This window comes from Chiroxiphia lanceolata, chromosome 2, assembly GCF_009829145.1.
Source record: "Chiroxiphia lanceolata isolate bChiLan1 chromosome 2, bChiLan1.pri, whole genome shotgun sequence".
NCBI classification, from domain to species: Eukaryota; Metazoa; Chordata; class Aves; order Passeriformes; family Pipridae; genus Chiroxiphia; species Chiroxiphia lanceolata.
The window spans coordinates 118,944,168-119,088,346 of record NC_045638.1 but is presented as its reverse complement, the minus strand read 5'-3'; the positions used below and the strand labels follow the sequence as shown (position 1 = coordinate 119,088,346).

Genomic DNA, 144,179 nt, shown 5'->3' with positions numbered 1-144,179 from the left:
CTACCAGAACCAGTTTACAGAAAACATGCCCATTACACTGCATATAGACATGCCTCACAGATATTAATGCACATGACGAATATAATGTTCCATTAAAAGGATCACTTGTTGCCTTACAGTGTATCTTCAGGGGCCTGGCCAGCTGCTGCAAAATTGCAGTAGTTCACCCCTCCACCACGAAAGCTTTCACAATGTCAACTGTTATGGTGAACAAGCCACCACATTTCTGCTGCATTCAGTGTCAGACTGGCACACAGTATATTTACTGTACTGGTGAAAGCCCAGCTTCAGTCATGACATGTATGTGAAAGATGCACAGGGCAGCAAGGGCAGTAATATTTCCACACTGCTCTTTGAAAACATTCACAGGTATTGCTGCTCACTTTGCTTAGTCTTTTAACACAAATGTGTCCCAGATCTGTGACCAGAAACACTAATACTAGGGGGGTTTTGGAGGGGTGGGGGGAGGAAATCCACACACCCGATCCTCTGCTTTTTCCCCAGAAGAGTCAACTGCATTTGGCTTAGCAAACCATCCAGACCAAAGTATCTCACCAATTAAAGAGGAGCTACTATCAGAAGCCTCTTATATCACCACTTTAATCAGCAAACATGGGTCCTTAAGTGACCAGATAGTTTCTTAGATAGCATATGAAAGGCGAGATAATAATTATCATGAAAATCCATTCTAACTACCCATGCTTTGAAGGGTGGGTGATTGTGAAAGTGATTTAAAAAAAATTTAAAAATCCAACCTTCTTATCTGCAAAACAGTTCCTGTGGTTGCTTAAGCAAAAGGGAAGATGATACCATCTCCTCTCACAACATCTGCATCAGAACAGCAGCTTGCAGCAGCTAACACCACATTTCTGTGATTGCACAATTTCTGGCCAGTGCCATTTTCAGATTTTGTTTTTCTCCTTTCCTGAAAGCATGACAAGTCCATGCAGACAGCACACCATTAGAAATAAGAGCAAGGGGCATGTAAGAGTCTGTTGAGGTCCATGTCTCTCCTAATAAATTGATAGTTCACAAGTCTGTGCCAGCTGTTCCCGAATGGATACTTGTTCTCTTGAATTCCCATAGACACTTGCTTTGTACAATTACTGTGGATAAGACACATCTACCTCTTCTCATTTTTCAAGATATCACAGCAACTCCAAATATTTGAAATACAAGGGAAGTTTTCCATGTTTAGTAACAGCTCCTTTTGTAATAAAAAGCCCATGTTCCCTTTGTTTGTGAGCAGTACAAAAGAAACAGAACAAGTACCAGCTCCTTGTACCAGAAAGCACCACCACCAATGCCATGAAAGCACTAGAACAGCCCTGTTGGATGCCTTGGGATACAGTCACACTCTCCCAGCCTGTGAGGCCAACAGTGGGACAAAGCAAATTAACACTCTTCCATGTTTCCTTCCAAAAGACCAGTCACTACTGGGATTCTCCGTGAGAATCTTGCTCAGAGACTGCAGATAGAGCTGTAAAGATTAAGTTATACAGACTTCTTTAATAAAAAGGGTGCCTGCTCAAACCTGGGCCCCAGAGTCAAGTGTATAGCCAGTTAGATGGGGTAAAAATGCTGCTGTGACAAAAAAAAAAAAATGAACTTTTGAAACCTATCTTCTAATACTCACTTCCAGTATTTTTCCTTTTGCTCATATCCCTGGGATTTTCATTTGCTGAAGAGATTTTCCTCTTTCCAGTCTAACTGCAAGGCTAGCCCATGACAACTCAAAAGAACTACACAGAAGCAATGAGTACTTTGCTGAAGTCTCCCACATACCCAGGGAAAAGAGGCAAGAGCATCCCCCGAGCTGTAAGATGTAAGAGCAAACCTCTTCCCCCCTCCGGGAGAAGCCTGTCAGTCCATTCAGTCACTAATGGCAAGGACTGGAGCAGAATCTGATCTTTTTTGACACCATTTTCTCTGCTCAGACTTAGGTTTCAGTATGACACTGGACAACACCCTCTCTACCCAGGATTGTATCCCCTGTCACTTAGCAAGGGCATCCGTTCCCACCCGGGGTCTGGAGGCAGTGGGTTCTCAGCCTCGGTCAAGAGGGTTTGAAAACCAGCTCAGAAACCCCACAGCCTCACACTTTCTTCAGCAGAAGAGGCTGGTACTGGAGAGACCTCACTAAACTAGATTGTCCTTTTCCCTGGGTTGCTGACAGTCACCTTTTCCCACTCCCCCCTGTAAAATATCCCCATGTGCTGTATCACAGACAAGGCACTGGCCTCAGAGCAGGGCAGTGTCGTACTGCAAGGCTGATTCTGCTGCACACTTGAGTTGCATCCTTTATATTTTAAAACATAAAAATGCTTGTCTTGGAAGGTACTTTGATATTTCCAACAGGTAGCTGAACTTTGCAAAATAAACCACCATTATTTATGCATGCCAGTGTATTTTATTCCTGATCATTGATCATAATCTGGATCAATAAACTCCAGTGTAGAGTCTGAAGTATTAAAATCTCTTGACTAAAAATCATCACTCAGGCAAGATAGTACAAAAAAAAAAATAAGCCCAATTAAAAAAACCTAAATTTTGATTTTGGCAGTTCAAGCCTCAGTCATTTTTCTTCTTTTACAACTTCACAGCTACTCTGCTCTTTTGTTTTACAACTGAATTTAGAAAAGAGTGACAAAAAAAAGGGTAAGAGGAAAGTCTTCTTATTGCTCCCCAACTGGGACTTCTACTAATTCAAGAAATGATATCTTCAGACACAGTTTTCCAGATTGCAGATGTCGGGATGAACATACCAACTTTTGCATTCTTCACCCATCAGTTAAATCTTCGTATTTTCACAGTCATTAGCATAAGTTCCAACCACTAGCAAAATATTTTCCCTGATGTAAAATATGAAACCATTTTCCCTGAAATTGATAGCTATATTCTCTTCAGTGGAATCCAGATATAGACAAGGATGTGCATTATTAGTCTGATGACATACAGTGTAATCAAGCTAATTAATTTGACAACTTGAGACTGAAAAGCACAAACTGCAAAAGTACAAAGTACAAATGCGCTGTTAACAAAAGTAGAAAAATACATGACAGATTTAAGCAAAATATTGTATATACAATGCCATGTTAAAAAAAAATGAAGTTTAATTAGATGTACCATATTTTTTTCTTATTTTGAAAAGCAAAAACTAGAAAAAATTTCCAAGTGGTTAATTGGAGAGGCAATTTTTTTCACTTTTTTCACTGAGATGGAACTGAATTAATTTGCAGACAGGAAAAACAGTGAACACGGGACTAGAAGACTTCTACAGGTTAAAAAAAAGTTAAAAGTAAAAAGTTCAAAAGTGGTAGAATAAATTGCCTTCAAGAAAATAATTTCTTGATTCAGACAGGTAGTAGGTTACCTTGAAAAAAAAAAAAAAAAAACACTAAATGAGGCAACCCTGCTGGTTTGAAGTAAAATTGACTGAAGCAAATATTTTGTTTGTTATTTTATTGCTAACTAGCTCAAATTGGCAGTCACTTTAAGTCCAAAGCTTAAATATCTTCTGTCCAAGTCCTTTGACAATATCAAGATTTTGGGGTTTTTTTAAAAGTTTCAGGTGTAGAAATGCCAATTGAATTGTCTCCCTAAACAAATTTTAAACCATCATTCCTTCTCAAAAAGAAAAACGTAACCCCAAGACAAATTTGTAAGGAAAAGACCACCAAGTTCAAGTTGGTTTTGCAGCCATTATCCAAATGCTGCAAACACACCAACTTTATTTAAACAATACTGCTTAACCTCATGTAAGACAAAAGACTTTAAACCTTCTGCTTCAAGTGGAAGGTTCTGGTTCTGCACCTCAGAACATTTCATATAAGTTTGCTTCATCCATCAACTTAGTCCTTGCTACATGTTACCCCATAATTCTTTCAGATCTTCCAGTGAACTAATTATAAACCAAAGACTATAACAGAAGTATAAATTGATCTTCAATCTTACAATTCACGTTGCTATTCAACCTTCATAAATATATTTTGATAAATGAAATAGCTGTTCTTTCTATCCTTGGAATGTGATTAATCAATGAAATTGTGAAATTAATATACTAAACCAACACCAAACCTTTTTAATCCCCTCAGAAAGGCTTTTTTTATCACCTTTTACCATATTACACTGAAAACATTGAACAGAGACATCTGTACATCTTCTTACAAGAAAAAGGATGTGTAGTTATATGGAAAAGGTCAGTGGATTTCTACTCACAGTGAGGGGAGACTGAACATGCCTAACCAGACAGTGATGCTGAAGAAAACCTGCACACAAACATTTATCTTTGAAGAGATAAATGGTTTCCATCCAAACCCCCTTAGGTTCATATCCACACAAGCAGTGTGTCACCACACCAGACAGGGGAGGGACCACTTGGCCCAAATGTCAATCTGACACCATTTTACTGTCCACCCATTTACATTAGCATCTCCAAAAACATAATTTCACACACACATACCCCCTTCAAAAGTCCCCAACGAGATGGAGGAGGAACACTAGGGTTCTTATCTATTCTAAAGATACAAAAAGCCCACAAAAGAGATCTGAGGACACACTCCTGATCTGTGATGTTTGAGTTAGACAATGCTCTCTGAGTTTTTCACTGTGTCCAGAATCAATGGGGAGCTCTGCTCATAATTTATTGGTGCCTCCCAGGCAGCAGAGGTATCAGACAGGGGCTTTCACAAATAAAACCCAGCGACTGAATACACCAAAACAAAATACCACTTCATCTTGCTTTCTGTCTCGTGAAAGCTTCCCCAAAACCATTTCATTTTACAGGCATATTTTTCCCCCAGTTTATATTCTTCTTATTTTTTTTTTCTTTTTATTCCCATTACCAGGGGTATCTGTTGGCTGAGTTTAACACCACATGCAGCAGACAAGCTCTTTTCTGTGCAGTGAGCAAGATGTTTCTTGTCACACATAAATCACAAAGCAAATTAAACCTGTCAGAGTCAGTGCATATCGTACAGGTGACTCTTGGAGAACAATCAACAGCTGGGAAAGATCAAGGCAGTGGTGGCCTCACTAATTACTTACAGGCTGAGCTTTTTTGACCATCTCAGAACTGTAGTCAATATATCAAGGCCAGACTTGAAAACTTTTGGCAAATACTGAAAGAGTGGGGGTTCTTGGCAAGATCTCAAAAATTCTTCCTCTCCACACAAAAGGGGTCAAATTCTCCCAAAGTGCAGAATTCAGATAGTTTATAACTGGAGTTTTGTAATAATGAAATAGAGAAGAACATCTATGTTTTCTCGTGAGGTAAAAGTGTTTTGTAATGATAGTGTTGCACCATTGCTTAGCGCAAGTCAAACACAAAAAACCAAAAAGGTGAGAGTGCAGCATTTTTAAAACACTTTATGGAGGTTCAAATATATAAAAGATGAAATGTTTTGGCATAGCTTTCTCTTGTTTTACAGTGTTACTCCTCCATCCTCAAAGAACTTGGTTTCTGTTAGTTCCAGAGCTGGCTTAGGTGGAAACCAAACCATTGTGGTGCAAATGCCAAGTCAAAGTGGGTGACCACTGTTACCTTGCCACAAATTTACATTTTTACATTACCCTCATGAAGGGGGTGCAACTTATGCCAACAGGTTTGGTAACCAGTCCATTTTCTACAATAAATCACATTTCCTGGTAAGTATGCTAATATTCATAATGAATATCGTGGTCTTTGTGATTGCAAACCTTCCTCTGTCTCAGCAGCCTTCTAAGAAAGGGCTGTGCCTTTTCACTGGAGCACCAGAGGCTAAAAGGGAAGAAAGAATCAAAAGGGAAATCCAAACTAGTAAGGGAATTTGGGAGACAATAAGGAGAAGGGAACTGGCATAAGAAAGCAAGCTAAACAAGAATATGCAACATTTCATAGCTTTGTGTGAGAGTTACCCCGTGCTCAGGGTTAGAGGCTACTGTTCATTATTCCTTGTATCCAAAGCAATGTACACCCAAATAAATTGCTGCTCACTGTAGAGTTAAACCAAAATTTTTAGGTATTGTACCCAGCTCACTTCTGCTCACAGAAAAACCTTCTGCTAAGTAGATAAGTGCTTTAAATCTGAGCTAGTAGAGCCAGTCCAGGGTATGCACCAGACTTGAGTTCTCCCTCTGTGAACCTTATCTTTTGTGCTGAGGCAATCTACACAGTGCAGGAAGCCTTCCAAAGCTCTCCCATTGCTTTATCCTTCTAAGCAGATGGATGAAGAACTCAGCAATAGGTTTGCTGACAAAGAATTCATTGCATTAAGAATCATGGCAAGAGGTCCTTAACACAGCCAATAACAGCAGCATTAGACATGGCTTTGTAGTAAATATCTTTGATAAGACCTGAATGGAAGTGTCACTGGCAGTGCAAGAATACCAGTGGTGATGAGACCTCCCCCACTATATAATTACATTAAAGATTTATATTAAATTAATATAAATAATAATAATAAAAGGGACAATCGCTTATTTAAATTTTTATTAAACTTCAGGGTAGATTGTTATATTAGTGAAAGGGGACTAAAATAAAATTATCATTGAAGGTACATAAGTGAGTACCAGGAAGAGGTGATTAGCTTCTCTAAACATGAAATAAAAATACAGTGTAAACAAACGTGTACCTATGTGCCCATCCATATAAGGTCTCAGAATCTAAATTCCATTACAGCAGAGACAAAATAGGCACATCTCCACAGTCACTCAGTGATGTTTTTTGCTGAGGGCCAAGACTGCAGCTCACTGCAGTTGTACACAGAGCTGAAAAAACCATTTTATTCATGTAAATTAGCCTGCAGTCACCAAGCATGAGAAAAATCAGCTCTACCAACATGAAACAGCAATTACTTGCCAGTGTCATCATTTCATATGCACACATGGGTCCAATGGAGAGATAAATGCTTTAAGAAACTTTCAAAAGAGACCTTATCAGATCAGAAGGCAGAAAACAACTAAAAATTTCTGTATTTATATTGAATTTGAAAGTTTAAATACCTTCAGCAAGTGATCTCCAAAAAGCTGAGGCATTGAATTCCCCATGTTTAGGATCTTGCAGTGCCAAGGGAAGAACCATAAAGTTTTAAAGGTCTGGCTTCACTTATTCATAAATGATATTTCAGCATGGGCTATACCCATGCAACAGTATTAGTGTTCTACAGGCATCTTTTTTAATTTCCACCAAAAAATACCTCTGCCATTGTAATTCAACCTAAAACCCATTAAGTCTATTATATTGTGCATAAAAATCGATGAACAGCAAAATTTTGAGCAAACCTAACCATCCATATATATGAAAACATCTGTTGTACTTTCTTGGATACCTATAAGTCCTGTAACTTAATTAGAGTTACAACAAACATAACAAATCTGGGGTTACTCTGTCATTTCACGGGAGCCTACTCTGTAAATGACAGCCCCCAAATACTGATCTAAGCCAGCATTAACCAAAACTCACAAAACTGCTGCTCAACCTTTCTCACAAAGAGTAACAAATAGCCTGACTCCATGTCAGTACAAGAAATAAATATGAGCCATACTGTTCAACAGCTGAAGTCACAATCTGGATTTGAGGAAGCTGAGAGCTGAAGATTTAAGGTCAGAAAGAAATAACACATTAGTAAAAAAAAAAAAAAAAAAGAAAAGAAAAAGAGGAAGCAAAGAGTTGTTTGTTGACCTTGAATTGCTTTGGCTTGTTTTATTTTTCAATCAACACCTTCAAGCACAGTTAACTCCCATCTTCCTCCATTTTACACAGCTGCTTATTCCTCTATCTATATTTCCACGAGTTTACAAAGTCATATTTTGCTGAAAATATGGAGTTCAAGCAAACTTAGAAAACCATCTATCTCCATTTGTCCTCCTAAAAACCTGCTTGTGCCCAAGGGGGAAAAAAAAATAATAATTAAAAACCCCAAAATCAACACACTGTGGTTGAAATGGGTGTTATAAATGGCAAGACATACCAGTGCTTCTTGAATCACCCAGCACAGACATCAGCATTTCATAACACAACAAGAACAAACAATTTCCTGTCAGGGTTTTCCCCATCTCCACTATGGGCACTGCCTGCAAGGAATGAAACTTGGTCCTTAAATGAGTAAGAAACATTGCTAACAGCCAGCCCTCGAGAAACTGTGTGACCTTTGCATTTTCTAAGGAGAAAACCACAAAAGCTCTTGCAAACACCTGCATTTATTTGGTTACAGAATTAATGATGCCAGCCCCTTTCACAGCTGACACACAAACCAGCAGCAGCTGCTCTTTCAGACACCGACTGTAGCCGAGTGACCGTGCCCTGATTTGAAAAATGGATTGCACTCCATCAAACTTCTCTCCACTATGATTTTATGAAGGCAGTGGGATTTAATTCCTACCATCGAAGCAGATACTTTCCTGTATGATAGATTCCACATCCAGACATCCAAGACATTGGACAGATCAGGTTTTTCATAACTAAAAAAAACCCCAGCTTCTTATTAAGTCCATGGCTGAGCGTGTGTGTTCGTGCAAGTGTGTGCATGCACATCCACACAAGCTGCAAGGAGTTCATGGAGCTCACAGAAAGCACCTTCCTGTGTGCAGAGCCCACTCTAAGAGAAACAAAGTGAGAGCCTCCTCTGGCCTGTTCAAGTTTCTACAGACACTTGAGAACCAGGCTGGTACACCAGACGTGGTCAGGAACGTGCAAACGAAGAGCACACAGAAGTATCAGCCCGTTGCTACAACATCTAGTGATGAGGTTCAGCACGAAAACCAGCATGGTGAATTCAGCCATTTAATGATGAAAAGGGTTTGTATGAGTAGGTGTTTCATGGTTGTTAAGTGCTCTGTCTGCTGGCACATGCTACGGACTTGTTTAAACCACATTTATAGAGTGCTCTCTCTCCTTAAGCATCGATTACCTTGGCCCTTGCACTGACCCCTCTCTCCTCACTCCTGGTTTCTTACAGAGCTCCAGGGAAGCTCCAGGATGTCAGTCATTCATCACCCTTGTAAACAGGCATAAGCACTCATACAGCCCACTGTAGTGGTATCTCCCAGAAATCGCATGCTTCAAGTTTTCAGTGACTGACCAGTAATTAATTATCTTAAAATAAAAAAAAAGCGAAGATTTGAAGCTTCTTAACAGCACAAACCTGATTGATATCAGTCATCAGCAAGAAGGATGCTCAGCAATCTACTATGTCATGCTGGAATTGCAGCTTTCAACACCATAATGTAAAGCATTCAGTTATTATATGTGCACCAGTATATTTACATTATTTATCTAAAAGTATCAATGAACTTATTTATTAAACACCTTTCGTTTGGATCATGCATCTGAAAATATTTAGGAGGTTCCAGCTTCCAAAACTTTCTGAGTCACAGAATTGACCACTGAAGAATCTTTGCCTTTGTCCACTGGTAAAGACCTCAGCTGATTTGGGGGTCTTTCAAAGAGATCTAGAACTGTCACTTCAGTAACTCCCAGATTATGACAAAACCCTCTAGAAAAGTCCATTAACACAAATACTTGGCCAGTATGACCGGTAGCCAGAGCTTTTCCACTGGTTACAAAAACCACAGTCAAATCCCTACATTACATGATGCAGTCAGAATATTTGTGCTCAGCCTTAATTGACCCTGTCAAAGCCTTAGCACAAAAGGGACTGACTATTTCCTATTACAGGTGCTTCTCTATTCCTAATCATGACTAGAAATTTTATCCAGGACTCAAGAGAGTTTTGTTTCCTAGTTAAGTCCTGTGTGAACAGGCACCTTTCTAAGGTAAATTCATGGTCAGTTATTTTGAAACATCCTCACACAGCCAGCAGACCTCAGTCAGAGGAAGGGGTCACTGCGAAATTACTGATCTTACAAAGTTTTTTCAGTGGGTGGAAAGCTGGGCTATTATTTCCACAACTGATATTTTCCATACATTTAGAGTTGTGCAATAAATGACCCTTGTACAAAAAAAAAAAAGTATTCTCCATCAAGCATTCCAGAGAATTTTATAATATCTATCAAAATGATATTTCTCCCTATTTTTCATTCTCTCCAGTGGTCAGTTAAGTCAGGTTCCACAGCATTGCTTCTTCTAAGTCTATTTTATAAGTGATTGAATGCTAGAGAGATGAGCAAAATGCTACCTGCAGTATTTATGCTTATTTGTCACAGCTTGAAATTGGACTGGGACACTGGAAGCATTTCAGAGCCTGTGCAAATCCCCTCTCTGGGTTATTTACGACCTGTTGATGCATATTCAGGAGCACACCATAAAATATCATTAAAATCATAAACGTGTCCTTTAACTACTATGAGCCTCTCCATCCTTTCATGCTCTTTCATACATTTTCAATTGTTGTTTTCCTTTCACTGCTAAGCCAAAGAAAGTATCTTTTCGGTAATAAAAGAGGCAGATTGAAAGTGCCTGATGCTGAGACACCTCTGTGATATCCTTGCCTACCGTGCTGTGAAGCTGAGTACAGGGACTGTTTTACAGAAAAAACAAATGATACTGGATGAAAAACAGGAGTGGCAACTACTTGTTTTAAATGGATGCTGCAGAAAGCAGCTGGAAGCTAAAACGCATTTCGTTGTCGCTAATAAAATTTGGATATGCAAGTAGCAAAAAAAAACAAACAAAAGAGTTAAAAGGGTGGTGTGCATTTGTATTTGAGAGGATTTGGGTTGCATAGGGGTTGATTGCATTTTAGCAGTGTGCTGTTTCCGCTGATACCACCCCTTCCACCACAGAATTCCAGACAGTTTCCAGAACAACCACACACGTAGTTAAGGAACGAAGATTGAATCAACATCTTATTGCCTAAATGCTGAGGTCTCACATTTGAGCACATAGGGAGGAAAAAAAATATCTCTCCAGTGACAGTTACAAGACAGCCAAGAACACCTTGGTTTTGCCAGGAGAACCACTAAGGCAAGAGAATCTTTCCTGCTAATAGTCTTCCCGAGGCACTGCCCCTGCCATGCCCAATCTGAAGCATCCTTTAATCCCCCTCCTCAGCACATGACATGCTAAACCACAGCTTGAGATTCCCTGAGCTTTTTATCTTAGGAAACACAGCTCAATTATGATAAAAACAAAAAAACAAACTGCCTTTTCCTTGACCTGCAAGCTCTTAAAGCACTCAACCACCAAAATAAAAGTAATCCTGCCTCTTAAGAATGACTGGTTTAACTGGTCCTTCATCACAGCACCAAACCCTGCCTTTGTACCTTGTGCTGTACAACCAAATCATGCACTTCACTTCCCTCTTCTCCTTCATAAAACACACACACCATGCAAGGGATATAGTTATTTAAGCCAAGCTTCCCAACCCAATTGAAAGAAAAAAAAAAAATAGGAAAAAACGGGTGTGAAGAATTCCTCACGTATTCATTCAACCAAGCAGAGAAACGCAGCATCAGGTTGATAATCTGTTTTCCCTGATCCTAACCAAACTCCTAGGTAGGTGTAGACACTGCAGTCTTCAGAAAAGCTGTTTCCCTGGTACAGCTTGTCCCTTCACTGTGCAAAGTATTTGGAGGCTACAATCATTATCAGATATCTCAAACTGCTGTTTATCCAAGAATTAACCAGGAATTTCACCAAGGTGTTTTTTCCCCAAAAAAAGAAATTTTCTTTTACCTCTAATCTTCTAAAGGTCATTTGTTTGTCCCATTTCTACTATTGTAGAAAAGACACTTGCAACCTGGGACAATGGTTCCCACGATTTCTCTGATTAATACCTGTATTAACCATGCCATCTGCAAAACTAAGAGGACATTCCTTGTTTATTAGTGTCTCACTCTTGCAGGAACAGGCAAAAACCCACAAATTTTCAGTTAGATTACTGTATTAGAGAATGGAAATATTACATGTAGCAGCTGTCAGCATGGTTTAAAGGTGGGGGGTTTTTGCTGGTTTTTGATGACTCTTTCAAGTCCAAAAACCAGAAGTCAAGACTTAATTCTCGAAACATTATTTCAGATGTTGAAATCTGGCATCTTGCAGCTACTGCTGTTTACTGTCAAGTTATGGCCAAGACTTTGTTGCATGTCTCTTAAAGGCCACTTAGGCCATTTTAAGGCACACCCAGCATCACACAGGTCAGTGAGATGAAAGGTAACAAAAGTAGGCAACGCCAGGGAGGAGCTGTATTAAAGGAAGAGATGCCTCCAGTCCGCAGGCATAAGCCCCAAGTTTTGTATAAATTTCCTTCATTTTGGTTACACATCCCCAGGAACATATTTTTCAAGCCAGATATTAGCTTTGCTTTACACAGCATTAACTACTAAGCAATTGAAATAGCTAACCAGGTAGCAACATACAGGAAAATTGTGTTTCTTCAGTAAGTAAAAAAAAAAAAAAAAAAAATAATTGAATTTGCAGCACCAAAAAGCTTTCATAGTACTTCAAAACTACCATAACTGCTGTCCAAAAGTTGCATTATGTCTAGTGGTTTATTTACCTTCCCCTAAAGCTGCCTGTTAGTGACTTCAGACTTACAGGTCAGTAACAAGGTCACTGAACTTGAAGTAAAATTATACACACCATGGAGGGGAAAAAAACCCCAACACCACCACCACAAGCTGTATTTACTGATTATTAGTCTGGATAAGGATGTCAGGAGAACATTAGGGTAAAGATCAGCTGCCTAAACCAGAACTGCCATCCCTACCCAAACTGTCAGTATCTCCACATCTATAATAAGCCTTTCTGAAGCAAAAAAAGTCCTTTTTCCTCTGCACATCAGGAAAGTTCAGCTGATCATTTCACGTGTACTCTAGGTCACATCACACAATGAATTCCTCCACCTGATCAGCTGCTAGGGGGGTTGTGTGGCACCTCCCCAGAAATCAAGTTATTTCCAACTTTTCCATAGGCAAAGAGAAATCAGGGTAGTTGATCTTAAAGGAAGCATTAGTATTCAGTGAGTGGTCTCTGGCTATTACAGCAATCCTTCTAGAAGAGGAGAACAGCCACTCTGAAGAGCTGGGCTGCCTCTCTGTGAGGTATACAGACAATTCTGTCACTAGGCACCCAGATTAGTAAAATCCCTGCTTCTTGTGCAGGATCAGGGGTCTTGACTGGAGCACATTTTGCAGAGGCAGGAAAAAGAAAAAAAAGGGCAGCAAGTCGGCTGCTGACAGGAACAAGAAGCATTTCAGAGACTAGTGTAAGAAAGAACTATGTAAGAAACACTTCAAAAAGTTGCTGGGTCGTGCCAAGGTTCTTGAACACAGGTAGTGGTGTTGGGGGAGGATCTGTGAAGTCAGGCACTGCAGCCTCCCACAGAGGCTCCCCCCAAAGAAGCCCTGGGCTACAAAACAGCCTTGACACTTTTCACTCCCGTTTCTGGCAACACCTCAACCCCAAAACACTCCCAGTGCAGTTCCTAACTCTCACCTAGGCCTGAACTTGGAGAAAGATAGTGCTGCATTTGGAGCAAAGGCGTGTTGACTCTTCTAAAACAAAACAAACAAACAAAAAAAAAATCACCAATTTACAGATGTTGATACGAAGGCACATGGCAACAGTACAATCAATACTGCACAGAGTTGGATGTAGACATGCTCTACATCAAGATTTACAGATATTAGGAGAAAAAAAAAAAGTGCTTAGTCTCCAAAGTTTCTTTTGTGGTGTTGCAGCCTTGAGCAAAACTCTAATAGCGTCATTTGGTTTTCACATTCACAAAAGCGAGCATGCAAATTCTGCTGCATACAAATAAGACATTTGCATATATTGACCAAGTCCTGGAAGTTTGGATAAAATTTATTATCTGCTATATCAGTACAGTAGCAAAAAACCCCACCCTGATGTTGATATGAACTACTTTGAGGAAGAAAAGCAATAATAAATCCGGCTTCTCAGACTTTGAAATTCAGAAGGTAGGCTGATCAAACTTAAAAATGTTATTTAGTGATACACAATAAAACAAATAACTTGCATTCTCCAATTCCCCACTAAATGTTTATTGATTAACTCTTGTTAGAAAAAAGCTATTAGCAGTGCATATTCTTGAACAAGTGCTTAAAGCAAGTGTTGTAACTCATATCTAACCATTTGCTCAGTGAAAAGCATTTACAAGGAATTGTTTTTCACTTTTGAGGGGGTAAAAAAGCAGGAGTCATTTGCAACGATGCAAGCAGAACAAATTGAAAAAAAATGCATCCTATTTTATTGGGTTATAAAAACAAGCCACTGCCAAAATTTCATGGAGGTACAGTTAGTATGTTCTACCTTACGTTGTACTGAAAATGTTGCTTTGCTATTTCCAGACTTCAGGGCAACCTTTTGAGTAAAAAAAAAAAAAAAAAGGCAACATTCTCTAATGCATAAGAATTAGATATTGAATTATAAGTACATTAATTGCATGCAGCATTCCACTTACCTACAGCTACTTTGAAATTAAGCCACTCTTGAAGATTAAAATTTCTGCCACCATTCTAGCATGTTTTACCCCTGCAGAGTAGTTTTCCTCCTGGGTGAGTCAAGGAAAAAAAAAAAAAAATTACAAACTATTATCAGGCAGTTATACTATTGCTGTAAAGGCATCAAACAGGTGACTCACTTAAATCTAGACAGAACAGAGCACTCGATGTTCTTCTTCACTTCCCACCCTTCAAGAAAAGGGGTTTACTAAAAAGGTAGCATGATAGTAATGAACTTGTAAACAAGCACATTTCTGGTCATCTCTAAACATTCTCTTATGACCTTTGCTTAAAACAAACACAGGCTTTTTAACCCAACCAATTTTTATTTCTAATTGTACTTCAGGGGCACACGGTTTAAGCCCAGCTGGCAGCCAAGCCCCACACAGCCACTCACTCACTCCCCCACAGCAGGGTGGGGGAGAGAATCAGAAGGGTAAAAGTGAGAAAACTCACGGGTTCAGATAAAGGCAGTTTATCAGGGAAGGAAAAAGCCTTGCACTAAAGCAGAGCAAAAAACCCAAGGAATTCATTCCCTGGTTCCTGTGAACAGGCAGGGGTTCAACCACCCCCAGGAGAGCAGGTATCCATCACATATAAGGGTGACTTGGGAAAACAAACACCATAACTCTGAAGGTTCCCTCCTTCTTCCCCCAGTTTCACATGCTGAGCACGGTGTGCTGTGGCACAGGATATCCCTGGGGTCAGCTGGGGTCTCCTGTCCCGGCTCTGTTCCCTCCCAGCTCAGTTGCAGGTGGGGTGAGAAGCAGAACAGGCTCTGTGCAAGCATTGCTCGGCATTAGGAAGCATCTCTGAGTTATCAGCACTGTTTCCAGCACGAATTCAAAGCACAGCACTGCTACTGTGAAGAAAATTACCTAAGCCAAAACCAGCACAAGGCGTGATTTTTTTCATCCACACTGCAAAGATGGTTGAACAAAGTCATTAGGGTATGAGAAAATATAAAATAGGCATTTGAGTTCACTATATGAACTTGCAAATTCTGAAGATATTTCACACACCCCTACAAATGCCCTTCAGAAATAATGACATACATTGTCCAGAGACCACAGATATACAGCTCTGGATAGAAAGAAGTAGTCCCACTATTTTCTACTGAATGAGTTTTACATCAAATAATTAATGTACAAACGCATCTTGTGGTCATTTCTGCAAATCTTGCAGCGTTTCAGCTTAGCATTCACCAAAAAATATAAATGTTGTTCTTTACTTAAACATGTGTTGGATCAGCATCAATAAACAGCACATCACAAAGGTCAGTATATGCAAGTTCTCCAGGAAAGCATAAAGGAAAGTCAGCTTTAAAGAGCAGGAGAGCAGGAAGAGTCAGATGGACTCTAAGAAGATTTTATTAGAATATTGCAGCATCTCAGGAACAATCTCTCAGTAATACCACAGGTGCCATTCCGATCAATCTTTTGTTTCTTTCCAAGCTCATATTGGAAACAGTTATCACAAAGGGACAGTTCTGCTCAGGAAAATAAGAGTGGAAATAGGTTGACACTGCGGGGTTTGCATTTTCAGCAGTATTCAAAGACTTACAGTAAGCTTTCATTCATTACAGGTGACTACACAGAGAAGGAACCAGCTACTCTTGTCCAACCTCCATCGTGCCTAACCAAAGTCCTTTACACTGTATTTTGTTATTTCACTTAGAAAAAAAACAACCTTGAAAAAGTCAAAACTATTCCTATTTCCACTTACCCACAGGAATTGATTTAGACTAATATATGTACATTCCCCCCCACCACCTCCTTCAAACAAGCAAACCCACCCCCTGGTTTCTACTGCTTTATAGAAATCACCTGTCTACTTCCCAGCTGGATCTGATTGCATACTAAGTCAGCTGGAGCCCTTCAAGCTCCATCTAGTCTGCAAAGCAGGTTAATAGTTACATTTATAAACTCAAAATAATGCATTTATAGGTTTGAATGTCTTTTATTATTAACTGCAAACGCTTTCCTTCATAAACACCTTCCACGAGGGTGGTGAATGAAGTTTCCATGCTCCTTATTTATACATGTGCATATAAAAGTCCAGGAAACACACTCAGGAGGAATCTTGGTTTTCACAAAAGACTTCCTTTATTCTTTGCAAAGGCAGTTTCAATAGTTTCATAAAAGTAATAGCAAGCAGACAAGGGTTAAAGTTCAAAGGAAGCAGTAGCTGAGCTTCACAAAGATGGTGCCAAGAACAATCTAATGAGCCACTGGTCACTCCTATATCAAATAAACCTTAAGATTCTGGATGTGACAGATGGCCTAATGATATTTTACTATTCCTCATAAATATTCTAGGCCATTCTAAGACAAAACAGGACCGAGAAGCAAGAGCTACCCTTAGGTTTATGAAAACGATTTTGAAAGATTTTCCCTGCTAAATGTTAAGACCAAAGGTTTTGTTAGAGGTGGGGGAGTGGAATGAAGACTGAAAAAGCAAAAAGCACGAAGAGCACAGGAATTACAGGGAAGAACATGCCTCAGGAGGCATCTTTAACTATTGAGGGAGCAGGTGAAGGTCTAATAGTTTTGGATGCGTGCAAGGGTTTGCAACGTAGAAGAAACAGGAAAACACAAATGGGAGAGAAAACATATGTAGAATGTGGATGTTTCTGGGAAATGTATGAAAGAAAAACCTTCAAACCTCCATGGGGACAGAGAGAGCCCAGCGCCTCTCAAAAAAAACAAAAACAAAAACAAAAAAACCCCAAACCAAACAAAAACCCAAAACCAAACAAAAAACCCAAAAAACAAACAAACAAAAAAACCAACCAACCAAACAAACAAAAAACCAAGGGAGGCACAGGAGTGAGTAATGCAAAGCAGCAAACTTGAAAAAGGTGGTTTCCTGTTGGGAAGTGATTGGATAAAACTGTGTTTGTTTATTTTTATTTTTTCTTTTAGGAAACACGCTATCTACTAGTACTTCCCCATGACAATCCCACCATCACTTGCAAAGTTGCATTTAAATATCTCTTGAAAAATAATGGGATAATCTAGTGATTTAATTAAAAGACAAAGAAACTTTAGCTATATTCTTCCAGCAGGACTTTTGCAGTTTCAGATTCAGCTGAACCTTGAAATAGTACGTTTTTCACGGACAGAGGAAAACATATATATAGATTGGTGGGAATCCTAAAACGTTTTAAATTTTTACAAGTCAAGAAACTTAAAAAAAAAAAAAAAAATAGAGAATCTTACACATTTCCAGAGATGAAACTTGGTGACAAAACTGCTTTTTAGAAAACAGGGACTCTTAAAATCTCAAACACATTCATTCCATAGTCTGTATTCAAAGCAAATCCACCAAGCTCTTGCACAAAAGAAGATGAACAATCAGCCAGCTATACACCCCTCACTAATAATGCAAGAAACTATTTCAGTGGGATCCTTAAAAGCAAACTCTGTTATGGAAAGATGCATTTATTTAGAAGCCATCAGAATATTTGTCTCATCTATTCTTCCATCTCCTCACCTGAGCTCAGTCTGTTTAAGAACAGTGCAATCAGTCAAGCTGCTTAATAAAGGAAAATTCAAACCCCTTGCAATAAATATAGTCCCTGGGCTATTTATTTTCCCATGGAATTTTCAAAACGTGAATCAAAGCAGCAGAAAACAGAAAGACTCAGAGATGCAGGGTGCAATCCTTCAGGAACAGACTGCAGGGGGGGAGCACCTCCTGTCCCTCCTTCTGCACTGACCTTGGGGTCTGCAGAGCTGTTTCTCTCACATATCCTCACTCCTCCCTCCAACTGCAGGTTGCTGTGCAGGTTTTCCTCCCCCTTCCTGAACACCTTCTCCCAGAGGTGCATCCACCACCTTGGCCAGTGGTGAGTCCACCTTGGAACCAGCTGGCCCTGGCTCTGTCAGACACGGAGGCAGCTTTTGGCAGCTTGTCACAGAAGCCACCCTTGTAGATCCCCCCTACCAAAACCTTGTACTGCAAACTCAATGCACTGAATTAAAAAGGAAAAGGGAAGGGGAGAATAATTTTTTTTTTTTTTTTTTAAGAAGGAGCCCTGCAGGTTTTGTGACCAGTCAGCACTTGGTTGAAGCAAGCAGTGGCAAATACTGATCTAGCTGTGGAAAAGGTCATATTGGTTTCATTCAGTCAAAATCATGCCAAATGCCCATGATGTGTAAAGAAAACTTAGAGGAAGGGATGATGCACTTGACAGCACTGAGACAAATGCATACACAACATTTGGCCACCTTGGAAGACCTGCTTTATTGCTCCTCTGCTGCTTGTCTCTGTTTTTCTGATCCTTCTCCAGCATGGATCCCAAGTTCATTTTGAATAAGGTTATGAAGATACCACCTCTGTCCTTCCTGATGACTGATGTTAATGGCCCTTTCTTTCCTGAAGAAAACAGGTCTAAGTATTCATAAGATTGGGACTGCTAGACCTGCTTTTTTTACATCGGCGAGAGGCAGTTGTTCAAGTTCTCACTAGTTTTGAAAATACCTTGAATATGACAAAGACTCTTGTTGTCAGTGAAAATGACTGAGCCCCAACAAATGTGAATCAGAACAAAATCAGCCCAGTTAATGAGTCAACACCTTAGTGCAGAGACCAGAGTTGCTTTCTATCAAAATAATTCTGTCAGGCTATTGGAGAGAATGAAGCTCTGGGTTTTCTAGACAGGAGTCTGACTGAACAAAATGCTCTTAAACTATCCAAAGAGAGGAGTGTTTTAACATCAGAATGCATTATGGGACATAATTTACCTCTTCACAGAGTCACAGAATGGTTTGTGTTGGAAGGGACCTTAAATATCATCCAGGTCCAACCCCCCAGCTTTGGGCAGGGACACCTTCCACTAGAACAGGGTGCTCAAAGTCCCACCCAGCCTGGCCTGAACTGCCAGGGATGGGGCACCCACAGCTTCTCTGGGCAACCTCTTACAGTTAGCACTGCTTCCATGTACTCATTCCCAAGGATTCTGAAATGCCTGCATGTGAATTTGAGAGAGCAAAGGCACAGCTTGTTAGTACTGACAGCATGAAATTTAAGTTCTTCTTCATTTTAGGTAGGTGGGAATTTCCTCTCCTCTATTCTCTACAGCTTTCTTGTTTGCAGCTGATATGGTACATTATATACATTTTAACTCTGTTGTTATTCCACAGCTTGGAACCTTCCCTCTGTTAAAAGAGTAGGTAAATGAAGGTAAATATGTGTGATCTTCAAGAAGAAAACCATGGAGTTACCTCACTTGCCAGTGTTTTTGTTCTCTTTTATGCCCTTTTGCTGTTTTCTATAACTAGATGGGAAGAAGAGATTGTTCCCTGACAATAGTATCTGCAGTCCTTGCACAGTGTACACTCCATCTTTGATCAAGGCTTCCAAACACAACTTTAATAGAAAACATTCTAACAAAAAAAAAAAAAAAGAGAAATAGAAACAAAACAACAAACAAACAAACAAAAAACTAAAAAAAAACCAAAAACCTCCCCGGATTATGTACAAAAGGGACAAAGAAATACAGAAATGACACAACATGGCAGGGAAAAACCCACCAAATAAACAAACAGAAGAACAACAAATTAGAGAAAAGGCAATGAGTGCAGAAATTAGGAGAAAGCATAATGAATGGAAAACAGCAGATACTAGTCCATACCCTTTTCTTGAACTAAAACTGCCTCAGGTTGTCTTGAAGTGGAACTAAATGTATTTTCTCTCAACTGAATGCTGACCTTCCCTCTTCAGAGAAAAATTCTGTTACTGGCACTTTGGAATCTGTTTAAGCAGACACTACGCGCTTTTTTTTTTTTTTTGGTCATTTTCAGGAGTCATCCCCATGCCACTGAGATTTTTATCAGCATTGACACATTTCTAAAAGCACTACTGACATCAATAGTTCTCATGATCAGTATTGATGCAAAGCATTCCTCTTGGGGGAAGAAGGTATAGTCATTTTTTTTCGTGACTAAGCTGAGATCTGAAGTTGTTTATATTGCTGATTTACATGCTACAGAGAGCCTTTTAGCTTCAGGTGTCAGATATATTTTAAGGGACTTAGTGATGTGCTATAAGGGCACTATTACTTGTAGCTATCAGTATGCTGTGCACCATTTTGCTCTGTAATTAGCATTTTTTCTTTTTGGTAGTCAAACTCATCCTTTTGCAATTGCATATTGCCCTGATTCCAGGCTCTGTGTGTTTGTGTATGTACGTGTGCATGTGTACAAACGTGATCACAGCAGCTGACAGAACAGCAGCACCCAGCCAAGTGGAAAATACAATTTCCAGAAAATAAAAACATGCATTCCCAGGGACAACAATCTGTCTAAATAAGTCATCTGTTAAATGTAGTTACCCAGTAATTTAGTAGTGAAAATTATCAAGATTTCTCTAGCAGATCTCTTCTAAAGGGTCTCTCAGACTCCTACATTCTTTGTAATAATTAAAAATAGATTTCATATAATCATAGAATCATTAAGGTCGGAAAAGACCTCCAAGGTCATCAAGTCCAGTCTTTGACCCAACACCACCAGGTCAGCTAAGGGCTAATCCATCTAATCTCTTAGGCAGTTATCACTTTCCATAAATAATTGTATTTCATAGAATCTGAACTTCAGAAATACATGAAATATGGAGAACATCCTCACCTTTGAAGGAAGGAGGAAAGCACAGGGGGTTTGCCAACTTCTGTATTTTTTTCCAGTATGTGAATCATGCTGTCATGAAGAAAGCCACCAAAGCCCCGCTGGGCGACTGGAATGGAAGTTACTAAATCTAAGAAAGAGATATTAAACTTCTTGCTGACATAATCTAGTTGTAAGCCAGGACACAGCACCTTTGTCCTCTATCTCAGCTGTGTGAACCATTCAGTGTCCAACATTCTGAAAGCTGTAATGAATTTTTCTGGTAACAGAAAGACTCGTGGTTTTGCTCTGAGTGATTTCCCATTGCATTCACCTTTTTCTGTCCGTTATTGGACAGCATTCATGCTTTTTAAAGTTCCAGCCTTCTTCTTCCATTTCCAGCTGCTGTACATTTCCTTTCCCACCCTCTGACTTAGAAGCTGTGGCATTTCCCTTTTCCAAGAGGCAGTTGAAGAGGAGTTCAAGAACAGTAACACAGCATGCCCTGCCCCATATTCCATGATAAATGTGCTGGAGGGCCCCCTTGAGCTCAATGCGACGGCCTTTGTGATGAGAACAGGTTTGAATAAGTGGAGTGTAAGCATTATTTACATCCCCCCCTATTTACAGGGGACAAACATTTCCACATTTTCCCTCTCTAGACAGACAGCAATGAGATACACACACTTCATTAAGCAAAAATGTCTGTTTTGCTAAGCAGCAATCTTCATTAGCACTTAATAATCAGACTTTAAGTGAGCTAAAGGGTGTTTTAATTAGACGATGCAAACAAGTAGTCTGATTATTCTGAGAGATGCCGAGCACCTGGTGTTGCAAACTGCAGATGGTCTGTCACTGCCCCCTCTGACCTGCTCCTCTGGCCCTCATTAAGGGCACATCACAGCACATCACTGTGATGGCTGTGCAAGGCAGAGTGAACGGGGCAACGCTCTGGGCTCTCTAGACATCACAATGTAAATAATAACATCATAACCCCTGCCACCTAACCGAAGCTGGCCTGGCATCTGCATATCATATTTCATCCCAAATGTGTGGATATTTATAGGAAAGTGGAAAATGCAAGAACTGTGAGGCATCAGTCCCTGGGTCATCCTGGAACTCAGCCACAGCTCCTAAAGGTGGTTCTGACACCAAACACTGGCAGCTGCAGAGCAGGTTCAGCAACCTCCTTCCCACCTCTCCTGCCCGTGGAACCGTCCACTGAGCCCCCTCACACTGCTCTGAGGGGGTTTTGTCCTTGAGATGAGTCTGCTCCAAATCCCTGTCACGTTGATTCAGCCTCCCTGCACCCCACACAAGCCAGTCAAGATATGTACAACAGACAGATACGCCCAGACAGGAGCACAAAAGAGTAGAGGGATTTAAAAAGGGGGGAAGGTGGTCAGCTAGAGCTCTTCTAAGAGTAGAGCAGTAAAAATCAAAAAGGTATGTGTGTTTTATCGCCCTGATAAATGTCACTGCAAGGAGGAGCTTCTTCCACAAGACAGTGTGGCCCTAGAGACTAAAGAGCAACTTTTATACTTACCTTTCATAAAGCCAGTGGGAGGAAATCTTCTGCCAGCACTGTCTGCCACATTAATTTCTTACATCAGTTCAAGCTACTTTGTCTTGTGCTTGGTGTCTTTGGTTATATTCACTCAAATATGGCCGGAGCCTCTTCTTCACCCTCCCAGAAGGCAAATTGTGTTGTGTCCAGGGGTGGCTCTGATGGAGGGTACAGTGGTGTCCATCCCCATCACAACTGTAAAAACCTCACTAAAGCTTTCCTTTACCCCTCTGTCTCACAGCTGATAGGCAGAATAACACAGTAGAGGTAAGGGAACAAGGAGGTATCAGGGAACAACAGAAGCAGCAAATACCAGGTTACAACGTGTGACAGATTGTTCCCACACACTGTTTTCACAGTGAGGTTTCCTTGTGAGGTGGAGAGGGTGGTCAGTAGGGTGAAACAGTTCACAGAGCTCCCATACTTTCAGGCACCAGCACCTGGGGATTTTACTGGCTACCCCCAAGGTCACAGAGGATGAGAATGTGGCCACTTAGGCTGAGCATGACAAGATGCAAGTAGGACAAAGGCTACATATGTCCTTCAAAATTTAATGTCCTTTTTTGTGTATTGTTGCTTCCTGCTCCATAACTAAACACTCCTGTCTTATCATTATCTTGTTAATGAACAACCTGTACTGTTCCCACTCCTTGCTACTAAATATTCTGCTGAAATCCTCGCAGGTAAAATATATTAAAGAAGCCACTGAGAGTATCTATACACAGCTAAATTTAAAACCACCCCACCCCAGTCTGCCATAACTACAGTGCCCAAGACAAACAGCCCTTGGCTAGTGCTCTCTTCACCAGCAGGCTATTAAGCTTTTCCAGAAGAGAAGGCTTTATTTTCTCAAACTCATGCCTGGAAAGGAGGAGCCATATGAGGAAAAAACTCCATCATCCCAATCTGATTAATCTCCAGACCTGTGGATACAATCCAGGGAGAAAGGAAAGGTACCTGTCAACAAACCTCAGCCACCAGATCTACATTAGTGAATGGGAAAGGATGAAGCACGAGGGAACAACAAAAGCTTCTTCACGTCCCTGGAAAGAAACATCCCAGAAAGAAAAAGAGCCTGCAAACAAAGGAATGCCATACAGGAAATACAAATTATCCATCTGATTTATTTCACAAGGAGGACTTAAACGTGATGGAAACCCCCAGAAGTTTCAGTGTTGAGAAGGGAGAAAAGTTCACAAATGATGATGGTTTATAAGCAAACTCCAGTCCTTCTTTCATTCCATACTGATGTGAGACAGAGTTTGCAGAAAGAGAAAGAGGAAAGCAACCTGGACTTCATGGCTGGATGCTGGAATTTCAAACAACATGCCAAACTGAGTGTTCCTCGACTCACTCTTCTCCAACACCAGCTTTACAAACCAGCTTGTTGTCATCTACCTCCTGATCCCTGGGGAAGGAGAGCTGGGATGGCAGAGGCCACTAGCTGGCACACTGAGGGAATAAGTTACTCCATAAGTCACTCCTCTTCCTGAGGCTCTGAATGTGCTGCAGAGCAGTGCTGCTTTTTTTGATGCCCCCCCCCCCCCACCAGGTGATAAATGCTGCTGGGAAAAGCTGTCCTTTGGAGTACAGGGTGACTATAACTCATGGCAGTCTTCCATGGCCTTATTGATGTCTTCAGATCAGATTTTCTGACTTAGTTTGTGGAGAGTTTATAGTAAAACAATCAGAAGAATCTCTTGGGGATCTCCACAAATATACCTGGAGAATTGTCTCTAAACAAATTTCTGAAATGCTGGTGCTAAGTCTGTCAGCTCAAGGGAGAAGCTGGGAGTAGCAACAGCACTAGGCACTAACACTGCCAGGAAACAACAGATAGGGAATGTAATCTTGAATTTGAGAAACTCAATTATTTTATTGCTTATCTAAGAAAACCTTTCTCTTTGCAACAGGTCTCTCAGAAAGGGACTGAAATGTATGTCACAAAAATCAGTGATTTTCTGCATCCACACAGCAGCCACCGTGCCACTGTTTTAATTTTTCTTTATCATTCAAACAACCCATTATTATAATTTTGGTGTCATTTTGGCTTGGAACCTGAGTCCAGGATCAAGTCTTTAATGAGGTAGGTGTTGTGCAAACCCAGGGCAAAAAGACTGTCTCAAAACATTTGAGAACTAAATATATAAGAAGTGTGGGCATTCTTCTTTGAATAAACCCTGTATGCAGCTATTAGGAGTTCACTGACTTATTTCTTTCTTCTTTTCTTTTTTTTTATTTTTAATTTAATGCAAGGGATTAAGTAGCTTTATCTAAACTAATGTAAACAGCACTTAAGCTAAGTAAAACTTTCCCACCATTGCTTCCCTTTGTTTATGAAACAGAAGTTTAAAACAATAAAGAAATACTTTTCCATAAGCACAATGGCTAGGTGTGCTGTAGAACAACTTGCTGGAGTGACAGACTGAATAACAAAAAATAAATGTGTTCAAAAATTACCTGTAGACACTCTTATAAAAAAAAGATCCCCCGAGGTGATTAGATACAAAGGCACAGCTAGTGTTTCAAATTTGCCTTGCCTAAGCTTCAGCAAGAGCAGAGGGTGTTCCAGGACAAGGATCTCTCTGTACTTGCTCAGGTCTCACTCTACTCCTGGGTACCCTCTGCCAGCTCTCCTCAGAAAGAAAAGAATGGACTTGGAAAGAACTTCTGCCTGACCCAGTATGAACTCTTCTTATGTAAAAGAACACAGCAAAAAAAAAAAAAATTACTCTGAAAAATAAGCTTTAAATTGCTACCTGTTATAATCAAAACAGAAAATCCCCTTCTTGCTACTGTCAGATCCATTTCTGAGGCACAGCAGCTGAACAAGATGACACTACACTGAGTAGGGCACAGTCTAAGAGGATGAGCCACAGTTTGAAACTAAAACAAATACAAAATAGCAATGAGCAAACCCAAAGCAAACACCACAGGGAGCACGATGTCCTAAGGAGATGTTTGAAGATGGAGATGAAAGACTACTTACTTACACTGTGACATCCAGTGCCCTTGCCCTCTGTTTTGGGAACCACTAGATAGTTTCTGCCAGCATCAATGTCACTCAAGCAGTTGCACCTAAGAGAAAATATTTTCAAAGGTTTATAGGCACTGCAGAAGAATAACACAGTAAATTGTCAGTTCTGGAGAGGCACTTCCACATTCCTGTTAGACTGAGTGCAATGGCATCAATCTAAAGCCAGATGCAGACTACAGTGCAAACACAGGTTAATCATAAACAGTTGATAGAGTAGAACTGTTTTGCTGTTATTTCTGCTATTTCTAAGGTCACTTGTGCTGTAATTCATTAAGTCAAACGATAGCGGGTGATATATATAATTGGCAGCTGAGGAAGGAGACTGCATTCACCAGTGCCAAAACCTGCAAAAGAAATGAGATTGTTCAGCTCATATAAAACTTGAACTTAAAAAAGCCTGCAGAAGACAAGTCCTAAGCAGCCACTTCAAAACCTGGCAGGCACCAAATGACCCAGGAATGCTGCATCTAATTAGATTGATGAGACAACAACATGGCTGTGCGTTGCAGGTAGTTGTTAGACCTTCTATCTACAAAGGCTTTCCTTTGCCATTTTTAAATAAACAGTGTTATAAATTAACCTCTAGTACTTTCAGCTCTTTTAAGCTTTTGTGGAATAAAAGTTTGCAATGGTATGTATGGGCTGGTTTCACTGAAACACGTTTTGGTTTGCTTCAAAGGCAAACACTTGTATAAATAGAAGAGCTCGAAGCATTGCTTGCAGATAGTTTATCTGGGTGGTACTCAGCCCTCTCAGATGATGGGCTAAAAGCAACCACTGAGACCTGTTGAGTGTGGAGGCCCAGGGCTGAGTGTCGAGAAGAGGGAGGAAAAAGGCACCGAGTAGGTCTGCTACTGTTTGGATCAGAAGAACGTGGGGTTCACCCTGGGGACAGCAGCTCAGTTACCCCCCAGGCATGTCTAAGCTCCTCAGCAAGGTATCACCCACTTCAGATTCTGCTGGTCCAAACACATGCCTCTGGCAGCCGCACCTTTTCTCTGCAGAAGAGTTGAGCACACGCTTTTCCACCTCTGCGCCACTCTACGTGCACCCTGGCACCTCTCCCTCGCAGCCCGGCCGTAACGTTTTGGAGGAGGCTGACAGCTTCACCCGCTAACCTGCGAAGCTCCAAAATCCCATATAAACCCAGCGCTTGAAACAGACCTTCCCCTTCACCCCCCTCACCAGGCAGAGACTGGGAAGACAACGACAGCAGCAACAGCCTTCCCACCCAATTTAGGATAAACCAGGGCTCCTCCCAGCCCGCGTCCGGCTCGGGGGAACCGGGGAGGAGGTGGCACAAGCGCGGGGCAGCCCCCGCACGGCACCGCAGCCGCTGCCCGCACATCGCGCCGGAGCCGCAGGTCCGGGTGTCTCCGGGCATCTCTCGGGAGAACGGCGGGCAGCGCGGGCGGAGCAGCGCCGGGCATCATCCCGAGCATCATCATCATCCCGAGCATCATCCCGGGCATCGTCCCGGGCATCGTCCCGGGCATCATCCCGGGCATCATCCCGGTGCCCGCCCCCGCCCCGCCCCGGCGGCTCCCGCAAGTGGCGGGGCTGCTCCGCCGGGCAGGGCAGGGCAGGGCAGCGCTCGGGGAGGCGCCGGGGTTTGCCCACCCGGCTGCCGCCTCCCCGCCCCCTTCGCCGTGTTTTTCTTGTCTTATTTTGGGCGGCCGCGGAGGGAAAGGCTTCGCTCTCCGCGCCGGAGCCGGCGCCCGCCGCGGTGTGGATGCGTATGGAGGAGTCCTCGTGAAAGCAGCTCCCGACGTTTCCCCCCCACCCACCCACAAAAAAAACCCACCAAAAAACCCCCCAAACCCAAACAAACCACCCACTTGGACAATTAAAACGGTAAATCTGGCTAACTTTTCATTATCTTGCTTGCTGTGTGCTTATATATGTAGATATTTATGGCTTATCTGGCTTCATTTCGTCATCCTTTGGTTTTCGTTAATTAGCTTTATCTTGTGCTGCCGGAGAACTTGAAATACGGTTTGGAGCAGAGGAGGACTCTGCTTCTGCTTTTGCCTAAAGTTGGACTGAGGAATGAAAACCTTCCTAGTTCATACCAGCTTTGCAAATGATGTTCATTTGTTTTATCAGCCTGAGCGTAGATGAGATTTCCTGGGGCAGCATTCCCTTAGGTTTGCTTTTCCTTAATTTAATTTTTGCCGATGCTGTCTAATACAGCAAAGATGTGTGTGTGCCACACACATGCAATCCCATACACCGATTGATTTTGTATGCTGGCATTCCCATCTGAAATTCCAAGCAGGCTTTGAATCTCTTTATGGTGGTTAACAAGTGAACTGTCTTCTGTTTTTCATCCTAATTCAACTTGAGCATTCTGCAAAAGAAAGTCACCCAAACCAAATCCAGTGGTATTTCTTAGCTCTGTAAATATTTAGTTTCCTTTTCAGTGATGGAAGCATGCTGTGATTTGTGCAGTTCACTCAATTTGTACAGGTTCATAATCCAGAGAGCTTTTGTTTGCAAGGTTATTAATTTTATACAGTTACTGTACTAGTTGGATGCTTTATGAGACTGGGCAACTCCAGGCTTTCTGCACATTATGAAAACCAACTTTGGGAGATCATATGTCTTTGCTGTGTTAAATATTATAATTCCACAGAAATTTCTGTTCTCTACTGTTCTTCTTATTGGAGTATTGATACAGCAGGTATTTATCTAAGGAAAATATCTCCCTGAGACGTCAGTATGCATGGAGAAAAGACTGTCTTATTCTCATAAAACAAGAAAAAATGAGAGTATGCATGGTTGGTAAAAATCACTGACTAGAACTTTGCTGTAAAATATGAGCTAAACTGCCAAGTCTGACTCAGGAAAAACTCAGAACAGTATAGACTTTGTTGCTCTTCACTGATTTTTTTTGACTTCTCAGGAAAGAAATCATGTATTGAGCACATGCATGTGCATATGCACCTGCACAGGCACACAAGCCAACCTGTTATTGTCCAAGCACAGGACTTGTGATTTGAGTTTTTGAGCCACAGGGGACTATGAAGAATGCAGGGGAAAGATAAAAAAAAAAAAAAAAGGAGGAGAGATTTGCAACATTGACTGCTGGGCACATAATTCAGGGACTTGGAAACTGGTCTCAGGAGTCAAAGCAGAGTGACAGAACCCCACGTGCTCTTCAAGGCGCCTGGCATGTGCCTCTGCTCTGAACTGCTGCTTGCTGTGGTTGCATCTCTGAATTAATCCTTGAAAAAGTTATGTTCTTCCACCATTTGTCTTGTTAGTGTTGAAAACGGTATAAAAGTATGTATTTATTTGTTATTTTCAGTCTCCTAACTACTAAGATCTGTTGACCCAGGAGATAAGTATTTTGCTTAGGGGTTAAAAAAATAAATATATAATCTTTGCTCGTGATCATAAAAACTGCTGTGTGCTGACACTGCACACTTCACTTTTTGCAGTGTTGCATGAAACAGGAATATAGAAGTAGGGGGGTTGTTTTCCTTGCAGGTGGGACACAAAGGGTTAAGTGGCTGGTCAGCAGCACTGCTCAAAGCATTAGTCACTCCAAGGAATATTACTTTCTGAACACTGCAAAAGAGGTGACAATTGCATCGAGTTGTTTTTAGGTACTGTAAGTACACTGCTCTTGGTACCTTTGCCTCTTCAGCATTGCCATTCCCACCTCCTCTCTTTGGTGTGATTTCTGCCAAGTCCAGAATTCCACCAAGCCTGTCATAAATATCTGAAAGTTTCTTCTTTCTGCTTGTGGAGACTGAAGTACCTGGAGTGTCCAGGTAAATTAGCTCCAAGCCACTGTGAAATGTTAATGCAATAAATAAAACAGACTTTGAGGTAAGTCAGAAATCCTGCTCTCTTAAGAAGGTGTTAGTCAAGCCTCTGATGGTGGGGGTGGGTTTATTTTTCCCAGAAGTTTTGCACTCTGCAGTTCTTACAGCCTTCAGTGAAACCTGCAAATAAGCAAGTTTCCTTACATATTTCCTCCTCCTTCCTTCCTTCCCCTTTGTGAGCTCCGAATTACCTGGCTTTTCATCCAGGCAGCAAATGAAAGGGCCATCAGAATACACTCAGGCAGGAGTCACTCACTGCTTGTAGCATCTGACTTTTCAGTACCAGGAGCCCTTTTGAGCTGGGGTTACAGATAAAAAGGGCTCATGCTGCACAGGATATCTCGCAGGGGCTCATGGCATTTTGTGCTAATTCCACACCTGAGGATGACATACCACTGTTTTAGTGTTTGAGAGAGCATAAGTAATTGAAATTCAGATATCTTTAATAACTTACTAAATGCACAGCTGTTAGAAGTGACAACTGAATTTATTGGATCTGAAAGGGTAACACCTTTTTGCATGATTTCCTTTAAAGTGTTAATTGGAAAAAGCTTTATATGCTGCCAGATTCAGTAGCTTGCCCTGGTAATAGCCCCTCACCCAGAAACTGGGAGGGAGGAAAAAGGCATAGCTTCAAAACTGCAAGAAAAAATGATTTGTAAGACAGCTTTAGTAGTTGAAATCAGTTTTTATACCTTTGTCTTTTAAATGACTAATCTCTATCTGTGGATGTCCATTTAACCTGTGATATAACTTTAGAAACTGCTGGAGGCAATTTGTACTTTAGGATCTCAAGTGATTAACGTGAGGTGCACAATCTAATGCATTTCAGTATTTGATGGGTTGTGTCTCTCGGCTTTGGATGCCTTTTGCTTTTTATTAATGTCACATTTTCATCTACGGGGTAATTTATGAGCACAAACAAAGGTTGCTGACTCTCTCATTCAAGCTTCAACTCTTATGGCTTTTTTATACAAATGCTCATTTACTTTGTCATACCATTTAGAAAAAGGATCAGTGTGATCCATTATACTGCAACTATTGTGTGAAAAAGTGATTCTATCAAACCATGTCCCCTGGTTATACTTTTTTATAAACTAATTGTATTTGTCAGTTATAATGTTGCCCTCTGCTACTATGCTATGTTTCCAAATGTAACAGAGTTGGAGAATATTCAATCCAAGAACTAAGCAAAGTATTTTTTCAGTTGGCATTTGATGTCTATGGTGGGAAAGTTGCCCCTGGCAGAGAAACAAGTCCTTCAGTGCATACACTTCACATTTTAATTAAAACCAGGGCACATTTCAGAAAACGCTGGGAATGTATATTATATATATTGAATTTCAAGTGTTATTTTCTTGATGGTTCATCTTACAAATTAGTAATGGAGAAAAGAGAATGGGATTGATGGTCATTTCCTCCACTCTCTATGTCATCAGTTCTCCTGCAGTTCCTGAAGGAAGAAAAGCACATGGGAGCACAGTAAAATATGCAGACCTAGGTATCCTTAGAAGTGATTAAACACTTCTGAGTTTCCCTTGCCTACACTAGGAGTGTATCACACGGTAATTTGGGAGGCTTACTTGGAAGTAGAAGAGCTATGAAACTGGGTTTGACTCTTACAGGGGTTTGCAGGTTTTCTGCAGGGGAGAGGTAGGAAGCACAAAACTAAAGGCAGGATCGCTGGTTTTAAATAGTCCACCATGAAGCATCAGCTGCTCAGCACCACAAAAAGCCCAACCTAAGGACTCCCACGTCACTGGCTTCTTCAAAAAATGAGAGGACTCGAAAAAGTCCATCAGCATATGAGCAAGTAGCCTCGTTGACTGTGTTTAAGCATCGTGTCTTCTTGTAAAAATGCAAACTGAGTTTTGAAAGTTTTGAGTGGCAAGCACCCCCAAATTTAAGATAAGGCTTATCAAAGTGATAAAATGGCTGCCTAAATCAATTTTTTTCCTTGTTTTTCCTAGAATTATGTGCCTAATTAGTTGTATTTTGTAAGAAACCATTGCTGCGCTACGTTAAATGAAAGTGTAACTTCTTTAGGCTTTGGCTGAACTGGATTTTTGTTGATGGTGGAAAATAGAATGGTTTGATGGCAAGAACAGCCAAAAAGAGTCATCCATTGAGCTGGCTAATGTACAAACACAGCCTTTGTGCCTTAAGTGCTAAACTTTTAAAGAGTCATTCTCCACCACGGGGAATATTGGACTTAATGGTGACAATCCTGCTAATAAGTTGTCTACAATGTGCACAGAGAGGCTTGCTACCTACTTGTATATACAGTGATCTTGCTACCTACTTGTATATACAGATACTAATTTCATGGAAGCCAATATAAACCCCATGTGAATGAACAAAACATTGCAATGAACTATGAAGGAACACTGGGAATATGACTTGGTGGAGAAAGAGGAGAGAAGAGCAGAAACAAAAGCCAAGAATCACAAAAATGTCTGATCCAGTATGTAGATTTTTGACAGAGTAGGTGAGAAGGGCTGGAACTGGCTACCTCACCCACAAGAGCCACTGCTTATGCAGTAATGAGAGGTGATTATAATTTGATGGAATTCTTCCAAAGGGTACTTTGTACCTATTGAAGCGTGGTTGCATTTGGCAGCTTCTCCTGATTTGAGGGGAACTTCTGAACTCTGCTGCCATAAGTCACAATCAAAAATGTGACAATTTTAGAAACTTTTGACCTTCAAAACAGAATTTGAGAGCTTTGAATTACTATACCTGTTAACTGCATAGTCCTGTCTGCAATAACAATTATCGTCAAAAAGACAACAGTCAGATTCCTCTTGCCCCTTTTTCACAGTAGTGGAAGTAAAAGTTCGCTTTAATCAAGTTTCATTCCTGTTCCCACTTTCTTCCTAAAGCTTTCTGTAGCTGATTTCTGCAGCAGCTGAACGAGCAGAACAGTTGGCTTGGATCTTTTCATGGACAGGAATGCCAAATGTTCTGTGCTTATTGCTTCCCTACCTCTGACAGAGGACATGGTGTTCAGTGAATCACTCCTATGGTCAGCAGCAAAACACGACTTCAGCATCACCTTGCATCTTCTCTCCTTCCTCTTTCTCCCAGTCCCACTGTTCTCCTTGCCTCACAGCAGCTGGTTTTCAGGCAGTAGATCTCTCCTCATCCTCTGCTGTTTGAGTTTCCTGGGCTTTGACTTCCTGGATTGCTACTGGTTGCACTCACATGGAAACACTGACACTGCCCTGACTGGAAAACTTCCTGTGTGGGCAGCAATAATCATCGTGGCTGTTGTTTCTCCCTGAATCCAGAAGCCAGTGTGCATGACAGTTAATGTAGGGCTGCTGTAATATATGAAAAACAAGCATTTTCAAATTGTAGTGCAGATGATTTCTTTGTGTTATAACTACATTTGTTAGTCTCTAGATGCATACATGTGGGCCATAATTGGATCATTTGCTGAAGAAGAGTGATCCTTCCTCTGGGAGAAAAGAAACATTCCATTACCTAGCACTGTTGATTCGACAGCATTAAATCCATTCAGTTTATGTATATTAAGCGTAAGGTTGTCTCTAAATTCAATATGGGGGGAAAAAAAAAGTAGCTATTTTCTTATCCTTAGCTTTGTGCCAGATTATAAAAGATCAGCCTGGCTTGGAGAAACCACTGCAGTAGGCAGTGCTGGAGCCCACGGAGTACAAGTTTGTTATCTCACTGCAATGACTGTGGTTCACTGAGTCACTGACGAGAAGGGGGTGCTCTAAAACCGAAAGAGAAAACTGAAACAGAGATCAAAAGATGATCTTCAGGCTGTGGTTTATTGGTAACTCAACCACTAGAGGATGTAGGCAAATTTGGGCCACATCTGTGTTGCTTACAGAGGCAGCTCAGTCAGCTATTACAGCATCTTCCTCCAATTGGTGTTATAATAAATCCTGGTAAATACAGCACGAGCTTCTAGCATTGCCACAGACACAAAGCAATAAGTGTGTCTCGGGTGAAAATACTAGGAGGAGTAGGTATCACTGTCTGGAAAACTTTAATCAGAAAATAGATCTTAACAGCTCATTATAACAACTATTGTCAAGTTACAAAGCTTACACCACTTGTGACTGTTCAGGAGACACTCCCAGGTATCATGTTTTAATTAATAGTTTGATACAAATTAGTGTTTAATTATTCATTAACAGCTGAGCTGAGGGAATAACCTGTACACTTTGTAAAGGTGCAGGTGATAAAAAGTCGAGGAGGAATGCAAATGGGTGGAACAACTGGGTTGGAATTAAAAGCTGTTTTAAGAGACATAGGTAAATAGAATGAGTATCAAGGGCACTCTTGGGCAGGAACAACCAAGAGTGCAAACAGAACAGTGGAAATGACTGACCAGGCAGAGATGCACCTCCCAGGGTACGTCAGCCATCTCACAGAGCTGATTCATGTCCAGATGATGTAACCTTTGGATCCTTCTTGAAAAACTGCTCCACGGCCACCCACATCCTGAACCTGGGCGTGTGGGGAACAGAGAGAGCTACAGAGAGAGCCTCCTGCAAGGGGGGATGTGATGGGAGCCGAGGTGACCCCAGTGCAGGCACTGTCTCACTGAGGGGACACGGCCAAGCGTGGGCAGGCAGAGCCAAGGGCCAGTAATGGGACCCAGTGACAACCCCAGCACAGTGAGGGGGATGAACCAAGGCCAGGGGCCACCCAAGGGAGCAGCCAGGAACGAAAAACCACACAGGAAAAAAATTCAAAGGTACCAGAGAAAGCAAGCAAATAACACAATTATCCGCTCAAGAAAATAGGGAAGCCAAACTTTGAAGGTCTAATAGCATTTTGGTGCCTGCAAAAGATACATTTGAAGCTGTTGATTTCTTTCCTGGGGAAATGACTTCCATCCTGTCCTCTCTAATGCTTGTATCTACATAAACAATCTCCTGCACTGGGCTTGCCCAGCATAATGGCATCATTACCGTCTCTTTTGCACAAAGATTTCTTACATGAGGGTCATAAATCAAGCTCATTCACACTCTGCCTTTTACTGAAGGCTTTTAATTTTTTTCTTCCAGCCAACCCTCACTTTTCTCAAAGACTGTACTGCAGGTCTTATTATGAAATTACCTGAAGACTTGACAGTTGCCAGTGGCAAAAAGGGCCCCTGCTGTTTTGGGAAAGGCAAAATATGTTTCTTTTCATTTAGACCAAAAGCCTTGCGTGATTACAGGAGTTTGGCTTTTTTTTTTCTTTTTCAATTAATATTTTAGGATGTTTATACCTAGAACAAACAACCATTTTCTATTAATAATGAGCATCTCTGCCTACACTATCACTTTGATTTGCTGTTACCTCCCTGTCTCCTGATCATCCAAACTGTATAAATTTTAGTTTGTTTGGACCCTGTTATGGAGCAAACCCATCAGAGTCCTCCAAGACAAAGGTCAGGTGTGGATTTAGAGATGATTTGTTGAGAAGACCATTTCAAATAAGCCAAGATCATATCCAGATTGGGATCTTTCTGTCCTGCATAGTGTTTTCCAGCACATTTTTCAGCAGATTTTCTGTCCATAAGGTCTCACAAACCTTCATGCCATGTCCAAGGACAAGTAAGTTATCTCCCCTTTGGTATTGGACTATCAAACTACCATGCCACTGGCTTAGCCCTCATGTCAGTTTAGGCATTTTGAACCATAAAACCTCTAAAAATTAGTGATGATGTCTCTCAGACACATGGATCTGTGTTAGATGCCGTGCAGTGTGGGCCCAGCTGTCCATTCACACTGCTCTAAATGGAATATTGTGGGCACCAGCCACACTTCAGCTAGGGAGCAGGGATCTCTCAGAAGTAGGGACTTCTTTTTTGTTTGTTTTAGATATTCTTGGTTCAGGATTTTTGTTTGCATTTCAGATTTTGGCAATGGCCTAGCTAGTTTTCTTCTCGGGGAAAACAGGTAAGGCCCTCCTCAGCCCAGGGCAAGCCAGTTACCTCTAGACAGATGACAAAATGATGCAATTGCTGTTGCAAGATGAGCAGCCCAGGATGGCTTCATTAGTTTTTGGCACAAAAGTCAGTGGTGGTGATTTGAACTGTCTGTAAAGACAAATTTGAACTGTCTGTAAAGAAAAAAACCCTATATTTGGGTACAACTACTGAAGAAAGACAAGTAAAGAGGTTGCAAGCGTGGAACCTGCTCACAACTGTCTGTAGTGGCAACCAGCCCCTGTAAGTGTTGGGTAAAGAATGGGAGCCTCCCAGATGCTGATAGTTTTCCAGAAAATTACTTGCTCTTTGGTGAAGTCGTTGCAGGGTCTCCAGTGAACTCCAGTCTGAGCTGCGTGTGTGTGGCATTGTGGCACAATCTGATACTCACACTGGAATTCTAAATCCACTGGAGTCACCCAAAAGCCAAGAGTGTCATCTCTGCACTTAGGTATGTGATCTTTAATCAGCAGCAACAGCTCTGGGTGCATATCTTGCTTTTAGGATGACCTATTAAGCTGTCATCTGTAGCTGCTTGACCTGTAACAGATAACGCCATCAGGAGAAACAAGCACAAGATGAAAAATAGCTCCACTGGCTTTCACTGACGTTCATCTGACACTCCAAAAGGCTGCAGCTGGGCAGCACAACTGCACACAGATAATCACTAAGATGGTACACCTTAATTACCTCTTTCTGGTGGGTTTGTGTTTCTTTTCTCAGTTCTCAGGTGTTCTCTCAGTTCTCGGTTATTCTCAAGCCTGCTGCTCATTAGCCCTATCCTTGATCTTGCACTGAAATTACTTACTGGCTCTCCTGGTAGTTTGTTAAACAAATGGCACTCATTTCTTGTTGTATGTAGCTACACGTGAGAAATAGGCAAACCACATTTAGTCATTTCAGTCATTTCAAACTATTAAATCTCCCTAATAGGACAAAGAAAAAGGGGGTTCATAGATGGACTGAAACTTCACCTGTTTTTTTAGTATTAAGAAGCTAAATTCAAAAAAGGTACCAGGAAAGGGTGAAAAATATTAATTAGCAAAACCTGGCATTAGTTTTACAGTGAGGCTCTTTGGGGTTTTTTAGACATTATCCTTCAGAAGCAGCTGCTGTCTCAATGGCACACATCACTGGTTACATGAAAGATTTCTGTCTAAGGCATGACATTTAATTTCAGAAAAGCAGTCATTAATTTCTAGCTTCAAAAGTCTGTAAAGTGTGTCAATCATTAATGACAATTAACAAAAATTCTGAATGTAGCAATAATTTAATCTCTAAAAATAAAAGAGAATAAACGTGTCTTGCACGTTTTCAGTGCTGTATAATACAGCATTCTGCCATGAACCTCTGAATATTTAAACACTGTTTCCTCCTTGGGTGCTGGTGAGAAAAGGGAAATGCATAAGGCAAAGGCTAGGCTGTGAAACCAAAGAGGAGGGGAAGAAAGAAGAGTGGGAGGATCTGTCACTCAAAAGAGCAGCCCTCTAACGACAGTGACTCAGTAAGAGAATTTTGTTTAGGAGCAAAATGTGAAACGCACGTTGACACTGAAAACTGGAAAATAAAAAACGTTAACTGAGGGGCACTAAACCAAAGAGTAGAACCACAGAGTTTTCCCAACACATTTTGCCTTTGGCATCAAAATGCTTCTTGTGTTCTGAAGAGCTAATGTTAAAGAACAACTGATGGAGCTGAGGAAATATGTAGTGGTCCATACACCCCCCCCCCCCAAGATTATGCCATTTAAAGCAGTAAAATTGTTTATGAACACACCCAGGCAGTTTTGCCCAAACAAACTTTGACCAAACATTATTGAGCACAGAGACCTTTCTTTTTTTTTTTTTTTTTTAACAGTTTTGATACAGCAGTAATGGAAGGTAGTTGCAATAGGATGACAGTATTTCTGTTTCCCTAATAGTTCAGTAATTGGAAAGCACAATCCAGACACAACTTCTTGCTCTTTGGGGGTTTCTCATCAGTTTTAACCTCACTAAGGACCACACTCTCTGGCTCCCCTGCGCGTTGCAGGCTTGGAGCCACAGAGCAGCAGCAAGAACAGCTCCCTAACCAGCTTTTATGGCAATCTTGAAGGTACAGATGGCCTGGCTCAAAGCACTTCTTTTCTCCATTTGAGAGGAAGGCCTGAAACGGGCTTTGATTGGTGCTGTGAGGGGACAGTAGGAAGAGAGCAGCACTTTGTGTTGCTCTGTGCACAGATACCCCACACCTTGAACTGCTTTACTTTTCCCCAGCACAGGCAGAGCTGACCTCTGCTGGAATAAGAGTGTATAGAAAGAAAGTCAAGGGATTTGATTTATACCCACATAAAGCAAATCCCATTAAATTCTTCTTTCTCAGGATGTATTTGTGAAGACTAGTTGATGCAACACGTGATAAATGGGAAAAACAATACACTAGAAGCACGGGGTCTGTTTTGCATCCATGTAAATCTCTTGCAAGAATGGGCTGTATCTGCCGTATTTGGACATATTCTGAGGCAGGGATGGATGAAGAGGAGGATGATTCCTGATTCTCTTTGGAAAATGCTTTCCACTGCAGACCTACAGAGATGCTTCTCTTCCTTTAAGGACTCACGTGGTCTCCACTACTGCAGTATCACCTGGATTTTACTGCATGTCCTCATGTAAGGTGGAAATGTGGCTATTCCATCCATTTTATTGACTCAGAGAGAGAGAGAGGCAGACCTCTGCCTATGGACAAAGCTAGGGATGGTGTAAGTGGGTCAGGGAGTTCGCCTCTCGCTTTCCCAAGTAACGCAGCAATGATGCTGACTGACTGCTCAGATGTGTGTGGTGAGGATAACCTGGGGACTGTCTGCACAGTTACCAGGACCATTGCAACACCCTTGATCAGCTTGAACAGCCAAAAGGAGCTCTGCCTCGTTTTTTAGAAATTGCTCATCTCTGATCCGTCAGAAAAGTCATAGGAAAAAAGCTCTTTACGAAATACTAGAGAACCAGATTCGGCCAGAATGTTTTCTGTGGAAAAAGCAGAATCAAAAAGGACTTTCAATGCAGAGAGATGACAAAGCAACTATTTTTCTGACCTGGATGCATCTGTCTGCTGAAATCAAAGACATATGTAAGGAAAAAGTGAGGGAACACTACATATATCTTTACTTCTCTCATAAATCTGTGAGGTACCTTGGTGGAAGTGGCACAGAAGTCTGGATTGAAATTCATTGCAGCAGCACAGAGCCTTAGTTAAAGGTGGGCTGACAGAGAAGTGTGTTGAAAATACATATAGGATGAAGCACTGTTCACATAGGAAGGAGCACTGGAAACTTCAGGACTTCGCTTAGAAATGTGATTCTGACCTTTTTACTGCCAATTCTTCTCATAAAAGCAGCACTTTTCCTAGGTGTGGCCAACTTCTTTGTTCCCTTAACTGTTATTGGGAGAACTGCTTATGCAATGACACAATTTATTGATGCCTTTTCTGCATATCTAATGTGTAGTACACCTGTGACTATGTTATTCTTACTTTCTCATTTTTTTATTGATACAATATCGTGCAGACTTCTTTGGCAGTAACCTGACATAAAGCTTTGTTTGTTGAGCCCAAACACATTTACTTTCTGGAAACTCATTCGTTTAGTCTAGAGAAGCACAGATCATTTGAAGAATGATAAAATTACATGGTCAGCCTGAAAATTAAGCCATTTGTATGAAGAGGTTTGCTCTTGTTCAGCTGTAGGTATGAGTCACTGACATAAGAAGTTAAAGCATTGCAGGGATATTAAGAATATAAAAAAAAAAAGATTTTAATAAATTGGCGAAGTAATAAAAGAAGGCAGGAAATAAAAGGCTTGTTCATCCTGACTGAAACAGAAAGCTTCTTTCTGTGATAATGAGAACAGATCATACCCCTCATGTTTCCTGTTACAAATCTTTTGGATCAACACCTGTCAAGCACTATTGCTGGATGTCCTGCCCTTTAAAGAGTTGTAGGAATCAAGGAGAGTAAGGATCAAGAAGTGTTGCTCTTGCTTTCTGTAAGAAAGACTTTGTCACCCTGACTCTTTTTTCCAGAATGTTCTCTTCTTCCTCTGCCATCTCAGGAAGAGCTGAGTTGCAGCAAGGAAATATCCTGGAGGGGTGGAGGGACCCTTTGGGCAGAACTGTTCTCCTTCTCAGACACAGCCACCTCCCAGCCAGTGAAGAGAATGTAGTTTGGATCAAGGGTGGAGAGGGGAAAAGAAGGGGAGAAAAATACCTTTCTTCCTTTCTTTGCCATTGTCACCTACTTCTAAAACTTATCCTGAAAGTGAGAATCAGTTTTTCTGCCCTCTCAGTAGTGGAGGGAACTACAAGAATCTGTTCTCACCTCTGTTTCTGTGCCTTTGAGAGTGAACAGTGTCACTCTGAGCTTTCAGGCAAGAGCCTCATCTCCAGCATCTACAGGGGAGCAGCTCATACCTTGCAATAAACTGGCTTGGAGTCAATTCAATTTAGATCAAAGTGATGATAATGAGGTAAAGGAAGGAGCTAAAGAGGCAATTCAAAAGATGTTTCTGCCTTCTGGAAGGTTATCCAGCTAGCTACTCTTATCCCTTAAGTTTTTTTGCAATTTAGATTCCAAGTTACCTCTAAGTACCCCTTGCCCAGACAAAATGCTTTTGTGTGCAAATGCCTGTCTGTTTTTTTACCCTGTTTTATCTATGTGACTGCAGGAGCCAGTGGGAGGTCAGGAAGAGTCCTCACCAGAAACTAAGGAAGCACATTAACAAATAAATTGAGAAGATTAAAAATATTCCTAGGGCAGTCTCTGCTTCTCAGATTGAGATTCTCTCTGACAAGAGGGAGGCTGTACCCCATCCCTGTGGCATGGGGCTGTGTGTCCCTGCTGAAAACCAGCAAATCCTTATTTGAACAGGGTGGTCCTGCTGTGAACTTGCTGCCTCCCAGGCACACACACGAGCCACTACCATCCCTTTATGCTTGTTGTCAGGAAGTTTTGAAGGCAGGAGTGCTTGTTTTGGAGAACAAGGTCTGGACCACACTGTCTGAGAAGCCTCTCCTCCTTGCACTGTGCTTGGTTTGAGGAAACCAAACTAATGGAGGTAGGAAAGCTGCTGCTACCCCCCCCCCCCCGCCTCACATAGGCTGGTTCTGGAGCTTCCTGCCTACTCTGGTTCCTCTAAGTGATGGGCACAGAGCCCATCTTACCCTGCAGAACGTGCTCCATGCCAGCATCTGCAAGTGAGTGCATCTTCCTTAGCAAGGGGCAGTGGCTGGTCTGGACTCTGGGATAGTGCCTGCTTGTCTGGAGTGGGGAAACAGAAAAGTAATTTCTGAGGCAGAGGACTCATTAGTGGACTGCAAAAGATCAAGTCTGAACTAGGCATTCCAGTGAAAGTTGTATTTAAAATGTAAATACACACGTTACACGTGAGCTTAAGGAGCCTGCTAAATCAAAATGCAATAGGATAAACAGAGATAATGAGAAAGAGATGGAACAATTACAAGTGAGAGACTGAAACATAACTCCTGTTATATCATCTACCTGTTTTTCCTTCATACCACCCCAGCACTCTCACTAGACTGTTCTGAATCAGACAATGTACTGTCAGTTCAGCAGCAGCAGAGCTGGGGATGAGGCACCACGATTAAACCCTCACAGAGACTATAACAGAATAAATCGAATTATGTAAGTAGCTAATTTTCATCATTTGAAATTACTTATCTGTTATGCAGTCAGAATCACAGTCTAGGCTATTAGCAGCTACTTTGGAGTATTTATGGGCATAGTTTATGAATGCTGTAAGGGAAGACAGCAAGCCACTTCTGTAAGTGAGTTTATAATACATAGTCTGCTCTCTCGGGATGGAAACAGGCAATATATCTGCAAATGAGTTTTGAGCAGGACATGCAGTTCTGGAGGCCTCCACATGAGAGACGTGCCTCTGATTTTATCTACAGCCATCCCTAAGTTTAAAGGACAAGAACTGCACGCGGTGGTTCAGCCTTACAGCTCTCCCCTCCCACGGAGCTGACAGAAGGCTTTCACAGCTGGTTCTGCAGACCTTCACAGGACCTTTCCACCTCCCCTGCAAGCAGCAGTGTCAACTGAACATTGATTTTTTTTTTTTTTTTCAGCGTGGCTTTTCATCACTGAAACGTTGACACTTCAATTATCAGGAGGCCCCGCACAGATTGGAATTAAAAGAAATTAAGAGGTCTTATATCATAGAGCTTAGCATAGCAACTCCCAGCAAGTTATCTGAGCAGGGAAAAACTTTTGAAGCTTGCTTTCTGTAGGTTGTGGTTTCTTTTCTTAAAAAAGTTTTCAGTCCTTCTGTTCCCTCGTACAGGTTCTCTAACGTCTAATAATAAGTTGAACACATGCTGTGGCCTTTCCACTAACAGGGGCTTACCTTGTGTCTGCTTGGCAGCACATTTTCATCAAACATGTCTTGATCTCTCTGCAGGTTGGTTGAAACTGGGCAACGAGTTCAACAGGAACTCATGGGGACAGCACCACCTTGTAGCTGTTTCTTCCCAAGAAAATCAGATTAAAATAGTAGTATCTGGCTACGCGGTAGGCTGAATGAAACCATCTTTTTGCCACTTAAATAAAAAAAAAAAAGTGAGAAATATATTTTTAACAATATATATTAGCAGAGTTTTAACAATGTAGATTAGCAGAGTTTCAGGCAGAGGGAAACTGCCCAAATTATTTTTTTTTCCTCATTAATGATCTAGAAAAAAAGACAGTTTTATGCTTTTGTGCAACTGTAAGAAATTGCTCCTTTGAAGTGCCCCCTTTTATTAATTACTGGTGATTTGCTTTGTCAGGGATTTCCACAGTGTGGTGTCTCCTTTGAGATAATTGCAAAATCATTACCATGAGGTTGTTTTGAGCAACGTGACGGAAGCCTACCATAGCCTGGTTTCCTACTGGAATTTTTATCCTTCTTGATTATAGGCTGTGTTCCCATGACAATTCCTGTACTCATGCATCCCAGAATTAGCTCCTCACACGTTCCAGCCTGATGGTACATTAAGCCCACTCAGTGCTCTGCAAATTCACATGTAGGCAATAGGCTCTGAATATGTGGGGAAAGGAAGGTCTCTAATTTGGGTATTAAGGCTATGAAAGATGGGAGAAGGGATGGACAGAAGGAAGTGGAGGAAGTCAAATATGCTCAGAGTTACTCCTTTTTTTAATATTTTATTTTTTTTTTTAAATTGAAGTACCTGATGTCTGCAGGCTATGTAAGTACATACTTTTGGTGAAGTGGAACGCTTGCTTGAAAATGTCATCACTTTATCTTTGGGGTCAGCTGACAGGGAAAGCAGTTCTGTGTTTTCAGATAACTTTTCCTGCAGCTTTCCTTCACTGCACCCTCAGTTTACCTGGAAGCTCACCGTTTGCCTGATGTGCCCGTGTGTCATTCCCACTTTTGAGCGCGTCGCTGGGTGTGTTCCAGCTGCAGAACTACACACCTTTCTCAAGACCTCATCTGAGTCAAAACCTGAGGAATCCTAGCAGAGACCTACTCGAAGGAACAGCTCCGTGCTCAGCTCTAGCTGCCAGAGTAGTTCCAGACCTGACAGGAACATCCAGCAGTGCCAGTAGCTGAGAAGGGAGCACCTGGATACCCCACCACTGCAAGCTCAGTCAAGGCCCCTTGACAGAAAAAGCTCCCAGTTGGTGCTGGTTTGGCTCCAGACCCTGCTGGTGGTTTGCCTGGAAGATCATCGCTGCGTTCCCATGTTTTGTGGACAGCATTAGTGTTTCTCAGCCAAGGCACAATGAATTCCAGCCAGGACTCCAGATAGATCTTCATGGACATCCAGCACTTCTCACTGAACACTTTCAGCTACTACAGCTGCCTAGAGAGCTGAGAGCTGACTTTTTTGTGCTGGCAGCTACAGTTCACAGATTAAAGCCATTCTGAGGCTTTTATGGATGTTTTTGCCCCCAGCCTGTTCTCAAGAAGCTGTCCAGACTGGAGAAGTAAAGCTGTTCAACATGTTTCCATCTGAGAACAGCCTACCATCTCACCATCTGTCACAACAGCATTTCCTAACATTTTCTTCTCCCTCTTGGTGCTTCTTTTCAAAGTTTGCCCTCTGGCATTCTCCACGTGGCACAACAGTGTTAATATACAGTGAAATATACACCTTGGGACACTTACATTTGTGGAATATCAAAAAACCTCCTTCCTCCCAGCTAACCACATTTTCTCACTCAGTATGATGGCACCACGAGGGTTAAAAAAACCCCAAGCTTATTATAATGCAAGTATGGTTACCAGGATATCAGGTATAGGAGAAAAAGCAATTGAAATAGTAGTTTGTTTCACTGTTTGAAGGATGCTCTGAGCTTTCAGCTATCTTTACCTTTTTAAGATATAATTACCCAAAGTAAGATATTTAAAGATGCATATAGATTTTAAGATATTCAGTTTGCATTAATCATGGTCTCACACTATTAGTGATTTCAGAAATGATAGTGCAAAAGTCTGGTTTTTGCTATGCAGTTTGTGCAGACCTTCAGATGACCTAAAATCAGATTTCAAGGATAATAGGATAATACATTCAAAGGCAAGAGTGTCTCTCTGGGGGCTCACCTGTAAAAGTAACACTGACCTCTCATCCTCACAGAACCTCTGCAAGAAGCCTTCCAACAGAATATTTGCTGCCTACTGCACCAGCTGCCATTTTAACATTTTTGTGCCTTGGTGGCAAACGTCCTGATTTAATCTGTCCCACACCAGTAAGGGAAGCCCACAGAGATGCACAAGGTAACTACTTATTTCTCCAACTCTCCTCAATTTCCCAGCAGCCCTTCCACCAATTCCAAGCCATACAGACACCCTCCAAGTCCCTGTGCCAGTGCTGGTCTCCAGGCTGAGCCAGGGGTCAGCTCAGCCCAGGAAGAGACCATAGGAGGGGAATTCCAGGACTAAGGGAAACTGCATCACATCCGTGTTGCTATGGAGATAAAAATTAGCACAATAACTATTGTGTTCTATTTCAAAGCTTCCCAGTCTTCACTTTTAACCCCTTCCCCTACTCCACCACTGCTCCTGTTCTGTTCCACCAACATTCCAGCACACCTGACAGATTTCCAGGCCAGGAACTGGAAAAGGAATGGCAGAACGTATAAGAACCTGAAGTCTGACCAGAGACCAAAAAAGGAGGAGAATAAAATGAGGGAAGGCCTTGTAGAAAGAGGAGAGGATAAAACAAATTTGAAGGGAAAAAAAAAAATAAAAGGAAAAAAAAGAGGGTTGTAATAGGCAGGGACATGGAAAAACAGCTTTTGAAGATGGCATAGAAATTGGAAAATATTTTGGTACCATATGGTTACCCTGTACCCTTCCTTAATGAAGCTCTGCCTCTCAGAGGCTGATGCACAGGTTGTGCACCACTCAGCAGTGAATACTGAGACCATCATCTTCCCTCCTGCGTGCAAAAGTCTCTTGCTTTTCTTCAGCACCAAGAGGAAAAAGTGAAGCTTCTAGGAAGCAAATGGAACAGCACACTTTCTTCTGAGAGGAAGAGCAAAAGTTATAATCGATTTGACAGTTTTAAGTAGTTTTTCACAAGACACAGGTACACTCAATTAGATGGTTGTGCCATTTCTGACAGGGTTTGTGTTTCAGGCCCTAAAGCTGCAGTGCTTATGTGCAATTTATTGTTGATCTGAGTTCAATACCCACCCATGCTGTGAATGTAGTGTCCTCCCCTTCTGCAGAAACACTGGACAACTTGTATATAAAAATTAGGAAGACAAGGCACTTATGATCCACCAGGCTTCACACTTACACACAGGTGCTAGAGGCAGCATCACCAGCTGTGTAAAGTGTCTCTGAATATCCCTTTCACCCAAGTAAAAAGCTGTCCCTTGTTGCCACAGCCACTGTACAGTGAACAAATCTTGCTCCACTACCTCTGGCCCTGCTGCAAGCACAACTTTTGTTCTTTCAATCTTCCAAAAACACGTTCCTCTGCACTCGCCAAGAGAACTTTTATTTTGCCCAGCTAGCAAAAACCATCACAAACCAGTCGATAAGCAGAGGATAGAATATACCTCCCAGGAAAGCAGCAGAATGTCTGGCCTTGCCCATCCACAGGGCTCCAGCCAGGGGGAAAGGGGGCTGCAAAAAGGGCCTAGAATGTGGCTGGGGGCTATTCACTCTTATGCCATTGTTATATACCCTCATCCCGCATCACATCCATTCTTAAAAATGAATACTGATTGTCTGAGCCCAGAAACTGAGCTGCTGGAAGTCCATTTGGTGCAGGCAGAGCTCACAGAAACTACCCCTTGAATTTTATCCTGCTTTGTCCAAAATGACATGGGCAGCTACCTGTTCCTGCTGCCTGTCTATGTGATGGTACATGTGGACAGCAGCACCCCCATGGTGATGATGGGATCTCACTGCACCACCTCCCTTCCCTGCTGGCTGCCAGCAACTTGAAAGTGGGCATAGTTTGCAGAAGACACGTGAATGATACAGCAGACTTTTGAGTCCCAGCATTCCCAGAACTTCTTCTATGACTTCTAACCTCTGTGAGGGGGAGAAAAGCCCACAACAAATGGCCACCAGCCCCACAAGGAGAGCATCATGAGACTAACCTTTGGTGGGGTGCTGTGGAGTCAAAGATACATTGCTGCACAGATTTAAAAGGGTAATTAGAAAAGACCAATCTTGGCTATTGGTTGCCGTGCAAAAACTTTCAAATAAAACCATACGTTCTCATAACTTGCCCTTGTAGACAAGCCTTCAAAAGCAGGAAAATGAATGTGTTCCCCTCCAGATTTTAAAGAGGAGAGAAAGGCTTCACTCATTTATTGATCTATAAAACAGATTTTGTGGAAGCTTGAGGGAGTCCAAAACCAGAATAAGGTTCAGTAGGATGCTCAGTCCAGCTGTAATCCCACAGTTACCATCTCATTTCTATTTCACTTCCCTCCTCCAGCCTTGCAAAGGAAAACACCTTTAGACTATAAATACCTTTAGACTAAATTCCTATCTCTCTTATTTCTGAAGATTCATTTCCTCACTTTCTGGTAAAGAACTACACTTTTTTTTTTTTTTTTTGCAGCATCTGTCTTCTTATATATGCTTCTTATTAAAAGGTTATTTTATTAACAAATAATAAGTTTAAACTTGAAACTCAGATGCACTATAGAATGACTAAAGTCTGAAAATATGGGAATCCTGGGGATGGGTGAGTATATATACTCACTATATATATATATATATATATACTGTATAACTAGTATATATACTAGTTACCCCTTTCCCTGAAAATCTCATTTCTTTTTAAGAAATATAATGCATAATATTATGACAAATAACTATCATCTCATAATAGAGAAAGTATCAGGAAAGGGAGAAGCAGTGGGGTTTGGATTTTGCTCACATGCCAAAAGCATGGTATTATGAAAATGTCACTGTGGAGTTCCAAAACCACGCTCAAGAGACTCGCTCAGCAGCTGCTTACTTAGGGAAGATACTTATCTGTTTAAATCTCTAGTAGTGCTGAAACTTTAGGTGCAATTTGAAATCATCTGTCTTTCTACATTTTCCTGTTAAGCTTTTAGAAGATGGGGTGATGAAACCCTTTACTTTGTGAACCTTAAAGACAGACGAGATTACCAAGAGATCTTTTTTAGCTACTCTACTATAACCTCTCTTGATTTCTGAGAAGCTTTGCCTTTAAGATGATTTACATACCTTTATCACTTTTTATGTACCACACATAGAATGCAATTTTTTAATGACAGAGTACAGGCTCATGCTTCTATTCAGGGGTCACTTCATAGATAAAGCACTTGTGTGAATGCCTAAATTAATTCTCAGTCGCACAGAAATAACCCAAATACCCAAACTACAAAGACAGTTTTGGAAAATGCTGTGTTAGGCTGGGGTCATACCATCTTAACCCAGATATTCACATCCAGATGTCACTGAGAGAGGATTGGTTTTGGGAGGATGATTGATTTCATTTTCCCTGTAACAACATGAACAGCACTAATCACTCTGTCTTAATTTTGTTCAGTGTTGGTATTAGTGTCATGCAGCAAAAAAAAACTTAGCCCAACATCTCAAGAATCTGGACATCATCCATGTAAACAAATCCTTCTTACACAAGGTTTATTTTTTGCCTTTTTTGAGCCTTAACACAATATGGTTAATGTTGAGGTAGAGGGAACACTCCCATCTTTAGTGGGGGCCAGCATGGAGTAGTTGCTGTGTTGTGGACTGGCTCAAACTGGCCCCAGTGAGGGTCTGGCACATGCAAAGCCACACCTGGGTCTTTGACACTGAATGATACCTGAATGACAAGCAGTAGAGCTCCTCAGGGTACTCCATCCCACCTATACCAATTTATCCTAAAGGAAACCTGTGCTACTTCCCGTGCCTCTGGTACAAATGATACCTGATGGAGAGTGAAAAGGTCTAAGGTGATGTGAAAAAAAAAAAAAAAAAAACAACAAAACAAACCAGAAATCAAGGCTGAGCAATATTAGTTTGAATCTTGAACAGGTAGACTGGTGCTACGCTGTCCAGCAGAGAGCTGCTGGACAAATGCTTTCTCTCTTGCTGAGGAGAAAGGCATGAAAGTATGGTTGGGGTCTCTTCTCTGTCGTGTAAAAACCATAAATGTTGCACCAAATGCTGTGCTTTGATTGCAGTGTTTTTCAAACCCATTTTCACTTTCCCTTAGGCTTGCCTTTTCAGCTTTGATCACAATGCTGCACAGCTAAAGGCACCTGAGAAACAGATTGCTAGGCAACAGATGCTGCTAAGGACAGCTTCCCCTCCCCTCACATCGAGGTGGCAAGAGACCTTTCAGTGCTCAAAGTTGCCTGTTACAAAATATTCGAGGCAAAACCAGCTTAGTTCTACGAAGGTGGTCAGTTGGAGCAAGAAATTGCTTTGGAAGTAGGAGTTGAAAGCAGTTATAGGAAAAAAAGAGGCGCTTCAAACAAATGAAAGAGAAACATGATGGGAGACAACAAAAGGCAACATTAAATAAGGAGTTATTAGATATGTGGGAGTAGGTAGGTAGAGAATATGAGGAATGAAATTAGCAAAACACAGGTATAAAGCAGGTTTGAAAACTTGTGCCATAGCATAAATATATATAAGCTTACTTTATTGTCATTATTATAAAAGTTTATTCATTGCTAAAATTCTGGTTAGTGTTCATTTTACACCACCATATCAAAAATTATGTCTACCATGAGGAAACTGATACTACTGTTGTGTTTTTCTTCTGAATTACCAGAATACTTCACACCCCTCTTTGCTCAGTCCATAAATGTCATCCACGGAGTAAATAGAAGTTCATTTGATCACCATTTAGGAACAAATGCAGAAGCTACACAAAGCTACATAAATCTCTATAGAACACAAATTGGTCTTTCACCCAGAATATAACTTGAAAGCCACGTATAAGAACAAAACAGTACAAACTGAGCAACAATAAGTAAGCAAAAGGAAGGTTGCATCTGTCCAATGAGAGTTTTCCTTTAGGACAGCAAAAACAAGCTGCTAAAATAACCTGACCTGGAAGCTGTGAAACAGAGTGCAGTACCACTGTTATATTTAGGAAATGTGTTTTCATCATTTGAATCCTTAATTGACATTTTAAATGTGTAAATACACTTGCCCAGAAGGACGAACAGTGGCAACAAAAACAGATGCTGGGTATGCAGAACCAGCAAGAAAGTACTGAGCAGCAAAAGCAAGCTGAGTGTTGGAAGTCAAGAAATGCAGACATACAGTGAAATATCAGACTTTGCAAAGGGTATTAAAGCAAATGGAGGAAATCGAGTTATTTATGCAGGAAGAATGGGACAAAGATTAAAAATAATCTAGGTACAGCCCCAAAACTAAGTAAATTCTCTGTACCTCGTTTCAATCAGAGGAGATGATGTTGAACATGGAACAAAAGGCAGAATGGCTAAAGGGAATCAGGTTAGGGAAGTTGCTAAGGAGCTTATTTGGTCTTTTGAGACCAAATAATCATCACAGCAGAATTCTGAAAGGACAGGATTCAAAATAGCAGGTAGAGCAACTAGTCTTTTCAATAATTCTGCTGGGTCAATCCATTCTTAAGTGACCACACAATTGCAAAGAGGTTGCTGAAAGACTCAGCTTGCCAAAGTAACAGCTGAGATGAGGATAAGGGTTCTGTCTACAAACATACAATTGAAGCAAAAACCAGAAAGGGGAAAATAATAATGTAGCTAAAGGGTAAGGTTGACATGAGAGCAAACACATCATGAAGTTAGAAAAACATATCTAAGCTTCAATACAGTGAGGCTGGGGAACAATCTTCAGAGGGTAACTGGCACAGAAATATTTAGAAATGGAGATTGATTGGTTTGGAAAAGTGATTTAGTGACAAATTTGTCTGAGGCAGGTAGAAGAGAGACCATTCCTAGTCCTTTTTCAGTACATATTTCTTTACAATCAGTAAAGTTTCTGAGAGTCCTCCATGGTTTCCTAGACACTTGACTAGATAATATCCCAGCATTCAGTAATAATACTTTGCCTTGTTACTACTTGCAGTCAGCTTATCTGCCATCCTCCTTGCTCACCTCTCACTCCAGCAACTAAGAGGCTGCACCTATTCTGTCACAAGGCAAAGTTTTGCATTGAATGTGTTGACGTGGCCCAGACTGAGTTCTACCACTCGTTCTTGGAACTGAGGGAGGAAATGGAAAAGTCAAGCCCCACCTGCTGTCACAGGGCTTGAAATCCATGCCCAGATGAGAGACACCCTTAGGGAAAAGAAACCAAGTATTTTTCCTCAATCGATTGCTTGGAAACTTGCAACAGAGTTTATTCAAAGTTTGTGAAAGCTGAAGCAAACTACTGACAGTGTTGAAATATGAGAACAGAAAGGAAGGCACAAGTCTCTTCAGGTAATTTACCTTTATGCTTTTCAAGTTTCAAGTATATAGACTATTCCATCCAAGAGTTTAACCAAACTTAAGTATGTCTTGTGTGTGAACTCTTCAGCCAATTTTTTTGCCATTGACACATCACCTTGATAAATGTCTTTTTACATTTGCTTCAACACACCCAGTTAAAACATCTGACTCATTTAACAAATGCACTTTAAGGTTTCTCATTAAAAAGCTTTGTAATAGTCTAAGAGAAAAAGGGTTCTGCAAATAAAGAATAACATTAACTATTTTTGGAAAATGAGTGTAGTGCCAATTAGCCTGCAGCAGTCTGAAGGCAAAATTCCCCATTCCCTACCAGGCAAGGTCACTGGAATTGTGTGTGCATGTTGACATAACCTTTTAATGCATATACCCATTTAAAATAATTATTTTGCATGTCAAACCATATCTTCTTCTTATAAGTTCATTTCCACTGTGTAATGGATGGCTTGAAATCCAATTAAATTCATTTTCATGATGCAATTTTCTTCCATGTCTACTGTTTTCAGTGCATATTACATCTTCTCTACTTCTGAATGCATCTTATTAAGTAATAATTGCAAATATATATACCATAAATTTCACTTCTGTAATTTCTCCTTTTAGTCAACTCTAATATCTATCATTTGTGAAAGCTCAAAAAAAAAAATGATCTGTAAATAAACAGTGTTTCAACTGCATTCCCTATCCCACTCAGTGAACAAAGACATTTCATAGCTGACCTGTATTTGTTTATTTATTCTTAAATCCAATTCTTTTTTCTGTTGAGTCTTCTTCATGTGTTTTGCCTTTACAATAATTGACATGAAGTTATGCAATTCAGTTAAATCACAGACTTTTTTCCAAAGCCAGAAATGAAATTAGCTAGCATCTTTTTTCTCATCCTCAAAAGATCAGTTTGAGGTATCTGAAACACTACCACAAACCAAAGTTAAAGAGAGGAACAAGAGAACTGGGGATTCTGGGAAGGTCCAGAGAATCTGCTCCCCTTCTAACCCAGCTGAAGCATGGAAGGGGTCTGGAGGGATGCTGGGACATTGTCACCCTTACATCACACGTGGAGGAGGGTTTGAGGACCAGCTTTTGGGGTTTGCAATCTTCATCTGAAGATTGTACAAGACCACTGTCTTTCAAAAGATTCAACAATAAGAAGAAAATTCTCAGATTTGTCTGCCTTAAAACAAGCAAACAAAAGCCAGTCTGTCTTAAATCTGGCTACTTCACAGACACTGAACTTCACAGACCCTTCTATTGAAGCTGTTTGTTTCTGCAATTCTGTTTCACAGACAGGACAGGCTGTTTATCAGCAGGTGCTTTTGTTTCCTTTGAAGGGGTTCTGGACCCGACTATTCCATTTTAAACAGACTTAGCTTGATCATGATGAAACCTTCAGGAGAGGGTGGTAGTGCTTTCTACTTCCACAGAAATGATAGCTCTGCCTGCAAAGTGGCCATAAAAGCAGCAGGCAGGAACCTTTTTCTGTTGTTGTCTGTCTGTTATATCCATGTAAAGTATACCTTATTTGCAAGTTAAATTGAGGTTGGTTTCCCCAATCTGTCAGTTCTATCAGCTCAAGCTGACAGTCAAGCAAAGTTCTTCTCATGCATAATTATCTTTAACCAAGAGTCCTCTGGCCCAGCTGGTTCAATGACACTTGAGCATTGTTTTCTGTCAGCACTTTTTGTAGGAACCTGAACTTAACAAACAATGCTGATGATGTACAAGAAAATGTTGAACCTGGTTTACTGTCAGCACATCTCCTCTGCTGGGCTTGCACACCAAAGATAATAGTTAAAACATCAGTTTGAAAGGCAAGCTAGTAGCTGTGCCTTTGAATACACATAAATAACATATTGAGTAGGCGGTAATTCTACATCAGAATGGGAGATGTTAGATAAAATCTCTTCCCAGCACAGCTTTTGAAATACCTGGGACTGAGTGCTGCTGCCTTTTCACATTTACTTCGTTCTGCCCTTTACTTTACACTCGTAGCACCTTCCCTCTACCTAACCCATGGAAAAAATTTCCAGGACAAGTAACTCTTTTAGACTTGGGAAATCATAATTTGACAATTAGTTTAGTTTTGTTCTTTAAGAAACAGTGTATATTTTAGTGCCTAAGTGTCTCACTTTTACTTTCATCCACTTTTGGCATTGGAAAGTTGGAAAGTTTCATATGCATTGTGCATAGGTAATAGCACAGCAGAACACAGGTAGGGACTTCTCTATCCGGTGCAATAAGCACTTATTGTAAATCGAAAGCAACAAACTGATAACTGCTACTTAAAGAATGAAAGATGTATTTTATAAAACCCACTCTACCATATCCAAACCAGTGGACCAAGCAAATGCTGATTTTCCTTTCAAACACAGGCCAGGAATCCCTGCCAGTCTCATGTCAATATTCACGCCCTCCTCAACAGGAGTGAGCTGATCTCCCCATCCCTTTCTTTGTTTACACAGGGTAACATACACTTGTTCCTGCAACTGATATTTACTTTTATTGTGCTGCTGTCTGCTTTTCACAGTAATTTATGGAATCATATTGCACACCACTCATCTAGTAGCTAGGAAACACCCATAAATTCTGCTTTGAATGAAAGACCACTACGGCACACGTAATATCTGTGAGACATTTATGTTGTACCCGCTCACATCCAGAAGTCAGCGAGTCCTTTATGCCTAAATGATTGCTTTCAGTGGCAGATGAAACTGTCTTCTCTGCTTCTCCAGATGCATGAATTTTTCAGCTTATTGCTTTTTTGCAGAAAAGGGGATCAGAGTAAAAGATGATGATAAATCTCCCTAGCCCCATCCATAACAGCATCTTCAGACATAAAGATGAAGATCTTTAAATATGTTTGTACAAAGATTCTTTCAGCATTATACTGATCTGCAAGAAATGATGTATGTCCTAGTGTCAACACTGCAGAACTTTATAAATATACTCAAAGATGAAATTGTCAGTTAATAGCAAATAATCCTAACATTTGCTAACATAGTCAACAGAGGACGGTTAAACCAGACGGATTGTTATTTACAGCTGTGCCAGATGGGACAGTTTGAAAAATGTTTAACTGCTCTTTAGTTAACAGTTAAAATATACTCCTCAACATCCTGCAAATAGTTTTAAATTGCTGAGATTTTTATTTTTTGAGTAAAATTTACCTGCAAGTATTTTCATGTTCATGCTGTCGACTACAATTATATGTGCCCGTAAATAAAAGACAAACTGCCTACAGAAAACTATTACTGGAGCTCACACAGTAGAAACATTAAATATTAATAACTTAATACATCAATTTTCGTACAAAGTGACTGAACTTTGTGGGAAACTTGTGTGTTATTTACTGTAATGCGTTATTTCAACATGACATTTATGCTGCACTATGAATTGGGGGGGGGAATTAGTGCCATCTGTGTGCCTGGCTCTCAGATAAATGGTCAGTAAGGAGACTTTTAAAGAAGGGGCATTGAAGTGGTGCTGGTTTTATTCAGTGTTATCTCCATATTTCTTTAGACCCTACGTGTCTCTGCTGTTCTCTTCCATTCTTTTGCAATGTTCTCTAAGAAATGTAAAATCACTCTAACAAAGGATTTTAGCAGAATGTCTGGACTGATGAGTGCAGAAACACCGTGGCACGTAGAGCTGGACACAGCTTTATTGCTTAAAACTAGAGGAAGTGTTAAGTTTTCCTATAAAACCAGAAGCAATCAGTAAAATACAGTTGCAGTGTTCTCATCAGCCCTTCAGGGAACCACTAATCAGGTAGTTCATATTTGGGCAGCAAACTATACTGTTCTGCAAGCCTTTAATGATGAGTTTAACAGTGCTTGTGTACAGGTCATTTACCTGGTGAATATGCCTGAATATGAGCTGGATTTTTTCCCCTCTGAAACAGGTGTGTAGACTGAAGCTCCTGAACTCCATGATTATCTCCCACTGCCCGTTGGATGTGATTCAGCTCAGATCTTCAATAAGATCTTTGAGTACATCACCACTTCAGTCTTTGGGTTATCTGCTAAGACTCCTAGCAGTGCTATCAATTATTTTTTGAGGAACAGCCCATGATCCACTGAAACCTGGGGGAAATAATTTTACATACACTGACACAGCCGTTGTTAGCTTGGGCTGGATTTGAAGCTTTAGGCTGAAGAAAAAGCATTACCCCCCTGATTCCCAGTTCCCTACAGCCTAGGGACAAGAATCCAAAGTACAAATAAAGGAGGAGATACAGAGAATTACCTTGCCCTTCGCTATGGCACATGAGGACATGACTTTCCTGCAGTTGAGAATGCCAGAATCATGCCAGCTTGGCATTTAGGGTGCTATGCTAAGGGGTGGCACAAAGACACAGGGGTGTCTGGGGCAGTGCTAGGACTGCCCCAAGGACAGGGGTCAGACCCTGGGCCAGCCTCATCCTTTATGTCTAACCCCACAAAACCACAAGGGAACTCTCCTCCTCCCTGTGGCAGGGCTTTCTCTGTTCCTCTTGGCCTCACATGTTCAAAGAGGAGATAAAGCAGTTTTTTTGGTTTTAGATGCACATAACACATTATTGTGGTGCATCAATGTGCATAAATAAAAGTTCCAAAGTTTTCATTTTGATGTGCTCTGGTAGCTTATGTTTCTCTCAAGGCATTGCCTAAAGCATGAATTTTAGCACAGGTGCAGAATAGAATCTTTGAACCACCACTGGCATTTTAAATACTACGTCTTCCCTACACAAATTCTTATTGCAAATGTCAACATTTTGGATGTATGTGTAGAAAAACCTCAGTGAGAACTTGGTCTAACCTTTTATTTCTATTGTTGCTATTTTATTAGCTGTTACATCATTTAACCTGTGCACTATTTCCACTGCTATGCCTGGAAACACAAATTACAAGGTTCTTGTAAGGGGAAAGCAATGTTCATTCACTTTTAGTTTACCATAGGGGATGGGGTGGGGAGGATTGGTACTGTTAGTCACTTCTTGGTTTTTGGGTTTGTAGGGGGTTTTTTGGGGAGGAGAGGCGGTATGTGGGGGTTTTTTTTGTTTATTTGTTTTAAAATTGTACAAACAAAAGTAGTCTCTACCACTCAAGGAGGAATGTGAAGTCAGAAAATCCAGTCGTCCAGATGGAGAAATTTAAGAAAACTATTTCACAGTAGCTCTAATGGCAATGGTAGAAGTGTTAACACATTGGACTAATATCCAAATGAAATCTACTGTTCTGGTGCTTTTTACACTCTTCAGCAGATGAACAGGGAAGAGGAAGAATAGGGAACAAAAAGAAGAAAAAAGCCCTCAGAGACCTGAAAGATGAGTTGAAGTTCTCTTGTTCTCACTTTAGTATTAAATTTGCAAGATGATAAACCCATAGTGGTTTAGTCATGGTAATTTCAGATTTGGCACAGCCCTTTGTGTACTGTGCACAGATAAGGAAAGGTCTATATCCTGTTTTCAAAGCTGTCCCTTGAGACATAATTAAATAATATATAATCTGTATTCTGGTTTAACACACACTTTCAAAAAGGGTGTGCTATTAGGGAATGGATGTTTTCCAGGACTGTGAAAACTGCAGCAAGTTACAGCAACTGCAGACTTTTGGAACATTTAAAGGACCCCTAAAAGACTTAGTTTATAGTGGCCTCTGACTGCCATAAAGAGCTGCAGCTTAGCACAGGTCTTTACTCTCTGGACAGAGCTGTGAAGGTCTGACTGATTCCAAGGGAGAACCTCAGCTACTTGGCTCCTGCAGGAAGTTTCAGGGTAAGGACATGCTAAAAATATGAGCCACAGCACCTCCTCTGCTTAAACATGAAGGAATTGCCTTCTCCCCACTTTCTCAGTAGAAAAAAAACCCAAACCCCAGCTTAGTAGGGGAGATCTGCTGAGTGGGATTGCTGATCCACTTTAAAGCACACTGGATTTATCACACCCTATTTTCAGCCCAGACAGATATTCATACAAAAGATAGTAATTCATCAACCACGTATTTTCTATAAATCTATTTTTTTGAATGAGTTTGTGTCAGCTGGTGCCATTGAGGCAAGATTTTCACACATAATTTAGAAACCTGTCCAGGCAGGTTTAGTGATGGACTTGGCAGTGGTGAGTTAATGGTTGGGCTCAATCTTACACATCTTTTCAGACCTGAGGAATTATACATGTCCACATTTAACCAAATATATCTCTTCCCTGGAAGTTTTCAGTCTTCTGTAGAATTTAGTATCATTAGAAGCAGAAAACCTACATCTCTTCTTTTAAATGGGTGAGTTAAAAGTGTATAAGAATCATACTCCTCTCAGAATTGTGTGACTGAAATGCTCTGTTAAGTGCCCAAAGTAAAGGGACTCTCCTACACAAAAATATCCTCAGTCACAGATTGAGCTGGCTTGGGCCACTTAAAACAGGGTGGAGATCTTTATTACTGATTCATAGAACATTTATTCGTCCTGAATAAAATTAAAAAAAATAAAAAAAATCAACCCAAAAGATGATTTCAGGGAAACATAATATGAGAGGTGAACGCCACGATGAGCATAAAGGATGTCTGGCTGGTTGTGGAAAACTTTTAATTTTACCATGAATTCCCTTCCAGATATAAAGATACCTCCCCCATGCCACTGTCTGTGATTTTTAAGAGTCTAGCATTACAAGATTAATTAGCTGTTCATCAACCAAGGTGCATGTATGACGTACAGCAAGCAAGATGATATTGCTACTATTATGGCTTTTAAATAAGTTTCTGATATTTGATATTTGTTGGATCTCATCTCTTGATTGCTTAGCTTCCCTGTAATTGAACAAATAGTTTTTACTTACATTACTTCTTCCATAACTGCTACAAGAAATTCTCAACACACCAAACAATTCTTGCACAGCATTTCTTTTCTCTATAAGCCATTTATTTCAGCGCTTCAGATACTAATTTTCTGTCAGCAGCAGTTTATTCTCTAGCTTTCTGTGCATCTGAATTTGTAATGCTTTGGTAAAACTCTCAAATTTTCACACAAACTTTTCTTCACAAGGCTCTGTTTGCCTGGTACACACGGCTGCCCACCCCCTCCTATTATCAATTCATCTACAAGCACATGCCCCAGTGGCAGCAACAATGTTATTTACTTGGTGCTATTTTCAATCATCAAAACACTTTGCAAACTTTGTCTTTAGAAGCAGCACGGGTAAGATTTTGGAGTATAATTAGTGCCTTTCCCTGCAGAAATACGGAGGAAAGTAGATGGCATAAAGCTTCCAAGGTTAGAACACACATCTCTCTATATTCAGACTCTGTCAGAACCTCTTCTTTCCCTGCCAAGCTCTGCTTTGGTGACATACATCAGATGGAGTAACAATCCTTTTCTAAAGCATTTTTAAAATATGTAGGTATTGAAAATATGTTGGTGTAGGACTGGGCTGCTTGGCTTTTATGTGTCTCGTCAGGGAGAGAAGAACATCATCTACCCTTACTTCCCTCCTCCATTCCACAATCTCTTCAGCATCACTCACAGCTCAATGTTCCCCGAGAAGAGATTGGTGTTTGGTCCCTGCAAGCTTATCAGATGTAGACTTGTGGGAGGCGTGGAATGTAATTTTTTGTTATCTGTCACTATTAGGGAAAAGAACGGCGACTTTTTTGGTTTAGAAATAGTCCACTTTTAAACACTGTGAATAATTTCAAGTTTTTGCAATTGAATGCATTTTGTTTGATTGTGCCATTTGTACATTTACCTTCTTCTTCCCCAAAACTAAAAGATTACCTGATAAATAGTCTAGTTATAGACAGGATATCAGAGCAAATTCTGGAATATTTGACTACAAAGCTACAGGAAAACTTCAAGATCATCCTCTAATATGGCAACCTGGAGTGGTGCTTCTTAACAAGGATCTCATTTTTGAAAGCATCCACTCAAACATCAGCAATGAAGTTATGTCTGTATGATCAGAATCCAGTCACTTTATTTTGCAGTATTTCTACTATATTCAAATTTATGTCTGTTTTGGCTTTCACACATTTCAAACACATAAAAGTTTCATAAGTCTGAGTATTGTGTCCAGTTTTCATTATGTTAGTTCTGCCTTTTTATTTATGACTTTAATCCAAAATAGCAAATTTGGCAACCAAACCTATGTCAGGGCTTGCCTGTTGTTATTGTAACCAAGATCATCTACTTGCATGGACCACGTTCTTATTCTGGGCCACATTTTAGGCTTTAAATGTGGCTCAGGAAAGTTTGGAGGTTTTGTTTGATCAATGAAAGAGATTTATGTGTTTATCCTTAGATATGACCTTGCAGAATGTTGCCCAGTGAGGGGCATCCATGCCAGTAGGCAGTAACACCCTCAAGAAAAAAAAAATTAGAAGGTATTATACAGTTTAGGAGATGGAATTGTTTGATCTCTAATCACTGTTTGTTTAGGGATCAGTAACAAGAATTCTTCCTATTGCCATGGAGATGGAAAATCAGGATGCACTGGTCAATCACCATGTGGCTCTGAGCTGCTACTGTGATGCAGGTGTGGAAAAAGCTACTGACGTCTGAAAATGCTTTAGGTGAGATAATGTTGGAGGAGAGAAAGACTGTGCTTGTGAAAGACTTCCCTAAGACACTATTTGGACTACTTTTCTGGTCATTTACATTCTGGAAAAAATGATGTAAGCTAGAAAGGGTGCAGAGGGAGAACAAAAAGATGATTAAAGGAATGGATTATTCAACAGAGAAGTTACAAGAGCCTGGACAGTTTTGTTGTGCTGAAGTAGAGAGTGGGCAAACAGTAAGATAAGAGAAGATCTATTTCAAAGATAACACCAGTAAAAATTCAAGTGAATACAAACTGGTAATGAATCAACTAAAACTGGATGTTGGGAAAGGAAAAAAAAAAAACACTACTTTCATGTTATCAGCATGAAACTCTGATTCAACCTTCCAGATAAAGCAGCTGGGACAAGGAACTTGCACTGTTTTTAAACAATCAAGTTGGACCACTTTAAGAAGGGATTTATATACTCAAAAACTGCTGCAGACAGAAAACCAAGTCTGTGCTACAGATTCTTGAATTGTTGGTGCAGTGGTACAGCCAAAAAATTTACCATTATAAAAAATTTACGCCTGGACTACTTTAAACCCCTGCATCAGAATTTCTTTTGGTTACCTGCCAAGAGCAGGAAAGTTCTTTTCACATGACACATCATTTGTTTTCCGAGTTTTTCTGCTTCTTCCTCTGAATCCTGTGAGATTAGGTCTAGAGTGCCTTTCAGCATTCAGCTTTATTGCCCCAAAGTTGGCCCCATTGACTGTCTGCAGCTAGAAACAAGTAGCATGTGCCAGCTTGCCTGTCAAAATTCAATTCCCAGGTCTAGGGTAGCAGCTCCTCTCCACTTCCCTCGGGCTAAGTCAAAGATTTTCAGCCCTAACTGAGAAAAGCAAAAAGCTGAGCCAAAAAAAAAAAAAAAGGCAGTCCATCACCTTTAACATGAGACACAGTTTTTTGGACCTCTGAACAGTTCTTGCGTCGTATTACCTACCACACTTGGGCTTTTACAATACTCTTATTTGTTCATGGCTTCTGTCTTTTTACCACATATGACCTGTCTTTGTAACACCATTATCAAGCAATTTGTTCCTGGACTGGTTGCAAATGTGCAAAGTAGATGTTTTACAGACCTTCTAAACCAGACACCTGTGGTCAAACAGCCTGTGCATGCAGGAGGCTGGCATGAGTCTTCCAAGCTGTTAATAGCATTTAAAAGAAATTTAATCTTGTAAAACAAATAATTGCAGATTTGGAACGTATGTTTATGTAAGTGCTCCAAAACAGCAGTTGAGCTCTTTTGAAGTTGATAGTATTTACCTCAGGCAGGAGCATTTTTCAAGCTCTGAAATAATTGGCAGCGAGCCCTATAAAACTTACTCTGAGCATTAGGTTGCTAAAACACAGTAAAATGCCCACATCAACTTCCTAATGCCCTTCCAGCTCAGTATCTGGTTTTAACACCTTCCCCTTGACCAGCTCAAGCTCTGCCCAACCATAAGCTCCTGAGCCAGCCTCTCCCTACTTATGAGAATGAATTCAAGTACTTACTGCACAGAGGGCTCAGACAGTTCCTTCCTCTCCATTGAAAGCTGCTTGCTGGCCTCAGCCTCTCCCCTGCTTCATTTTAAAAACTTCCCCTGCTGGCCTCCAAAAACCACCTGGCCCCAGCCAGTCCCTTGACCTGCCCTCACAGCCCATTCCAGGACCTTTCTCTGCACTCGCTCACAGGGCCCAATTTGATTCAGCTGGGGCTGATCTCCACCATCACGCTCTTTTCCCAAGCTAAGCATGTAGAGCAGGAGGGGTGGCATTCAGCACACTATTTTATCATGCTGTGAGTAAATAGAATTGTTTTTGCTGAACAAAATATGCGGCAAAATGAGTAGGCAGTAACGCGAACTATTATCGTTCGTGCTGTTCATGTGCAGTGACAAGGCAGTATGACCTAACTGCAGCTTTCCTGGAGTTCAGCTGTTGTAGATATCACAGCTGTGGTGTCCAAGAATGGCCTTGGCAGTTTGGACATGCTGCTGACAAAAATAACGTGTGAATTTTAAGTTCAGTGTCATAGCCAGCTATAAAGATTAATTCGTCCTCTGGTTTTGTTTACTGAGATCCCTGCTTTTAATTTACTACAATCACAATATTTGCTGAAAGAGAAAGGGAATCTTTGGGATGTGTGCAGGAGGATTCCTTCTCAAAATAGGAATGGACCAAAAATGAAATCCCCCTGCCAATATAAATGCAGGAGTGAATTCTATATGAAAGCAGAAAAAGTATGCTGATTGAAAGCAAACTGGGGGGGGGGGGAAGTAAAAAGCTATATCTCTTATTTAATAATTTTTTTCATTACAATTTTCAAAAGTGAAATAGTTTAAAACACAGGGTGGAAGTTCTAGGTGTGGGAGTTACAATATAAGCTATCAAGGAAGACAATGTAGAGATAGAGAGATACACGCAAATCAAAAAAGATGATCTGTTTAATCATTTACGTAGGGCTGTAGTACATTATGATTTCTCCTAAATACCACTCACTGTAACATCAGAGATTAGTTTTCCCTGTAGAATAGTGTATTTAGAGGCAATCATATACCAATCAGTATTAATTAAGATCATAAAAGATGAAGTATCGTATAGGAAGCAACTCTCTAGGGTGAGAAATGGTGTAACACGAGGTCTGTAAAGCATCTGTCTGCTTAATGGGTTGATTCACATCTAAGCACTCAAAACTACTCTGCCAGGTAGGAAGCTCTCAGGATCCACACATGTACACAGATTCACTGCAGATACACTCAGCCTGGTTCTTTGCCTACTTCCCAGGAGTTTAGCAATGGAACCCAGAACACTGGTTTCAGACATGCCAGATTTGGACCATGTCACGCAGTGGATCTCCTGTTTACAAGTGTTGCTGGTTTCTTTTAACTTCAAGACCAAAAAATGATGGGGAATCTGAAGGAAGTTGTGAACTAGGTATAGATATAAGTGTGTATGTATAGATATATATATATTCTTTCCCCTTTCAACAGTCATGTCCTGGAGATCAGGATGGTCCCTGCACACTGCAAGTGTGTTCTTGGTGGGAAAAAAAAAAAAAAAGGGAGGAGGGGGGAAGGGGAAAAAAAGAAAAAGAAAGAAAGAAAAAGAGGGAATTGGAAAATGAAACTGGAAAATCTACAGATCATAATCTATGATAACAACAGGGGAGGAGATTAGGCAAGTCTTTGTTAGGGGAAATCGATCCACTACCAGCCCTGGAGATAACATCCAGTAAGTAACAAAAAGCTGACAACAAATGTCACAGCCCTGAGCCCAGCCAGACAAACTCCTCAAAGCCAGAGGTGACAGAGGACGCTGATGCATTCCATGTCCTGACAGGGAGTCCAACCCTTCTGTGGATTGCAGGTCAGGAAGGGGAGAGCAAGGTACAGGAAAAAGACAGCTCTCATATATACATCTACTGGAACGGGGGGGAGAAGATGAATCAGTTTATTTGGAGGAGATTCTAGTGTCAAAACCACTAATTTGGAAGAAGAACATCAGCCAGCAGGTTGGACTGCATGCTGTGTGGAAAGCAATAAGGAAGAGGAAAGGGGAAAATAATAACAAAAAGAAGCAGCAGCTAATGGAATAAATTCTGTGAAAACGAGCCTGAGGAGTTAGAGGTGCACGCCCCTGCCATGTAGAGGTCCAAATGGGTGTAGGAGGATAATGGGAGTGGGAGTTCATGTAGGCAGAATCTGACATTGATTCTGTCTGCTGCCTAAAGCTGTTGAAACCCCATCCTAAAGAAAGCATACTTTTACAGAGCTACTTTTACAATAATGTCATCACTTCAAACAGTGAACCAAGAAATTCAGGAAGAAACTTTTTAAAATCACAACAGAAGTAAACACTTATATCATTAAAAGCTTTAAGCAGGTATCACTTTAGACTATTTTCACTTGCTAAATTCAAGAAATGGTGTGAAACAATATAAAATGCTAGAGAGAAAGAGCTCTTTGCTAGAAGGTCATTTAAACAAGGAACTTCTTTGAAGGTGTGAAGCCACTTCAGTATTAATGTAGTCCCAGTCACTCAGCAGGATGTCAGCAGTGAGAGACCTATTCTATTAAAAGATATCCCTCCAGGCTATACCAATACACTGAAAAACACTTATTTATGCTTTTGTATTTTACAGCGATCACAAAGAAAAGCCTTCCCTGGTTTCTAGGTCTCAGGCAACAAATTTCATCCAGTTTTGTAAGGAGATCACTCCTGCAGATGCTGTAGTGAACCTGCAGAGCAGAGTAACAAACACTGGGCCTTATTCACAGCCGTGTAATCCTATTGCTTCCTGAAGGGAAATGCCACAAACAATGGAGATCAAAAGCATTTAGCAGCAGAGGCACAGATCCCTAGAGACTAACAAACAGCAGAAGAAATACTCTGAGTCACGAAATAGCCAAAAGTACAACTACTGGCAAAGCCAGAGTCTGACAGAGTTTGTTTTTTTGGCATTAATGAAGAGGTTAAACAGTCAAAAGAAATCTTGTTAAACACCTGTTCCTTGTGTTTCCTGCTGTTGCACCCAAATGTTATTTAAATTCTTTTCTTCCTTTAATTAGTTTTCAGGTTACAATATCATGTCACCCTCACAGTCAGTATTTTACTTCTCCTTTTATTCAACCAAGAAGCAGTTTTGCTTTTTTTGACAGCTGGCTGCTCTTGGTGTTTCAGTCCTTCACTTATATACAAATATATGCACAGATACAGATATATAATAGCCCATTGCACATTTTCTTCATGATCTGCAGTAGCTGCATACTTCTTTAACACACTATTCCTGTTCTTGTGAATGATGAGGACAAATATCCAGAAATTTGAAGACACAAAATATAAAAATGTTTACTGAAAATACTCAGAAAAAAAGACCCCTGAAAAAAAGGGGAAAAAAAAGAAAAAAAAAAAAGTCGTCTGTGTCTTCTGCTAAAAACTGCAGGAGAAAAAGAGATAAAGAGACAAACAGGGTGCACTGATATCAGAATGCTAAAGATAGCCAGGTCACTAAATCATGCATCAGATCATTTACTGTAAACATAAGGGAAAGCTGTAGCTTGTAGTGTGCTCAGTTTTTGAGAGGACATGCATTAAGTCAGGGTGTACCCAGAAAACATGAAGGGGACAGGGATGAAGAGAGAAGCCTGCGGAAATTGTCTTTGGCTTTTGTCTCTCCTCCAATGTTTTCTCCCTCACCTTTCCTTCTTTCACTCATGTTTGTTTTCCTCCCTCCTAGCAGCCTCCCTTGAAACTCTGCTCCTACTTCATTCACCAGCATCCACCATTCTGCATCCAGCATTCACCCCTGCTTGCACCTACTCTCCTCCCAGTCCTTCTTGCACATCTGGAGCCACCTGTTCTGTTTTGCCATCAACCCTTTCCTTTGCCAAGGTGTGTTTCCTTTGCCAAGCAAACACGTTGGGAGGCAAAAATAATAATTGAAATCCCACTGCCAAGATCCTTAACTGTAATCTTTGCCTGGAACACAGCCTACACCAGAGTGCAGTGGCATCTTCCTCCTGCAGAAGCACCCATATGCTAATAGGTTTTGTCAGGAGAAGTCCTAAAGGTCCTGCACCAACCAGCAGTAAATCTTAGTCTTCAGATCAGCGTGATCTGTAGGCATTCACTAAGCTGGCATTACAAGTCATAGGCTCAGCTTCCAAGCCTACCAGCACTGGAGCCCTGAAAATTCTATTTGGCTGCCCCAGCAGTGCAGAGTCATGATGTCTAGGGAGTCACTGTCCTCCCTGCTATTTCCCGTGCAACAGCCAGAGCAGTAAATGTGGCTCTCCCCACCCCTCCTTCCTCCCTGTTCCACCACTATCCTTCCCTCTGACTCTCCCTCCCATACCTTGGCCAGACCAGACCATCATCCTTGGGTTCAAAGATTTCAAATTTGTGTCCACCAGTAACACACCTCGAGCACGTTCTGTCCAAGCTGTTACTGTCTCCAGTACTGTACAAGGCACTGGTCACTTCAGAGACCTTTCACACAGCAGAATTCCTCTCTGGCATCCTGGCCTGGATCAGGAACAGTGTGGCCAACAGGTCCAAAGAAGTGATTCTTGCCCTGTACTCAGCACTGGTGAGGCCACCCCTGGAGTGCTGTGTCCAGTTCTGGGTCCCTCAGTTCAGGAAGGACATTGAGGGGCTGGAGCAGGTCCAGAGGAGAGCAACAAGGTTGGAGAAGGGACTGGAGCACAGGTCCTATAAGGAGAGGCTGAGGGAGCTGGGGCTGTTCAGCCTGGAGAAGAGGAGGCTCAGGGGAGACCTCCTCACTCTCTACAACTGCCTGACAGGAGGGGGGAGCCGGGGGGTCTCTTTGCCCAGGCAACCATCAGCAAGACAAGAGGGGTTGGTCTTCAGCTGTGCCAGGGGAGGGTTAGGTTAAATATTAGGAAGAATTTCTTTCCAGAGAGGGTAATCAGACATTGGAATGGGCTGCCCAGGGAAGGGGTGGATTCTCCATCTCTGGAGGTTTTTAAGGTGAGACTGGATGTGGCATCAGTGCCATGGGCTGGGAACCACAGCGGGGTTGGATCAAGGGTTGGACTTGATGATCTCGGAGGTCCCTTCCAACCCAGCTGATTCTATGATTCTATGATTCTGGCAGTAGCCTTCAGCTAGCCACATGGGTCCTGTGCTATTTAGGAATAAAACTAATTCCTCAGGCTCTTTGAGCACAAATCATGAACCCAATACCAGCATTAACCACATCCTCAGCAACATCACAGCAGTCCATGGCTAGTGATGAGCCATTTGCCTTGTCTCCAGCATTCCTCATCCAAACCCCTCTTCTGCAGAATCCTCCATAATCTGAAGGTTATGGTTAAGCTGAGCCCCAGCAGAACTTCCCTCCCCTGTCCAACCCTGCATTGCTGTGCCCTCTTTGCTGTGTCTCTTGCCCTGGCAAAGCAGCTCGGGAAGAACAAGCCCTACAGGATAGGAGAGAATCTTGGCTCACGTTACTCTTTCCCAGGAAAGCAAGACAAGCCACGAGTGTATTTTTTTTTTTTTTTTACAGTCCCCACAAGCAGATCAGGTGCTGTGGGAGATGGAGATGACAGTTGCTAGGAGCAGTCTCGGAGCAGTCACAGCCTCCACATGAATCACCCTGGGGCCAGTGTCAGACCTCCTCCTCCTCACATGAGGTGGTGCACAGCAACAGCAACTATCAGGTCTCACATCTTTGTAAACACAGCAAGGTGTTCAGGCTTTGACAGGTGCCACGTTGGCTAAGAGAGGCTTCAAACAACAGGATCTGTTTTAAAACCCTAAGATCATTCCTGTTTAAATTCCCTTGCTTAGGAGGTTTGATGTTGTAAGACTTCTATTTTCCTCCTGACTAGCCAGGCTTGCAGTTCTTCCCAACTCTCCAGTCAGGGTAATGAGACATTTGGTTAGATCTCATACTTCTAGCTGAAGTTTTACCACACTCCAACATTGGAAACTATTTTAAGAGGTGGGAGAAAGGTTTTTGAGAAAGGGAAGGGTTACTCATGATTGACAAGAAAGCAATTGTGTCTTCAGAAGCCAAAGGGGAGGATATGAGCCCGAGGAAAATAATGAAATGAAACACTTATCTACCTTTTCATTATACGACCAGTTTTCTTAAAGATGCTTTTTCTCTGTGGGAATCTGAATAGGAACCTCTGAGATGTTCTGCACATTGCCCTCTTACCTCACAGCTTTTATCTGAAGTTTTGCAGCATCAAATTCTTGAACTGTCTATAAACAATAGTGGAAAGTTTATGGTGGAGCGAGCACAGTAGAATTCTCACAAAAATATAAAAGAAAATATTCTTGTTCTCCCCCAAAAAAATGTTCTGTGGGCACTTAAGTATAAAATTGATTGCCTAATTTTCTGCACAAACTGTGTGCTTAAAATCAATTGCATTTTTCCATTTTGAAATGTTCAGATTTTGAAGACTGATTTTTCCTTCTACCTGTACATTCCTGTCATTTGCAATGCAAAGGGATGCTGATGCCAATGAAAAATTTGTCTTCTGTGTGCTGGAAAGGAGTGAAAAACCCTGTTTCAATTAAGTGTAGTTACAGTGAGGTAGGTTAGCCTACCTTCATCCCCTCCACTGCGTGTCTCATTTGAGTCTCTTGTCCTTCTTTGACCTATCCTTACTTACTCTCTCCTTGCCCAAGGCAAAGTCATCTTTAGGGTCCATTCCAAGCCATTCTAAGATTCTACTATATCTTATTCATTAGTAAGATGTGGCAAGAAATGTCACATCATTAGTGTTGTATCTGTCTACTTTTAAGAAGATCTACCACTTTTTGACGGATTGTGTGGATTCTTCCATTAAGAAACCAACAGATTTACTCACTTTAAAAAAGGACTTTAACCCATTGTTACTAGTTTTGGTTGTTCAAGGCAGATACTTAAATACTAAAAAATTTCAGGTCCTAAAAGTTTCTAACAAGCTGAAAGCACTTCTGCAGGTCTTGCAGTCAGATCAGCATCTCCCCCTCTCTCTTCCCTTTCCTTGTTGTTGGATGTTCAGTTTCTCACATGTGTTATACGTGGTAAATCGATGAGATCTATCTTAAAACTCCCCAACTTTTCTGTAATATACATCTTCTGCAGAGAACTGGCAAGCCTAAAAAGCTCAGCTGCAAATACATCAGCCTGAACCACAAAAGTGCAGACTGAAGGCGGTGACTCACCAGTTCGCGATGGAGCAGCTCTGCGCAGTCAACTTTCTCCTGCATTAAACAGTTCTAGGAGAAAAATTTGAGGGGCTTGGGGCTGGTTTGGGGTTTTTGCTTATGTGTAGACTTCCATTCTTTATATGCTTTTGTATAAAAGGAAGTCAAGTGCAGCCTCCTTCGCAGTGGGGATAATCTTCAGAAAAGATATTTTATAGACTCCTCAGTCTACCGTCCATTTCTTGTTGGAATTTGCCAAGATAGGCTCCAGTGTGCACAGGTACCCCCACCAACCCTGAGAAGGAAGAAAGAAAATTTCTGTAGGTAGACAGACCTGACTTACAAGTGCTTTTATTTAAGCAGAGAGAAACTGGATAAAGTGCAAGAGACCATTCTTAACATTAAAAATTTATCTCATGTTTCTGTTCCACAGCGAAAGGGAGCACTGGAAAAATTCAAAGCTTTCCACAGAGAGTGTACAGTGCATCAGTGCTTCAGATAGTGTAGCTACCTCAGCAACTGGAGCAAATGAGAAATAACGTGGTTTTACTCAGAGCAAAAGTCTAGCCATCGAGAATTTACAGCCTGTGGTTGGAGGTGGGGGAAGCGAATGTTTTTGTCTGAGGATAAATAATAGCAGCAATGGTGTGTGACTTACACTGGAATATGGTAATTACTATGCTGGATCAGATTTGTACCTCATCTTTAATCAAAAGCAGGCAGAACACTAAGCTGGCCACCCTGAACTGGAAAAGGACAAGGAAGAGAAGGGCATTTTCTACATTTGGCACTAGAAAGTGAACGATGTGTTTTTTGAGCTCCAACACATCATTTTTAAACTAAACCATACTGTGAAGCGTGGGCACTTTTAATGGATAGAAAGATGTGGTTTAATGCATGATTTGGTGAAAGACTTTGAAAAGCTTGTCCCAGAAAACATTTTACTTCAGACAAAATATAGACGTCTTTACCTAAATCTGTAGCCCTTCCATTTGATAATTTTTCTATCCTCAGTGTAAAAGAAAGCTGGCTATTTTCCCTCCACTGTCTTTTAAAGAGAAATGCAATTACTTTTGTGCAACTTTCAGGTACAAAGCAAAAATAACCAATGCATAGTATTTTCAAAATTAGCTGATTTCTATAGCATTAAAAATCGATTTCTTCATAAAAGCTACTCTTTCCTCATTTAATAGCAAACTGCTCCACCATGTCCTCAAACACATCAATTAAAAAATACCCTTTGTGTAGAAAGTTAGAAGTAATTTGTCAGTGCATATAAAAATGATATGGTTGAGATGTAAGATCAACCAGACTTCTGGCAAATTTTCCTAAACTGATGCAGCTTTTGGGTATGGCTTCATCATTGGAGTCCCTAAATAAAATGTAATTTAGCAGAAGAGAGAGCACTTCTTTGGCTGCACATCGCCATGAAACACCTCTGAAAAAACATCCTGTGGAGTTCTATTCACCAGGCCTTCTCTGGAAGAAAAATAGAATCAGTATCTTTAGCAGGCCCCAGCTATATCCATCACCATTTCTACATTCCACACAAGAATTCTTCCCAAATAATTCTTTCAGCAGCAGCACCTACCTCAGGGAGAAAGGAGTTAAATAATCTCAACAGGTTTCTGTGGGCAAATGTCATGTCCAGAACCCCAAAATCTGAGGGTAAAATAAACTAACAGAAAAGTCACCCATCAGTTGCCAAGTCACTGATAGAAGTTTATGGCAAGATTTCCTTTCTTATTCCAAGAACTTTATCTGTATTAAATTCTGCATCACCAGTATCTATACATTAAAGAGACCATTTCAGGAAAGTTTGAGCTATATGATAGCTTTGATAAAAGAGTATTATATAGGACTAAATTCTACCTGTTATACCAGTCAAGAAATTATATATAAATTTTTTAACCCCAGGCCCTGTCCTTTACCTGTTAATCCCTGCTTTTCCTCACTAGAAATTCTCTGACTGAGTGATTAAATGACAAAAAATCCAAGCCACTTTAGTAACAGAGCTTTCTTAGAGAAATACTGGTGTTCATCACAAACTTAGGTGACCAAGAATCAGCATGTTACAGCAACAAGTCTATTAACACAACTAAAAATTCTATTTTGCTTAAATTTGGAGAAGACTCAGGCATGTAATTATTTCCTTAACTAAATAACATATTGTTTTTCAAATGACTTTGAAAAAAAATATTTTCATCCCTAAAATGAAAACTCAAAATTTGGCATGGGAGAGACAGACAAAGATCTGGAATTCTGGTTACAGCTTTGTTGGTAAACAAGGAGGGAGTTCTACCGTGTATTTCCTTATCTTTATTAATTAAAAAACATCCTTTCTCCTTGAAAATGAAGTTCAAGCTTTTTTCTCAGTCCTAATCAAGAAATCATCCCTTTCAGTTTCCTGATCTGTCAAGGTCTGACAAACAAGTCCTGAAAATTTTGACAAGACTCTGTGGTTTCCATTAGATGTCTGAAGAGAATTAAATTCACTCTGGCTCAGCTTTACCTCTTTTTGGAACTTTCAGGTCACTTTTGATCTTGTTGCAGGGCCTGAAGACCGTAGGCTTTGAAAGAAAAGAATAGGTTTTTAAAGCAGAGGGAGGGGCATTTATGTTTAATCCCTTCCTCTACTTATGCAATTCACTGAGGAACAATCCATACAGAAAAGTGTAAAGCAACTCTGACTGCTTGGCCTTGCCTATTGCAAATCTTATTTCCTCAGACTTCAACCCATCAAAGAATGCTGGGGCTGGTGTAAAGTGTCCTGCCAAGTAGTTCATGGCCTTACCTGGGAATTTTCATGTCCTTTATGATAAAACATTCACCTTCATGTGAGAAAGATCTCTCTGGTTAATCAATGACTGGAAGCTTAAATTGTTATAAATATTGTACCCATTACTTTGATCTATGTTTCATAATTGATTCATCCTGAAGCAGAAGAGAGGGAAATGCATGCTGACATAATTTTGTTGCATTGATACTTAATTTATGTAATTCCTTACCCTTATTAGTTAAATTGCTACCTGCTGTTGACATTAAGTAATGGTAATCTTCACATATGGTTAGGGTTTATATTCATTACCATTACTACCTCCAACCTCAGTGGAAGCACTTTTATGGTGTATATGAGGATACAATGACACAACTTTACAGACTAATAGAAACAACAAAAAAAATTGTTGAGAAGGAAGAAACAATCCCACGACTGTAACCTGGCATTTTTTTATGGAGTTTAGAAGTGATTCCTCTTGACAACTGCACCTTCCCTTGTGATTTTATGAGCCAACTACCTTTGTGTAGAAATGGATCTTTGGGAACAATGTGCAATAGAGAAATCAGTCTTTCATCCTCTTCGACAGCAAACAATTTCCCCTTGCCATAAGATGAGGACAGGTGTGGAAGGCAGACAAACTTCCTAGAGCAGCAGAGGTTGGCACAAAGCATCCACACAGTCTGAATCAAGACAGGTCAGACAGGCTCATCCTTCTGCTCCTCCTGCCCATCCCAGCTTTAAATCCTCATCTGCAATTGGTGATGACATGTTCTAATCCTCTTCATACAAGCTATGAGAGGATTGTAACTTCACATGGGAAATGTCAGGGGAAGGAAAACACAGAACAAAAATCCTTCCTTCTTACGAAAGCGTTCAATAACAAAGAAGGAAGAACTAAAAATAAAAAACACACTGCGTACGAAGTTTGTTTAGAACTAAATAACTCCAGAAAAACAGTTTATTGCTGTTCCTTTGTGAGATTAAGATCTTATTTGAGGGTGCAATTTATGCCTGCAAAATTTCATACTGAAGTAGATGCACTTGTGAGTAGATATTATCCTCTTTAGGTAATAAAAGAAATAATTATAACAATCAGATTTGTTTCTAGAATTGAACAGTAGCTTAAAAATTGTGTACAAGAATTGCTCACAAAACCAACCATCCTACATATTTAACCCTTTGCTGCCAGTCTCTTCACTGTGAGATGGCAAAGAGTTCTTTTCATTTCATGGCAATGATCACTGGAAAGGAATAATTTATTTATACACAAATGATATTGTATAACACTTCATCCTCAGCTTCAAGCTCAGAAATATTTATTATGCTCAGATAAATATTATCATCATCATTCCTACACAGAGTGAGCACATCTTGAGCATATTTCTTTTTCTTTTTTCATTTGTGGCAGGGAGTTTTTGTCATTTGAGCATAGGCTCTTCCTTCTTATTTTATACATTTGCCCTCTGGTCGTTGTCAACCCCTGCAGTCAGAATAATGAATTCCTCTTTACTGCACTGTCAGTGTGCTATCACTACTGTGGACTTTTCCTCCTATGGAAGGGTGTTTTGTAAGTTATTTCTGAAAAGCTATACCACATATGTGTTTGGGATTTATAGGACTGTACTGATCCATCATTTTCCAGAATATCCAATGCAGCCACTGTAAATTTAAAGAAAAAGAGAGTTCTCATCCAGCTGTGGACATCAAGACAACTCGAGGGAGTATTATCTGCTTCTAGCTCCTTGCAGCTTTTACACAGGAAACACAAACTCAGCTCAAGATCACAGAGAGATTTCTGTTTGCCTTTGCAGTAGAGCTGTCGTTTTCTTTATGCCACCTACACTTCCTGCTGGCTTTTTGAGGAGACAAACATTCGTGTGTGATTCTGAACGTGGGTCTTCTGCCTGACAGCAAACGATGCTGCCAGCTGAGCTTTTAAAACAGCTGTTAGATTCATGCAGAGATGCTTGTCTCCCATAATTACCTTAGTGCAAGATACCATTTTAAAAAGTCTTACTTAGCATCCTCCACACGGTAAGAAAGTCACTTTTACTCTTGGAATTATTGCGGATGCTACTTTTAACCACAAAAAAAAAAAAGCTTGCCTTTGTATTCCACGCATCTCATATAAGGCTTTTCCCACCATGTTTCAGAAGACCAAAGCTCTCATAACATCAGTGTCTTTGCTGGGAAAGGAGGGCTGCAGCTGGTAGTTCTGCTTTTTTGGTTACTGGCAGACTTCAACCTGATGTAATAAATATTGAAGCTTGAAGCAGGAGTACCCTGAGGCTTGAGAAGCGATGGAAGCAATAAATGTGCTACAGAGATGGAGGCAGGTCCAGAATTACTTCTGGCTGGACTACCTTCCTGAAGGACGTTGCTGCCATGCATAAAATGAGATTACTGGGACTTGGAGCAGATGGGAAATGATTTTATGTTGGGTAAAAAGAAGTTTGTTTATATTTAGAAATATTAAGTTCTCATATGTACAGAACAACACTGCTAATCTGTTAAAAGCTTGGCTTATATTTATTAAACAAAACAGCGAGTTCATAGGATTTGGGGCAGTTTTCTAATTTTTCCCTTTACGTGGGGATGTTCTGTCGTAACAAAAATTACTCTTACTGTAACTAGCTTATCAATAGTTCAAAAATTCCTTACTTCTGTGGTTTTGTAATGTCTTCTCTCCTTCCTCAGTTTATAGGAATCACTGTTCTAAAACCAGTCTCAGTCACTCATTGAGCATTGCTAATATTTTTTGAATGTTCTTAGAAAGTTTAAAGAAAGCATAATTCCATAGGAACCTTACTTGCCAGCTGTGTAGGATTCACCTTGGAGATGTCTGTTCAGTTCCTCTGCTGAACCCCTAGGTCCAGCATACGTACGTTTTAATTAAACAGAAAATGATAAGGTAATGATAATGAAATGATAATTACAAACGATGAGGTACAACAGCTACATCTACACTGCTGTTTCATCAACAAAGACTCCCACATCCATCCTCCCTTCCCATGCAGACAAGGTCTTCTCAAGAGCTTGTAGGCAGCTTGCAAATCTGTCTGCACAGGAATGCCTGGCAGCACTCCAAGCTAGATAACAAAGGAGCAAATGGTGATCTAAGAACCCAGGTGGCCTCCAGATCCCCTTCAGAGGACACTCTCTCCCCATTCAGACAAGAATGAAGTCATTGGGTGGCAGTGCCAACGATGGAATTCTTGACTAAATAAACACATACATTTCAGAAATATTCCTTTTTGCATTAGAGGACCAGGAGAGAAAAAGGGAATGCAACCAGGATTGGCAACTGAGTGCAAAGAGCCAGGAGCTTGCAAACACGTTTGAGATGAAGATGAAAATGCAAAGATCCAGAAACTGGAGGGCAAGGAGGATGAGCAAAGGATAGACTGTAGGGGTAAAGCATGTACCAAAAGAACCTCAAGTTAGCAAAGAAACACAGACTTCTTGTTTGTCTAGAGAGGCCAAACAAAATCTCCGAGGTGCGTAGGTGCTACCTAGACATTCTGATACCTATAATTTCTTACCTGGGAATGAAACATTAGCATGCAAGGTCTCAAGCCAGCTTACCCTCCTCTCACCCCTTAAGATGGAAATCTTTTTGAGTACTTTAAGATCACCCTGAAATTATCCCAGCTCTTGTGCACTCCTGCATTCTCACACAGAACATGGTTTTGCCACATCTGATGGAGCGTGTTGAGATAAAAGAATGGAGACAATGGTTACACTAACAATTTCCAAGGAAAACTGCCTCTACCTTGATCAGTTATTGATGGTCATCTGTTGGATGCTTAACAAGCCACAGCAAAGTACATGATTATGTCTTGAGTGCTGCATATTCCCATAGTAGGTCAGGATGGCCCCTCTGCCTTCTGTCCTTCCTGACCTTGCCTAGAGAGAGAGAAATCTGAATTACAAAGGAGAGCAGGGAAAGAGGGAGCGCAGACACTCGTTTTACTTTTTAAACTCTATTATCACTGCCAATAAGTTACATTTTGAAGGTTAATGCTCTGGACTGAGCAGGAGACTAACTTCTGAAAAATATAAGTCTTAAGTCTAGCAGAGGCATGGGTACAAAAGTACTCATAGCTTACATTTTTTCAGTTTTTTCCAACACATACAGCACTGATTTATAACTCATGATTTGCAGGGTGCCTCCCTGGCAGGGAGGTTCTTGCCCTTCCTTTAGCAACAGAAACCTGGACTTCCCAAAGTTGCACTGACAACCTGAAGAAACCAAAACACTTACTATCCCAGCCTAGCCCATAGAATCATAAAGGTTGGAAAAGAACTCCAAGATTATCAAGTCCAACCTTTGACCAAACACCACCTTGTCAACTAAACCACAGTACCAAGGGCCATGCCCAGCTGTTTCTTGAACACCTCCAGGGATTGTGGCCACAGTGCCAAATGGTACAAAAAACAGGCCCATAACCATCCTCGAAACCTGCCCAGAGCACTTCAAGCTGTAGGAACTCATCTGATAGCAGGTCACAGCCAAATAGTAGTATAATTACATTCTGGATAAATTACCATGTTATTTGACAACATGTGAAAAATTATTAGTTTTTAATCCTTCCCCCCCCAGAAAATCAGTGTTAGTTCCTTATTTGTCACTTTGTCTTCTTATTCATTTTTCTCAGTGACTGCTCTTCTGCTTTGAAACAAGAACCTTTTGTTATCTGATTTTCTACATTTTAAGCACATTAGCCATTTAAAGATTTTGTATTTAAAATTAAATCGGCCTACTCTTGGTAGAATGATGTATTTCTGCTTTTCACAGCTCAGACTTCACAGTGCATATCCTTTTGCATTATACTTCTTCTTTAGGCAGTTGCTTACTCTGAGACACTGCTAACTGGAGGGGAAAAAAAGGAAAAAAAAAAACTTATTATTTTGAGAATCCAAGAAACAATACCTTGCAGTTCGAACTGCACACACTGGAATGTTTATGTCTTTAGCTTAATAACAGCAGCTTAATACTGCAAAATGCCAAGTGCCCTGGGCTCCTACTGCAGTCAGTGGGAGTCGACAATTAGCACCTGACAGATGCACTCGGGTGCTGAGAGCATGAGATACCCTGGAATTGCTGGTTTGGCTAAACAGCACAGGCTTCCTCCTCCTTCTCCTCCAACTGATCATTTATCTTCAGAAAAGAACAGGGCAGGTTTTTCGATTTCTTGCCTTCCACTTTCTGGAGCCGTCAAATCCCGCAAGGTACTTGCCGGTCGTTCATTAGCTCCTTACAGGGAATTTCAGACATCACCAGCAATGCTCTTATGTGGATTCCCCGGGGGATTTCCTGACACTGGCCTCTAAGCCTTTAAAGAATGATTCCCGGTTATTTGAAGAGACCCTGAATATTAGTTTAGGGCTTCAGAAAATTTTTTTTCCTTCCTCTGAAGTAGACATCATTCATTGTCGTTTACGGAGTCGATATTATGATTTTTTGCTTTCTCGCAGGTTTTTGGCAGTATCCAGTGTTGCTAAGGGTGATTTAATTCCTGCTTCCAGTCCAGTTCCAAGACACAGCTTTTCCAAGGTGCTTCTAAACACAGGAGATGGTGAGTTGCTTTCTACCCTCATACATGGAGACTCTACACACGTGTTTGCGACATACCTGCTTTAAAGAACAAATTCATTCAACTGGGTCTTCCATAGGGATTCTACAAAGTGTGTTGAATAGAGAGTTTTGCTGAACTCTGTGAGAACGACCTTTCCTTGGGGTAGTGCAGAAAGAGAGAAAAGTCTGCACTGCAAAAACTCCAAAGCAACAGAGCAGGGAAAGGCAGCCGGGTGAGGGTTGACCTGCAGAGTGATTGCAGGCTTACCTGGGCAATCTGAGTGCATGTGGTGCAGTGAAAAGCTCCAGACTAGCCAGGAAAAAGATGTCAGAGAGGACAATCTGTTTGAGAAAAGGAGAGCAGTGGTCAACCAGGGATGACTGAATAAATGAAGAATGTCCAGGAGAAATTCAAGCACTGCAGAAGAAGCTTAGTCTGCAGTACTAGTTCTGACCTTCTCCACAGCCATGGACATTTAAACACTCCACATCTACTTTAACTGAGGGGGAAAAGAACAATGGTGCCAATATAACGCTTCATTTCACGGATATATTTTAAAGACTTAACCTTTGTAAGACATTTTGAAGATCAAAAGCACAGCAGTGCTCATTACCTTGCTTAACCAAATTTCTTAGTGCCAAGCTGAACCTAAATTCTTTTGATGTTAGCTCATCACAGATATTCTGTGAGACTTTTCTCAACTTCTGTGTTGGCCTGTAGCCATTCCATGCCACTGTGCGCTTGATTTTATTTCTGGGCTTGCCACATGCAGTTTTGCAAAAAGAGGTGACTTTTTCGTAGCACCTAATTGCAGATTTTTAACAACAAAGATGAAATTCCAAAGTCCTTGTTTCCCACAGTCATTCAAGTACAACAGCTTAATGATAACATTTGGTTTGAATACAAAAATATTTTCAAAAAGAAGGGTAAAACTTTCTACAACAGTATCAGGAGATAAAATTGTCATTTAGTATTGAGGTATCTGGATAATAGTGTAACAAGAAACAAATTAAAATCTTCAGCAGTCAATTAGTTACCTGAGCAAAGGCACATGAGGTATGATTGCTCATAAGTGGAACTGAAAATTGTACATGTTGAGACAAGAGTAGAACCATGTGCCACCATTTGACATTCAAAGAGTCTTCCTAAGGTATTTAATCTCATTACTTTTTAGCTAGAGGAAGAAAAAGATCCTCAGCACTGATATTTTCCCATGTTCAGCACTCCTCATGCTCATCTACATCTACACAAGTTCAGAGCCCTCCACCTCAGGATTGCATCCACACTCTGGGTGTATGAAAGACATGGCACGTTGCACTTTAAAAGTCTTAAAATGAGAGGGACAAAGACAAGGTTACAGTGCTTGTAATGATAGAATAATTAAAAAGCGTCACTGGGTAACTGTAAAATCAACTGAACTGAAGTCATCTAATTGGTTCATGGTAATGTTAATGAAACACAAAGATTTTAGTGAAAAGTAGATCGCAATATTGACCAGTTTGAGCCTTTACAACCCCTTCCTGCTGCCATGGAGAAGGCATACAGAAAGACAAAGTTCCCAAAATTGTTTTATTGTATACTTCCACGTTGGATTTTACCTTGGCCTTTACCTTCCTCCAACTACCAAACCAGACAATGAATGAACCAGATACTGGAGGTAGAAGCTAAATGGGAGCTCTTCTGATCTGTGACCTCATCGCAGTGCTGCCTAATTCAGCTTTCAAAAAGGGGGCTAAAGGACACATCATAAACCAGGAGAGATTCATTTCATATCTGTAACAGGATTCAGAAGACAGAACTGTCAAGGCTTCAGAAGACAGCAAGGTCTCTGATGCTCTTCCTCTCTAACCAAGTCTTAGCCCACAGGCTGTGTGCCAGGCTGCATGAAACGTGTGCTCTGGCCCACACTGAGTTCAGCTACCAAAGTCAGCAGCACCTGAACCAAGGGCAGGCAGGGGGCTAGTGCCTCTCAGCACACCTGTACCCAAAATAGGGAAGAGTTTTACGCTGTATCTGGAAAGTTCTGCAGATTCAGGTGTGGGGAATGTTTGGTTTGAAAGCTTTTCTTTTCTCTTATCGTTTTTAAAACCTGCTTCCTGCCTTACCGTTTATTGTTTTGTACCTACTAGGAGAGAAATTTTGATTATTCATTAATTCTGCTATAATACCTGTGGTGACATTATAGAGAGAACTTACCGGTGGGAGAAAGTGAAGTATAAACAAGGAAACTTTTTCTGGTTCTGATGGAAATGGGTTTGCTGGCTGCATGCTAGTTTCCAAAAGACAACGACAGACTGGCAGCTTAAAGGAAACAGGTCTTGACAGCACACTGTAGAGAGCCAAACATCTTCTAGCACCTTGTGCCATATAAAGCACTTTCCATACCATCTGTGCTCCAGCAGCAACGGGTTGTTCTGTCCCAGGCAGAACCTTTTGTCTTTGCATAGTCGGTGGAGCCGGCTATCAGATTCATGAAACTCGTCTGAGGTTGGATGTGTGCAGGGTGTCAGCTTCTCCTGTAAACCCTCTCGGTGTTCCTGACTTCCCACAGCCTGTCAAAAGCAGCAGCACAGCTGAGCAGACAGGCAGGGGTGCAGAGAACAATCAGACAGGTATGAGTTTTCTCGCTTAACACTGCCTTGACTTGCTGAAGAGAAGAAATAACGTAGAGGAGGAAGAGAGAATGCAACTGAGAGGCGAGTATGTGTCTCATTAGCACTCACTATGAAAGTTCTTTATACTCTGGGGAAGGTAAAAGCATTTTAATGAGGAGAACAGCCTCTTTTCAAATACTTCTTTTACAAAACGACTTTATAAGGACAACTTATTCCTAAGATAAATATCGGTAACACATCTACAGTCTGCATCTTAAATAGAGACCAGGAGGGCAATTAGAAAGCATATCATATTGATCACATTAAATTGCCTTCTTTGAGCAGTGATATTTGTCATTATTAAATTGTATGTTTCTTAGTTTTGGAAGAAGAGAAATCCTTAATACTAATACTTGCATAAGCAGCATAATGGATTATTCCATTTAACACTACCAGCAACAGGTTTTGTGCTAGTAAAATCCCATGTGCCTATGGCAGCTTAAAAGTGACTGAGTTGCCAAAATTTTATTTGATTTCTCAGAATTAAAAAAACCAAAACTCTAGAAAGAGAAAACAGCCCCTCCCATGAAGTAAGCCCTAAATGCAGGCTCTTCTTTCGGTATTGTTATCTTTGAGGCTCAATATTTTTCCCATTATCATCGCTGTTTCATGGATTTTTTTCCTACTTTAATGAATTTCTGTGCTCAGACACACAGCTATTTTCTTGGCTGTCTTGTTCCATTATGCTGATGGAAGCAGTCCTTTAATTTAAAACATTATTATTGAAAGTAATGCATGAAAGGCTTATCTGAAAGATATATTGTGTTGGCAATAGATGCAAATCAAAATGCAACTGTCTAGGTACTCAATTATATATTTTAATGGAAGACTTCGAGTAAAGCTTAGGCAGGAAGGAGAAAAGTTCTTATCAGCATTTGTCATTTAAATTACCAGCACACTGGTAGGCTATTCATATATTTCATATACCTCAATAAGGTCGAGACCGAAGCCGATTCAGTGGACAGCAGTTTGCTTGTGAAGTCTCTGTCCTTGAAATGCATTGCCACAGCAGCATTCCAGAAGTACAAGATATTCTTGCATGCTTTTTTCCCCGATGCATTAAGTGTTTGCATCTTCCAGCATCTGGTGGGCTGCTTCGCCTTTGGTAATCCACGTAAATATTTACCAACTGTCTGCCTTTGAAGGTGCTCCAAACTTTTTTTTTCTTCGTGATCTTCGGAGATTCTCACTATGACTTAGGCCAAGGGTGGTCCAGAAAAATGCATGCTGGATAATGCCTCCATTGGGACACATATCAGGCATTCAGCTGCCCAAATTATATTTAGTTTTATTTCTAGGTTTCAATCTTGCAGGGCTTTTTTTCCTCTCGGTTCGATACAGCACAACTGACTGGAGTTTACTGAGTCGTGGTTGGAGCATTGGCCAGGCTCATGCTGATCAACCAACAACACAAGTTCTTCTGTACAGCAGCTCCATGAGCCACAGAGTTTAAACCCTGCAGTACTCTGTGTGACTCGACCCTTAGCATTTTGGAGCTGGTATGTTCTTTACTGCCCACTCTCCTGGCAGCCGCCTCAATCCAGAGACCTTTGCGCTGCCCCCGAGGGTGCAGTGAGCTCTGCAGGGCAGGGATCTGGGATAAAGCATCCTGAGCAAGTGCAAGGTCAGAAAATCAGGTAGACACACGGAAGCTTCTAAAATTTAAATGAAGACCTTAAGTCTTTGCCAAAGGGGAATATAATGCAGATTTCTAGAGCCAGCCTACCAAGCTCACACACTGCTGCTCATGTAAGGAGAACAAAATATGCTCTGGAAGAAACCTCAAGGCCATGAAGAACTTTGTTTCCCCATAGAAGCACCTTCACCAGGACACAGACATGAGCTTGTCATCTCATTGTATAATATCTAATGTACAAAATTATTTATTTTTTTTACTGCTGTCCATCTTTTCATTTTATAGCAGCCTGTCAGCTGAAAACTAGTTACATGGTGTCCACACAAAATATCACCTCATAAATACTAGATATTTGTAGATGGCTCAACTATGCAACAGGAGTTTGTAGGCAGCAGAAATGCTGGTAGTCATAAGTTTTGCCAGTTCATTACAGCTTTTGGTCGGTTTGTTTTTATTTCTGATCTCTGTACCTACACTCTTTTGAAAGCAGCTTAACAAGTAATCGTCAGGGTAGGCAAAAGTTAAGATTTAAAATGAAAAACTGAAATTAAGATAGGCCCTGCTTGCAGAAGGGTTTCATTTTGACATAATATTTGCTTCCATTATTACAGAATAATAGCTTTAGCAGGGCTTTTTCTGTTCAAATATTTAGGAATTTGCCTGACATTCACTCAAATCTTACCAACCTTAGCTACATTCAGAAAGACTGATAATTTAAAAATTGTCTTACTTTCATACAATAGAGTTCATTCAAAGAGTTTTATCAAAATTCTTACCTGCTAAATTTGACTTTGAGGTTATGTTAATTATACTGGGACCTTCGAACTTGAAGTTAACAAAGTCACAGAGATGTTGCACTTCAATCAGAAATTCAGGACAATTGGTACAGACACTGAGGCAGAAGAAGAGGAGCTATCAGAAGATTGTGCCTAATGAGATTTCCACCAGACATCTGAAAAGCTGACCTTTGCCAAGTGCTTCTTTTATCATGTATTGCCAGAAATATGTTACTTCTTCAGTTTATATATCTGCAGCAGGCTCCATCAGCTGAAATCATGCAAGTTGTAATTCTCCTGAAGCCAGTGCACTCTAGGGAGGACAATTTTAGCTACAAATGAATAGGGTCATTTACACTGCAGATAAGGGAAGGCAAGTTACTGCAATGTCAGTAAAATACGTACACTTACGATAATTGGGGGGGAAATGTTCAGACTCTTAAAATGTGTTTCTAAAAATGATGATAACTACAGTATGTGTGGTAAGTTTGTGTCCTGTTCTGAACACGGTACTGTCGTCACCTGAACGTGTTTAGCTCAATTAAACTAAGCTATGTTATTGCAGATAGGGTTGGTACAGCAAAGATCAGCAGACTTGCTGTTGAAAGGCTCAGCAGACAAATGAGATAAATGCTCAAATCTGGGATTTTATTCAGGACTTAAGAGAGAGTAATAATTTTTCTTCTATTGCACTTCAGTCTGCTTCGGGGAAGAGACATCTACTTCCTTTTCGAATGTAGGATTCTTAAGATACTAAATATCAGGACAATTCTGTATTAGAATCAATTAGAATCTATTGGAATCTATTTCTGCTGACTGTCTTAATAATAATAATAATACCTAATACAAACTTCCCAGCAGAAAATTGTCATACATCCCTTGCTGTTCTCAGACAAAGCTTAAACACTCATAACCTGCAAATTTAGGGTAGGATTTGTCTGACCAGGAGTAAACAGCTGTACCTAAACCACTCACTCCCAAGTTGCCTTTTGTAGTAATGGAGAGAAGCAACCACTCGTGAGGTGTGAGGGATCTGGACTAAATAAATCAGGACAATCTCACCCCAGTGGTCACTTTACTCCTTCCCCATATTAGTGCCTAAGGTGCCAAAGGGTACCTGTCTAGCACAGACTGCTTTTAGATTAGACAGGCACATAAAAGAAGGTGAGATGAATTCCACCAAACAAAGCTACAAAATTTAGGCAATTTTAAAAGTTTAGATAACAGGTGCATGAGAGTTTCTCACTTAGTAGGACTTGATGACTTCAGAAAGAACCAGAACTTCAGAAGAAGACTTCAGTAGTTTACCAGAAACATAGGGAAGAAAAAGGAAAAAAAAAAAAAAAAACAAACAACTTAAATTCATAGAGTAGATTAACCTTTTGCAGTGTCCCCAGTGCAGGGGAACAGGTAGCATGATCTGTTCAAGAAAAACTGGTAAACTTTACCTTAGTAGGTAGCAAATCCCCCCATGGGTTCCTCTGCATGATAGCTGTTGCATGCTGTAAGAGTCCTTGCTGCACAGATTTTGAAAAGGTCTGTGCTGTTGTAAGTCCTGTCTCTTATGACAGCTGAGGGCTATAATCCATAAAAATCAAAGCTTGCATGTAAATGTTGTCCTGAAGGAGCGTGTTGGGTTTTATTTGAGCCTATCACTAGAAATTTTTCCCCTGGAGTCTTTCAGGTCCTTGGAAAGAAAGATCAATATCTCTATAGAGAAAAATGAAAGGCAGACAATTGAAAATATTACTTATTCTAAATACTGGATTTCTTGATATGCCTCTAACCTGCAGTAGTTTGCAAAGATTAATCTGCTAACAAAGAGTTATTTGACAGAGCAGGATATTTTGGAATCACACTGCTGACATGTCAGACATGATGGAGCACTTAAGAGACTACCAATGGTCTGGAAACGGAATGGAAACACACTGCCTTGTATTTTTCCTATGACTAAACAAAACCTAACGTTGGTATTCTTGGCAGAATTCTGTTGTCAAAAATCTATAAAGCCCGTATATATTAGGAAATTTTGTTTTTTGGTAACTCAGATTTACTGAGCTTCCACAAAGGTGTCCAAGGCCACGTGCTTCACCAGCAAGGCCAACCCATGTCAAATGTCAAGGTCATAAAAGTCTGCTAGAATTTCTCAGTCAAGAAAAACATTTACAGACATTTTACATTTGCAAGACAACTTCGCTTTTTTATGCCTGCCTCTGGAAAAATGGCTGCTGGAAAATTTTCTTGCATATATTTCCTCAAAATATTTCTTCCTTCTTTTTCTACGCTTAAAAAAAAAAATAACACAGGGCAGACTGAAATATCAAGCAGTTGTTTAAGGTTAGCTTAGAGAGTAGGGAACAGTATAGAAACAGAGCTTTGGGATGGAAATTTTCAGTGTTCATCAGATCTCTGCCTGTCCCTGCACCAAGCTGGAAATTTAGATTTAGTTCTGTACTCATTCACTGAGTTGATATTTACTTGACCAGGCAAACAAATGTCCAGTTCTCCAAGGTCAGTTATGAGAATAGTATTTCCCTTAGTTTGAAACAGGATTTGTTTTTAAATTACAAATATGTGTACTGCTAAGATGGATAAACACACCCATTATCCTTTTAACTGTATCTAAAACAGTAGCAGCAGGATAGTAAAGAAAAAAGAAAACCAAAATCAGAAATTGCCTGCTTAAACATGATTAGGGTTAAGGCAGATTGCATCAGTAAAGAGTTTACTTTTTGTTATTACAACTTACAAATAGGCAACCCTAAGACATCAAAAATGTTATGTTTGACCAGGAGGAGACATTAAACCCATATTTAAACTTCATGTCCTCAGTTATCTTGGTCATTGCCTGCAGAGTTTATTAATTAGCAGTTACTGCACTGGTCGGTTACATAAAACCAAGAAAGAGCGGAAAAACCTGGTGTGGATTCAGGCAGGTGTTTAAAAGAAAAGAAATCAACCATTTGGCAACAAAGTTGATGGCCAGATGCTGAGATGCTGCTCAGGAAGATGGGTTTTGACTGACCCGAAAAAGAAATGACAGAAAATTGACAGTTTTGCTGCTCTTGCTTGCCAGCGTGGATATGTTGCTGTTTCTGGACTTTAATCTTTACTTTCTCCCTCACTGCTTTTAGGACACATAAACACCAACATTTGACACTTACAATTTATGTTTCAAAAAGATAAAGCAGCTGTACGATTTGAAGGCTACAGACATATGTCATAAATGGGCTCAACCCCTCACCATGCCCCTGTAACTCAGTGGCTGCAACCAGTAGCTTAATTAATTGGTGCACTGCGTCAGCTGTGGTGGTGTCTGAGGTACAAAAACATGAATATGAAGGTCTGTATAGAATTATCCTGGAGTGGTCATTTGTTCCTAATTGTACTACTGCAGTAGTGCCTAGAAACCCGCCTTGTACTGAGCAAAAAATACAGTAGTAAGTGGTCCATCTGCTAAAGGGCTTTCAGTATAAATAGGCAAAATGAAGGCTTGGGGAAAACTGGTTTTGAAAATGATTGTGGTCCTTCTTAGCTAGACTAATTGTAGCAGTTTAACTGAAGTCCTTCAGAAGCTGAAGTTGTGCCAGGCAATTGAAATCCACATAGGCAGGGATTTACATCTGCTGTCCATCAAATGCATCTTCAGTAGTAAACTTGCAGCCTTAACAATATTTCCACAAGGAGTTGTTTTATTCTACACATAATGTGTGTGTGTTCCTGTATCCAGCTGTCCTTGGGTCATACATACTGACTTGAAGCAGGTTAAATAGTGTGGCTTGCCACCCTTCAAAAACAACATGACTGTGCACAACCTCACTCGGGTCTGAAAAGCAGGCGGGCCAGCAGAGCCTTCTCTGCTCACAGCAAATAACTTTTCCATCAAGAATGGCAGCTTTGCACCCTTACCAGCCTCTGTCCTTACTGGAAAGCAGAGAGAGAGAAAAGAAAAAAAAAAAAAAAAGAACTTTGTGTGGATTTGAAGGAACCCTGTACTTTTCACATTTGCTTAACAATCTCTGCAAGAAGAGAGCAAGGCCAGGTTAGAGTCTATGTTTGAGGGTTTGGTGTCTTGTTGCTGTTGCCAGTTCTGAGTGGCTGGATTATAGTCACTTGTGCTGCAAACACAAAGGTGTACAGCCTAGCAGGAGCACAGAGGGTAGTCATCTCTATCAGTCTTCTAATCAGCCTTCAAATCTGCAAAATACTCAAAGAATGCTTCTTGGTGTTTTAGGTAGTTCATTGGTAGAAAAAACTGGCGGCGCAATTTAAGGTTATGCTACAGAAAGGAAAGCCATGATATTGTGGAAAACAGGGAAGTATCCATGTTCCTGAGTTTGCTTAGGATCTAACTAGGAAAAAACAAGGCACATAGAAGAAATCATAAGGAACCCAAACTACCTGGAGCCTTTTGATACTTTGAAGTGCTGGGCTAACTTGCTGACTGTTGTATCCCCCTCTTGTTTAGTTATTCACTCATGACACACATAAAATGACTTACTTTAAGTGGCAGCTTTTATACCTCAGTGTGGCACAAGCTCTGGTACAGCACAGCTCTAATTTATTCTCGACTAAAGAAAGGCAAAGCTCAAAGCAGAAGCAGGTGGAACAAACGATTGTGCGGATGGCTGGAAATGACTGCGGCCCCTTAGCTCAGAATCCAGCGCCAAATGGGAAGCTGCTACTTTGTCACAGTTGTGCGATTACAACTTGCAGGTGATACTTTTCAGTTCTCAGCTGCAACTGTGCTGTTCATTTTCCCAATTAAGACGGGTCTGCTGGGTTCAGCCTCTCCCCGTGCCAAGCCACACCATTTGTCTGTGGCAAAACAAATCAATGCAAAAAAAAAAAGGGAACTTTTCAGGCTGGTTCTCCGGGGCTAGAAGCATTCTTTCAGTCCATTAACCGTGTGGCAAAAGCTTTCCAGCTTGCGTGCAAGAATCCCACAACGCTAAAGAGAACATTGTCCCTGTTAAGTTCTTTATATTTCGTGCTATGAACCAACAGAAGTAAGATCTTCCATGTCACTACACAGGCGTTTTTCAGTAAGGCAAAAAAAAACCCCCATGCTGATACTGGGCAGGACCTTCGTGAAATCTTCCAAACGTGGTCACACCTGAACAGCCGTGCTCCAAGCTGCTCAGACATTCCTGAGATGAAGGTCACTGAGGGTCATCGTGTTCGAATACCAGTGGTGGATCTTTATTCACGAATCTGATGTGATCCGTTTTCAATCTGGTTTTGTTTTTGACTCTTTCAGCATCCCGTGGCAACGAATGCTGCAGTTTTAATAACTCCATAGCCAGGGTCTCGTGAATTCAATAATAGGGCATGTGCCTTGTTATTAGAAATGTGCCTGCAGATACATTCACTGCTTCCAGTGAAATTTCTCTGTAATTTATCTTGCACAATCAAAGAACAAATTTGTAACTTTGGGCCTCATAAACTTATTATACATCATATCAAGTGGAAAAAAATGCAGGAGAGGATTTTGCTTGAACATTTCGTCTCTAAACAGTTCTAAATTACTTACCTTCAAATGGTTTACCTTCAAACAATCACTTTACTGGTGGAAATTAAAATTCATAAACTTCCTCCAAGTTTAGGATTCTTCTCCCCTGTGATGAGCATGTGGCAAAACAGCCAATATAGTTACAGCACTGAAAATTATACATAAAATGCATATTTAAGATTTTCAACAAGTCTGTCAAAACTGTATAAATCTTACTTAAGGGAATTTGAATGTTGAAAACTCTTGCTTGGACTGCTCTCACAAAGGCATTTTAATACTGAAAAAACCCCTCACCTGTCCAGTTATAATTTAAAATTAAGAAAAATAAAGCTTTCCTAAGAAAGCTTTCAGAAATTTTAGGACCAGAGCAGAAGACTAGTGCTTACATGAATTCATTATCTGCTTCAAAACAATTTATTCAGAAGTAATGGAACAGAAACAAATTAAAATGTCCCTTTAGATTTCACTAAGGAAATATATTCTTTTATAGGTCTTTGACTCCAACCTTCTTACAGCTAAAATTTACTTTGCATTACTGAAACAGATAATGTGCTGTCCTTATTTTATTCAGAGATAATACGGTAAATACTGATTAGTTTTAACACATGAGATTTACAACAGAAACATTTCTTAATTTATATTAGTTTGCATTTGTGAATGATGCCTAGCTGTCCTTTAGGCTTCACTATTTCCAAACTTTATTTAAAACTGACATGTCAGCTTTAGTAGTTCTTTTTGTTGTGGCTCTGTGGAGGGGGTTTTAGATACTTCTATGTATGTGCACATTTATACAAATATTACTTTAAATCACTACAGTTTAATTGCAGAGACTCTCTTTATCTCCTGCTGCCTCCCAGACAGCTTGTTTGTACAGGAAAAAAAACCCCACATCCTATTTTGGATTAAATCTGTTATGTATTTTCAGGGAACGTAATAATCTTCATACAGTAGCAGAAATGTGTACGGGAAAGTGATGATTTTATAGAGCTATAAAATCTGTCCTTCTCCCTGGGTTTTCAAGACTGCAATATGTAGGTTAATACAATCAAAACCCAACTACACAATGTGGCTCACAGTGATGAGAATGATGCAAAACTACCTTGTGCATGATACCTAAGGTGGATGGTTTGGTGGTTTTTTTAAGCAATCCTGTCCCTGTTTTTTTGGGGGAAGACAGTTCAGTGAGTGCACAAATTTTTAAGCCCCTGCCATGTCCCACAGCCATCTTGTCCAACGCCCCTAACTAACCCCATATATTCCAAAGGCTCTGATATGTTTCCTAATTAAATCCTGACTGTTAAATTGTAGTTTATGAAAACAGTCTGTGGTGGTTTGCAAGCCAGTGTCTGTGCATATTAACCCAGCACTTGACCAGATTGGGTTTTTTACAGTTCAGTCAGGTATGCCTTGAAAGCATTATTCAGGATAAGTGGTAGGTATTTGAATAATAAGTACCCTATTTCTGCCTCTGGGATGAAATACAAAGCTAAGCTCCTCAGGCAGTCTGCAGTGCTGTAAAGCACAGTCAGGATGTCTGGTGTTTTGTTCTGCTGCAAGAATCCACAGTTTACTTAGACACCAAGCTATTTTTCTGATCCTTTTTCCCTGGTAACAGTGATATCTCACCAGCCTATGTAGCCAGAGGTGTTATTATTCCCATTCTCTTTAAGTCCCCTCTATGACCTATGTTCACTGATCTGTTTGTTAGTCTTCCACTTATAAATAGACTTTAAATGTTACTGTATGACTTCAAACATATGTTAACAGATAACACCACCCACTCCTACTAAACAGAAATACTATTTTTCACCAATTTACAAGTTTAGAGCCATAATTAAGATAAATTTGAAGCACACTTTGAACATCTCAGTCCAAACACATGCACATCTCAGAAGTGCTCTTATTAATAACTTGGTGATAATTATTTTCTTGCTTCTTACAGCTACAGAGGTGAATTTTATTCCTGAAAAACAGTTAGTGTGGCTTTTCAAAGGACAAAGTTAACCTCCCCCTCTATTTGACATTCCGGTTTTCATTCTGGTTTTGACCTTGTTTGCCCTTTGGTGACTCCTTTCCAAAAGCAAATGCATCAGGAGCAGCCATGGCCAGCCAGTGTTCAGCAGCATGGAAGAAGCCAAAGGGATAAGAAGCACAGTACCTTGGTTAAAAATTCCCAGCTGAGGCCAAGGTGCAAATTAACCTGGAAGCCACTTCAGGGTAACCATTCCAATCTAAGATATTCCTACAGAGGTACACGTCATTTTCCACACAGAAGGAGTAGACAACTAGAATTTAATCTTCATTTAGAAAAAGAAAACATTAAAATTGTAGGATAGGGACTTAAAGCTATACTGAAGTTGTCTTTGCGTAGCACACCAGCAAAAGAAACCCAGCCACCAAACCAGCTGATGTGGATGCTTTCATATGCATGCTGCATCCTCTGGAGCAAACATAATTTGACAATGGTTGATTATTTGGAAAGAAATTCCTTGAAAATTGCTGTGTGGCCAGGGAGTTCCTGAAATGTCAGGAGAAACCATGGTAAGAAGGTTCCTGTAGGAAGTCCTACCTGCACTGTATTCGCACACTTTTCTACCCCTTATTTCTTATTGTCCCTTTCTTTGTGAGAGCCAAAAACAGACATAAAATAAAGATAGTCACACTGACAATTGCTTACAGAACAGTAGCTGGAAGGAGATGATGCTCTAGGAGGGCACAGTTCAGGGCAGCAGCTCATTTTACACGTAGTTTCATGATCAGCACGAGAGGTGAAGTCAAAAAGCTCTCCAAGTTTGAGCCACAGGCCAATCTCCAGTGTGCTTCCCGTGGAGCCCCTGCATATGTGACCACAGGCATTGCTGTGAACAATGCCAGACTTAGCACCTGCTGGGTCACTTCATCTGCCAGTTTTTTACAGCAGGAAGAGCTGGAGCCACGAGCCAGGGCCAAAGAAGCAATCTTTGATCTGAGCCCGTAATCACCTCCCTGATATTCTCCCCCAGGCACCAAAGTATAGTTATTACATGTCATTCTTATCACATGTTTTCTCAGCTAAAAACATGAAAAACCATGTCATAGCTTAGCAGAGTGATGTTCTCACACCACAACACTTGTATGACATGGCTGTGCTGTGGCACGAGGGGGTCAGAATTTGAAGATGCAAAGGGTGCTCTTGGAGGGGGGCAAATGTGGTGCTGCCTTGTGGTATTTCTATTGGTTTGCAGCAGGCTCAGGTATAAAACCTCGGGGCTCTGATATTCAGGTTTGCCCCATTAGAAATTGGCTTGTTCTCTAAGAGAGCCAATTTTAGTGCATGTACAGTGTTGATAACAAAAGGATCAGAGCCCTGGAGTAAAGCAGGAGGCAAAAAGACAACACAGAGTGCGAGGGCAGTATGACCTCCAGACAAGAAAAAGGAAAGAGGGAAGAGAGCTTGAGTGAAACCATGACAGGAAACGATTCGTGAGGCATAACAGTTCCCAATCTCCCAAAGCTTTTTCTGCTTCTCCTACAAACGGGAAGATGGAGCTTATATTGCAGGTTGGGATCAGGAAAGGTTGGGAAAAGAACTAGAGGTGCAACACAAAGTCTAGGGGAAGTCCTCTCCCTTGCATCTCATAGCTAGTGGTGACAAAGTCAAGCAGCCATCCACCAGGTCTGCAGGTAAGACAGAATTAAATGGGACAGTCATGTATCTCAGATGAATTTCAATATAATTTAAAAAAATAGTAGCCTGCTAATTAAGTAGAAATAATATATATTCTTATTGAATCAAATTATTCTTTTCAATTTTTTCCAGGATCCTGAACAAGACAGCAATAATGTCATAAAATGAGATACTAGTATATTTTAAGTCTAAATAATAGGGAGACCTTTAAGAAATGCATTTTACTTAGTGAAATTACAATTTAAACTTCAGATTTCCTTAAATAAGTGTGACTGTAAGAAATGGTAATCAAGGAGTTTAGACAAAATATCAGACTGATATTTCTAGATGCAAAGTCATTAAAAATGTCTTCCCAGCAATCTCCAGATTAAAAGTGACACACTGAAGGATGACTTAATTTATTCTCTGAAGGTTTCTCTTGCCCAAAAAATGTAAAATAAGTAACTGCAAACACCCGTGGTGAAAATTCTGAAGGAAATACATCGAAACTGAAAATATTTCTTGTGAATCACAGTCTTTTGAATCTCAAGACAATAGTTTTTTGCATAAAAATTGGGTTTTGCTGCTGTACCTGGAAAAATGATCACGTTGTAAAAATGCACAGGTTAAACAAGCAACATTTTTAGGCTTATTTGGGAAGGTGAGGTAGAATTGCTCATGGTGTTTTTTGACGGTGTTCATCACCACAGATCTTTTCCAAAACCCAGTGAAGGCCTCTGCCCCAACCCCTGCGGGCTTACACTATTGTTCTCATTTTGAAGATAGAGAAAAGGCACTCACCAGTATCTACTAATTGCAGGTTCCCAGCTTAAGAGGAGTGTAGCCTTAGTTGCCGTAGGTTTTAGCAATGCACAGCCCTTTGTTTTCACTCTTCACCTCCTGGATATCAGCTTCTCACATCAGTTTATCACAGATCAGAGATGGGTTCTCAAGTCAAGCACTGGAGAGCACACAGAGGGACAAGAGCCTTACTTAACTGACTTCAGGAAGTTCATAAGTGATATTAGGACAGAAAGAGGGCTAAAACTCATTTCAAGGTCCAGAGGTAAATGGCTAATCCTGAAGTCTTTATTTTCTCTTTTGTTACATACACTTCAATTCTATAACAAAGCAGGCAGAGGTCTGACACGCAGCTGCCCTCATCTCTATAAAATTCTGGCTTGTATCCTGAGCACTGTCCTAAGGTTGTACAAGCAACCATTCACCTGTTTCTCCCTCTCAGCATGGTTATTGCTTAAAATCTTCTTCCTTTTAAAAGCAACACAAAGGAGAGCCCCAGGAACATCCATCATGTGTCGTTCCCTCGACACAGAGGCTCAACACCACTGCATTGTTACCACCCGCTCCTGTCACTGAGCCCACAGAGCAAAAGAAAAGTGTTTTAAGTTTCTAATCTCTCTGGGCTGACCACTCACAGAGGATGGGTGCCCCCTTTGGCCAGTGGGTGTCACAGGTGTTGGCTGATGTGAGGAAAACACAGAGGTGGTGGCCACAGGGATTGTTTGCCCTCTTTGGAGCGTGAGCGCCAACCACCAGCCCCTTCCAACCTGTCTCCTCGCCACCAGTTTCTCTGTTCACACTGGTCTGCACATTCCCAGGGCAGGTCCTTTGTGGCAGGATGACTGTGAGTCTTCCCCCTCACTGTCATTTCCCACCTGCCTTCCCCCAAAGCTTCGAAGTTTTTCGCGGTCAAACCGGTGTAAGGATTTTATTAGTGGCAAAGTCATACATTTTTCCTTAACCTCCTTCTCTGAAACAACCCAGATACAACCCACGCCAATTCATCCTAAGGCACAGAACCAGCATGACAATTTTTTTTTTTTTTTTTTTTTGCAAAGCTACAGGAAGTCAAAAATCACATTTACACTGGAAAATATGTGGATAGTTTTAGGCATCGCCACCTGGATGGTTTTAGGTATCACCACCTGAATGAATTTCATGATTATTACATTCATCTCTAAGGTATGAAGTAGCAATTCTGTTTCTCTTTTCACTCTTCTCTAGCAAACCTGGAGATTCAATAATGTCATACAACATATTGCATTATGACAGCAGAGTGCTGATATGTCCTATAGAAGCATTTGTCATTTTAGGTGTGGGATGATTTTTCAATATATTCATCAACACTTTAAAATACTTGCCTAAATTAGATTTTTTTTTTACCTTCTGTTACACAAATCTAGATTCTTTTTCGTCCATATAGGGACACTGCAGTTAAATGGAGCTGTTATCAACACTGACAGAAATATTTTGTAGGGAACAGAAATCCCCATGAAAACAAACAGGATGCAGAAGGAAAACAGTGTATTCTATTGCATGTAGAATAATAGGGATGCCAGTTTGACCCAATGTTTGTAATTAACTAAGGAATAGCCAGGCTACTGGCACAAATATTTTAGTGCTCCCTGCTCTATTCAGAAACATGCAGACTCAGAACTAAAGTAGTTATGCTGTTTGCAATGACAGGTCATCTGTTCCTCTCAAACACTCCTGTTGACTGGTGCTACAGGTAACAGACCTGAAGGGATAACCCAAAAAGAAGTTTATAGGCTAATATTAGTGTTCATCTTATGTTTGGAAGGCAACCTTTGGAAGGCAGTACTCCACAGTCCAGATAATGGCTGTTATTTTCATGTCTTCCTCCCAGTGCTTTTACCAACCAATGCTCCGGACAAACACATTTTGAAGAAACAGTAATGTAGAATATTATGCATGTATCACTTTTCCCTGCTCAAAGCAGCTGGAATAACTGCAGTACTTCTGCATATTTCCAGGTTGGTTGGTACAAGTGGCTTCAGAGTTCAGACAGGACAACAGCCTGTACCAAGCTGCTGGCAGAGAGCAGCAGCAATTAGGAAAGTAATTGTGGAAGTGAAGGAGGTGAAGATGGTATTGTACATTTTCTAGCACTGCATTTGATACCTTATGTCCATTAGCTAAGTCACAATTTTGTAGAATCATCTACTAAACAAAGTTTTGTTAAGTGTTTCCTTAACTTTTTGGATAGTTTACTTTTTGCTTTTTTCCCCTCAGGGTATTGCCATTAATCCTAATCCTTGGTGTGGAACCAGCCTAACTGCACTCAACTTATTTGAAAGTTGCCATGACTTGTAGAACCGAGAAAAGTTACCACTTAAAGACATTAGGCAATGAATTTGACTATTTAAACTATATCCTCTGTGTTTTCCTTAGAATATTCCTAATTTTCTTTTTATTTTTAACCTTCCCTGAAGGTCTATGATTTTAATATCTCCTGAGCTGCCAGACCTCTCCTGGAAAAATGGTCCAAGCACAGACAATTGACTTTCTCTGGTAAAATGTGTTCTAGGGTTGTGGCCCAACTCTGACAGCTCGTCCCTAAAATAAGAACATCTGTGACAAACTGAAGAAACAGCCCATCTAAAAAGAGATGGCCATTGCCCTTAGTGAGCTTCAAAACACTACATTTAGTTAGGAATAATCCCCTGTGTAAAGCAGGGCAGTGAGGGACTCTGCAGAGGAGGATTTCAGGGATCACAAGCTGGACATGAGTCACAACAATGCCACATTGTTGGAGAGAAAACAAAAATAAAAGATAATATTATACTGTAATACATAAAACAGAGATATAACAAAGCATTAAAAAAAAAAAAAAATTCTGCTCAGCTCAGCACTAACAAGGCATCACCCTGACCAATCTGTCCACTTCTGAGCACTTAGGAGAGTCAGGAACGTGTTGAAAAGCACCTGGGAAAGAACAAGGAAAAATTCAAAGAACTAGAAAAAGTGGCCTAAGAAGAAATACCAAAGAATTAGAACTAGACTAACTTCTTTAGTCTAGACAAGGGAAGTAGGGAGGAAGCACATTTGAAAGCCAAGAGGCTGGTGCAGTGAGGGAGGGAGTAAAACGCTCTCCATACCCACCCAGAGCCCAGCACGAAGGCATGGCAGCAAGGAAGGCTTAGCTCAAAATTCTGTGACTGCGTTGGGAGATGGTGCCCAGGAATTGTTTATTCCTGTTGCTGGAGAGCCTTAAACAAGAGAAACATAATTATTTGTCAGATGCAACAGTAGCATTGGCATGGTGAGACAGTCAAGATCACTGTTCAGAACCGCTTTTCAAGTAGATTATATTCCTGCCTTGCATATGCAGCTTTCACAGAGCAAGTTTTGCCTTCACAGAAGCTTAAAATTGGGACTGGCATAACTGTGTTTGGCTAGTGGAAATAAATGCCTTTAAGGGGTAACAAATCTTTGAATTTTGTTTTTGTCAGCAGCACACAGACTCTGGCTCTTTGGACAGGTTTTTTTCCCCAACATCTTTTACTTAGAATCACCATTTTTAAGAGGGGTTAAAAAAATATAAGCAAACTGCAAAACACAAACTTGCAGTCCTTGGAAGTCTATCATTGCTCATTTCTGGCAAACTCAACAAATACCCAGCCTTTTAATACAAGCTTTCATTCAAAAATTACTTATCAAGCACACTTACACGCTTATCTGTGTTTTACCTGCTTCATGTCTTCTTTTTGATCCTCCCTCTGGCAATCCTCACATCCAACAAATTGTCTGGGGACAAGACATGCTCTGCAGTTCACCAAAGCAGAAGTATTAGCTAGCTATCAGAAGAATGCTAATGCAGAAGGCAGGGGACATTTCAGACTAAGGGCTTGTTATTGGGTTTCAGAGAACATAATTGCACACTCGGGAGGCAGTAAATTCTTAATTACAGTCCTGGGGGGGAGTGGGAGGAATCAAAGCACAAGCAAGTCTGAAAGGGACTTGACACAAGTAGCCAAAGTGGCCTAATCCCATCAGAGGCACTTGATCTGTACTCCAGGAAGAGCCCAGCCTTCTTCAGGCACTCTGTAATTAAGCACTTCAAAATTGCTCCCCTCAGTGCACTTCTCTGCTGCTGCTCTTCTATCAGCTTCATCACTGAAATCCCCAGCATGGATAACCTGCCCTGGGCACACTCTGCTGTCAATGGCTGGATCGTGGATAAGGCACATGGATAATGGGGGGCAGAGGCAACAGGTCTGAGAGCACAGGTATCGGTTTCAGCACGACCCATATCACGGCCACTCTCAGTTTTGGGTGATGTGCTGTGCTGGTTTAAAGGTAAACCGGCAGGGGAAATGAACCCAACTCAAAAGAGAGATTATAAGTCAGAATAACAATCTAATAAAATAATACAATAAGTACGATTATACAGACAAACAGTTGGTTTTAACCCACAAAACCCAAATGTGTAACCCAGCACCCTGGGGCATGAACAGAGTGGTGTTTGTTGGGCCCCCTGAGTCCAAAGTAAAAGGAGAGGGGAAAACCTGTTGGGGAGAGTGCTGGTGCAGTCTGGTTGAGAGTGGTGGTCTCAGTCCTTCTCTGGATCCCACGAGTGGTTAAAAAAGTCCCAAGACCCCAAGATTATCTATCCTCCAGTTCAGGCAGGAATACCCAGTACCTCCCTCAGGGCAGGGAGTTCCACACTGGGTGTGAGGACAGGAGCATCCTCCTATCTCACAGGCCTCTTAACACCCAGTTTGTAGCCTGAGGAATCAGGGCTGCTCTGGGCAGAGGGTGTAAATGGTCCATTGAGAACAGTTTCTGGGCAATGGCATGGAAGGCTATAGAATACACAGGTTTGGGTTACACCCATCCAGTGATGAACTGGTCCCAGCTATTCTAACTAGGACTGTGAAGCACATCAGCTAAACGCATACAGGAATTCTGAGTGCATGAAAGGATCTAGAAATAACTGCTTTTTTAAAAAAAAATTAGGACCTGGACGCTGGAAAGAAGTTCTGTCTGAGAACAGTGTGGAAGCATGTGCTAATTTTATTTATTTCAAAGTATCATCCAAGTTTAAAAAGAACTAAGACACATTGCTGGTTCAGGACATGTGACTGACTAAAAAAGGGAATAACCACACCACTTGTAAAGTGTGTCATTTAAAAAGGAATGTAATTATTCATCCTTCAACCATCAACCAACCTGCAATGTATGGCAGTTAGGAACAAGCACTTTCTCTGGGCATATTTTTTCATAATTGTCCATGCATGAACTTCCTGCACTTTCCTGCTTACTGACTAGCCCCAGTGCCAATCAAAATCAGGATCTTGGAGTTGAAAGAGAAAACACTGATAAAACCAAAGGTGGTTTCTATTGCAAAGCAGTATGAAGCAGACACTCATTTTAGCTGAAGAGCAGAGTGCTGCCCAGCCCTCCAACCACTACCATTCCAGAGACCACTTTGCGAACCACTGTTCTGGTCTTTTTTCATGCACACAACACATTTCAACATGGGAAATAACGCAAGAAACTTTCAGGGTTATTATCTGTAAGCTCACTTGCTGTGAATACAGCAAACCACCATACCCATGAAAGCTGGTTACCACTAACACCACCAGAGATGTGCTCTGTTGTGGGTAAACTCATCCATGGCTCAAACAGGGTGAAAGACAACTAGGTTGCAAGCCCTTAACATCTTTTTATATAAAATGGATAATTTTTTTAATGCTACCCCCAAGAAAGGAAAGAATGAATGAAACAATTTTTTTTTTTAAGTTATGCAATTGCAGACAACTAAACATTTTCAGACAGCCTTACCAAACTTCAGTTGAACTTTGGTAACTAGAAAGATGTACTGTACAGGGCTGGTGCCTCATTAGCACAACCACAGCACTGCAATCCACGAAGGAAGAAATGGGGGAGGAGGACTTGTGCTAATTTAGCTCCGAGTTCCACCGAAGAGAATGTCACACTCACTCCCCCTCAGCAGTGGGCTTTTCATATGGCTGCATCCAGGATGGTTAGTGGCTTAAAAGAGAAATCACTACTGCTGAGAGAGAGCAAGCCAGTCACTCATCAGCCTAGTGCCTTTTTGTTGTCCTTAGTAGTACACCTCTTGTCCTGTCAAAACACAGTCCCTTTAACCTGGCCCAAAGCTGGGTTAAGATAGGATGTGTTCACTCTGCAGGAGAAAGGACAGAATAAAGTATTTTGGTTTCATTTTGTAAGTTTTCCTTGAAGAGCTCTGTAAAAATAAAAGATTTTTTTGGTTTCTCGGAAACACTTTTTTGCTTAATAGACCTCTATCCCTCAGTGAACAAAGGGAGTCAAATACGTGTTTTTGTGAATCCTATAGGCAATAATAGTCAGCATATATATCCCATATACTTACCCTGTGCTGCTTTCTCTACTGAATATTCCTTTTCTGTTTTCCCATCCGATAAAGCAAAATGGTTGTTTTCATCCTGGGGTCTGTAAGCCTTTATATGAACAACTCCTAAGAGGTCCACTCAAAACAATTAGGGAGGCTAAAAGCAAACCAACCACATTACTAGCACAGGACATCAGTTATCACATGGGGACCCACATTTCTACCAAAAGATTTTTAGTAGTCTACAAATAGGCTGGGGGGGGATAAAAAAGAGGCTGAAATCCACTGCAGAAGTTAAATAGCAGAAGGCAGATAACCATTGAGAAAGACTACAAAAATAAAGAATATGAGCAAAAACATGGAATTTTATTGTCTAAAATATTGAAGTGGGAGGTATAGTGAAACTATGAGAAAAATTGAGACGTTTCTGTAGTTAATATGACATTAACAGGAAGGGTAACAATAAAACCACACTGTTGGTTAACTGGCCATAAGTTGCTCTATTTACAAATACTGGAACTTTTAGAGAACAAAAAAGGCACTAAGACAAGCCAACATTTTATACCAAACAATTAATAATGTACTGACAGTCTGAACATTAAGTTAAGGTTCCATAATGAGGGTAACTGTCTGTGGAGCTGGTTGGGTCATAAGACTGTTCTCAACTTAATGGGTTCCATAACCATCAAAGATGAAACACAGTATTTGGAAGGCAAAATAGATACAAAGCAGAAGAACATCACAGCAAACAAAAAAAAAAACAAAAAACCCTTGTTCCTTTCAGGCTTGGCACTGCACAGCAGGTTGAAAACACAATAGTAGTCTCTCTGTATCTCCCACTGTTTTAACTCCTGAAAACTAGAGCTGAAGACACTCAAAAGCCAACCACAGCTTAGGGAACAAGTCTTCTGTGGTTCCCTCTGTAGTTAATGGAGAGAGAAATCTCCCCCAGGAGAATAAGTCAGAGCAGAAACTTGCCTGTGAGTTTTTGTATCCTCTAGGATACTAAATTAGAAGTATCTGACATGACAGAAGACAGAGCTTGAGTCCAAAGGGACTTGACCATGAGTCTGAGAACTGAGCAAACAAACATCATGAAGTTAACACAGACAAGTGCAAATCCATGCACTCAGGGAAGAATAATCCTGAGTCTCTGCAAAGGCTGGAAACCAAATGGACTCATGTTAGCCCTCCCAAAAAGGTCCTGAGGTTACCGTGGGGGCCAGATTAATACAAACCACTCTGACCACAAACGGTGCAAATGCCCACATTAAAATAAGCATGTCCAGCAGATTGAGAGGTTATTATCCCACTCTAGTCAGCACTGATGAGGCCACACTTGCAGTACTTCATTCACTTTTGGGATGAAGGATAAGATCGAGATGGATGTGGAGAAACTGAAGAGAGTCCATTTGCTGGGATAGTCAGGGCTCAGGGCACATGTCCTGTGAGGAGAGGCTAAAGAACAGGGGTCATTTGGTCTTCAGGGAACGGATGATCCATCAGACTAAAGAGGGGATGATACAATGCAACTACCTGTAGGGAAGTTAAAGACCACAGAGGCAAACTGCTTTTGAGAGTGGCAGGCAATAAAACAAGGGATTACATTCACAAACCTTATCCTGAAAGGAAAGAACCTCTATTTCCGAACCTGAAAGAGCAAAAAAAAAAAACAACTTCAAATCTCTTTGTTTTTTCTATGGGTTGTGTAAGTTAAAAAGAAAAGCTTGCTGTTGTCTTTCCTATTTCACCTAACCCATTAGTATCACAAACAATGCTTCAAAGTAAGCATCTGTAGGATCAGCCTCACACCTTGCAATGGGAGAAAGAAAGCCTTTGAAAATAATGTGGCACAGAGTACAGGTATTCATCAGCTGCATTAAGAGTCTCTAGACAATAAGCAAGTTAATGGTGGCAGTAAATTTCTAGTTGGTTATTGCAGGCTGGGGAACAAACTAAGCATGGGGATGGTTAGCAAAATAGACCTAGACATCGTATGATTGGTAACTGTTGGTCTCAAAGAGTATTTTTTTTTAAATCATCCTCAGTAGTGGAGTACCTAATTTAAATGAGAGCAGATTTTAACCAGTGCTGTGTGTCCGCTATGGGAGATGAAAATGCCACAGTTAGTAGTAAAGCAATTTGAATATGTGCCCAGAATTAAAAAAAAAAAAAAAAAAAAAAAAAAGGGGGGGGGTTGTTTGAGATTTTTTTTAGCACGTATTCCAAAGTTTATTTAGCACAGTCCTCTCCCACATTTGTGGTGGGGTTTTTTTTGCATTTCTGCATTTCTTGAATAACATCAGATCCAGGAACGTTGCAAAACAGTAAGAGAAGGTATTTCAAGCTACTTAGCTTGAAGCACAAATTATGATATTTGATGTCCCAAAAAGAGCGTGTTATTCAGAAAGTTTTGGAGGTTCAAGCAGCTTACATGGTATTCCTTGTGCTAAACATCCAAAATTGCCAAGGCTTATCTGAACAGAACTGCTTTGTGACTAACACAACACTAACCATCTATGTCATAACAAGAGATTGACTGAAGCATGATGCAAACCACAGATTAAATAATATATATCCCTGTCCTTGCTGCTAACCTCTCTCTTGGGACTAGTGTGGTATGAAGATTTTATCAGCAATACTGCAACAGCTTTAGAGGCACAGAAAGGAATGAGTTATAAAGGCCATTCCATACAAACACTGCTAAAGCTCGTTGTTTCATAGCACCTCTGAAATGATCAACCTTCATTTCTGAAATTCAGAGCCCCCCTCTCCCCCGGGATTACACTCTCCTAGGGTGGACCTCAGCAGCAGTATTCCTGTTTTTCAGCACTGCAGGGTAGAGAACATTTCTGAATAACCTCTCAGGAGATCACAGCAGAGTAACTCCTGTCCTGTACAGCTGCTCAGGGTAAATGAAGTAACACTGGTTGCTTGCTTGATATGCCAGCATGGGCAGTAATACAGCAATAAAATTGGTCTGTACTGACCAAATTAGAAAGGACTGGCCATACATACTTGAATTTACACCAGTAGACTCTGTAAGGTAGGGCAGAAACTGAGCAGCGACTTGTGGGACTGCCACCATCACCCAGGAACTTGTGTTGTGAATAATAGTTGATTGGCAGCAACTCGAGGAGTAAAAGACAGAAAGATTAACCCCCAGTTAAAGGACTCAGCAGCGAGGTTTCTTGGGGAAGAAAGGATAAATCACAAGCGCCCGGGCGCCTCTGCAACGCGCTGTCGAGAAGTACGTGGTTGTGCTCACTCTGGAGAGGAAAAGGGCTCCCAGGTGAGAAAGGAAAAGGGCTCCCAGGTGAGAAAGGCAGCTCACACATTTCTGTTTTACTGGGGCAGGCTGGGGAAGGGAAGCGAGGGGGCTGTACTGCATGGGGAAGCAGCACCACAGGAAGCCAAAAGGGATTTACTGCTGAGCCAACGTCGACGTTTCTCACGCCGAAAATGCAGACAAGCGTCGTAAACAGTGAGGAAACGTCCACAAAATGTGTACACTGGAGTTCTGGCTTATGTGTGTCAACATACAGAACAACACACACCTTTCTGAATCGCTTTGTGAGACTCATCTGCAGCTGTAGTAAAATCCTGATCTTTGATTGGGAGACTACTCAGGGAAAAAGAACAAAAAGTGCTGCTTAGAGAAGCATCCAGTGACTATGAAGTAAGCACTTCAAAAGAAAGGAATCAGATTTCTCCATCTGTTTTTACCTAGTACACAGGAAATACATTTTTAGTTAGTATACTGAAGGATCAATTAAAAAGACTTTGACTATTCTTCCAAGCCCTAAAGCTGTCAGAGACAAAAATATTAATTTTGCTCTCAGTAAATAAATCAACACCTTAAATAATTCAATCAATTAACAAGACAAGCCTGTAGCTAAAGATATCACCATGAGCAACTGGTAGTAAAAATTAGGAGAATTCTCTTTTCTTCTCTCTGAAGGTCTCTGCTGTAAATGTCAGGTGGGAGGCATGATTGTTTTATATGCAAATAGTTTTTCTGACTTAGGAAACATATGCCAATACAGATAATGAAATTCTAGCTATAACCAACCCACTCCACCACAGAGGCAAAGTCTCCCACAACAGGATCCCTTCAGCTGTGAATTTTTATACCCTACGACGAACAACGATGCATTTTATCCAGAAATGTGACCTAGATCCTACACTTGATCTACAAGCACAGCCACTGGTGTTATTTCTGAAAGGCCTAACTGGCCCTTATGGACTTACATGGCTATATTTCTGCTTATTGGTGATAAACTACCAAGGGCATTGCAAAGATCTGAGTGTTAATAGAATTCTACAGTGTACCTGTGAATTTACTGACTGCACAGTAAACCCGAGCAGCAGGTAGGTGTTGTGTGATGATAATTTTGCAGAAATATGGCTCTTTGTGCAAGAGCAGAAGCCCAGCAATAGGTCAGCAGAGCACACACAACAAGAGACCAGTGCAGGATAAATAAACCACTGAACTGTCAGACCAGCTGTTGCCCATGAACCCAAACTAACAATCTTAAAGTGACAAAAATTTCAACTTCAGTCTTGTCATAACCTAAAGTAGAATTCAGCCTTTGCCCCACCCTGCCTATGACAAAGCTCAGGTCAGTTCTCTTTTCCCTTCTTGTGCCTTCTCTACCTGTGAAATGAGGATGAGCCACAGACAGTCTGGGCTCCAGGTCTTGCAGCAGATAGAAGATGAAGCTCAAGTGGCACTAGAAACATTTTGCAAGCTGGAAGACTCATATCTGCCAGTCTCTCGTGATTCTTTTCTGCCAGAACTAGAAGAAAGAGTTGTTATGACACCAGTGGAGAAAGGAGACAATTTTCTGAGTTATATGCCTGCTTATCACTTCAGCTTTCTTACCTTTCAGGCTTTGTCACAACTTTGCCATTACTCTCTACAATTTTACAAGAACTGCCATACAGAGTCAAAAGTTGCTGTTTTAAAAGAATATTTTGAGGTTGAAGCAATATTCTGGAGCTAGACACCTCACCCCACAGCTCCTCTTTATATGCCTGCAGTCACTGCTGACCCAACATAAGGAGATGGTCAACTTGGGCTAAGAGTAATCACTGCAGCTACAGTGGTCACATGGCTAATTACTCAGGGAGCTGCACTTGGAAACAAAAAGGTACTGAAAGGTTGCACATCCAGCTGTCCTTTTCCTTTTCTTCAAATGCATTGAAATGTAGCCCCTTTGGGGCTTGTCCTTTAGCAAGGCAGGTCATAAATCCACACAGCAAGTTGCTATGCTGTACCTTTAATGACAAAGTACAAATAATCACTCATTATCAAAAGTATCACGAATTTCATCAATATCATTAAAACACCTCATCTGTGGATTAACAGATTAAAAAAAGAGATTAGTTTCGAGAAACCTTCATGCTGTTACCTTCTAATATTTAAAAATAAAAAAATCTCTGGTTCATTTCTGTTAGAGTCTCCCACTCAGTATTCCCTTAAGTCAGGGCAGTCCTCATAGGGTCTTCTAGCCAGGGCGAAAGTATTCTTTTTAGTGAGTAGATAATCCAGAAAAAGAGATGGAGGTTTCCTCCATGGAAACACAGAGGAAAGAAACTGCTAAGTTATTTTGTGAAAGCAGTTTGTTTCACTTGTATTGAACATGAAATTAAATGCTCCAAGCAGCACTGAAAACAGTAATTATCTTCAGGTGATATCAGTGACATTTTTCTCTGCAGCCTGCACGGCTTTGGGTCTTGAGCTACAGCAAAACCAAAAGCAGCCAGGGGACTGGCTGAGAAGGAAAGAGGAGATATTTGATTTGGTTGTTTTGTTGGGGTTTTTAATAAATAAAAATGTCAAACCCCAGCACTCATCAGGTAATCCTGAAGCGGAACTAATATTTATTTGATGCCTTCAGTTTTGACTCAAGCAATTTAATTTTTAATGTTGATGCTCTTGCTGTAACCAGGCTGGTAACAGAGCCTTTCAAACCCATCAACAGGACACTGCAGTGATACTCCACCTGATTCTCAGCTGAGGTTTTTGAGGGTATCAGCCTCTGCAAATTGAGAGCTACACACAACCACTGCAGGGACTGTGCCCTGCACTCTGCACCACCTCTGGTATTCCCAGCAGAGAAGTTTCTCACTGGAGGTGTAGGTGGTCAGAGAGCAAAATAATATTTAATGAGCTGGGAATAAGAAATCTCAAAACATTTTGTAAGTGTTGTTTAGGATATTTTCAATACCAGTGACTTAGAGACAGAGATATTAAGATAAGTGATCTATTTAAAAAAAAGATCTGACAGACTCTCCAGCAAGTTTAAAACAGAGAGAGACTGAGCAGTTTTCTACTGCTTTTTGTTCTCCTTTACCAAAGGTTTTACAGGCCAAAAGATTCTGTCTTCTTGAAGAGAAGACAGATATGTGCTTTACAAGACTCAATAGATTACCTTGCCATGTCTTGCAGGAGATTACAGTGGTTTGGGTGTATCAGGCTGTCCCTGGCTGACAGAAGGTTGTAAATCTGCTCCAGATTTACTGCTGCTCCCTCTGGGGAGGGAAGAAATCACCATGAGAGGAAAAGATTCAAGCACATAATGGGGGAAAATCCGTCCCAGTAGGTTCAAGTTTCAATATTTAGGATAGTATGGGAAGGGGGGGATCCCCATGGGGCTGTGGATTGCAGGAAGAAGGAAGATGCTTTCAGGACCTCTTTAGCAAAATCCTTGTTTTTTTGTAAAGGTTCCTGAGGGGAGCAACACAAATGAGACAGCCTCACACTGGGATGGCACACTTCCAACAGAGGTTGCACTGTTCCTTCCCCAACACTGCAGGTGTGCATATAAAAAGCCACTTTGCCCAGCCACAAGACCTTACCTTCTAACTAAAAGCAGGCATAGCTAGTGCTGCCAGCCAAAGGGAAGGGCCAAACTGGAAAAGGGACAAGTTGAAAAGGCTGTTTCCCCAGTGGGAGTCATTGAACATGTCAGCATACCCACCTGCTCTCCTCTGCTCTCTTCCTCTCTTTTTGAAGGTGGATTTTATTCTTGGCTCAGTAGCTCTGAGAGCAAAGAGGATAATAAGGGGATAAGCAAAGTGCAGCTGAGGCAAAGGAGTTCTAGAGGTTTGTTCTGTGCTCTTTCCCATCCTTTTCCCCCGGGGAGGTAGGACAAGCCATGTAACCTCCCTTTATTTTCTCTTCTTTTTCAAAAGAACCAGGTATAATAATACAAAACCCTCCGACATTTACAACTGTAAAAGGGCTTTAAGATATTGTAATAGAAAGTAAAAGGGAAGTAAAAACTGTTAGCCGTTCTTTAATATGCATTTATTTTGTCCATGGGTGGGCAGTACTACTGCCAGATCCACACACCAAGGGGTAGTAGTTTTATCCATTTCAACAAAATGGAACAGAATGTATGTTGTTAAAGAGAAGAGAGGCGTCTGTCACACACAGTATGAGCAAAATCTGTCCTGTCTCTCATTGTGAAAGCAGAGAAGCAGAAAGAAGGTACAAGGTCACTGACAATAGATTGCCATCTATCAGAGCACACTGTTTTACAAACTGAAATGCATACTTTCAAGATGTTAGCAGCATCATGTAAATTAAGTTGGAGCTCAAAGAGCCCTCAAATTCAAGAGCCTCACAGTAGGCCATTCAGGATAGACAATCTGGTTATATCGAGCAATTGAGTCCTGGCAAGATTAACCATATTTGGCAAACCAGAGGTTGAAAAGTAAGGGCAGGATCAGTATTGATGTTGAGAAAATAGGTTTGCAATTTCTTACATAATGATGAATAAAAGCACTGAAGAACAAAGCCGGCTAAATCTAATACTGAACAAGTACAAGGTGCTCTTAGCAGACAACACATATTTGTTTTCACTAACTGCAAGAAACAGAGTACTTAAACCTCGGGGTGGCTTTGGGCTTCTGGCAATCAATAGTGCCAAATTAAGTTTGTTCTGTAATGAACAACTTCTTGGCAAGTTCTCCAAGGCACGAAGTGCTGAGCAATGGCATCCCTTCAGAGGGCAGGACCACAGCCCTCAACCACAGATCTGCACCTCAGATCCTGCCGGGTCCCACGTGGTGGCCAGTGGCAGTCGGGGTTTGGGACCCCAACATCCTCGGGGTTCCCAGTACAGCATCTCTTCCCCACAGGGTGATACTCATTTCTGCTCAGTCCATTCGAGCACAGGGGAATCATTAACTATTCTCCTTACCCCCCTTAGGACTTGAGCAGATTTTCCTTGCCCCCTTGCTGCACAATAAGAATTAATAACAAGCAGAGCAGAGCAGGACTGAATCGAAACCCTGCCAGGCAGGACACACAGAAGGCATAGAGTCTGAGATAAAGGTTGTGATGCTCACCTGCTGGATCCATAGAGGCCTTGGAGCAAGTCATGTGTCAGATTGCTGTGCCCTGAGGGGGGATTGGGTGCTGCCTTGCTGTTAAACTCCTTCTTCCCCTTCAGAGCAGCAGTGGATATTTTGGTAATTTTTAGTGTTGGGCAGACTCCATGGAAAGGAAAAGGGAACACAGTCTCTGAACTAGACTCTCACATAGACTTAGTCTTGCCATTAATTAATATACTAGCCAGCAGTTACCCTACTCTCAATTTTTAAGGCATGATGGGCCGGAAAAGTCCTTTCAGACTAAAATGACAGGACAGGGGAACAAACTAACACTTCCAAATGCAGTTCTTTAGTAAGCACTTCATCTGCAGGGTACATAACGCATTCACCTGGACAGATAAATTTTACAATTAATTACTACTGGCAACAAGTCTCTTGACTTTCTTTTTTTTTTTTTTTTTAAGTCAGTCTCAGTTTTTAAAAGACTATAAAGCTGTTTAAGGATGCTGTTCCATTCTAGAAAGCTCTGAGAAAAAAAAACACAAACAAACCAAACAAAAACCCAAAAAAAAACCAAACAAAAAAATCACCAAAAAAACAAAACCAACAAATGAAAAAAATATTGGCCCTATTCTTCATTTGCAGCAGAGTCTAGTCTTCCATAAAGGGATTTGCTCACATAATTTAGTTTTCATATCCTTTCATCTCAGAATAAAAGAAACAAATTTATATAAGCATAATGCCTGACTGCCAAAATTTTGTAAATAGCATGAGCTACTAATATATCCATGAATTGCCTCTTTCATCTGAAAAATACTTTCAGAGCCTTCATTTTCTTAAATATTGTTTCAATAGGCTGCTTGCTAGAAGTCATTCTGCTATTACCTCCTGCCATACCAGAGCACACAACTGGGATAATGAACTATTGTGCACAATCAGAATTAAGAAGCCTTTTTCTTGCTAACTGACCTTTCATAGTACACTTACTAAATGTATTCATGGTGGTTTGGACATCCTAGACTATTTACAGCCGAAAACTGTTTCTTACTGAGCATTTCATTCTCACAGGGTACATCGTTTCAAACAGCCAAAACTGTCTTCTGAAACAAATTAATCTGTGCAAATTTATAGTCTGGTAGTATAAATCAAGACAGTTGTTGCAAAATCTGATCTATCAAAACAGTCTTAAGTGGAAGTTAATTTTTTTTCTGGAAAACATGTGCTGTCTTTTGTTTACAACTAAACCAAACTGTGGTTTAATTCACTTTGAAGACCAGCTGATGCAGAGCTCAGTCGTACTCCCCTTCTAGTAAAAGGATCTGATCTTCCATAGGAAAACACAGGGACATACTTTCCCTTACGTTACTCTGAGATATTTAAATTTATGTAAAGGTATTTGTGACAACTGTCAATGGCTTCCTGGAACTGGTACCCATTGTATCAAGCGGAGAACAGCATTGCTATGGCAACTGTCTCATCACATTTCAGTAGGTAGATGAACAAGAGGCACTCATCACCTTCTACATTTTCCATTTCCTCAGTAGTACCTTATCTTTCCGTTCACCCAACCCTTTATGGCCAAGATGGGAAGACAACACTTCTCAGTTGAGCTCCATGGACTTTGTTGGCTGCTTGGCCGTTTGGTCACCAAAGCTGCCAGGAGATCTGCCTTATTATTCCTCCCTCCCCTACACACCCACAGCAAGGCACAACTTTAGGTATTCCCATTTCCCTAGGGCACCAGGCTGCCGGGGATGTCCAGTTTATCTCTGCCAGAAGCCAACACGGTCACCGTGGCCAGGGCAAGTGCTACCACCAGCTGCGTGGAGGCAGGAATTCTGTGGCTCATCCCGGCACAGCTGCTGTGTCACCCCTGCCCTGACAGATGCAGCCCAGTCCAGCTCAGTTCCTCCCCTTCAGCCTGGAGGCAGCATTAGTCACACTTTCTCCCACGCTTCAGAGGAGACCTGAGCCTGCTCTGTGGTGCCATAAGCAGCTTGCCCATTTCTGAATCATGCTTTTACCCCAGAGGGCTGCAGAAAAGGCATCGTTCTCGTTGGCACGGGTCTTCTAAACCCTTCTCTTTAATGCACCTCGTATAACATAGGAGAAACTGCTGTATGAGATCTGCACTCTGACAAGTAAGAGGGGCTGGGGGAGAAATACACAACAGGAGCATCCACTGGGAGACTGGCCTTCATCCTTCAGGCTTCCACATTAGCACCTCTCTGCTTGTTGAGACTGCCATGATCTGAACGCAGGGCGAAGCTGCTCAAATTTTCTGAGGAAGAAACGTTGATGGTCATTTTTAACGGGTAAAGTAGTTCTCTGAAGAAGGAAGAGATCTGAAAAAGTCTCTTTACTTCCCAAAATGACCACCTTATTATCCCTGGAGAGAAAAAAGTTTCTGAAGCGTTACGTGCGTATACTTCGTTCCCCTTTGAAAAGGACAATAAACAGCTACGACTCATTCTGCTCTCATGGAAAAGACAGGCAAACAGCATGATTCAACCATTTTTACCTTCAAGGTCTTTTTTGAAAGATGTTCAAACTTTTACTGGTTTCAAGACTGAAACCTGTCAGTCACAACCCCCACATTTCTTTATGCTTTGTTCGAAACACAAAACACGTAGTTTCTTCTGTTAAGGAACTTCTGCAAATCCTTCAAAGAATGAGCAAGTTCTACCTTATTTCCCTTTCCTTTTGTTCAAGTTCTGAAGAGTGTGAGTGGGCTCAGATTGAGAAATACTGCACTGACCTGCTCTAAATATAAACATTTTTTGGGATGGGATTTGCTTTTCCGCACTTGCTTCCCTGTCCCAGCCACCTTAAATCATCAGTCAGAGGAGCCTGGAACAAAATGGTGCCGAGCAGAAATTGATAGTCCTTCCCAGCTAAAATTTCTTCCCAGCCCTAAGCACGCTGACTTTTTCAAGATGGACCCATATATATCTCATCCTGCTACTACAACTCTCTGTAGTCAGGATGGGAACTCTCAGTCTTCAACAAACTCACTCCAGCTGCAGAAAATGTGCCTATAATCAATTAGCACATGAACTCTATTATCAGCTTTGCATACTGTATTTGTACTTGACTCATTTGGCTTATTACTGATAATGTCATTTAAAAATAGTTGTTTTAAACATTTCCATTAGATACCTAATGGATCACCTAAACCATTAGTCCAGCAAATTAAATAAAATCATCAAGCCAAGTAAAACATGCTTGCATAGCAAATTTCTCTCCTTGTTTGTCCTTAAGGATCACTTTATATATGCACACACAAGATCTTTCAAATAGAATCTCCCTTTCTCCAATCATTTAGCATCAGCTGTATGCAAGGTTATATCATTTTATCAATGAACTTGTTCATATTTTAGCACTTCCCACAAAAATTAAAGGAATAAGTCTTGTAATTGCTGCTCTAAAAATAGCTATATATTTATTACAAAAAGGCACTATTAAGAACATGCATAAAACATTTATTGTTGTGCTGTTACTGCTTCATGCTCCAGCATTATGCTAATCAGCTTTCTTGTACAAATGAGTTTGATACGATTCAAAAGAGAGAATTGATATTATATTAATCAACTAATGTCATTATTGCAGAACTGAAATGATTATTGCAGAAATTGATGCTCATCTGTGCTGCACTGTAATATCCCAGATGGGGATTCTGAAGACTTGGACTGTTCTCCAAGGAAAAGAAGGTCCCGAGAGGACCTTCATCATCCTGTAACTTTCAAAATCAGCAGGGAATTCACAGAAAATTAATATGACAAGGGGTTTTTTTAATATATATAAATATATTCTCATATGTTTGTATAAATATATATATGAGCTAAGGAGAATTAGCATGACAACCCTGACGTTGTTTGAGATTACCCACTTAATTTTTGGCTCCTGAGGGCTGGCAACTCTGGGAGCATCTTGAATGAACTAATCAGTTTGAGGAAGGCCAAACAGAGGCCAGTCCTCAGGTACAGTGGGGTGGACAGTGATACTGTAAAATGGGAATCTTCCTCTGTTTCTGGATGCACGAGCCTCAGACACCCCTGCCAGCCATCCTTTCTAAACACGAAATAACTGCACAGTAACTCCCAAAGTTCTCCTTCCCCCTACTCAATGCCATCATTGCAGTGCAGGGGCTTGAAGATGTATGAAGCAGCAGTTTGAGGACTCTTATCAAATAGAAGCATTCACTGCACTACTTGATAATGGAGAGAAGTCTTTTGCTTGCCAGGCTTATCAAAAGTGCTATGATGCAGGAAATATTTATGCCTCTCCTACTGAAACAATGCTTCCTATTAGCCTAGTAGTTGTAACCTTTAAATCCCAATCTCCAGGTCAAAGGAATGTGCAGAAAACTGCAGTAAATTCTCGGGTAGCACAACTGAATGAGCAAGAAAACACTAATCTGATGATTGGGGGCTAAAAATTTGATAAGCCCCTTTCTGAAGCAGGTGTTTCTTCAACAATCCCCCACCACGCTGGTAAAACAGTTAATGTAATCTTGAATCTGGCAAGAAGCTTTAAACAAGTCAATTGGACATTTCCTGCAGAGAAAGTTATGAAATATTTCTGACTGAACTGAGGGATAAACTTATACAAAACATTGTTTGACTTAATAAATTTTACACTGATTTAAGAAAATTGGTCTTAAGCGATCTGAAAGGACCGGGAAGCCAGTCTAGCAGCATGCATTACCAAAAGTAGCTTTCCATAATTGTTCAGTTACAAAAAACTTCTAACAAAAACATGACTTCAAATACAGATTTAGTAGCAAAATCCCTTGAAGCCTATTGCAAGCACCAGCATATTAGATCAGCCAGGTCATAAAGAGAGGGGAAGACACTGTGTACCAGCTTCCTATGGTGGCATCACTTCAGAGCTGCCATTTTAAAATAATGGCCCAAAGGAGCTTTTCCAAGTAATTCATGAATCACTTAGGGGGAAGGATGTGAGAGTTACTGGAAATGACTCCAAACAGCGTCAGGATGGGGAGAGTGAGGTAACCAAAACTCTCCGGGCGAGGGTAACTCTGAGCCTGCCTTGTCATTCCTTCCCGACATGAAACGCTGTCCTGGGAAGTGTGGGAGGAGGGGGTGCTGCCTGCAGTGCAGGAGGAACAGGAGCCTCCCTGCTGCACCTCACCCAGCCCAGGGCAGGCTGGAATACGTGAGCTGGGAACACCAAGCCATGGTGTCCAAGAGGATCACAGAGCAGCTGCTGGGAGGAGATTCATCACTCCCCTCCATCTCTGCCAGCTTTCTCTTTGTCAAGGGCCCATGGTATGCACTGAACTCTCAGAATTCCCACCAGCTAATGCAGGAGGTAGCAAAGGGTGATTTTTGATGCAGCCCTGGCAGCAGGGGTTCCATCTTTGGCTCCAGGTGTCCCTTTCAGGCTACGCTGTTTCCTCCTAAACCCCTACAACTTCTGCTACCACCCTATGCCCCACCTCCCCTCCCACCCAGTGCTACCAGGGGAGGTGCCTGTTCCTTTCTTTTGGGGTGTTTGCTTTGGTTTGGGGGTTTTTTGTGTGTGTGTATACATGTGTGTTCATACACATTCTACAATGTCATATACACATACGGTGTTTACACGTAGACACGTACTTCAAAACTACAAGCAAATGCTTCACATTTAAAGTTCTCTCCTTCAAATGCCAAGGTCTCCCCAGTGATCCCAAATATTCACACATCTGCTGCAATTTCCTGTGAGAGAAAACTTCTTTCATCCTGGAGGAAATTTATTAAAATGCTGAGACTTTTCATTAGGGCACTTTCTAATTAAGCTACCAATCTTTAAAGCTTCTGCCTTCTAAGACTTATTGTTCTTTGCACAAGATGAGATGGCAGTCACAATTCATTGTCTTTAGTGAGGCACATATTGGTTTTTAAAAAAATAGATATTTAGCAGCTTGCAATTCCATGTCCTTGAAGTTAGAAATGCTTCTATAGTTTAATATAGGAAAACAGCCAGCTTCTGCTGTGTTAAACACAGGCCCTGAACACATCCCAATATCCATGTTATGTTCTAAAAATATAACAATTCTTTGAGATTTTAATTATATTGTTGCAGACTCACTAAAAGCTCTTTAGTTCCATAAATTGGGCCATCACCTACATTTGATGTTTCCATATTCCCATGTATGAGAAACTGGTTATTACCCATAGGATAAAATCCGAGTGGCACCATATAGTATTTTCCAACGAGAAGAAAGAAGGAAAAAGGAAAGCTTTGGTGCCAGAAGTATTACAGGAAAGCACCTACCTAATAAGCAAAGGGTTACACAGGCTGAAATGAGGTGAAGCCTGTTGCTTCTCCACCGAGTTCCCTTTTACAAGGGTGTAAGGACAGCTGGTGAACCCCTATGAGAATTCCCCAAGAGAAGTGATCTCAGTGTTGACATTACTACAAGCATCCTTACATGTTGGTTATCCTCACTGATGAACCACTGCAGCTCTCACATTCCCATGGCTTTTGGACCACCGTGTAACACCCCTGTGGACATGATAAATGTTCTGCTCGGAAAGCTGTCAACTTTCTATCATTAATATCTCAGGCAGGATTCACTTCTTTTAGCTCCAAAAGGTCCACACTGCAGACTTCTATATCTGAGTTAGTTTATAATCAGTGGGGAGAAATAAGCTCCTCCAGGCATAATTCATCTGACTCAACTGAAACAACTGCATCAGGACGAGAATAGCTGTGCCCTAGAGATGATTCCCTGCATAGGGGGACAATTAAGGATTAGATGGCTGCATGTAGTGAATTAAATTCCACCATTTGTGCTTTAAAATGTTATTTTCCCCCCAGTGCTCCCAACGCAGAGCACGACACATGGGTAATGAAGTCTTACAGAGTCACAAGGGGAACCTGTGCACAATAACATGCCAGAGAGTTTGCCTTCTGAAGAGCTGCTCTTCTTTTGAGCGTACAGACTTAACACTTCCCAGCTGAAGGGAGTCATCAGTTTGCTCTAATTAACATGGCTGAACATGTGTACTAAAATGGACTCACTCCATTTTTCACCCGTATGTTTAGTAATTTGACAGAATACTTCATGCTCTTCGGTGCCTATTTCAATCCAAAACACTCTCTGAATAGCACTTGTAGCTAATTGATTTGTCTTAATTTACTTCCAGCTTGCTCTCTAACGCTCCAGCGTGGTCCTTTTTTAATTTTGAACACAGCAGAAGGCCCTCCTGTGAGCAAAGCTTCTCAGAGCTTCCCCATGGGGCTTTTGAGTCACAGTTGACAGATGAAGAGGCAATGGGAAGACAAACATCACCTCCAGCCATGCTGGAGGTGTAAGAGGCAGCTGTCACTCCCACCCTCCTCCTGAGTGATTACATTTAATCCTTTTTGACCAGTACAGACCAGGAGACAGGGTGCCACCTCAAGCTTGCCCCTTTGGGATTTATAACATGAGTGTCTGCTGGGGCCACTTCTCTCCAGCTTTTTAAGTGGCAGTTTCCCAGAGGGAGCACAGAGAGGTTGCTTTGGGAACTAGCTGACTTTCCCACTTCCCAACTCCATTGTATTTAGTCATTAGTTCAAAGGCAGACGCAGCTAGGTTTTATTTTGTCCATACACTCGAGAAAGGTACCGCTGTGTAACAATGAACATTAACTGTGAACCTTTCCCCACTATCAGGAGCTTACTCCAACAGAAAAAAAAATTCTGTTATTTTTAATCCTTCATCTAGCTTCTGCCAAGAAAGACAAGCTTGCTCAGTGTAAAGCATGGAGATAAAGCTCAGCCTAAGAGAGGAAGATAACAATATTAAAGGTGCTTTAAGGCAGACAGCCTACCAACCACATAGATTGCTCCAACTCTCCTTCCTGAACTTTATATGCATAGTTTGCTTCCTGAGGTGCCAAGTGCACTAAGGATAATGCCAGATCCCTTTGTGGCCCATATGCAAGCATGTGCCAATGATAATCTGCCCCAGAACAACACTGGTGATGCCTCACCTGATGGGTCACCTGCCATCCTTGGCAGAACAGCTCTTTTCTGGTCCCACTGCTTTCAAACAATACCTCTTGCCAACAGCACTGAAATCAAATGTGTGTCACACTTCAGCCATCTGAAATGGAAAAGGGATCAACTTTCAAGTTCACTTGAAAGGGAGGAGAGTGTGGCCTTTTGAAGCACAACTCTTTTAAGCCAAACTCTGGCTTCTGGAAAAATTAATGTTCTTACTAGAGAAAATAGGTCTTGAAGAGAAATACCACAAAAATTATTCTTCATGGATACATCCTTGATCTACATCTTTTTTATGTAAGAAATCTTCAACCTGTACCTCTGTCTCAGCTATGAGAAAACCCAAGGACCACCTTCTGTCTTATCATCCCGAAACACATCAAGGAGTACTTAGGCAAAGAATTTTTCCTCTGGTTTTACTTGGAGAGAAGTTTACAGCTGCTGACCAGCTAAATTGTCTTAAAGTTACTTATACTCTGTTCCCTTTTTTGCTAGCAAGTAAGAAAATTACTGCAGCCTAACACAAGTCACGATGAACATTTTGATTTGCCATGTCTGAATCCACGGTCTCAGAAGTTTAAAGCACTTAGATGGCATTTCCTGGGAGGAAACACCTTTTGGCAGGGTGATTGTAATGGATTAACAGGTCCAGCATTTGATTTTAACTCACCCTGCCCATCCATCAAGGCTCCCAAGCACCAGTGCTTTAGGAGAGCAGGCATTTAGGAGAGCTGCCTGAACAGATGGCAATTACATAAAGTAATTGCACCCTGACTCTTGCTTGCACCTTCAAAAACTCATCTACAGTTCCACACTTGGGTGAAATCATAATTGCTTCAAGATTAAAAAAAAAAAAAAATTAAATGCAAAGTACCACTAAAACCAGTATGTCATTCTTGAGACAACTGGCTTACCATTAACCAGCTTTTTAGCATCCTAGATGCCCATTACATTTCCACAGAGTTATCCAGGCTTAATAAATCACCCAGTGTTTTCAGTATTCTCCCTTACGCTCACAAGGCCCACATTTTACTTTCTCCATCAAAAAAAAGCCTTTAAGAAGTTCAAACAAGAGCTAACTAAGGTTAGCTAACTCTAACCTCTCACTGCACTCTTGGGCTGGATTTCTACCTTGCAGATCAGAAGCACTGGACCTGAAAAGCAAATCTCCTGCCCAGGAGGTACATCAGGAACGATTTGCTGCTGGGTTCTCTGCTGCAGAACTAATGGGACAGTGTTCATTGCTCAGCCTGCTTGCAGACTGTACAGAGAGATTGGAAGGGGAGCTGCCAACTGGTGTGGGTTGGGAAAGGCAGCCAAACGGGAGCATTTGGTCAAATTGCACAGAAAAATATTCTAAAAGCTGCGTGGAACAGAGGACTGAGCCTGGCTTTTCCCTCAAGACACTTCTGCCACTAGAGCAAAAGGAAAGTACTTCCCCTACAACTCCCGGGGCACTAAGTCATCCATTTCTTACATTGCTTTGCAGCTAAAGCAAAAGGCAAAAAACTCATCCTTAATTTCGCCAATGTGTCTGTGTTTCTAAGATACGAGGAAGAAAATGGGGGACAAGGAAGTATTCAACTTCTCTCCCTAATCATAAACACTCCATTGCCAATATTATCAAACATCTGAATAGTTGCTAAGAAAAAAAACCCAAACACACGCAATCAATTTAAGTGTCATGTATTGTTGGCAATAAAATGGGTAATTTAAGTTATGTGTATGTGAATTTCCCTTTGTCATTTATTATTGTTATCATAATTTTATGTACTAGAAGAAGGTCTACATCTCCTTTATAGAGAAGGTTTATTTCATTAACTCCATGTGTACAGGTAGGAAAATTGCAGCAGTGCCTAAAGGAATAGGGGCAACTTTAAGCCTAAAAATTGAAAATACAATTGAACAGATAAATATAGTCCCTGACACACTGTTTACAATATAGTAGGATAAAGGAAATACTATTAAATTATACTTAATTCTTTTAAATCAGTGCAATTTTAGATACTTAAGAATAACTTATTTCTTAAGGTTGAGACTCATATGATTTAAATATTTAAGCAAGATGAAATGTTCTTTAAAGATATGCAGGAAGTAGCCTAGATGTTAAAAGGTTTTCTCAAGCAATTGGTACATGAGGTTCTTTATCCTGTTTCGTGGAGAACAGGAGACCTTTATGAGCTTTTCTCTGATCATAAACAGAGCTTTAGGAACAGCAAGTAGTTGAATCTATGCCTTTTGGCTAAAAGCTGATAAATACAGGCAGTCTTGGATGTTGTCTTTTCAAATAACTCTCCTACGTGATTATACTATTAGCACTGAAAGCTTCTTTATAGCCAATAAAACGTAATTTCTAACCACACAAAACTAGGTCCAGAAGAAGGCATGTGGATTCCTCACCCCCTACTAGCTGAAGCTGGTAATTAATTCTCTAGAATCTGTCCATTGGGATACCTATAGGAAGAAAAGTGTCCTGATTGAACAGGACACACGATTTGGACATGCCTTTAATGTTCTGGTCAAATGGAAGTAGACTCCTAAATGAAAAGCAAAAGCTTGAAACATCAAGAATTGCTCAGGCTGACATTTTTACTCCAGTCGGAAGGAAGTTCCCGTGCTCATCAGTCTCTTGTTTTGATAGATAAATGATCCAAATATGCTCTCCTAGGGGTCCCAAGCAACATTTGTGACATTCTTAAAGGCAGTTACATTTTAGACTACCTGCTCTGAGACCGCACAGATAAATACTTAATAACACAGCTTGTGAAAACTTTTCAAAGTCAATTGCCTTTCCCACAACACACCTTCTGCTGCTTTTGCATAACTGCTTTCAAAGTGCAAGTGCAGTAATCGTCATCTATGGCAAACTGAGAATATTAAAAAGACCTATTCCCACATGTAAACCATTGCAATCCATAACACCATTTTTCTCAGCATCCTGCAATGCAGCCAGTACAAACAACACAGGCAGATGAAGAAGCCTGAAGAAATAACCGCTGTTGTTATTATTGTTCTTATAAGATGAAAGCAGCAGGCACAGTTGCAGTCGAAAATCCAAATACTCGCTTCAGTTTCAGAGTGGAAAATAACTTTGTCGTGCCACAGGGTCAAGCAAATCAAGAGCCCCCTGCTACCAGTTTCCTAAAGGGACGTCTCTTCTCAACAATTACACTGCAGAGTTTTGTGAGCACAATGCAGCCCAGCTTCCTTCTCAGGCATGCTTCTCACCCACACAAAAACAAGAAAACACTCACAGCAGTTGAATAAAAGGTCAGGAGTACCTCTTCTCTACTCTTACACGTGAACCAAAGAAGAGCCCCTAAGACACCAGCTTCGTGCAGACTGATCAATATCCTCCTCCTGGATATTCTGTAATGACTTCCACAGCAGTAAAAGATTCTTAATTACATTAGGGTGGGGGGAAAAATGCATTATTTAAGTAACAGTCAAACAGTTCTTGTCTTAAAGCCTGTTAAGGCTTACAGAGCCTAAGCCTTGAGCTGGCAAGCGTTCAGCCAGGCATAGAAAAACCTGTATGATACTGTCAGTGGCACAGGGCAAGGGCCCTGGCTGGAGTGCATCTGTTTTTCTAGCTGCAAGGAAATTTCTGGGGATAAAGGGCTGTGTTCAAAGCATCTGATATGTCTGATGAACGAACCCCCTTTTTATTGCATTTCATTGTCCGAACGGGAGGGGATGAGAGAAGAAGAAAGAAGGACCTGCTGCGTCCCCGAACACAGCACTGCTAACAGCAGTTCCCTGAGGCTTCAGCTTTTCACTGCAAGCTTGTTTCAGAGAGCCAAACTTCTAATAATCACCTGCTACCTCTAGCAATGTGCAAGCATTTGCCCATGCTAACATCTGTAAACAATAAGCGTTGTCATTTCTGGCTTTTTCTGCGGCGCGACTTTCTGGGGGGGTCACTGCTGGCACTCTGCACCATGGCACCTGAGCAACCTTTGATGCAATTAAATGGCTGTGAAGGTGCCAGCACACTTGCTTGATTTGTATTGTCCTGCTCTGGCATCCAACAGGGACCTTCTCAAAAGAGGAGAAGTTGATACTTGAACCAAAACTAACTGAAGGGCCATCTCCAGCATTTAAACAGATTCATCTGTTTCATGAGCCTGAAGAGTCACACTTTGACACAGTCCTGTAAATCAGGCAAAGGCAAAACAGCAGAAAGAGCAGCTGAGCTCACCGTGTTGGGCAGAGGCAGCTGCTTTTGTCCAGCATTACTCTCATGAACACCAGCTCCATCATTTTTGCTGGATGTTGCTCCTAGAGCAACATCCACACAAGGAGCATAATTCCTTCTTGCCATCCAACTTCAACACTGTCACTGCAGGAAAAGTAATTATCTCTTAATCATCACAGAAGTCAGAAGCCAACATAAAAGCACCAGTTATATTAAAAAAAAAAAAAAAATCCAAAACAAAAAAAAAAAAAAACAAACCAGCAACAGACCATGTCAGGTACCCACTTATCTAAATTAAAATCTTTATCCATTTCAACCTAACAAGGAGCATAAACCTACTGATCCCATTAAATACAGCTGAAAAGCATCTTGCCACAATGCTTTTCATCATAACAAAAGGTTAATCTAATGATCCTGTACCACATTTGGCGATTATAAGGAACAGTCAAATTTTATTTTGGGGGGGTTGCTTTGTTGTGGTGGTTTTTTGTCAGGTTTTGTTTGGTTGGGTTTATGGCCAGGATTGGTTTTGTTTTGCTTGTTTCTTCAGTGTTCTTCTTTACTTTCTTTCCACATTATATCTTATCTCCAACTGAGATATAAGAAACCTTCATGGTATTTAAAGGTCTGCAGCATTTTCCCCATTACTAGCTGAAATTAATAAGGAAGAAAGGACTTCAGTACATTTGAACATTTTTCCTTCCTACAGCACTACCTCAAATCACAAGTTTTCTGAAAGCTCCTATGCTGTTTGTTACACGTTTTGGGTTGTTTTTATTTTTAATTAAAATTTGAATTTGGATTTAGATTAGTTGCTGAATAAATGGTTATGGCTTTGTGGTCTTCTTCCATGCAGTGCTGCGTATTTTCTAGTGAATTGAGAATACTGACAGTCAATATTGTGGTCAAACCAGGTCATACTGGAGTAATCAAAAGAAAAAGTGGAAAGGCAATCTTAATACAATGTTATTTTCCACACAACAGATTCTAAGATTTTAGGATAAAGTTTGTTGCACGGTCTAAATTGGCTCCTAATGATTTCTGGGTTTTTTTATTAGGTGGCCTTACCAGAAACAGAGAACACAAAGCAACTGGAATAAATTCTTTGCAAGTGGAAAATATTGTGATTGCTTGCCTGGGTCTAAAACAATCCATTTGAATTATCAGAAAGGATAATAGTGTTTCAGTAGAGGTCAGGTAACAGCAGACCTGGCAACTGCAGCTAAAGGTGTTGGAACTTTTCAACCTGAAATCCCAGAGTTAAAAACATACAAACAGATAGAGCTTCCAAGCAAAGATAATATATTTAATATCTTCAGATGCTGGCAGCCACATTCATTTTATCTGTTCCAACAGCTAGGGTCATCAGCTGGTGATCTGCCTATTTCTCTTCAGGCTTGCTGGTGTTACTTGAAGCTATAGATACTCAGGTCAACAGATAAGAGAGAGCATCCTCAATGTATATGGTATATTTTTAACCTGTATCTTTTTTAGAAAGCCTCTAAATCTTGGGACTGTGAGGGGGAATGTTTGATATATATGACCTAGTTACATCCTAAATATTGTGAATCAAGAAACAAAGAGCCAAAAGAATCGTGGGGTATAATTACATCACACAGTGGCTAAAAATGGGGAAAATTGAAATGAAAAAAAAAGAAACCCAAGGGATTATACAGATGTAGAGGCATGCCTGAATCTGTTCATTGCTGCTTTCCAGAAGAGTTAACATTATAACATTCTCCGGCTTCAAAGAGCAAAGATGCATTTTGAACATTAAGGAAATGTAGTTTTCAATAATGACTTCTTCAAATAGAAAATACAGAAATGATGGGGAAAAATATGATGCAATATGTACACATGTACCTACACAAGGGCATACATGAGACCCTATGCTGTAGTTCTCATTACTTGTCAAGAGTATATTGATGTTAAATGTCAGAAGCCTTTTTCCATAGGTTTCACCAGCTTCAGGGGTTAAAATTGGCATTTTAGGAGACAGCTTTGGAAAAGACCAAATTATAATTTCAATCTCCTGGTAGAAAAAAAATAGCTTCTCCTACTATAGTGCCCAGGGAAATCCTCCAGCTTCCCAATGTGACAGTTGGGTTGTAAGCAAGCCAGGGAAAGGAATTCAGCATTTCCACCAGCGTTAAGCACAACGTTGCTCCCGTACACACCAAACAAGCCAGATCATACAGGAGCATTGGCTCCCCTTTGATTTTTCCAGGCCTCTTCCAGTCTCTGAAAATCTCAACAGTTAAAGCACTTTAACCATTCGCCTCTGTCCTTTACTCTTGCTTTTTACCGGGTTATTATGTGAAAGCACATTCTCATAACCTTTATCTCTCTCAGGAACTCCAGGGGCCATGGAAAGTGCTGAGAATACACTGCAGGGTTTCTAAACTCTCCAAAAGCCATTCAGAGTACCAATGTGCCTTCTGCAGATTTGGGCAATTAGACACAGCCTGTTTAATGCTTCTCTTCACCACCAAATTAATATTATGTGTTACCACGTGCAAGTGCTGTCAAACAGCTTTTTTTAAACAGTCATTATGAAATATATTGAAATATGTTGCAAGTACGCACCAACATGACAAAGAAACATCCTTATCATATAAAAAGACAAATTTTATTTTCTCAGCATACAGCCTAAGGAGAAATCAGCTGCTATTATTATTTCCTCTTTATGTTAGCACTATAATCTAAACCTGAAAGTTAGCTGTGCTCAATTCTCTTTTGAAACTGCATATGATTTTCTTACTCAGGAAACCAAGAGCTGAAGTTCTGCCTACAAGAATTCCTGGGATAAAGTTGTACCTAAACCTCTCGACAGTGCTGAAGGCTTTCATAATCACAAAGTTACATTTTAAAAAAAAAAGGTCTTGGAAAGCCAACATTGATAGATTCTCAAAGGGGAAAGAAATCAGCAAGAGTAAAAATCTTTGAAATTTTGTTTGGGAATAGTTTCTTAGGATTATCATTCAAGACCCTTTAGCTGTTTTATGAATGAGAAGTTTTAAGGATCCACAGAAACTAGGTAATCTAGTTAGACAATGACTCTCTGTACCAAAATCCTGGGACAACAATAAGGTTGTTTTTTATAATTAATTCTGACTCATCTGTTTAAATTTTAAGAAGCCATTCACAGTCATCTGTGCTGTGTGTCAAGTGTCACAACTACGTCGGAATTATGCAAAGGAAAAACGTGGTGTGTGACAGTCTGTTATTTTCCTATCAGGAATGAAAATGAGTTCACCAAGCGTTAAGAGAGCTTAAGAGCTGATTTAGCAATCACAGCCTCTGCAAAGGGAGACCTGACAGATCCAGGAAGCTTCCTAAGGAAGATAAATCCTTGTTTCTGTGTTTGGACACTTTTCACGCTGTCCTGCTGCTACCAGCCTTCTTGAAAGTTTTGTACCCCTAAAAATATACCCAAGGCTAAATGTTACCAGGAATTATTCAGCAAGCTGTGGTGCCAGCAGACCACAGAGGCAGTCATCCTCTGCCAAAATGAGATCCCTGAGATCTTGAGGGATTTCACTGGGTTCCCTGTCCTGACCGTGCCCGAGTGATTTCCAGACCAGCTGCTGGTCTGGGCTGGTGGCAGCTGCTCCAGTTCACCTCCCTCTCATCCCCACTGCAGCAGGCACACACTGATCCAAGGAAGAACGGTAGAAAACTCAGAAATCCCACGACACTGACTCCCACCACACCACACAGATGTGCTGTTTGGTGCATCCCGGTTCTTCAAAGAAATTGCTGTATTTGTATAAGCTCACCAATATTCAGCAGCACTGTAGGATATAGACACATGCAAGTGCAATACAGGGGGTACTCCAGCATCCCTCCTTCCTAGGCATTCCACTGCCTCAAATTCTCTCCAGTATTATTCCAAATACTGGTACTTTTACAGGGGATCATGTTGCAATGCAGTAAGAAACTGAAGTAGAGAGAAAGGCATGCTCAAGAGCTGCAGAGCAGTCTGAAGCTGTGAAAAGGAGGAAAGCTAAAGCCCAATCTGCACTAGAGAAGTTTTGCCAGCATAGCTGCAACCGAGATCTCAAGACACAGATGGTTTATACAGGCCTGGAAGAAAACGGGGTTTTTGCCACTAGCACTTAAGCCAATTCACTGAGTGAACATAACTCTTCTGGCTAAAATATTCAGTTGTGCCAGTGCCAGGATTTAAATCCCTAAAAATAATAAAAATCAAACAAACAAACAAACAAAAATGACACTACACAAGTGGAAAAGCACATGAAAGTAGCAAATGAGATCTTCCTGGGTATCCTGTGGTGCTCGTGGAGAGTCTGACCAGCTACCTGCCCATGTTAATGCTCTGCCTCCATGCAGGAGAAAGCACATACAGGAGTAGCTCTGTGTGTTCTACTACCAGCACTGTGGCACTCCATGAAGAGTACAGCAAAAACCATGTCTTGCTTAGTATAGACCTAAGTCTGAAGGCACAATGTCTGAGTTTGGGAAAGATCTCTCTCTAGAACTCTCCCTGGAGCCACCATTGTTCACTGGTGGAAGTCATAAAGGCAAGGCAGCCTGGCACCCTCTGACAGAAAAGCATTGTCTGAAGGAAATAAAACACAAACATTCATTCACAACAAAATCCTCTCCCGTAGACGCTTCACTTTAAGAAAGCTTTCCACAAGTTCTTCCTGCTCTTCTGGCAGCATGTAGATCCTTTCCTCTCTGTCTTTCCCAAGGAGATTGGAAAAAGCCATTTTGACTGCTACTTCCTCTAAAAGGTTGATGCTCCTAATTGTTCATCCCTCTTCCAAACCCATCAATTTTAAAGGCTCTGTTGTTTGTTTTGCTTAAAGTACTTCTTGGCCAGGGCTATTTGCACATTTTTCAGAGGAAATAGCCTGAATTGTCTCAGTTAATCCTGAAAATGAAAATGTTAGAGAACTGCTGTTTAATGCAATCCCAGTGCAGAGTTTATCATCTGATAGGGTTATCCTTCAGTCTACAGGATGATCAGGTGAGGATGAGAATAAAGACAAATGACACAGTGAAAAGAATACAGAGAAAGAGTCTGGGAAGTACGCAGTAAGATAAATACTATCTAAAAAACCATCAGTCTCCAAAAACTAGGCAGGGATGAGATTGCAGATTATGCAAATTTTGCCATCTCTCCAAGTTGTAAATGATCAGCCACAGGTTTGTTCTTGTGTCACACAGAACCCCTATTGCAGAGGAGGAGCAGTGACACGTTGCCTTCACTCCTCTTCCAGCAAACTCTTCTGAGTTCAGTTCTCCCTCAGAGCTGCCCTGGTAAGCACACAGCAAAAAAACCTGCAATATCCTATTGTTGGACAAGGTGATAGTTTGAAAATTATGTTTCCTTATGTTGCAGATTGAAATAGAGATCTTTTCCAGGCACATATTTGAAAATAACAGTGGTTTTGTTACTGAAGTTGACCTCCCCCTTGCAAGAGAGTTTCAGAGGTAGGTGTGTCAGTGAAAAGGGGTTTGTGACTTACAGCTCCACACACAGGTTTTCAGAGGGCTGGCAAAAAACACGTGGCCTCAAAGCATAAGGATGAGGGGGAAGTGGGAGAAACAAGGCTGCATTTTATGACTGTTCAAAAGGAAGTGAAACTGCCTCTCAACCTCCTTGCTCCAGCACTGCTCTGTGGTTCCCACTGGTTTTAAGCCCTTACCTGAAAAGGCAGTGTTTTGAAACACAAGAAAAACCACTGTACAAATTTAGTTTATAACCATGAAAGCAAAGCCATTCCTCCATAGTGTGAAACTACTTGTACAGATTATATACACAGATGGGTGAATAGTCACTCCTTTGATTCATCGCCAATCCAAATAAAAGCAAACAAAAACCTTGCTTTTTTTTTTTCCTTCAACAGAACAAAAGTAAGAATTTTAAACATCTTTTCCTAACACAGAAAATTCATGGTTGAATCGAACATTTCAGGCTGTTAGATCCAAACTGAACAAAGGACAGATGCCAAAGAGTAGGTATATGAAGTGAGTGGCCCACTTATGATATGGAGGGTTCAGGTTCAGAGGGGGACATGTGCCTCTAAGGACAGGGTGCTGGCCACAGTTACATGGGATTTTGTCTGTCTGTATAGAATATTTGCTCAGTACTGTTTTGCTCACTGCAGAGCTCACACTGGGCTATGGGGTACCCAGATACTGCTTTACTTCTCACAGATATTTTTTTAAACAGCTCCAAACACCAGCAACAACAGAAGTGATGGCAGGAAGCAGCTCCCATGGGCTCTGTTGTTGCAGAGCCTGGTCCTCTGGGGCTCTTCCACAGCATATACAAGATAAGAGGCAACCCTCCAGACCACTGTTATCCAGAGACGTCTGGACTAGGGATTCAGACCAGCCTCAAATAAGACAGGAAGCTGAATCCCCTCATCTAATAAATTATAGAAACAAATCAGTGCTATCTCCTCGGGAGAACTGTGAACAGGGGAATGAAGTTTTCCCTTTCTCCAGCCAAAATCATCAAATCATAACACATTCCCTCTCTGGCCACACAAGAACTGAATCTGAATTTGGGAGGCACGCCTGCTGTTCTATATAAGCAAGCCCATCATCCTGTGGACTGTGCTGTTCTTGCTGCTCCTCCTTCCACCCTCCCAGAGGGCTGGCTGAGAAGCTGGCTTGCCTCCCTCCTATCCCCCTCAGCTAGATTAAAACAGATGGCAGAGGGACATGAAATAAAGAGCAAACGCAGACAAGTGACTAATTTTTCAAAAGGAGACAGAAAACCAAACCCTTAACTTCAGCACTAGGAGCAGCAAGGAATGCAGAATTACTCTCTGAACATTGTTCTTCCATGTAAGCAAACGCAGTGGTTGCTACAGATATGGTGGCAATAAGAAGGGGAGGTATCCTCCAGGCAGGCTTGACAACAGCATGTGACTACACTGCAGTCCAGCAGAGGCGAGTAGAGATGACAAGGGCATCAAGGAATGCACCACAGACTAACCCCACCTGTGCAGCAACCCTGCTTCCCAGGCAGGTTTTGTTGAGCACTCTGCTCATGGTTACCTGACTGAGTTTGAAGCCAGCTCAGGTGGTACCTCCCCAGGAACTGCAGTGACATGTTTGCAATCACAGGATCAGTTAGGTTGGAAAAGACCTCTGAGATCATCAAATCCAACCTGTGACCGAACACCACCAGGTCAACCAGACCATGGCACTGAGTGCCATGTCCAATCTTTCCTAAGACACCTCCAGGGATGGTGACTCTACCACCTCCCTGGGTAGCCCATTCCAACATCTAGTCACCCTTTCTGTGAAGAAATTCTTCCTAATGTACAACTAAACCTCCCTTGGCACAGCTAAGTACTATGTCCTCTTGTCCTATCATGAATTCCCTGGGAGAAGAGACCAACCCCCACATGGCTACACCCTCCTTTCTGGGAGTTGTAGAGTGTGATGAGGTCTCCCCTGAGCCTCCTCTTCTCCAGGCTAAACACCCCCAGCTCCCTCAGCTGCCCCTCATCAGACTTGTGGCTCCAGACCCTTCCCCAGCTCCACTGCCCTTCTCTGGACCTGCTCCAGCACCTCAGTGTCTTTCCTGGAGTGCGGGAACTGGACACAGCACTTGAGGTGTGGCCTCACCAGTGCTGAGTGCAGAGGGACAATCACTGCCCTGATCCTGCTGGCCACACTATTGCTGATCCAGGCCAGGATGCCATTGGCCTTCTTGGCCACCTTGGCACACGCTGGCTCATGCTCAGTTACTGTCAACCAGCACCCCCAGGTCCTTTCCCACCAGGCAGCTTTCCAGCCACTCTGCTCTCAGCTTGTAGTGTTGCATGAGGTTGTTGTGGCCAAAGTGTAGGACCTGACACTTGGTCTTGTTGAACCTCCTACCATTGGTGTTGGCCCACCTGTCCAGCCTGTCCAGGTCCCAGAGTCAAGGAGCTGTGACAGAGGCACAGGAATCCCTGTTCTGCAGGGTTGTCATGTTTGGGCTTGAAGAGACTGGTATTTTGCAGACTGGAGAACACAGAGCACTTGGTAATGCTCATGGAATAAAGAAGCAAGGATCAAAGCCTCCTGGAGGGAGATGTATCAGAGCAGTCAGAGCCAGCACATTGCAGTTCATACAGTAGGAAGCACGAAGGTGAGTTAATTACACCGGGGAGGTGAGGACAGAGCTATTTCAGTGCTTCGCTCTGCCCCTTTGCCAGAGAGTTCTGCCTTCATTCTGGTCCTGACAGAGTTGCTGCTTGCATCTCTCTTGTCAGCACCCAGTGGCAGAGGGCAAGTTCACTCACCTTCCCTGGCAGCTCAGGAAAGCCCTCAGACTTTGCATTTCAGCTGTTTCAGTGGAAGCACTACCTACCTCCTGTTGGTTTGGTTCCAGAAGCAAGAACATGACAGAGCAGACATATGGGGTGGTAACTTTCAGGGCTAAGTCTAACAGGCTTTGTCATTTTAGCCACTTAGGATTATTTCTGTTGGCTGAAACAATTTAAAGAGACATTCAGAAAATTAGAGCAAGCACGATCTTTGTTGAGCCTGACACAAAATGTACTGCAGCACATCGTTTTGCCAACAGAAGGACTTTTAAGACTGTAACACAGCTAAGAAAAGCATCAAATACAGGTTTACTACGCAGCTTCTGTGCCTTGCATTCAAGGCACAGAAACAGGTTTGTCTTTGCCATTCTGTATGAAATCAGAGCACCTGTGCTCAGACCTGGAGGTACCTGTTCTCCAGGACTCTTCTGTTTGTTTCCTTCCTGTGTTATACTGATACTCAGGGCATGCTGCAAAGTTTATTTATTTGCCCAGGTTTCTCCCCAAGGGTGCTTGGGAGGCAGAACTCCACACTGTCTTTAGTTCATATTAGTTCAACTGATGCATTTGTGATTTTAGAATGGCGGTCTCTGTTTCTAGAAATGGCTCTGTTGTGACCTTTTACAAGTGGAAATTGTAAATAACTCCAGGTTGTAGAGACTTATACAGCAAAACCTAAACAGTTTTTGAGATATTCCTCCAGCTACCAACACACTTCAGGTCCAGAAGGTGCTCAGTCCCGTGGATTGAGACAGTACCAACCCAAACAGGGAATCCAAAGCTTTACTTCAGCGTGCACATGCAAATATTTGCTGACAGATTAAGAACTGGAAAGAGCTCAACTTCCTAGCTAGATTGTAGATACAGGGTGGGGGCAGAGGGGGAGGGAAAAAAAAAGGGTTTTAAGCATGCAGAAATGCACACCGGGTAAGGAAAGTTGGCAACCTTGTAATTTCTGCTTCGCACTTCAATCTGCTGACAGACAGCTACCTTGAGTTCCAGGAAAGGCAAGTTTGCTGCAGCAGCCTTGGGCTGGCAAGTAACTTCTCTCACAAGCCTTCTAGTTATCCCTACCTTGTCACTGTAGCTTTAGGAGCCTTACCAAGAGTTACTGGGAGGAAAGAATTTAAGGACAGGACTCTAAGAACCAAGTGAAAATGTCCCTCTACTCCTGCTCCATCTGCTGGGGCACTAGGGTTCAAGCCCCAAGTGCATCCCCTATCAGATCCAAGTACAAGCTCATCCTTCTTAAACAGATTTGTTTAATCCAAAGGAGTAATATTTCCCTCTCCTCATATTTAATATGATGGATCATTACTAAGCTACTTGTCATTAGTACATCACGTGGTTGGTATCTAAAGACACACAGTCACATCAGGAAGGATTTTTACAAGCTTGTAAAAGCTTCAGAAGAAATTTCAGCTCCCAGGCAAGGCTGATACTTATAGCTGCTTAATCTTTCTATGGTTATTTTAGTCTTACCTTCAGCGGGGATCTGGTTAGCCCGTACAGAAACAGGTGATAAAAACAGGATCGCTGAAAACAAGCAGAGCAGGATGTATCTGTGCCCCTGACACAGCTTTGGGTTTACTTAATGCACAAAGGCTGTTATTGCTGCCTGTAGCAGTTTAAATACCCTTAGTTCAATCAGTGGCCCATTTTGCTGTCTGAGTGCTGTCACTGTTTTTTAATTAAAACAGATTTTGCTAAAGAACACCCATGAAAGAAAAGCAAGCAAGCACCACCTCCCACCCCTCACAGTGTACTCAGAAAACTTATTCAAAAGCAGTGCTTAAACCCTAATGGGCAAGTTTTCCCACTGCCAATGCTTAAAGCAATATTAAAACAACAAACAAACAAACAAACAAGCAAAAAACCACAAAACAACAAAACAACCAACCAAACAGAAAAAAAAAGTAAAAACAGGCCCCAGAATTCAGTCTAAATTCAGAATCCCAAAGAGCAGGCTGATGAATGCTCTTCTCAAAGGCATTCTCAGCAACGTTTCTCCAGCTGTCAGCATTTCACGTTGTTTTTCAGGTTTACTAAAAGGTAGAGTAGTACTGTTTTCCAAATGTGAAAGGACGCACTAATGCTCTTGAACAGGAGTAATCTTCTTACTCTTTTGTAAATCTCAGACACAAATGAGTGATTATGGACTTAATAACACACACACATGCTCGGGCAGAACTGAGGAAGACCAACAACATCCGTTTTCTTTGAGTGGCCACTAGACAAATTCAGTGTTTACTTTTGTGATAGGGCTGCACCATGCCTTCTAAACAAGATCAGTAGGATGATATATGTGTGTATTTAAAGGCAAGGAAGTTCTTATATTCTGGTCACCCTAACATGCCATATCTGGAAGGGAAGGAAAACAGATTTGTAGAAGTAGCTTATTCCCTAAAAATAATAATGTTCATGTATCCAAGAGAACAGACATGCTTTCTGCCTTTGTTTACAGAGCTCTTGTTCAGCAACCATAAATAATAATAAATAAATAGAAAATATAAAGTACAAGATGTCTTTTTCACCAATCTTAAATCCAGGACAGTATAATGCAATTGAATTTTCAAGTCTTTCCAAAGTTTTCCGACGACAGCTGCATACTGAAAAGGTGATAGAAAACGACAACACTTACAACTGCATCAAGAACAACTCCCAGGGAATTTGAGTTATCTTAGATAACTCAAAGACAGATTCAGCTTAGTCCTTCAAGTGGGGCACTGAGTTGCCAGTTCCACAAAAGTAGCCTTTAAAACATCCAGACTGTAATAATTCTTTTGAAAATAGTTGTATGCTGAAAATAGTCACTGCTAAACCCATTCTATACTTGTTGAAATACAGATTTCTCTCCAGTTCAGCATGGCTGCGAGTTTGTTTTCATTCACCAAAGTAAATTCAGTGCTCAGAGAAGAGAGCTCCAAGTCTCCCATGCTTTATTTTGAAGTCTTATGTCAGGTGTGTGACCATAAGGAGACACCACACCACGGGGCAGAGGGACTGTGAGGCAGGAGCTTGGGGGACTCACAGGAATAACAGCAAAGCCCAAGCTGGAAACACAGTGTGTAGCTATGCCAGGATGTCCACAGCACCTTGGGTATGACCTGAGATTAGATCTTCCCTGCAATAAGTGCATAAAAGAGATAATTCGCGCTACTAAGAGAAAGCAATACAGATACACAGAGTAGAGTACCAGGGAAGGACTCCTGTAGCTATTTTACAGAGAATTAACAGAAGCACCATAATGAATCTGCTCCAAAATTGACAAGGAAAGCCTACAGCCCAGGGGCAGAAGCCAGCTTTCCTAACTCCTAATTCAGTGCAGTGTTGACAGGATTATCCTTCACACTCCTAAAAGTGGGTCAGGTGCTTACTGAGGACAGAAGCCAGTGATGGCAACTGACTGAAATGAGTTCAACTGAGCAAGAGAAAATCCAGAATTACTTCATCTTGGATGTGATAAAAAGAGAGAGAGAGAGGCAGGAGTCCTTAAATGCTGTCAGCGTGTCAACTCCACGTGTTTATAAAACAATCCTTTCAGTTCGTGATCACCCAATAAATTTGCACGGATGTTTCCAACACCAAAGATCCCCATCCCACCTGAACAGGAAAGCCACCAAATTTTGTGACTGGCAGCACAGCCCACTGAGTGGCCCTTTAACCTCAAGAGGAGGCACTTCCATGGAGGGCAGATCAGTGTGGTTACTGCTGTCTCCCTTGGATGGAGCCACACTCTGGTGTTTGCAGCAGCCCATGAGGACCACCCTGGGCACCTACTGGAACAGCAGAGGCTCTTAACTCTCCACACAGGAGCAGGAGAGCGTTGTGTCCAGATGGGTACCACAAAGAACAGGTTGTGTCCCATGAACAGGAGACCCCAGCATAATTATCCATCTCACAGCAGTCCACGAAAAACTCGGTGTGAGAGTCTCCAACGCCCCTGTTGTGCCATGTCAGCAGCCTGAATGAAAGCTGAGCACACCAGCTGATAATCTTAAAGCCACACAGAGGAGTATAATCACTGCACTTGGCAAGTAAGCACTTTTCTGCTACTGTGTTCTTATAAAGGGCCTCCAAATCACAGCAGCACTAAGGAAGCTTACTTATTCCCACACAGCAGTTTTACAAACCTACCCATGCTATTCTCCTCACTCCACGGTCTCAAACTGAATAATCCTTCAAAAGCCATTAATCAGCTTTCGTTATCTCTAAATTGCTTTTTCTTGCTTGCAATTAAGGACTAATATCCAAAGAGATGGAAATTTATAAGGTAATTAACTGTAATGAGTAACTGTTTTAAAGTATGATCAGCTACTGGATATCAACAGATGTCTTGGTTTTTGCCAATAAACTTTTTTTCCCATGTGTTTACACAAACTCAAAAAAGATGATTTGTTTAGCAGAGGTGGAACATTCACCAGGTAATGCTGTATCTATACCTATTCTTCCTCTAGAAAGCAACTGACTGTAGACAAAAATACCTGCAAACTAGCAATTATTGTGGATTCAGGTTTTAAGGTGACACTGACATGATGAAGGATCTGTTTTTACATGTGTAAAGTATATTTCACGTTCAGAATAAGGAACACAGAAAGAGCAGTCACATTGTAATCAGTTCATGTACAGGACAAGAATCTGCTCAGCATTTGTAAATATCAGCACATGAAATAACATTTCCTCTCCTTGTGCTTCCATTCAATGAAATGTTGGACAAGCAGTGCTAAAAACTTCTTTGAGTAGGTCAATTATGTATTAAGCATTGACCAGGTTAGAATATCAAACCAAATTAATGAGCTGGGTCTAAGGCTTTGAACAGTATACAAGATTTCTTTCCAGTCGCTCCAGCACGATATCAAAATGCTTTAGTCACGTTAATGAGACCCATTCTTCCTAAGAGAAATTATTCACTTATTTCACGTATTTCCATACATGTGGCATCCAAGGCAACACAAGTGCAAGTCACTCACTACACTCCAAAATTTGTCAGAGCAAACCCCGCTTAGGGATTCATCGGGTAGATCTCACTCACTGGACAAACTGCAGGTCAAAACTCACTCAGAAACTCTTCTTGGTAAGAAAGTAGGGTGCTCATCCCCAGAACATAGTCAAGAACTTATTTCATTGCTATTTCCCTGCTTTTTTCTTGCAGCAGAGCCATAAGATGCGTTAGGCTGTTTCCATAGTGAGAGTCGTTAGCAGAACAACTGGCAGCCAAGTATTTTGCAGTTTTCTTCAGCAGCGGCCACAGAATAGCAAAACTTGAGGAAAAGTAAAGATGTTCTCAAGACTAACCTATGGATAATATTCCAGTTAGACAATGAGTTAACAGTTTCCAGCTTTAGAATATGTTTAGCTGTTTCATTTTAGAGCTGAGGAAGAGGAAGCTCTAAAATGACACTTTCGACCAGCAAATTTTTTTTCTTCTATTCATACTGCAACGTTTCACATTTCTATTTCCTCTTGAAAACTATGACCCAGTTTAGAAAGCCCCTGCTTATCTATACATAAGGAATGACTCACGTACTGATGGGGGGGAAAAAGAAGTTTACATAGAGAAAATAAGCATTATGCCTGCTGGATTAATGTTTTTGACAGTTGTTACGTTGCTTAGTGGAGTGAACAGTACAAGCCTAAAAGCAGAGCATCCCACATAGTGCTAGCCAGGAAAATCTGTTTGGAGACAGAATAATTTCTAATGATAAGTCTGAAGTTCTTGTAAGGTTGGGGGCCAACAGTTTTGTAAGACGAAAAAATTCAAGAGATCTTGCAGATTAAGGATGCACTTTCTGAAGGTTTTTGCTTTTCCAACAGGTAACAGCTACGGGTAAAGATCACCTTTGAAAGGGAACATGGATTTAATAAACTCAACTGATCAAAACAGTACATCAGAACCGTTCAAATGGGTGACATCCAAGATTCTCATTTCCATTACCCTGTCTGTGCTTGCTCTGATGACAACGGCCATCAATTCTCTCGTGATGACTGCAATAATTGTGACAAGGAAGCTCCACCACCCGGCCAACTATCTGATCTGCTCTCTTGCAGTGACTGATTTCCTTGTGGCAGTCCTGGTGATGCCCTTCAGCATTGTCTACATTGTAAAGGAGACCTGGATCATGGGGCAGGTGGTGTGTGACATTTGGCTGAGCGTGGACATCACGTGCTGCACGTGTTCCATCCTGCATCTCTCTGCCATTGCTCTGGACCGGTACAGAGCGATCACGGATGCTGTGGAGTACGCAAGGAAAAGGACACCTAAGCACGCTGCCATCATGATAGCAGTGGTGTGGATCATATCCATTTTCATCTCCATGCCGCCCTTGTTCTGGCGGCACCAGACGGCCAGCAGGGACGACGAGTGCATCATCAAGCACGACCACATAGTCTCCACCATCTACTCCACGTTCGGCGCCTTCTATATCCCTCTGGCCTTGATTCTGATCCTCTATTACAAGATATACAAGGCAGCAAAGACGTTTCACAGGAGGAGCGTCAGCCGGATCGTGAGGGAGGAGGGGGTGAACGGACAGGTCCTTTTGGACGCGGGCGAAAGAAGCACCAAATCAGCTTCAATGCCCAGCACGGCAGAGAAGACATCAGATCCCCTGGTGAACTCTGACAAAATCAACATCACCCTGCGAAGCCCCAGGTCTGAATCTAAGCATGAGAAGTCCTGGAAAAAGCAGAGAATCTCCAGCACAAGGGAGAGAAAGGCAGCGACTACCCTGGGTCTGATCCTGGGGGCGTTTGTGATCTGCTGGCTCCCTTTTTTTGTAAAGGAAGTAGTTGTTAATACCTGTGAAAGATGTCACATCTCAGAGGACATGTCTAATTTCCTAGCCTGGCTGGGATATATAAATTCCCTTATTAACCCTTTAATCTACACAATCTTTAATGAAGATTTCAAGAAAGCCTTCCAGAAGCTTGTGCGGTGTAGGCAATACTTTTAAGAGCTTTTGTTCATATAAGGAGAACATACTCATTGTTTTTTAACCTGTATAAAGTTGTATAACTGAGATGATGGTATTGTATTTGAGGAAAAGCACCAAGACTCTGCATTTACATTATGACTTTTTTTGTATAAGTAGTATTGGGAGCATAAATTGCCCAAGTTTTAAAAAGAGATGGATCACCTGGGATCAGTTTTGCTCTAGAAAAAGAGGTAGCACATTGTGGCTCTGATCCAGTTGGGATTTGCACAGCTGCCTAACTTGAAGCATAAGGTATTACCTTAAATATGAAGGAAATACATACTTGAAGGAGACAAATTTTTTTTAAAAGTAACCCTCAAGCATCAATGAAATTTTAGGTAAAAATAACACGAAGCTTTTAAACCCTGCTAATATAGGATAGAAAATACACCATGGAATCACAACATGATTTTATCAGTATGTCACAGGCCCGCAGCACAGATCCAAGCCATTCCCAGCAAAGGGTAGTAGCTTTAAATATATCTAGCATCATCCTCTCTTGATTAGCTGAGTGCAGCTGCAGCCCTGCCTTCTCCCATAGATCAAGGTCTTCCCCGTGTTATGCCCCCACAGCACTCCAGCAGCAGGCAATGTGCTTTCATGGGTTGCCAGGTTCACAGCAAGCCAGTGTTGTGAGCCCTCTGCCACTGCACACCCCCAGCAGACACGGGCAGAGCCCCAAGGGAAACAGCCAAATAACCAGGGCACCTCCAGTGAGCTGGGTACACATCGTGCCCAGTGCTCTGAGACACCACTTCCATGGGGATTGGGGAGAAAAAACCTCATAAAGAGCAGCTGGTCCTCCTTATGGAGATATTAGAAGGGAGAGAAGCATGAGACACTTCTTTCTTCAGGTCCTCATCCCTACCTCACACACCCGGCCAAGCGCAGAACCTGTGACTTGCAGCACCAAACCCAAACACACCATTTGTTCCAGGGCCCTCAGAGCTCTGCTGCTGCTGCTGGTGGCTGGTGGCTTAGTGAGGTTTGCTTGAGGGCAACCTAATGGAGAACTGGGGCTGACAGCTCTGGCTCAGCAAGTTCAGCCTTCCATCCTCAGAAGCCCAATGTGCCCCAAGTCTTTTCTTGACTGCCTCAAGCACCAGGGCTGTGCACCCTCTTCCCAAGCACGTGAGAAAGCACCAGGGCTCTCTGGAAAAGGCTGTGCAGCAACTTCTGCAGCCAGGGCAGATGGAGTAGCCTCAGTATGCAGGGCATACCTGGGCAGAGGATCCTGTGTGACACATGCTGGCAGGCAGCTCTAGACCCCTCTTTCCCCCAGAACATCTAGTCCACATCCCCAGTCCCAGAATAGCTAAAAGGGTCTTGTAGGCACAGCCCTGGCCAGCTTGTCCAGTCAAAGGTAACATCAGTGAATACATCCTTTCTAAGGCCTCAAAGATGGCACCTTGGCCAGTTCTGCTTGGCATGCTCTAGATGCCAAGCCACAGTGCAGGTTTGCTGACAGCTAAGGGTACTAACAGAGCAGGGGGCATTTGCCCCTGCGTGCAGGTGAGTCACTAAGAGCCACACCAGAACCCAGGGACAGGTTTTGCACTTTTCAGGACAAGCAGATTCAGGCTCTGTCACTGAGAGCTCGGCTTCAAATTCATTGCCAGACATTCAGTGCTGCCTCACAGGAACAGGGACTTGAGGCTCCTTACATGAACTGCAAACCTGGCTGTCAGCAGCAGCAGCAGAAGCAATGTCCTACTACAATTTGCCACTTGGGACAGCAGCTTAGGAACATCACAAAGAAACTGAGTCATGAGACTACTATGCTCACCCTTAGTTTGGGAAAGGTGCCACTGGTCTTTGCAGTTGTTCTTCCAGGAGACTTTCAGTGGTTTGCATTAAACAAGAAAACCCAGACACCAAAAAAAAAAAAAAAAAAAAAACAAAAGCCATCACTGTTGTTTCTCTCTCCCCCTCTCCCTCCCTTGTATTACAAACTCTGGACTTCAATAATTTTTGTATTTCGCTCACTGACTACCAGCTGACACAACAACTGTCAGAAGAGTTTCTTGCAAGATGACGAGGTTTGAAACTTGAGATATTGAACTAATTTGTTTCTGTCACTTGCAATTTACTGTATTTTGCTTTCACATCAGGGTCCAAATGAAATGCTATTCAGAACTACTAGAAATGGTGCATTTGCTTTAGCATTGGTTTTAACGCAGCCAGGAATCTAATGGAAAGCTCCTTTGTCATATTATGTAGCTCTAGCACAGCAGTGGCACAGCTAAATTTTGAGGATACTAGGATACTACAGAATGGAATTGGCTCCTGCTCAGTGCAAGCTTAGTGTACTTCACTACCACTGCAGCCAGAGCACAGCCCCTGTGACCTCAGCAACGGCTGCATTATGCTGAAAGAAAAAAAATTGCTTTGAACATCAGCTGTGCTCTGCTGTCTCCAGAAAGAGCCATGAAATCTAGCTTTCTAAAAGGGTTAGCAGATTAGCAGGAGGCAGCAAAGAAAACCCCACTGAAACATTTAATATTGAAGATCTGTTTCCCATGTTTCCTGAGTACTGACTCATAATATTTTTTATTGAGAGGCATCTATTCCTCTCCCCTGCTTCTACCTTTGTGACTGCTGGAGTATGGACTATATTGTTTATCCTCTCACACATAAGATGTTTGACAATATCTTGTGAAATCAAATTGGAAGAAAAAATACAGGGCTGCTTTTTAGGAGAAAAGATACTTAAAATACTCAAATAGTAATGGATAAAACTCAAAGAATGGAACCATATGTAGATAAACAGAAAATAGCTGTCATTTATGCACTGTTAACAGTATTACATTCTGAACCTAATTAAGATGCTGAACATTTCTCAAGATGCAGGGTGGTTTCTTTTGTATGGTTTTCACTGAGCTGTATCTGCTCACCCTTCAACACCCAGTGGTGGAAGAGGCAACTACAAAAAATCCAATCTATTAAAAGCACTTACGGCTTGTGGACCATCATTTCTTGGTGTCTGACTGCGACTCATCACTCGCTCCCTGACAGAATCCACTGTGCCAAACCCTTTCTCACACACCACCACACAGTATCATTTCATCTCTAGCATTTACCCATGCACGTGATGTGTTCAGAAAAGAACCACACGAATTCCTCTTTCAAAGTGCATAAAGGTTAAGATTTCTGCAAGATGCTGCTTCCCCTGCCTACGAAGTAAACAGGCATCCCCTGGACCTTAGCACCAGATTCAAGGATCAAGGTTTTATGCACTGGAGCTAAGATTTTTTTTTTTTTGTGCCCTGGGAGAGTTCAGTCTCAGCAAACAGAAAAAAAAAATATGTCTGGTTTCCTGTCTCTATCAGAAGACTCTGTGTGTGTTTTTCGGGGAAAGGGTTTACATCTCCTCCAGAGTTTGCACAAAGCTTCCTGGATCCCTATCCCTGCTGCAGCTGCCCTCCCCATTGCTGTTTGCTGCCCACCCATCCACCTACCAGTTTAGATTCTTTTCCAACCCCCAGAGAACTGGATTTGAAGCAGCTGACCCCCCTCCCACTTCAGCTTTCAGACAGAATGATTCCTGAAGCGGCTGTGAGCACGATACCCCGTTCAGGTGGATGGTTTTTGCTAACAACAAGCAGTTAGATATACCTCATTATCCTGTCCTCATTTCTGTGCCTTCCCTCCCTGCCAGCTGCTTTATTGGTGTCCTTCCCTCCCGAGGATGGCATATCCCTACAAAGAGCTGGGGGATACAAAAATACCTTGTTTTAGTGATGCAGTCGCACTTGTTAACGCATGACTGTACCACCCAGGAACACCCACCTCATCCAAATGCGCTTTTGGCAGTCGCTGCCTTCAGCTGGTGCCTAATTGTTCTTGCTGCTAGGGAGGTACACGGAAATAGCTGCGTGCCAAACTGTTTTCTCCAGTAGTTACAAACTCAGCACATTATTTCTAGGCAAGTACACATTGCTACTCGGCCTTTCCCATTTCAGATTCCCTTGCAGAAGGAGAACAGAAAAATCGCCGCTGCAGCCGCTGCAAGAAAGGGCTTTTTTGAACCTCTGCACACTAAATCACTAATCACTGCAGGAAAGTGAAAGGAAAGCCTTGTAGCAGCCCTGTGAAGATTAAGCATAAACCTAACACTTGTCTCACCTAGAAACAAGAACTGCAACTCTCCAGCACCCAAGTGAGCAGCAAATGGCATCTGCTGGTGGGTCCTGTATTACTCCTGCAAAAGGTGCTGCTGCAGTACAGGGCCAGCACCAACAACAGCTGATCTGCTAAAAATTACCAATTTTTATTACCAAAATTACTAAAAATTCCTGATACCTCCTTAAGTAAGAACTCTGCCACTCAGGAAAATTTCACAGGAGAATATTTTTTAGGCAAGGAAAAAATACTGTATTTTATTGGTCAAACGATATTAGTACAACTATGTATTAAAAATCCTGGTTGGGGCAGTGTCAAAGTCGAAGATGCTGCTCATCAGATGCTATTACTTTTTGTCCACTAGTAGCTCAAATCAATTGTATCCACACTTATTTATAATATAGTGGTATAACACATATCATATATATGATTCAGGCATATATTTATTTAAAATATAGTTTTGAAGGTATTCATTGCTACATATCAGATGGGTGGCACTAATAAAATAAGCCTCTCTTTCAACACTAAAGCAAGATAGCCTCCTACATGTGCATGATATTTCCCCTCACTAAATTAAACCTCTTCCTGTATTTCCATTGATTTGAAACTCAGAGAAGTATTTTATGGTTTGGGTTTAAAGATGAGAAACATGTTAAACACCACGAAAAGCACTACCTGCTAAGATAATGCTGGTAGAACGATTAATCTTCTCACTTTCAGTTTAGATCATGACTGGTAGCAGACATCTAATACAATAGCTGGCTCCGTGCTGGCAGCACTCCAGGATGCAAAAAGCTGTGGCTAATTTGTATGACAGCAAGCGTCTGCTAAGCAACTCACTCTTGGCTAAGCCTGGTTTTCCATATTTCACAGTACAAAGCTGCATAAAATAGTCCACAGCCACGAAATAAGAAATCAACCAGCTTGCACTCCAGTCCTTCCTAGCCTGGCAGTCACTAGAAGGCAGTTGCTCCACAAACACACACCAAGAATCAGCAGGAGCAAAGCTCTGCCTTTGTCCACAGCAAAAATAGTCAAAACCTTTCACGTCCATCTATTACTTTGGAGGTAGCCAGGAGGCAGCCTGAACTGGCTGATGACCAGGTGGGCTCAAGGCAGAGCAGCAGTGCTCCCCCAGCAGATGCAAAAAGAGATCCCCTTAAAAGAGAATGCCACCAGCACCAAGTTTGGTCAGTACTAACCACTAACAAAACAAGGGGCAGTTCAGCATCTGGCCCCTCCTCCCTGCCAAGGGGAGTTTAAACAGATATTCATGTTCCCTTAGTATCAGCTCCTTACTCTCTATCCTAACTGAGATGGGCTCTTTCAGTGCTTCTGGCATATTTAGCAACTACCTCAACAGCTCTATGCTGGTCAGTAAAGGGCTTGCATTCCCTGTCTTCATAAAGTTAATCTCTTGAAGCTTGAGGGGATCAATCAGCTTGGGTATATGGAGTTTAAGATGATAAAAATTCAAGTTAAGGGTTTTCGTGTTGTGGATTTTTCTTCCGTATCTACTCTGACAGCCAGCAAACTGCTGTTGTTTTGAACCCAAAACAGTTTTCCAAGAAAGATGTGTCTATAACAGGTAAGCACGATTTCATTTTTCACACACATGAAGGTAAGTTATACTACCATTTGAGTGTTTCTAACCTCATTCATTGATGGCCTTTTGCATTTTGGCAAGGATTTCTCTCTTCTTATTTTTGAAGTATGGGAGAAATATTAACTAATTAATTATCTGAGGTAGATAGGAGGTCTTATCTCATTTTTACAGTTAGAAAACCAAAATTCCAGGGAAGTAGCCAGCCAACACCTCAGACTGAGGTCCTGGGGTACCACTCAGCATACAAAACAAGAAAACAAAGGGTGTTTTCAAAACTAGTGCAGGAATCACAGGATCACAAAAACGTTGAGGTTGGCAGGAACCTCTGGAGTTCGTCTTGTCCAATCTCCCTGCTCAAGCAGGGCCACCTAGAGAAGGCTGTCCGGGGCCACATTCAGGTGACTTTTTGATATCCCCCAGCATGGACTCCACCAACTCTGAGCAGCCTGTGCCAGCGCTCAGCCACCCTCACAGTAAGAATGTTCCTCACATTCAGACAGAGCATCCTCCCACGTTTCAGGTCTGTTGCCTCTTGTCCTGTCACTGGGCTCCACTGAACAGAGCCTGCCTAGGTCTTCACTGCACCCTCACTTCAGGTATTTGTCACAGACATAAATTTTGCCTTCTCTTCTTCTGAACAGCACAAGGTCTCTCAGCCCTCCCTCGCAGAGGTGTTGCTCCATCCCCTTCAACTTCTTAGTGGCCCCTCCCTGGACTCTTTCCAGTATGTCCATGTCTCTCCTGTACCAAAGAGACCAGAATTGTACCCAGCACTCCGGGTGTGGCCTCAGCAGTGCTGAGCAGAGAGGAAGGTTCACCTCCCTGGACCTGCTCGTCACACTCCTCCCCGTGCAGGCCAGAACACAAGTGTCCTTCTTTGCCATAAGCTCACAGTGTGACTCCTGTTCAGCTCTCTGCCCACAAGTCTGACCCCAGGTTCTTTCTTGCCAAGCTGCTTTCCAGTTTGTTAACCCCCAGCATATACTAGTGCATGGGGCTGTTTCTCCCCAGGTACGGGATTTTGAGCATCCCTTTGTTGAGCCACGCAAGGAATCACGCACTGCAGTTTGAGGGATGACAATTAAAACCATGGAGCAAGGCAAAATCAGGAAAGGGGAAGGAAGAGGAGAAGAAGGAATGACAAAGACTGAGCAGTTTTCTCCTTATGGAGCTAGGCAGCCTTGAAGTAAACTTGCTTGAACTCGTCACGGCTCAGATCCAACTAACAAAAGTGCCAGTTCACTTTGAAGCTGCCTGGCACCTCCCAGAAGCTGAGAGATGGGGAGGAGGTTGTTTTGCCACCTCCATCCCACACAGGGTCAGTACAGCACTGTATAGCTGAGCACACATGATCCTTCTTGAAGATTAGTGTGACAATACTGGTCAGCACCCGGCATACACAGCCAGTGAGACTGGGGAGCTGCAAGTACTGAGATTTTAAAGGCTCCAAGCAGCAGAGAAAAAAAAAAAAAAATTGCTAGTATGAAAGGACACCTTTTAAAATCTTATCTATATCCCAGTGATACCCTCTTGCCCTCTCAAAAGCCACCTTGAGTACATGGAGAATGAATGGAGACTTTGTCCCCTGCTTTAGACACGGCAGGGGTATATGCTTAGTTTGCATTTCACAAATACAATTTACGCAGTCAAACCACAGCGATGTTTCCTGTTTCTCCTTGTTAAATACCCCGACAGATGCCAATCCTCCCCAGCCCCTGCCAGCCTGGCCTTTGCCTGCCTCTCCGTCTGACTGAACCATGGTGTTAAAGTACTTCTCAACCAATTTACTCCACTGCTCCTCACTTTTGTTTGACTGGAGAAGAATGACAAAAAGCAACTGAAACCCCCTCCAAGCTCTAAACCCGCGAACAAGACGTAAAATAGAAATAGAAGGAAGCAGTCTAGATTTAACAGAAAATAAATCTAATCTCCGAACCACCCCTTCTTCTCACCCCGCTCCACACTCTGACTGTTGTCACCCACACACACTGCAGAAAGGATCGGAATTATTTCAGTAGAAAGTTTGACTTATTTCGTGTAACTGGGCAAAAAAAAGCTCTCGTTAAAAGATCCTCCAGGGGAACGAGGAAGGCTACGAAATGACAACCTGCCCTGTGCTCACTCATCCCTGGCTGCACGAGGAAAACCAAAAGAGGAGTGATGGATTATTGACTAAGGCACAGAGAGAGAGAGAAACACAGCACAGATGAAAGGGGTGCCAGGGAGAAGGAGGAAGGAGCGGGCGCTCTCACAGGGCAGAGCATCTTCGCCTCAGCCCCGGGCTGCGGGCGAACAATCGCGAGTACACGAACCGGAGAAACGGGAGGCGATTTTTGGGGTTGTTCTCGCCGTCCCAGGCCACTCGTGCCGCTGCAGACCCGCTGCGGGGTCGGGGTTTTTTGGGGCCGGGTGTTGGGTCGCGGCCGCTCGCCGGGAGCGGAGCCGTTCCCCGGGCGGGCGGGTCCCTCTAGCGGCCTCCGGGAGCTCCGAGCATCACGTCGTGTGCCCGGGAGCGTTGCCCAAACGCTTCTTGAACTCCGGTAGGCTTGGTGTTGTGACCACTGCCCTGGGGAGCCTGTCCCAGAGCCCAACCACCATCCAGGTGAAGCACTTTTTCCTAATATCCAACAAAAACCTCCCCATTCCCTTAGGTCCGGTCACTCGCCAGCAGAGAGATCTGCTTCTTTTATGAGGAAGCTGTAGACTGCAAGGAGGTCTCTCCTCAGTCTCCTCCAGGCTGAACAAACAAAGTTACCTGAGCTGCTCCTCATACGGCTCCCCCTCTAGACCCTTCATCATCTTCATAAGTTCTCCTTTGGGCACTCTCTAATAGCTTTATATCCTTCTTATTTGTATTGTGAGACCCAAAACCACACACAGGACTCACATGAGGCTGCACCAGCACAGAGTAGAGTGTGACAATCACCTTCCTCAATCAGCCACTGGTTGAGGCTGAGCCCCACGGTGATTTAGAAACTTAGTGGAACAGGTACACTCTGACCCACACATGTGACAGGAAAATTTCAGTCAGAAGTTGATTAAGGGGTCATTACTAGGATGATAACCCAAGAGAGGCACCAGGTACACCGCAGGTTGAAGGCTGAGTCAGTGGGAAAAGGGAACAGAGTTGTGATACAACTTTCCTTTGGGTCAGTTATCAGTTCTTCAGCGTGAGGCTCCTGGGACAAGCAGCCTCCAGCAGCAGAGGAGGCTTCCTACAAAGGAGAATGGAACATGACATTTGCTCCCCCTCATGGCTGCTTCAAGACTGAAGTAGTTCATGTACCATTTTGTTAGCCAAATGAGACTCCAGGGCATTTCAATTAACGTTGACAAGTCCAGAGAGTTCAGCAATGTTTGTGCGACTTCCCACACAAAGGTCAGAAAGGACTGTCATTTAAAATGATGTGCAGAGACACCTATGCAGTTTGAAAGCTTATATTATTAGGTGGAAAAAAAATTACAAATCACCAGAGACCAGGGGAGCTGATAATGCCTGATAATACAGGCCTCAGTGACAGGTAAAAGTTTCTAGAGATGTTTCTTTCTTGGTGCATTATTTGGGTTTTTTTCTTGGTGTGTTATTTGGTTTTTTTCAGGATTAAATTCTAAGGAGTCATGAGCAATATTAACCACTAAGGAAACAGCCACTCAACTCTCTCTATTTAAAGTAACAACATTAATTATAATAATTATTTTTGATTTGGACTTGTTTGCAGTTACCAGACTAGAGGTTTTGTTCGCAGTTGCTCTTCACCACCTTTTGCTACTGCACAGTACTGTGTAAAGTGGCCAAACACCCTCATTTCCAAAAGCTGTAGCCCCTCTCATGCTGCACTGCTGTAAAGGACAAAGCAAGGCACAGGGCAGTGGAGAACTGTGCTCCAAAATGACTGATCAATGGCTGGAATCTCATTCCAGGAAAGAAAAACTATTCACATTTCAACATAATTTAAGTCTTACTGTCTTCATACATTTTCTGTTAAATTTTACTGACAACACATCTGGATTGGGTTGCACACTGGGCAGCAGGCTACAAACCATCCAGGTTCACAGAGTTGTGAGCAAGACAGGCACACTTGCAGCACCCCAGGAACTCAAACCCTTGCCTTGCCTCTTTACTGTACTGCATTTGGAGTACCCAGTTCAGAGCTGACTGTAGCAGTGGAGGTATGATTACAGTCCAGGTGTACTCATCAATAAATATTGTCTAACTGCCTGAAACTCGGACAGCAACAGCTTCAAATGACTGGTCTCAACAGGGAGAGAGGCAGATGGAGAAGGATGGAAATGAAGAAAGGCATTAGAACACAGTAACAACAGAGGCAAGAAGGAGAAAGTGTCAAAATTAATAGATGTCTTTGCTATGTTCCTGTAACAAGATCACAAATGGACTGAAGAAGTGCCCATGTGAGAAATCCAAGAACTTGCAGGAAGTCACCCAGCCAGCTTTCAAAGAACAACAACAATAAATAAATAAATAAATAAATAAGGCTATAACAATAAAACCAAAAAAACTTTGGGAGCGCCTGAGGTGTGATTGGGTTGTAACATCAATGCAAACCCCAAGTACTGAATAGAGAATCTTTAAAGTCTCAACTGAGACCAGAACAAGCAGAAGGAGAAACACATATAGGCCACACAAATGTGTACACAAGCACAGAGCAAAAGTGTCACAAACAATCCTTTTCAAACCCAAATATAAGGGATTCATGATGGCAGGTTTTTTCTGAGCAAGGGAAGCACTTGGGAGCTGAAAGAACTCTAATTCCCCTGGCATTTTTTCATGCTAAGAAATTGTCTCTTGCATTGCCTAACCATTGATTTACACCCAAGAGCTTCAGTTGGTCCCTGTCAGCTGTCCAATTCCATTCCTGTGTCTGGAAAAGTGAATCCAGAACTGTTTATGCAATTCACTTGCAGCTTGATTTATTTTTTTTTTTAATATAGGCAGCACAGGAACCACTTGAGATATTTTGTAAAACAGAGAGGAAAGTTATGACAGATTCTGATTCTTGTGCTTGTCAACATCTTTTTTTGCTGTCCTATATGCTTTCTTTCACTGTCATAAAGAAGAAAAGGAAAAAAAAGAAAGAAAAAAATCACTAGTCCTAGAAATTTCCTTCCAAGGTTTTTGAATTCTAAGGGGGAAAAGAAACAAAAATTCAAACCAAATATCAAAAAAAATCAATTCACATCTTTGATAAGAATTGTGAGGCCACTTAAGAGTTATGTATCCTGCAGTGGCAGTATGACCCCATCTCATTCCCATCTGCTGTGCTATAAAGGAAGCAGGACTCGGGTAATTGCAAATATTCAGACACCC

The 144,179-nt window shown here is 41.4% G+C and overlaps 1 protein-coding gene across 1 annotated transcript; it reads left to right on the top strand.

Moving 5' to 3' along the window:
• Positions 1-27,252: 27,252 nt before the first annotated feature.
• HTR1F (5-hydroxytryptamine receptor 1F) lies at positions 27,253-136,059 on the top strand. Its single transcript, XM_032680963.1, has 3 exons — positions 27,253-27,466; positions 75,826-75,926; positions 131,966-136,059. The coding sequence occupies exon 3, from the start codon at positions 132,004-132,006 to the stop codon at positions 133,102-133,104; it is 1,101 nt and encodes a 366-aa protein (XP_032536854.1). The 5' UTR covers positions 27,253-27,466; positions 75,826-75,926; positions 131,966-132,003; the 3' UTR covers positions 133,105-136,059.
• The last annotated feature ends 8,120 nt before the right edge of the window (positions 136,060-144,179 follow it).

Bases quoted from the DNA above. Each gene is read 5' to 3' on its own strand.
- HTR1F (XM_032680963.1), top strand. From the start codon at position 132,004: ATGGATTTAATAAACTCAACTGATCAAAACAGTACATCAGAACCGTTC.